The 144,179-nt window shown below is 42.6% G+C and overlaps 1 pseudogene; it reads left to right on the top strand.

Moving 5' to 3' along the window:
* Nucleotides 1-77,371: 77,371 nt before the first annotated feature.
* Nucleotides 77,372-77,471, top strand: LOC140187018 (U6 spliceosomal RNA; annotated as a pseudogene).
* The last annotated feature ends 66,708 nt before the right edge of the window (nucleotides 77,472-144,179 follow it).

Genomic DNA, 144,179 nt, shown 5'->3' with positions numbered 1-144,179 from the left:
TGTGATGTACAAACCCCATTTCCAGAAATGTTTACAAAATGCAATTAAGTCAGTCAGTAAAACTATTGAAAATCTTTTGTACTTTTGTCAGTTAAATAAAGTTTCACATGAATTATCAGATTTTTGTTTATTGCATTTTGGAAAACATCAACTTTTCTGGAAATGGGGTTTGTATATAAATGACCTGGATGAATAGGTACATGGGTAGACTAGTAAGTTTACAGATATTCAAAAGATTGGTAGTGCTGTTCACTGAAATCCTGCAAGGTTGTAAGCCAGAAAGAGGGACCAGGATGTGGAGGAATAGCTAATGCAATTAACCCTACCCAAATCATGAGGCAATTTACAATGACCAATTAACCTACCCAGTATGGCTTTGGACTGTGGAAGGAAACCAGAGGACCAGGAGGAAATAACATTACACAGGGAGGAGGTACAGAGACTTGTTACAGAACAGCAGGAGAAATAAACTCCAAACTCTAGAATGCCCTGAGTTGCAATAGGGTTGCATGAACCAATGTGAGTTTTAGTGTAAGGATATGGGCAACATTGAAGGGAACCAGATAAAAGAAAGTAGCAAGATTGAGATAAAATAGGTAGTGGTAGATTTTATTTTATTTATTTAGAGATACACCATGGAATAGGCCCTCCTGACAAGTTGAGCTGCTCTGCCCAGCAACCCCAACAAACCCCAATTTAATCACAAGAGGAAATCTGCAGAACCCCCAATTTAACCCTAATCTAATCACCAGACAATTTACAATGAGCAATTAACCTACTAATCAATACATCTTTAGACTTTGGGAGGAAACTGGAGCACCTGGGGGAAGCTTATGCACATGGGGAGGACAGAGGATAGCAGGACTGAACTTTGAATTCCAATGCCCCAAGCTGTAATAGCATTGCATTAACCACTACTTAACCAGAAATGAGTATATATGAGAACAAGAGCCCATGAGGTCAAATGACTGCTTTTTCTGCTGTAATTTCTGTGGAAAATGTTTCATGTTCTTAAGGCTGCTGGGAAATTGAGCATCTAACTATGATGCACATGTACCTCCATGCCCTGGTCCCTCCTTGCTTTATAACCCTACCAGATTTCTATGCAAAGCAATCCTGGTCCCTGGAGGAATCTAAGGTTTAGATACTCCTCCATTGGTACCAGACACACCTTCATCTGCCTCCAACACCAAACTATAAAGCTCCCTCCTCAGAACCTCCTTTGCTTGTCAGCTCACATTGCTATCTTCATTACTTTCCCTAAACAGAGGAGAATTATCTTTTTGAAGCAGCAGATGACATTACAAATGCAACAAATTACATGAACTTCAGTTAATATAAATATAACATCTTGTACACAAGTCATGCAGATAAAGCAGTTTATAAGGTAAATGATATTGTGAGTTTCATTGCAAGAATAAAGGCTTTTTGCCACAATTATATACAGCCTTGGTCAGACTATGCCTGAAGTACTATGCAGAGTTTGTTCTCCTTACTATTGAGGGAATGCAGTGAAGATTCACCAGAATGGTTTGAGAGATGGCAGCTTTATCATATAAGGAGAGTTTGAGTGTGTTAGGCTTCCTTTTTTAGACTTAAGGACAGGTAATCTTGTTGAAATACAAGTTCTATGAGGGCTCAACAGGGTAGATAGAGAGATTTCCCCAATTGTAAAGTTGTGGTTTCTGGGACTGAAAAGGTTGAGAACTTCAAATTCTTAGGTGTGAATATCATGAATAGCCAATACTGGTAAAACCACAGACGTCATGGTCAAGAAAGCGCACCAATGTCTCTACTTCCTCAGTAGGTTAAAGAAATTTGTCATGCTCCCTCTCACCTTTACTAATTTTTATTTATGCACCATAGAAAGCATTCTGTCCAGGTACCTCACAAGTGCCCTGCCTGTGACCACAACTAGAGACAGTTGTGAACCCAACTCAGACTCCCTCCATGGATTCTGTCTACACTTCTCACTGCCTTGGTAAACAGCCAGCATAATCAAAGAACCCACCCACCCCAGATATCTTTTTTTTCCCTCCTCCCATCAGGCAGAAGATGCAAAAATGTGAAAGCAGATACCACCAGGCTCAAGGACAGCTTCCACACAGCTATTGAATGCTTCACAGTAGACAAGATAGGCTCCTGGCCTCTCAGTCTACATATCAAGCTCTTGCATTTTATTATATACTGCAGCTGCATTGCTCTTTCTCTGTAACTATTCCATATGAATGTTATGCAAAGCAAGATATGGATGCAAGTTCAATGCAAAACTACTATCAAGAGAATTGCAAATATTAGAGGAATAAAGCAACTATAGGACAGGAGAACAGTGTTGGGATAGAAGGTTAAACTATGCTGAATGGCAGTACTGTCTCCTGCTCTTGATGTACATACAAGAAAGTCTGCAAGTGCTAGAAATCCAGATTAACAAAATGCTGAAGGAACTCAGCACATCAGGCAGCATCAATGGAAAGGAATAAGCAGTCAACACTTCAGGCCAAGACCCTTCATCAGGACTGGAAAGGAAGGGGGAAGAATCCAGAATAAGGCAGGGGCAAGGGAAAGAGTATAAACTTGGCGATTGGTGAAGCCAGATGGGTGGGGGACAGGGAGACAAAGTGAGTAGCTGGGAGGTGATAGATGGAAAAGGTGAAGTGCCAAAGGAGGAGAAATCTGATAAGGAAAGTGGACCATGGGAGAAAAGGAGGGAGAGCTCCCAGGAGGATATGACAGGCAGGTGAGGGGAAGAGAATTGGTAAGAGGGGAGCTGAAGTGGGGCATAGAAGAGGGAAGGGGGAGGGTGAGCAACTACAAGTTAGAGCAATTGATTTCACTGGACAACAATTTCCCCAAGTATCACTTGAAGCTGAACAAATAATTTCAGACTACTTGTATCACATAAGAATTTGAAGAAAGGAAATGACCTTTCATTGAATATGCTTTTAATTGCATAACAGTGCTGATGCTATGCAATAGTTCAGCCAACCTAAAAATGATTTGATCATTTTCATTTGTACTCAGTATCTGAAGCTTCTTGCTTAAGTGTCCAACAATAATCAGCCAGCATTGATGGATTCCAGGTGTCTGTCACATGGGGTGGTGGGAACAGACCCAAATGCAAGACAACACTGAAGTACAAGGAACAGGACTTCACTAGAGTAGGGATGTGAATACAGACTTGGGCTAGGAAAAGTGGGGGTTCCTGGGTCTGGAGCTTGGCTACAGGAGCTTGGCCTTACCCTTCAACAAGCCAAGACTTATCTTTAACACAACACAAACATGAGACAGGACAGAACATAGACAGAGCTGGGACTTACCCTACAACAAGCCAGGACTCAACTTCATCTCTACACCAAGGTGGGAGATGTCTCTCCATCAGGTAATAGAATAGCTGGACTTACCCAACAGAGGCAGAGGTAAAGACAAGACAAATCCCCTGAAGGGCAACAGCAAAACAGCCTGGCTTACTCCACAGAGGCAAGGACAAAAAGAGAAAAACACCAAAAAAGACAGACAGTTCTATCTCTGCTTCAGGGTAGCTCCAAGTCTCAGTTCAGCCAGCAACCTCAGCTGGCTACAGAAACAGCCAGATCCTTACCTAGCTCAGAGTGGCTAGCAGACATTCAGCTGGCCCAGGAAACCACCAAATCCAAACCACAAAGACAACTCCAATGAGTGGCAACAAGGCTCCATAAAGCAGTCATTCTCCAACCAGGCCTAGAGATTACAAATGGTTTACTAGCCTTCCATCAGCAAGTTACTCCAAGGTAGACTGACAAGACAAACCAGCAGCCCATATGGTATCCCAAGGCTACTTATATTACAAGCCCAAAGATGGGAATCAGGTGCCTTTGATTTAGTCAAACAAGGGACAGCTGGAAGATCCGGGTCCTGAGTCCATGGACCGGACCGTGAACTGGAATGCGGACTTCACGGACCGGACCATGACAGTCTGATACTGTTTCTCCATGACCCATAATATTCTGGTGAAGCCCTTCACCATGCTCGTCACTGACAGTGCCAAGATTTGCAGGGAAGAAGTCTAAATGGGAATGCAGAAAATGAATCTTTAGTGACATGTTGCACCTCATGTTTTTATATGCTTGAAGCATATTTTCAACCAGCTGCACGTAGTTTGGTGCTCTGTAGTTGACAAGAAAATTTTCAACAACATCCTTGAATGCCTTCCATGTGAATTTGTCTGGTCCCCTTAGAAGTTCTTGGAATTGCCTGAAATTGATGACCTGATCAATTTGTGACCAACAAAAATGCCTTCCTTAATCTTGGCATCAGTTATTCTGGAAAACAACTGTCTCAAATATCAAAATCCTTCACGTTCTTTGTTTAACACTTTCCCAAAATTTTTCCTAAGTTTAGTGACAGCAGATTCTATCCTTGCAGTCTTGAACCCAGTAATTCTGCTTTTGCTTTTGACCAACTCAAGTCTCTGACCAGTTTATACAACTCAGATTGAATTATCAGATGAGGCTCACTTGACATAAAGGGTGAAAATCTGTATCAGTATCAGTGTTGTTTTCCATTCCTGGCTTGTGCATCATGGCATCCTCGTCTGCCTCCTCCAGACTCCATGTCTCTGCTGGCTTCCGCACTGCAAGACTATAGTCATGCAGCACAGTTCTCAGGGCTGAAGGAAGATTGGGGTTTTCAATGGATTTTGTGTTTTTAAGCAGGCACACCTGTCAGACAGAAGTAGCAGTATGTCATATGATCCTTCTGCTTTCGTCATATCATCGGGGCAGTGAACAGCATTGACTTTTGAGTACCTCCGTGCGAAGCTCTAAGATTGAGAGCTTATGTTGCACAACAAGTGTGAGGAGCCCAGGCTTCGTCTTGGTCGCCAATTTTACACCCAAAGTAGAGCTCATAGGCTTTCCTAATAAGAGGAGTCATGCTCTGTCTTTGAGATTTAAACATTTACTCGCTTATAACAGAAAGCATCACAGCTGTTGTAACATTGGTGCATACAATTATTTTATTATAATGAGTAGACTCAAAATGTTATGCGCATAGAGCATGTTCAATGACGTGATCGCAAACCGATATACCAGTAAACACAATGCATAGAACAGTGTGTGCAGGATGTTTTTGTAGCCTTCCTAAAACTTGTCCTGCCATGCAGCAACCACCCTGCCTAAGCATACCCAGACATGCCTGTTACCTGGACAACATTTCAGCTTACATTGTGGGCAACAATTTAATTGACTTGAATTATGAATTGAAATAAAAAATATGGACAATTTCAAAAATATGGTGCATGATAGGGAAATTTCATAATAATTTTCATGACCAGCAGCCCAAAATCCATATGATACACCCAATAGTATTCAGAAAGCAAAATCTTTGTTGTCCAATGTTTTCATGCCATTAGGTCGGAGGCTACCCAGATGAAATATGAGGTGATTGTCTTCCAACCTGAGAGTGGTGTCATCATGAAGTGATGGAGGAGGCCATGGACCAACATATCAGAATGGAATGGAATTGGAATTTAACTGGTTGGCCACTGGAAAATCCTATTTGTTGCAGCTGGAGCTAAGATGCTCAATGAAGCAGTCTCCCAATATGTCAGCCACATTGGGAGCACTAGATACAGTTAATGACCCTAACTTGCAGGTTAAGTATTGTCTCAGCTGGAAGAACAGTTTTGGGCCTAGAATGGAAGTGAACAAGGAGGTGAAGGGACAGGTGTAACACCTCTGCTTGCCAGAAGGGAGAATAGTGGGGAGGGATGAATGGACAAGGGAATCAAGGGGAGCATGTTCCTTGTACAAAGCAGAGATTTGGGGAGGGGGAAGTGAAGATGTGTTCGGTAGTAGGATCCTGTTGAAGTTGCTGAGAGCGATGTGCTGGGTGCAGAAGCTCATGGAGTGATAGGTAAGGACAGGAGGAATTCTATCCCTGTTAAGTTGGTGGGAAGATGGGGTGCGGGCTGCTGTCTGTGAAGTGTAGAAGATAGAGGTGAGGGCAGCGTCAATGGTGAAGCTTTGTGTTTGTGTTACTCTGTTTTTTATGTTCCTTGTGTCTCTAGACCAGGGATTCCCAACCTAGGGTCCATGGACCCCTGGCATAAAAAATGTTGGGAACCCCTGCACCAGACCATGATGCACAGTAGTTGCTTGGGTTCTAGTCTAGTACCTTCACCACTAAGGCAGCATAATCTCTGGCAGCACTTTGAGAGATCTTAGACTTTAAAGAAATGACATAAATGCAATTACAAACATGAGAAAATCAGTAGATGCTAGAAATCCAAGCAACACACACAAGATGCTGGAGGAACTCAGCAGGCCAGGCAGCATCTCTGGAAAAGAGCACAGCCGATGTTTCAAGCAGAAACCCTTCATCAGGACTGGAGAAAAAAGATGAGGAGTAGAGTTAAAAGGTGGTGGGGAGGGGAGGGAGAAACACAAGATGATAGATGAAACCGACAGGGGAGGGGTGAAGTAAGGAGCTGTGAAATTGATTGGTGAAAGAGATACAGAGCTGGAGAAGGGGGAGTCTGATAGGAGAGGACAGGAGGTCATGGAAGAAAGAAAAGGAGAGAGGAGCACCAGAGGGAGGTGATGGGCAAGCAAGGACATAAGGTAAAAGATGGAAAAGGGGACAGGGAATGGTGAAGGAGAGGGGAGGGGCATTACCAGAAGTCTGAGAAATCAATGTTCATGCCATCAGGTTGGAGGCTACCCAGACAGAATATAAGGTGTTCCTCCTCCAACCTGATGTAAATGCAAGTTGCTGTTGAATGTTGTTGTGCTATTTGCCTCAACCACATGACTTAGTCTGACCAGACTTTGTGGAAGAAATGACAAGAATATGTTGATAAGAAAAATAAAACAGCCTATTCCTTCCCAGCCACAATTATGCCATTGTACTGTGTGCTTCAGGGTATGAGTCTCAAATCTCATTTAGCCATGACATAAAGTATATTTCTGCAGCAGCTCGGCCGAGTAGAATAAAAGTGACGTATTAATGTCACACTTACCCCCCGAGCTGTGAAGAAAGATCAATACCAGTAATTAAACTGCCCTGTAGTGAGCTATGAGCTGCCACAGCCACTTGTATCATGGTTAGTAGACCATAGAACATATGTGAATTATACATTCACTGAGGCTGCCTGCAGACTGAAGTCTTCTTTCTAGCTGAAAAACTTTAGAACTGCAGTTAAATAGAAGAGTGGTAGATTTCTGTTTATTTTCTGATCTTTACGGTTCTTCCGGGAGTCAAAAATGGCAAAACAGTCTTAACTGTAATGGCAGTTTATTTTAGAGTACAAACAAGCATACAATTACTGAGCTAACTAAATAAAAAGCTGGGAAACGTTAAGAGGGGAATTAATGCTAAGGGCTGCAAGACAAAGGAATAAAGAGAAAGGCTCTTCTTAAAAATATATCACTTTTATAGATAAGATAAAGAAAATTCCTTAGATAGTGATAAATTAGTTAATAGGCTACATAATTTAAACAATTACACCATGCGAGTAATATGCAAATAATTAGCCAATGAAAAATGAGAAAGGTGATAAGATAAACCGTTAGTTTAGCTGCTATACTGCTTTCTGCCAGTAAGTGTTAAAAATCCACAAGTTTGTTAAAAAAGTATTCTTAAAAAAACAGTGGCTTCCAACAAGGAAAAAGAGTGAATCTGGAAGGACATTGTCAATTCTTTTGAAACTCTTTGATGCCAATCTAGAAGAACATTGTCAAATATTCTGAAAGCATTTGATGCCAATGATATTATGCTAACACTGAATTTTGTTCAACTACACATAAAACAGGCCTTTTCTAAGGGATTTCTCCTCTATCTGGATATTCAGACATTCATTAGGGAGAGTGAGTACTTAAAACGATATCTGGTCCATTCTGGGCAACGTTACTTCTCAGAAAGGGAAGGAATATTTTCAACTTTCACACTGATAAAGACATTGAAACTGGCTGAAGTGTGACTTAATTAGGTTGCTTAATGGGCTAACAAATAGAATTTTACATTGAATAAAGAGTACTGGGTTGGGTAATTCAACCCAATCAATCTCTGCTGGCATTAATTCTCCCATATGTATTTACATTATAATAAATAACACTTTACATTGAATAAAGAGCACAGGATGGGTAATTCAAACCAACCAATCTCTGCTGGTATTAATGTCCTGATATATGTTCATTCATTGCAAATGTTGACTTCCAGTCATTGCAAACTACTTTGTAGTCAATGAAGTACATCTGGAATGTAGTCATTGATCAGATTGTGTTTGTAATGTTGCCAGTCACCACCTTTCAAGAACAATTAACAATGGCCAATGAATCGTGACCTTGGCAGTGAATCCCACATCTTCTTAAGGAATAATACGAATTGGGTCAGGGTCCCCCTTTTCTTTTCTCAAATCTCCAACAATTCCACTCTGCCTTGGTTCTGCAAGTAAGCACCAGGTTAGATTTTATTTTTGAGGATATGGGGCACTGTCGTCATTATTGTTCATTCCTGAACTTCACATAATTATAATTCTGGAGTCACATGTAGGCTGGACCAGGTAAAGATGGGAGATTTTTTTCCCAGAAGGATTTCAATCCCAGATTAGGGCATAAAGATGTCGCAGATGCTTGAGAGTTACCAATCAAAACATGGCTGGAATTAACAAAAACTAATCAATGATAGGCCACTTGAATGGTAGAATTAGCCTCATGAGCTGAACAGCTAGCAGCTGAACAGTTCCTTTGTAAATCCCTGCAGGCACAGGGATCTAAAAGCAAAATACTGCTAATTCTAGAAACCTGAAATAAAACTAGGACATTTTAGAAAGGGCCATTGAGTTAGGCAGCAGCTGTGGAAAGAAAGACAGATTTAAGTTTTCAGCTTGATGACCTTACCTCAAATGAAATGAGGTTTAACCCAATAACCAACACACTCTGGGGATCTTGCAAAAATATGAACACCCAATTGGAAATATCCTCCAGGAAGTCATTGACATCTGGGAATAGCAATTTTTGCTGCCTTAGAATAGCAACCAAAATGATCAAAGAGTCCACAAAGACACATGTTCTCTCTTGACCTCTTCCATTGGGTTGAAGATACAAAGACCTGAAAGCACATGTAACTGGTGTTAAGAACCTCTTGAATAGATGCCCTTCGCATTAACAATGAACTTTTGATCTCTCATGTCTACCTTGTCATAACCTTATTGCCCTTTTGCACGGCATTTCTCTGTAATTGTAACACAGGATTCTGCTTTCTGTTATCGCTTTCCCATTGTACTAACTTGATATACTTACATTTTGAAATGATCTGTACGGAGGGTAAACAAAACTAAGTTCATCACTGTATCTTGGGTGCATGTGAAAATAATGAACCAATTCCAGTTCCTGTGATCACTGAACTGCTGGAGACCCACTGTGAATATTGACAGCTCCAGGGAATGGCTATACGTGTTGGCATGTGACAAGGACCACTTAAAAAAATTGGACTTCTTGAAATGTCCAGGAAATGTCAGGTAGGGATAACTTTCAAATACAGGCACAATCTTCTTTATGAATAAAATGAATTGTGCCATACAAATCCTGAGAATATTTTTCAAAGTCTGAAGTATTCAGGGGGATCTCCAACAATCATGGGTTCTCATTCGAAAATATATACCAACACAGGGAATATTATTGATCAAGAGTATAAAGTAATAGCGAGACAGAATGAGGACTTAGACTTGAAATGTTAATTGTATTTTCTTTCCACAGATGGCCTAGCCTGCTTAGTGCTTCCAGAATTTTCCAACTTTTTTTCAGTGCCATTTTCTTTAATATTACACAGAGAAATTCTCCTCTCCAACAGGATTTCTATCTCTTTCTCAGAATCAGGATCAGGTTTAATATCACTGGCATTTGTTGTGAAATTGATTGACTTTGCAGCAGCAGTACAATACACGATATCAAGAAAAAAACTGAATTACATTAATTATATAAATGTGAATATTAAATAGTTAAGTTAAAACAAGTAGTGCAAACACAGAAACTTTAAAAAGTAGTGAGGCCGTGTTCAAGGGCTCAATGTCCATTCAGAAATTGGATGGCAGAGGGGAAGAAACTGTTCCTCAATTGCTGAGTGTGTACCTTCAGGCTTCTGTCCCTCCTTCCTGATGGTAACCATGTCCTGGGTGGTGGGATCCTTAATGATTGGCACCACATTCTTGAGGCACTGCCCCTTGAAGATGCCCTGGATACTACAGAAGCTAGCACCCATGCTGGAGCTTCATAATTTTACTTTCTTTTGCCTTGTTAACCCTCAGTGGTTTTTATTTTTATTCTTGTTTGTGGTAGGTTTTTCAACTTGAAATATTAACTCTGTTTTTTCACAAGACCATAAGACATAAGAGCAGAATTAGGCCATTCAGGCCATTGAGTCTGCTCTGCCATTCCATTAGGGCTGATTCGGTTTTGCAATCACTTTCTGCCTTCTCCGCATAAGCCTTAATCCACTACTAATCAATTTACTTTGCATACTTGCTGTCTGGCTTGTTGCATGTTTTCTTTACTTCTTTTTAAGATTCAAGATTCAAGATTAAAGATTATTTGTCATGCGTACATTAAAACATGCAATGAAATCTGTCATTTACATCAACAACCAACAAACATGATGCACATTCACAAGGTTTAATCCCAAGACAGGCCTCCAGCTCCAGCCTCTGGTGGACATGGGCTTGGGCTTGCAGAAATTGAACTTCGACCTCCACAGTGGACTCGCAGAGGTTCACGGACTCAGCTCTAGCCAGCAGGTCTCAACTTCCAGAGTTCCGATTTGTCCTCGAGTCTGGATCCTCAGCATCAATCCAGGGCATGCCGATCACCGAACACCAGGCCTCAAACTCCAGATTCAGCAATGGCAGGAGCCTGAAAACCAGGCCTTGAACTCCGAGCTCACCAATTCAATTCATTTTTTGTGATATAAACCAATAAACCAGAAAATATGGTAATAGAAGTTCAAACATCACTCAGCATATACATCAAAGGGGGAAGAAAAGGAATAAGAATTTCTTGTAAGTACCTCTCCAAATGGCCATCTGGTTGAGACCTCAGTTGAAAGGCCACACAACCATTTAGAGTAAACCAAATGAAAGGAATAGCATTGGAAAATTGTGTTAAGGCCTCTGGAGGGTCAACAACTGTCAAAGGTTGCCATTGTTGGTTGAATGAAGTCTCTGGAATGAAGAAAATAGTGCTGGAGTCAAAGAGCAAAGTTTCAGCACTCTGAGCAAATAAAAAATGCAGTGCAGTAAAGCCAAAGTCCCCTTGCCTTAAGGCTTCAGCAGCAGCATGCTGGTAGGGTCGTGTGTCGAGACACAGTTTCACAAAGAGTGATTTAGTGAGAAAAAGATGTGATTGTACTGTGCTGTATCACTTTCCTTAAAACACTTCCACACAGAAAGTTGTGATTACAACAGCAACCTGCATTTATTACAGTGCAAAGTCAAGTGATTTGGCCCATCTTTTTTGTCCCAATATTGCCGAATTATAGAGCACAGAGAGGTATGCCTTTGTTCCACGATGTTCCATCGACATAACTGATCGACAAATGACACAATAGCCACAGCTCTACACACCGTTCTTACACTTCTGGAGAAGGATGCTGATGTGAAAATGCTGTTCTTGGACTACAGTTCAGCATTCAATACCATAATTCCCTCCAGGCTCGACAAGAAGCTCAGAGACCTTGACCTTCACCCTGCCTTGTGTAGCTAGATCCTGGACTTTCTGTCAGATCGCCGGCAGGTAGTAAGATTGGGCTCCCTCACCTCTGCCCCTCTGATCCACAACACAGGTGCCCCTCAGGCTGTGTCCTAACCCTTCTCCTTTACTCTCTGTATACCCATGTCTGTGTCGCCACCCACAGCTCCAATCTGCTAATTAAATTTGCTGGTGATATTACAGTAATTGGCCTAATCTTAAATAATAATGAACCAGCCTACAGAGAAGAAGTCATCACCCTGACACAGTGGTATCAAGAAAACAACCTCTCTCTCAATGTTGCAAAAACAAAGGAGCTGGTTGTGGACTACAGGAGGAATGGAGACAGGCTAACCCCTATTGACATCAATAGATCTGAGGTTGAGAGGGTAAACAGCTTTAAGTTCTTTGGCATCCACAACACCGAGGATCACATTTGGTCTGTACATACCGGCTGTTTGGTGAAAAAGGCACAGCAACACTTCTTTCATCTCAGACGGTTGAGGAAGTTTGGTATGGGCCCCAAAATCCTAAGAACTTTCTACAGGGGCACAATTGAGAGCATCCTGACTGGCTGCATCACTGCCTGGTATGGGAACTGTACCTCCCAATCGCGGGACTCTGCAGAGAGTGGTGCGGACAGCCCAGCACATCTGTAGATGTGTACGTCCCACTATTCAGGACATTTACAAAGACAGGTGTGTAAAAAGGGGCCCAAAGGATCATTGGAGACCTAAGTCACTCCAACCACAAACTGTCCCAGCTGCTACCATCCGGGAAACAGTACCGCAGCATAACGGCAGGACCAGCAGGCTCCGGGACAGCTTCTTCCACCAGGCCATCAGACTGATTAATTCATGCTGGTACAATTGTATTTCTATATTATATTGACTGTCCTGTTGTACATACTATTTATTCTAAATTACTATAAATTGCACATTGCACATTTAGATGGAGACGTAACATAAAGATTTTTACTCCTCATGTATATGAAGGATGTAAGTACTAAAGTGAATTCAATTCAGTACTTTGGCCCACCTCTCAAGCACCTGCCTCCACTAATCAGATCTACCAACACTTGTTGTTACCAACACATTGGCAATTTAAGTATTGCTGCCTGCTACAGAAAGGCATCGGATTCAGTGTGTGAGGACAGTGTGCAGTTACAGTGAGTGATTGGTATTCTTGTGATTGTGAAACCCTGTTGAACTTTGGTAATGAAAAGTACTTCAGATCTGGTTCACTGATTCATTGAGAAGACCGGCGATGAGGGAACTGTGTGGCCTCGGTTGTAGGGAAGACTCCACCTCATACTGCGGTGTCGCTTGTTTGCAGCCACCCAGGAGAGAGGTAGCCCGAGGTGGTTTGCTTGGCATCCACACTGGCCTCCAGTGCTCGCTCGGTGGAAGACAAGCTGGATTGTGTTCATCTGCAAGTAGCTGCAGGCTTGCTCTTGCCGACAACTTTCATGGACTCAGGACTGGGGCTATATTATATATTTTGTGTGACTGTATGGTTGCTTCCATCTTATATGTGCCTTGTGCTGAGTATGACTGTTGGCACTATGTTTTGTACCTTGACCCTGGAGGAACACTTGGTTTCATTTGGCTGTGTTGATGGATGACAATTACGCTTGATCTAGGTACTCACTTGATATTGTGAGAGTACCTCCCTCTACTTCTCACTCTGGCAAAGTATTCCAGATCCCAACCACCAAATTCTTCACAGGATCCCCTCTGAACCTCTTATCCCTTATCCTAAACTTCTGCCCTTTAGTTTCAGGCACATCTGCTGTGGGGAAATGTTTCCCAGTACTTACCCTATCCACACCCCTCAAAATTTTGTAGGCCTATGAAGTCTCCTCTCAGCTTCCTGCACACCAAGATAAATAAACCCAAGCCTATCCAGTCTCTTCTTCATAAATGAAATTGTCCATCCCATGCAACATCCTATGAATCTATATAGGCATCACCAAACCTCCTTGATGTAGCCATTTATTCCTTTTACTTCCTTCTATTTTTATTTCCCAGGCAACAGACAACAGAGGAACTCAGCAGGTTAGGCAATATCCATGGAAACGAATAAACAGTCAACGTCTCAGGCCAAAATCGTCCTTCAGAATCTGTGTGTGTTGTTTTGGTTTTTATTTCCCATTCTTTTTAACTATGATGTCAGATATGTAAGACCTTCAACCGAGCAAAATGTCTAAAGGTTCCCCACAGAGTTCAACTAAACATAATCGGATGTGGAATAACGTAATAGCCTTAGGGGGCAGGTTTTTGAGGCAGATTAGAGAGGTAGAAAGAGTTGGTGAGGGAATTTCAATGCTTAAAAGATAGGTAACCAAAGATATAGCTGACAATGGTGGAACACTTCACAGTCAGAAGGGTTGGAAGGAGATCAGAATTATTAGCAATTTATGGAGTTTACCGGAGTTCTGGAGACAAGGAGGGGTCAATGCAAATCAATCAGTCAAAAACAAGAATGTAAATTTTAACACCTAGTGGTTGCTGGTTTGAGATTGAGCATGGATCAACAAGTGAGGATTTTGTGTATAGCAGTATGGAGCTCAGAAGAAGGGAGGCTAGCCAGGAATGTGTTGGAATAGGGTTTTAGCTGCAGATGAGCTGAAGTAGATGTCAGAAACCTCCAAGAGGTCTATAACCTTGTCACAGGGTTTCAAGGCTTGCATGCCTCAATGACCCAGAGAGCTATTCTGACTAGAGACGGGGCCTTGTGCTTTGGTTCTTGGTAGGGTTAACGATATCAAACAGGTCAAAGGGTAGAGGCCAGACAAAGAGTGGTCCACCAATCCTCCAGGTTCAGGGGTTCAACTCAGGGCTAACAACCCTGAATGGTTAAAAAAAAATGGTTATGGAAACAGCAATATGGAATCCTTTATCTGTGTACGATGGTGTGGAGAGACTGGGATCAAAGACCATCACTGCAGCCTGAAGTGCCAATGGCTTTACAGGCAGTAAGTGAGGAAGTACGTGACAGAAAGATGGCTGCTCCATTAATGTATTGCAGAGATTGGGCAAGCCAGATAACTTTCTTCGAACAACAATGATTTGATGATTCTCCAAAACTTCAATTTTATGTACAGCCAGCATCGGAAACTTTCACTGAGGAAGAAGTCATCTGTGTTTGCAAAACATCCTCCAGGATGTCCCAGACTGCTTCCGAAGCAATGAATTATTTTTGAAATGACTAGGCTGAAGTGTAAAACACTGATGCAACATTGTTCATTCAGTGCGATCCTCCTTACATCGCTGAGAAAGACTGGAGTGTGCTTTGTGCACAGTGAATCACCACAACCAAGAACTGAAATGAGACATATCAAACTGATGGAAGTTACCTGCAAAAAAATAGTCTCTGATCTTCCCACTGTAAACTTGCATGTGTAAGATAAAAATACATTATAAAGTACGTTTTAGGGGCTGTTCATCATTCTGCATGTGCATTAAAAGATAGGGAACTTCTCACTATAGTTTCATTACATAGATTTGCGTATCATGATCTTTTTTTTAGATATTTTATAGGCACATTATGTATAATTTGGCAGTAAAACTCGCTCAGGCAATGGATGGACATGTCCTTGAAGAAGAAGATTAAGAAAGATATTAATGAAATACTGTTTCTTTTATTTGTCTGGTAAAAAGGAGCACAACAAGAAACGTTTCAAGTGTACAGTGTACAGACCATCAAGGCAATGGTTAGACTGAACAAGGGGTGGGTCACTAGTAACTGGAATGATTCATTTGCAGCACTGGTAGCTTATCAAATTCCTGCAGTTATGAAAATGCTGTTCCATTAAAATTATCCTTTCCTTCTACAGATGTACTATTGAGAGCATTCTGACTGGTTACATTACCATCTGACATGGAGGAACCACAGCATAAAGTCGGAAAAAGCTCCAGCTGATTGTAAACTCAACCACACATATTTCCTGAGAGAATTCATTGGATCCGATTAACTATAATGGAATAGCAGAGCGGTCAATTGGCCAAATGGCCTAAACCTGCTCCTGTGTCCCATGGTCTTCCGGATTTCAGTGACAGAATGGCTCAGTGTGTGCTCATTTGATCTTCATGCTCAGTTTCTGACTTGCCTACTATCGTGCACTGACTTAGAAGTCTAGTATGGACTTCTGCAGGCTTGTTAGGTAGCAAGCAGCATTCTTCAGACCATTAATTCCCGTTCCTTATTTACCGGTCCGATAACAACCACATTTTAAATACTGAGCCAGGATCACTATTAGACCCATGAATTATTAGCTGTTGTATTTACCACAATCACTGGCCAAGTTTAGGTTTTGTCTGTGTCCTCTCAGTTGGACAATGGACTGTCCCTTTAAGAAATACCACTGGTTGCCGATGATGGAACAAGGACAAATAGGATCTCTGATAACTCCAGAGGCTCTTGGCCCTGATCCAAACATGTGCTATGGATAGACAAGGAAAATAAATTGCAAATTGCTGGGTGCTGTGATTCATACCCAAGATCTGACAGATTAGAAAATAATGAAAACACCGAAATGAAACAATACCCCATGCAAGATTAATGCCAGCAGGAGATCAAAGCTCGGTGTTGCCATTATAGAACTAGCTGTCCAACTCTCGACCTACTGAACTTTGTGAAGTTAAAGTCAATAAAAAGATCAGCTTTGCTAAACAAAACTCAGAAAGCATTTCACTGAAAGTGAAATCAAACAGAAAACATGACACAAGGAAAAATATTACTGTGGAATGGGAAGAGCTTCCAGCAAAGTTTTTAAGGAAAATTACATTCTGTGGCCACTTTATTAGATACTGCTTGTACCTAATCAACTGGCCACCGAGTGTATGTTTGTGGTCTTCTGCTGCAGTAGTCCATCCAAGTTCGACATGTTTTACATTCAGAGATGCTTATCTGCACACCACTGTTATTTGATTTACTGTCGCCTTCCTGTCAGCTTGAACCAGTCTGGCCATTCTCCTCTGATCTCTGTCACTAGCAGTGCACTTTCACCCACAGAACTTCTACTCACTGGGCATATTCATTTTTGTCCTTTTTACACCAGACAGAGATGGAAGAAGTGTCCAAAGTGTCTCTCACCATAATCACTCAGAATGAGTGTTTTCATGACAACAGGCTTATTTTTGGAGCAGCATCTGCATCTGCACTCTGGCAGAAAGCTATGGACCATGTGCTGGAAAGCTGTCCCAGATGACAAAATTATAAGAATCTTAAGGAACATCTTCAAAATCTCAAGACAGTGTGAAAGTACTAGAAGTTAATGGGCTCAGGGCACTACACGTGTGAATTTGTAAACTCTAGAGACTGTTGTGTGTGAAAAATTCCAGAAGATCAGCAGCTTCTGAGATACTCAAACCATCCCATCTGGCACCAGTAATTATTCTATGGTCAAAGTCACATAGATCACATTTCTTCCACATTCTAATGTTTGGTCTGAACATCAACTGAACTTTTTGACCATGCCTGTATGCTTTTATGCATTGAATTGCAGCCACATGATTGGCCGATTAGATATTTTCATTACCAATCAGGTGTCCAGATGGCCGCAGATTGCATGCCAAAGGAGACTTATAAGACTATTGAATGGACCCTCCTTTGTAGATAAGGGAGGTCTTTGTAGATAAGATGGACTCTAAACCTTATGATCTAATTCGCTAAGGCCTTGTACCTTATTGTCTACCTACACAGCACTTTCTTTGTAACTGTAACACTTTATTCTGCATTCTGTTATTGCTTTCCCCTTGTACTACTTCGATGTACTGTTGTGATTAAATGTTCTGCATGGATGATGACAAGAATATCCTGGAGTAATTTTCAGTATTTTTATTTTCTTATTAATTTATTATTCTTATCATTTTTTGTATTTGCACAGTTTCTCTTCTGTTGCACATTAGTTGTTTGTCAGGCTTTATTTTATTTTATTTAGAGATGCAATGCAGAGCAGCCCTTTCCAGCCCAGTGTGAACTGCAACTCACCATCCAGCAACTCACCTATTAACTCTTGCCTGATCACAGGACAATTAACCTTCTAACTGGTAAGTCTTTGGAGTGTGCGATAAAACCAGAGCACCCAGAGGAAACCCATGCATTCACAGGAAGAACATACAAACTTTCTTATAGAGGACAATGTAATTGAACTCTGAACTCTGACACCTCAAGCTGTAATAGTGTTACACAAACCGCTACGCTACCGTGGACCCCCTCTTTGTTTGTGTGTAGTTTTAGATTGATTCTATTGTGTTTCTTTATTCTACTGTGAATGCCTACAAGAAAATGAATCTCAGAGTAGTATATGGTAACATAAATAAATTTTCTTTGATTTTGACTTTGACTTTGAATAGTGCAACAGAGTTATTATTACATTTGGCTTTACTGATGAAAGCAGCAATGTTGTGTCCAAAGCAACCAGATTTAAGCTGCATTGTGAGAAATGGTTCAGTGATTGGATAACAGATTGTGAAAGACCTTAACTTTTAAAGTCTAATAACTCTTGGACCTCACAATCTACCTTGCACCTTATTGTCTGCCTGAACTGCACTTTCTCTGAAACTATTCATAACATCATATTCTGCATTCTCTTACTGCTTTTCCCATGGACTACCTCAAAGAACCAATATTTTTCAGATGATCTATATGGATGGCTTTCAAAACTAAATTTTTTCACTGTACATGTGACAATAATAAACCAACTCCATAAGACCATAAAAACATATGACATAGAAACAGAATTAGGCCACTCAACCCATCAAGTCTGCTCCTCCATTCCATCATGGCTGATTTATGATCCCTCTCAACCCTATTCTCCTGCTTTCTCCCCCTAACTTTAGACTAATTAAGTACCTGTCAATCTCCACTTTAAATTGTGACAAAAAGAAAGCCAGTTATCAGAAGATTGATGCCGATAAGAGGACAATGGGGGAACCTTCAGAGATGTTAATGAGAGACGAGACGGATTAACGGAAACGAGACACAGTTCCGAGTATTGTCAGAGACCAGGGGCTTTGAACCCTGAACTGTTTGAAGTGTGATGGACAGGCGATACACCAGCAGGTGGATAAAAAGGGACAGGTTCGCTAAGGCAACAGACACACGACTCCACGAGGTAACGAGGTCCTGAAAGCGGTGTGCCCCCCCCATTAGTTGGTGGGAGTTTTTGGAAGTCTGGTCGCGGGACCAGCCATAGACGCACAGGGTAGAAAGGTACGGATCGGCGGGAACCTGGTGTGTGTGTCCACCCTTGCCTGGGTGCCGGGTTCACCGCAGAAGAACGACTGTATCTGGAACGGAGGGGTCACAGTCGGTGACCTCAGAAGACATTACAAAGTGCTCGCCTGAAAGCTGACTGCGAGGAATATCGAAGGTCTGTTTGGAATCCGATTTGAATATTCATTCGTTCTCTCTCTCCCCCCCCCCCGCCCCCAATGGCACAACAGTGATTACTGTGAACTGAACTGAACTCAATCGAACTGAACTTTGCGTCACTTGAAACTGGTCATTTACCCCTAGACAGCGATAGATCTTGATTGATCCTATTATCCTAGTTCTGTGTACATGTGTGTTTATCATTGCTGAACTGTTGCATTTATTATCCCTTTGTTTAGAGTACTGTGTTGCTTATTTCTTTAATAAAACTTTCTTAGTTCCAGTAATCCAGACTCCAACTAAGTGGTCCATTTCTGCTGGTTTGGCAACCCAGTTACGGGGTACGTAACAAAATATACCCAATTACTTGGATAAGTATGGCTATAAGTTCTACAGATTCACCATCCGCTGGCTGAAGGAATTTCTCCTCATCCCTCTTCTTAAGGGATGTCTTTCTATTTTGAGCCTGTGCCCTTTGGTCCAAGACTTCTCCTGTATAGGAAACATTCTCTCCATGTCCTCTCTATGTAGGCCTTTCAATATTCAATCGAACAGGATAGAACTTAATTGTCACTTTTACTGTTGGCCCTTGCAAATTCTTAATGTTCATAGAAATCAGAACAAGGAAAACAGATCCAAGAAGGTCTGCAATAGAAATCTTAGGAAGTGAAATGTTGACAGACTAAGAGAGCTTGTCGGTAATGTTCATCCCCAAAAACTTGAAACTCGTGTCCCTTTCCAGTACCTCACCATTTATGAATAGTGAGGTTTGTTCAGATCTCTTGCCTTCCTGAAGTCAATACCATTTCTTTTGTCTTCTTGATGTTCAGTGATAGGTTGTGGTTCCTGCACCAATCGGGCAGTTTCAGCACCTGCTCTCTACAGTATATGCAGATTCATTATTTTTTGTGATGAGGCCAAACGCAGTTGTGTCATCTGCAAACTTGTTGACTGAGTTTGTAGTATGAACAGGAGAGCAATCACTGGTGAAAAGAAAGCAGAGAAGTGGGCTCAGTACATACTCCCGCAGGGCACCAGTGTTCAGGGTTAGGAGGGTTGATGTGCACGTACCTAGTTTCACCATCTGGGTACAATTAGTGAGGACATCCAAGATCCAATTCCAGGTTGATGTGCTGACACCTAGATTATGGAGTTTGACAGTCAGCTTGTTTGGTAGTATGGTGTTAAAGGGAGAGCGGTAATCAATGAAAAGCATCCTGACATAGGTGTCTTTCTGCTCTAGGTGTTCCAAGACAGTATGGAGGATAATAGAAATGCTGTCTTCAGTTGATCTATTCACCTTGTAGGCAAACTGATGCTGGTTCAACATAGCTGGGATTACAATAGTTTAACAACAAATTACAGATGTTGGAAATATCAGATAAAAATAACGAATAGCAGAAATGTTTGAAATTAAATGCTGCGTTTAAGGTAAGAAAATAAATCTCAAGGAGGGATATGGTGACATACATGTACTCAATATTCAAATGCCAATACAGGTACCAGCTAACATGAGGAGTCTTAATATGACTATGATATTTGATGTGTGCAAACTTTATTTTGAAAGGAAAAATAAAACTTGAGAATTTAAATGACATTACCTCTACTTTACAGATCTTTCTTCCAAGAATGACCACAATCACTATTGGCCCTTCATGTCTATAGACAGCAGAGCTATGAAAACAGATCCAAGAGGGATGGCAGTAGGAAATCTTTGGAAATTAAGTGTATGATGGAATATAGTGAAAAAACAGTCATTATGAAAAGAAAGAAATTGCAATATATGGAAAGACAAAGGAACAACAGATACGGGGAGCAAATCATGAACACGAGTTTCTGCAGATGCTGGAAATCCACAGCAACACACACAAAATGCTGGGGGATCTCAGCTGGTCAGGCAACATAAATGGAGGTAAATAAACAATCAATGTTTCAGTCTGAGATTCTTCATCAGCTCAGGAAAGGAAGGGGGAAGGACCCAGAATAAGAAGGTGGGGGAGGGGAAGGAGTACAAGCTGGCAGGTGGTAACTGAGACCAGGTGAGGAGAAAGGTGGGCGGGTGGAGGGGGGGTGATGAAGTAAGAGGTTTGGAAGTGATAGGTGGGAGTGTTATGTATTTAATATTTAAGTAGCATTTGAGCAATATTGTAAATATATTTGATTGAGGATTCTTGTTCATTTAAATAATTTATTAGGGTTTATATGTATAAATACATGAACTGCAGATGTTATTATGCTACCACATCATACATAAAGTAAAAATGAAACTAAGACCTGTTCTCTTGGGCTCTGTTCTTCTTTTTGCAATTAATTTTTATGTTTGGAGTTACAAAAGATAACAGTGGTGATGAGGGATTTTTAAATGAACCTAAGGCAACTATCTATTTATTGAAGTGCATAAGACATTCAAGTTTTTTAAAAGTGCAACAAAAGGTTTGCATTTTTTAAAAAGCACAGCGTGTATTTTTTTCTTTGGAGCAGCACATCTTCTTCACAAAAGGAACAAGGATTGAGTTAAAAACAGGCAGAAGACTGAAGAATTCACAAAGAACTAGTACCGTGTGATAAAAATTTTTAAAAAAACAGCAGAAGTGGCTGGCAACATCAGAGAGAGTGATGCATTTCATTACACAACTGATAACTGGATATTGTATATGAAACAAATTGAGCAGTATTTTGAAGCAAATGGAATAGCCAGTGAGAAGTAAGTGCCAATTTTGTTGTGTGCATTGAATTTAAAGACATACATTTGCTTAGATGTTTGACTGCTTCAAGCAAACCATCTGAAATGAGCTTTGCTGATATTGTGAAAGTAATGCAGGAACAATTAGAACCAAAACTATTATCGATTGTAGAACATCTTTGCTTTCATAAGTAGAATCAAAAGGAAGGAGAGCTCATTTCAGCATACGTGGCTGAATTGAAGAGATTGTCTGAGCATTGTCAGTTTGGTGACAGGTTTAATGATACACTTAGTTTGTAGAATTTTAAAAGAAAGCATTCAAAAACAGCTCCTAACTGAACTACAACTTACATTTAAAAGAACAGTTGAAACTGCTGTATCAATGGAAACTGCAGACAGAGACGCAATTCAGTTGCAATTAGGAAAGAAAGTGAAAGTGAACAACATTGCAACATTTCATTAGCAATCAGCCTGGCTGAGCAAATTGTGTTACCATTGTGGCAGGGGCTCACATACATCAAACAAGTGCAAGTTTAAAGGGGAAACTTCCAGAAAATGCCACAAAGTAGGGCACATACAAAGAGAATGTCAGGCAGACAGAAATAAATGGGCTACACAGGAAAGAGAAAAAGATAAAAATAACAACTTGCACTTTCAAAACGAGCACTAATCTGCATGCTGTTACTGAAAAATCTGAAAATGATGAGGGTGACACATTCTGAGTAGCCTTGAGATTTATAATGTGAAAACTAACAAAAGAAAGCAATATGGCTTACACGAGAATGAGAATCAGGTTTATTATCACCAGCATGTGACATGAAATTTGTTAACTTAGCAGCAGCAGTTCAATGCAATACACAATCTAGCAGAGAAAAAAATAAATAAAATTAAATAATAATAATAATAAATAAACAAATAAATCAATCAGGTATATTACAAAAAAATGTACAAAAACAGAAATACTGTATATTAAAAAAAGTGAGATAATGTCCAAAGATTCAATGTCCATTTAGGAGTCAGATGGCGGAGGGGATGAAACTGTTCCTGAATCACTGAGTGTGTGCCTTCAGGCTTCTGTACCTCCTACCTGATGGTAACAGTGAGAAAAGGGCATGCCCTGGGTGCTGGAGGTCCTTAATAATGGACACTGCCTTTCTGAGACACTGCTCCTTAAAGATGTCCTGGGTACTTTGTAGGCTAGTACCCAAAATGGAGCTGAATAGATTTACAACCTAAACACAAAATACTCTACAGATGCTGGGGTCAAAGCAATACTCACAACACGCTGGAGGAACTCAGCAGGTTGGGCAGCATCCATGGAAACTATCAGTCAACATTTTGGGCCAGAACCCTTCATCAGGACTGTAGAAAGAAGGAGCAGAGGCCCTATTAAGAAGGTGGGAAGGAGAAGGCTAGTAGGTGCCAGGTGAAAAACCAGTAAGGGGAAAGATAAAGGGGTGTGGGAGGGGAAGCAGGGAGGGGATAGGCACGAAAGGTGAAGAAGGAATAGGGGAAAGCATAATGGGTAGTAGAAGGAGGTGGAACCATGAGGGAGGTAGTAGGCAGCTGGGGGAGGGGCAGAGTGAAATAGTGATAGGGGGAGGTAGGCGGAAGGAATTACCGGAAGTTGGAGAACTCAATGTTCATACCAAGGGGCTGAAGATTACCCAGACGGTATATGAGGTGTTGCTCCTCCAACCTGAGTTTAGCCTTATCATAGCAGTAGAGGAGGCCATGTATGGACATATCCGAGTGGGAATGGGAAGCAGAGTTGAAGTGGGTGGCAACCGGGAGATCCTGTCTGTTGTGGCGGTCGGAGCGGAGGTGCTCGACGAAGCGGTCCCCCAATCTGCGTCGGGTTTCACCGATGTAGAGGAGGCCACACCGGGAGCACCGGGTGCAATAGATGACCCCAACAGACTCATATGTGAAGTGTTGCCTCACCCGGAAGGACTGTTTGGGGCCCTGAATGGTGGCAAGAGAGGAGGTGTAGGGACAGGTGTAGCACTTACGCTTACAGGGATAAGTGCCAGGTGGGAGATCCGTGGGGAGGGACGTGTGGAACAGGGAGTCGTGGAGGGAATGATCCCTGCGGAAAGTGGAGAGGGGTGGAGAGGGAAAGATCTGCTTACTGGTGGGGTCCTGTTGAAGGTGGCGGAAGTTGCGGAGGATAATGTGCTGCATCCGGAGGCTGGTGGGGTGGTAGGTGAGGACAAGGGGAACTCTGTCCCTGTTGTGGTGGCGGGAGGATGGGGTGAGAGCCGAAGTGCGGGAAATGGAGGAGATGCGGGTGAGGACATCATTGATGACAGCAGAAGGGAAACCACGATTCTTAAAGAAAGAGGACATTTGAGATGTCCTGGAACAGAAAGCCTCATCCTGGGATCATATGCGGCAGAGACGGAGGAACTGGGAATAGAGAATGGCATTTTTGCATGTGGCGTGGTGGGAAGAGGTATAGTCGAGGTAGTTATGAGAGTCAGTTGGCTTGTAGAAGATGTCAGTGGACAGTCTGTGTCCAGAGATGGAGACCGAGAGATCGAGAAAGGGAAGAGAAGAGTCCGAGATAGACCAAGTGAATTTGAGGGCTGGGTGGAAGTTTGAAGTAAAGTCAAGGAAATTGACGAGCTCAGCATGGGTGCAGGAAGCAGCACCAATGTAGTCGTCAATGTAGTGAAGGAAAAGTTGGGGAGCAGTACCAGTATAGGTTTGGAGCACAGACTGTTCCACATAACTAACGAAGAGGCAGGCATAGCTGGGGCCCATGTGAGTGCCCATAGCTGCATCCTTGGTTTGAAGAAAGTGGAGAGAGATTTACAACCTTTTTCAGCTTCTTTCTGTCCTGTGCAATAGCCCCTCCATACCAGAAGTGAATGGAAAACCAATTAAAATGGAATTGGACACTGGCTGGGCTGTTTCAGTCATTCTACAAAATGAGGTTGAACAGCATTTCAAAGATACTGAAGCCTGCAGGTACCCAAATAAAAGCTTATACTGGAGAAAAGTTAACCCCAGTGGGAATGACACTCGTGGACAGTGAAATACAACAACCAACAAGCCACATTGGGCTTGTTTGTGGTAAAAACAGGAGGACCAGCTTTGTGGGGCCGTAACTGGCTGAGACAACTATAACTTGATTGGAGATCCATCCATCATTTGTATGCCACATGCCTTGCAATCAAGTCAAGTCAATTGAAAACAAATTAGGAAAGGTACTGGATGATGCCACAGCAGTGTTCAAATATTGCATTGGAAAACTCAAACATACCAAAGGTAAAATAGTGTTAATTGAAATTGCCACAACCAAGTTCAACAAAGCATGTTCAGTTCCTTAGACATCCATGATAAAGTAGCCATTGAGCTAGATCGCATGGAGCCTGAAGGAATTCTTGCCAAAGTTGAGTGGAACCCATGGGCAATGCCAGAGGTCCTAGTAACCAATAAGAACGGGTCTGTCATATCTATGGTGATTTTAAGGTCACAGACAACCCAGTACAGAAGGAATATCAACACTCTCTGCCCAGGATAGCAGATACCTTTGCAAACCTTTCTGGAGGAAACCACTTTAGCAAAGTGGACAGCTGGGCTCTACCTACAGATGGAGATGGAAAAATAATCCAAAATGTTTCTTACCATAAACACTCACAAAGAGCTTTATCAATATAATAGGCTCACTTTTGGAGTGACATCTGCACCTGCACTCTGGCAGAAAGCCATGGACCAGGTGCTGCAAGGCTGCCCAGGTACTCAGTGTTACCTGGATGACATCATTGGTACCGGTGAGGATTACAAAGAACACTTCCAAAATATCAGATATTGAAGGAGGAGAAGCTTAGGAGAGTCAATGGCGCCTAACGGTGACTCCTCTGCTTGCATCTTCGGAAACACCTCTATTTTTATCTTTAATATCTCTATTTTTCCCTTTCAGGGTTCTTTTGAAGATCCTGACCTGGAGTTGCACACTGACTTTGGTTCTTTGCTGGAACGGGACCCGCTCTCGAGGTTTCACGACTGGCCGTTATTCGACATGCCAAGAGCGCAGCCTAAGAGCTTCACTCGCCTTCGGAGGTCTGAGATTTCATAGCTCTGGAGATGGGTGGATTGAAGGTCGGTGTCCCTGCAAGAGATTGGTGTGTCATGGGAGTTGGAAGACCTATGGCTGTGTGCCTGGAGACCTGAGATCATTGGGCACAGAGCTCGGAAAAGCGACGCAATGGACTTTCAACATTGTAAACCAGTGAGTTGTTTGCTATGTCTCCCCTCTCACTGTAAAATGGAGACATCTCTTTCTTCTTTATTAGGGAGAGAGACAGCCCATGGTATGTCGAATACCAGGTGAACGAGTAGTCTTTGGGGTACTGCGAGTCTGTGTCTTTGCTGTTGCTTTGCTGCACGCTTGAGTGCTTGGTGGTGGGTGCTGATGCTTCCTTTTTGCTGGTGGAGGGAGGAGGGATCGTTGCTTGCTGCCGCTTATATGGGGGAGGGCAGGGAGCTGGGGGGTACTTCAGGGTTCTGATATTTAACTGTCATTCATTCTTTGGGGCACTCCTCTGTTTTTGTGGATGTTTACGAAGAAAAAACATTTCAGGATGTATATTGTATACATTTCTCTGACATTAAATGTAACTTTAATGTCAGAGAAATGTATACAATATACATCCTGAAATCTTTGAAACCTTTGATATCAAGACAGTGGTAAAAAGATGAGAAGAATATAGGCTCAGAACACAATGCACCAGTGTGACTTTTTTAAACCAAGTATCACTTACGATTGACACACAAGATTTTACACTAGTGTGCTGAGAAAATTCAACCAGTGCCGGATGCCCCAAGGCTAAAGGATATGTCACAGTTTAAGATCTTTCAATTACTATAACAGGTCCTTGCCAAGCCTGGCTACTGTGCTCCACCCATTGAACTCATTCCTACAGATTCGGAAGAAATTGCAATGGACAAAGCAGTATGAGGTGGCTTTCCAATGGAGAAGGGAAATGGTGATGCCAGACACTGTAATAACACATAATAGGTTTCAATAGGTACATTTAATGTCAGAGAAATGTATACAATATACAACCTGAAATGATCCACATTGTTCGGTGAAGCTTGCCCATGCACTGTTCATCCAGGAGAACGGTGTCTAGAGCTGTCAGATCCACTTCCTGCAGTCTCAGAGTCAACCCCTACAACCACCACGGAGGAGGCCCCAGAACCGGAGATTGTCTCACAGGTTCAAGGTTCTCCTGCCCAGCAGAGTGATACCCCTTGTCAGGAAAGGTGTAATCCCACAAGAGAAAGGAAGCCTCCACAGTGAGTAAATCTCTATGCCTGGGTGGGTCAATTTAAAATTTACTGTGCTGTGGATGTCTGTATAGTAGTTACATTATAAAATATACTATATATATAATTGAGATGCATTCTATATTGAGTTGGGTTTTATAGCGAAGCAGGAAGAAGTGGTGTATATGCAATATTTCAGTAATTGAGTAATATTGTAAATACGTATATTATTTGATTAAGTGTTTTTGTTTATTTAAGTAACACATTATGGATTTTACTGTGTGTAAGCGTAAGTGAATTGCATAGATCATGATGCTACCACATCACGCGTAGTTGCTTTGCTTAAAGTAAAAACAAAACTAAGACATAACATACAGGGCTGAAGGGGAATCTGATAGGAGAGGAGAGTGGGTCATCAGAGAAAGGGGAGGAGCAGGGGCACCAGAAGGAGGTGACGGGCGGGTGAGGAGAAGAGAAGGGGTATAAGGGAGCCAGAATGGGGAATGGATACAGGTAGGTTCAGTACGATTAAATTGTTGAGATTTTTGTGAGAATCGCTCTGCTATGGTTTAATTGTACTTATATATACCACAAGGAAATATGTATCAGAATTTTCAGTTAATTTCAAAGATGTCACAAAGTCCTTAAGTAGCTTTGAAGAGTATTCACTTTTACGATGTGTGGAAGATGCTATCACTGAGTGAACAGCAAGGTCCCATAAACAGCAAAGAAATAATGAATGAGCTTCACAGTGCCAGAGATCTGTGTTAAATTCTGACTCCAGACACTGTCTGGGTGGATTTTCCATGTCCTTTATGTGGCTGTATGGGTTTCCTCCCATAAACCAAAGCCTTGCGAGTGTGCAGGTTCACTGGCCACTGTCAATTGCCTCTAGTGTGAGTGGTGGAATCTGGGGGATGTTGATGAGAACTTGAGAAGTATGAAAATAATGAGATTAATATTGGATTAGTGTAAGTGAGCGTTTAATAAAAGGGCTTTTTTTCCATACTGTGACTCCATGAAATAATAACTGAAAATGTTGGCAACTGTCAACATGTCTGGTAGTATCTGTAGCTCAAAGTTCAAGGTAAATTTTATTACCAAAGTATATACATCACCATATACTACCTTGGGATCATTTACTTGCAGGCATTAACTATAGAACAGAGAAATACGATAGAATCAGTGAAAGACTACACACAAAGACTGACAAACAACCAATGTGCAAAAGAAGGCAAAATGCAAAAATAAATAAATAGAGAGACAGATAGACAGATAAACAGGTAGATAGATGTATAGACAGATAATTCTAAGAACACGAGTTGTAGTGTCCTTGAAAGTGAATCCACAAGTTGCAAACATAGCCAGATGAACAAAATTTACATTTCAGATCACATCCAAATGAAAGGTGAGTGACCTAAAACCTAAATTCTGTCTTTTTCTCTCTCTGTAGATGCTGCCTGATCCTCTGAGTACCATCAGCTATGCCGAAAAAAAAACAAGATTCAGCTTGAAGGGAAAATGGGAAAGGATAGAGAGAACAAAAATGAATATCAAGTCTGTGACTGTGTGGAAGCCAGGAAATATTGATTGACACATGTTGTGGTAATGTTTGAAAGAGGATGGTGTGGGATAAAAGAGCAAGAGCTGCCTCTGGAGAAGCTGGCTGAAAACTGAAATACTAAAAATGAGAGAAAAATAAAACTGGATGCTGGAAATCTGAGGTGCAGCTCAGAACTGGTTAATTATATAAAATTGCTGAATTCAAGTTTGAGTCCTGATGGCTGTAATATCCCAGGGAAGAAGAAGACATGTTATTTCTCAAGCTTGTTTTGTGTTTTGTTGAAGCAATTGCAGAGAGGTCAGAGTGAGAATGAGACGGAGAATTAAAGTGATGGGCAACTAGAAATTAAAGGTCACCCTTGCAGGCTGATTGTAAGTCCTCTGCAAAGCAGTCTCTCAATATCCAGTTTGTTCCCCAAATATAATGGAAAACAAGTTGCCCACATTAGTTCCTGCACCTGGAAGAATATTTACTGAGCCTCTGAGGACAATGGGAATGCTGGATGTGTGATGGATACAGTATTCACTTTCCAGGGTCCGAGAGGCTTATTGATGACCTCATCTTCCCAGAACAGTGGCATAACCCTTTCAAGGGGTCAGAATTGCTATTGCCAAAGTTAAACTACTAGCAAATATTCTTTGTTCAGCTTCTTGTTTTCTTATTGGCCCATAAGACAATGGGGTTATGTTAATTGGCCTGCATAAAACCAGCTAATACTGGCTAAGTTACTTGCACCATTGTGATTGGGTTTAAGAAAGTTTGCAAACATGATTGGTACTGTCATTTAGCACATCAAACATGGTCACAAGTCTAGTTAATAAATCAATAGGTGAAATATTTGTGTACTCAGAGAGTCAGCCCTCACAGCATTAATTTTGGGTGTCTGGGATCTCTGTCCCCAAAAGCTTTGAGACCATCTGTGTGAATTACTTTGTCCCAGGAAAGGTACCTGAAAAAAAAATCACATGCAGATAATGTCAACTAGTAACAAAACAGTATGTTAGAAATGTTAGGAAGGACAGAAAGATGGGGTGACGGAAAGAAGAATGAGAATTCATTCATCATCCTTCAGTTTATGCAGCAGATGACTCATTCATCTGCAACTCATTGGTATGTTCTTTTAGTTCATAAGAATTGTACATGTGTTTGGAAATCCTTTGTAGTTTATAAACTTTCTGTAATTTGGTAATCTTTAATAAATCTGAAATCCTATGTGAGTTTTATATGTGGGTTAAGAATTATTTGTCTACAATTAAATGTGCATCATTTAAAATAAAATAAGCTATGTCTAAACTAAATTTATTTGCTAGAAGTACCCCCTCCTTGGTAGGGAGGGAAGACCCACCAATCAAATTGTGGGTATTGGCAACTAAACCTCACTGCTAGACAGAGAAGTAAGATAGCCCCTAAAGAGTAAATGCATATAGTATAGTAGGTGCCTATAATGAGGGTACCTGTAGTTACCTTAAAAACACCTTTTGAGTTTTGAGCTTTGTGGACAATGATCCTAAAGGCTAGTGCTGTATCTCCTGTAGTCATGAGGAAGGTATCATGAGAAGGGGAGGTGGGAAAGTGAATCAGAGAGTGACAAGAGAATTGAATTTCCTGTAAGGAAAATGAAAGGAGATGATATAGTGACAACAATAAATTGGGTGTGTCAGAGATATGGAGAATGGTCTTTTAAATGAGGCTGGGGTGGGGGCTACAAACTGAACCTGAAACATCCACTGTTTACTCTTTTCCATTGATGCTACCTGGCCCGCTGCTTTCCTCTGGAAGATTGTGTGTGTTGCTTCGAACCTATCTTTGGTGAGGATGTGAAGGGCAATAAAAGAAAAGGAAAAACTACAGTGAACAAATACAAGGGTAAAGACAAGAAAAGACAAGTTGGCAGGGCATAGACAATGGAAGCAGAGAGAAAAGGGAAATGGAATGGAATCTGTTCAGGGTGCCAGATCAAAGAAGTGTTGTTAAAGTATCTGTGGGAGTCCAAGAGCTTCTAATGAAAACTGGTGGATTAACTGTTTTCCAAAATGTTCATAACAAAGTTGAAAAAAGGAAGGACAGGGGTAGACCAGGTGAAAATAAGAGCAAGTTGGACACTGGCAGCAAAGGTAATGAAACTTTCAAAGTCTGAGCACCAGCAGAAAGCAGCACTGATACGATCAATGATGAACTGAAAGAGGAGCAGATGATCTCTTTTTATTGATATTGATTGAGGTATCTATATTGGCCAAGAAACTTGGTATGTATCTCTCTTGCTTATCTTCAGAGATCCTTTATGTCTACCAAAGAGAGAAGATAAAGGCTTGACTTCAACATTTCTTCCAATGGATAATATTGATATCACTGTACATTCCCTTGGTAATGTGCTGGGAGCGTCAGCCTAGACTTTTCATGGATATTGATTAAGAGATGAGAGTGCTAGTGACCGAACCTCTGTTTAATCAAACTACTAAGATTTGCGTTAGTACTGTTATATTCTTATATGAGGGTGAGAGAAGGAGAGAGAAGAGACAGTGGGGAGGGGGAAGTTTTTAAATATACATAGTTTAATCACACAGTGGTTAACATAATGCTCTTACAGCAAAAGCTATAGGAGCACATTCTATGTTGGCATCAGAAGCTTGGTGACATTTGCAGGCTGCTCACCAATTTGATTTGACACAAATTATGTATTATGCTGTTGTTTCTATATACTTGTATCAAATAAAGCTAGTCTAGTCTCTTATATAGCATACTGTATGTTGCCATGAAGAGGGAGTGGATTCTTGGGAAACTGAAAGGTCTGAAGTTTGTTAGGTCATCTGGACCAGATGGTGCACACCCCAGGGTTCTGAAAAAGGTGGATGAAGAGAGTGTGGAGGCATTAGTAATGATCTTTGAAGAATCACTAGATTCTGACATGATTCCGGAAGACTAAAAAATTACAAATGTCACTCCATTCTTCAAGAAGGGAGAAAGGCAGAAGAAAGAAAGCTATAGGCCAGCTAGTCTGACCTCAGTGGTTGATAAGATGTTGGAGTCGATTATTAAGGATGAAGTTTCAGGGTACTTGGAAGCACGTGATAAAATATGCCGTAGTCAGCATGGTTTCCTCAAGGGAAAATCTTGCTTGTAATTCTTTGAAGAAATAACAGGCAGGATGGACAAAGAAGAATCGGTTGATACTGTGTACTTGGATTTTCAGAATGCCGTTGACAAGGTGCCACACACGAGGCTGCTTAACAAATTACGAGACCATGGTATTGCGGGAAATACTCTAGTACGGATAAAGCAGGAGACAAAGAGTGGGAATAAAGAGAGCCTTTTCTGGTTGGCTGCCAGTGACTAGTGGTGTTCCACTAGTGTGTTGGGACCTATTTGTTTTAAATTATATGTTAATGATTTGGATGATGCAATTGATAGCTTGTTGCAAAGTTTACCGACAAAATAAAGATTGATAGGAGAGATAGTTTTGAGGAAGTAGAGAGGCTACAGAAGGACTTAGACAGATTAGAAGAATGGTCAAAGTGGTAGATGGAATAAGGTGTCAGGTAGTCTATGTTCATGCACTTTGATGGAAGAAATGAAAGGGTGGACTATTTTCTTAATGGAAAGAAAACTTGAAAAACTAAGGCACAAAGGAATTTGGGAGTCCTTATGCAGGTTTCCCTAAAGCCTAACTTGCAGATTGAGTCTGTGGTGAGGAAGGCAAATGTAATGTTAGCATTCATTTCAAGAGAACTAGAATACAAAAGCAAGGATATAGTTTTGAGGCTTTAGAAAGCACTGGCAAGGCCTCACTTGGAGTGATGTGAGCAGTTTGGGGTTACTTATCTAAGAAAGGACGTGTTGAATTTGGAGAGGGTTCAAAGGAGGTTCAAGAAAATGATTCCAGGATTGAACAGTTTGTCATATGGAGAGCATTTGATAACTCTGGGCCTGTATTCACTAGAATTCATAAGAATAAGGGGTGACTTCATCAAATAGTGAAAGGCCTTGATAGAGTGGATGTGGAGAGGGTATTTCCTATGGCGAGAGAGTCTAAGACCAGAGGACACAGCCTCAGAATAGAGGGGCATCCTTTTAGAATGGAGAGGAGAAGGAATTTTTTAGTGAGAGAGTGGTGAATCTGATGAATTCATTGCCACAGGTAGCTGTGGAGGTCAAGTCTTTATGTATATTTAAGGCAGAGGTTGATAAATTCTTGATTGGCCAGGGCATGAAGGGAAAAGGGGAGAAGGCAGGAGATTAGGGCTGAGAGGAAAAATAGACCAGATATGATGAAATGGTTGAGCAGACTTGATGGGCACAATGGCCTATTTCTGCTACTATATTTTAAGGTCTTATGATCTGTGTTATGTGTAATGATATAAGTATTTCTGGTATAATACATAGATGCAGAAATTTATCTGCAGTCACCAGTGCTAAGCAATGCGAGAATATCCCATCCTCTGCGCCAACACCAGCCCTTGTGATCTGCAACATATTGAAGTCAATAGAAATACAACTGGCAGTCAATAGTCCTGCTCTGGCACCTGTTCTGTTCTAGTAAGCTATCTTTGAACTACTCTCCAGGATCTTCATTATCCAACAATTTTCAGTAAAGGGTCTTCAACGTGAATGCCTTCTCTCCCACTATTGACGCTGCCTGATCTGCTAAGGATTTCCAAAATGTTCTGTCCTTTATTTCAGATATCCAGCATCTGCAATTTTGTCTTTGCTATGATGGCTTCAGTCAGCACAAATTCAACCTTTACTAAATACGTAATGGTATGCAACCTTAATGATTCATTTCACAGAGTGTAACCTGAATAGAATGCAATGTCCTCATCCTGTAATGAACTGAGCTGTTCTATCAAAGGCTAATTTCATGTCTTTTATACCCTGTGTATGTATACCTATGACAACAATAAACATGAACTTGAAATTCATTTATTTTAATTGTGGGTTCTGTGTGCTCTAGAACATTCATGATACGAGGCCTTGCACAAACACCACACAGTTTCGTTGGAGAGAGAGTAAGATTGTCACATGTACACCGGAGCGGTGCACTGCAGGGATTGGTACTGGGTCCATACTACTTTCTTATGTATATCAGCATTCTGGATGATAATATAATAACCTGGATCAGCAAATTTGTGAATGACACCAAGATTAGGGGCATAGTGGACAGTAAGGAAGGCTATCAAAGCTTGCATCAGGATCTGGACCAGCTGGAAAAGTGTGCTGACAAGTGGCAGTTGGAAGTGTGTCGTGTTGCACTTTGGGTGGATCAGCCAGGGTAGGTCTTAAACAGTGAACGGTGGGGCACTGAGGACTGTGGTAGAACAGAAGGATCTGGGAATACAGATCCATAATTCCTTGAAAGTGTTGTGACAGGTAGGTAGTGTTATAAAGAAAGCTTTTGGTACCTTGGCCTTCATAAATCAGAGGACAGAATACACAAAGTGTGATGTTATATTGAAGTTGTGTAAGACATCAGTGAGGCTGAATTTGGAGAATATTGTGCAGTTCTGGTCTCCTGCCTACAGGAAAGTCATCAATAAGATTGAAAGAGTACAGAGAACATTTACAAGGATATTGCCAGGACTTGAGGACCTGAGCTATCGGGAAAGTCTGGATAGATGAGGACCTTATCCCCTGGAGATTTGATAGAGGTACATAATAATGAGTGGTAGAGAAGGGAAAAACACAAGCTGGCTTTTTTCTACTGAGTTTTGGTGAGACTAGAACTAGAGGTCATGGGTTAAGGGTGAAAGGTGAAAAGGGAATATGAGGGGAAGCTTCTTCACTCAGAGGGTCGTGAGAATGTGAAGTGAGCTGCCAGCAGAGGTGGTGGCTGTGGGTTCAATTAGAACATTTAAGAAAAGTTTGGATAAGTACATCGATGGGAGGGGTATGGAGGTCTAAGTTCCCTATGGCTAGATGGTTTGAAAGGCCTGTTTATGCGCTGTAGTGCTCTATGGCTCTTGAAAGACAACATATTAAAATGTTCATGTCCAAGTCCAAGTATATTGCCTTTCAACTGTAAACCTGTACACCACCAGACAAGACAATCTTTCTGTGGACAAGGTGCACAACACAGCACATGAGACTCACACACATAACACATTCAGTGATCTTATCATAAATAAATTAACAAGTAATAAGGTGCATGTACAGGTTAAAAAGGAAACATTATAACACTACTAGTGCTTCATACATGATAAGATCTGAATGGGGCAAGGAGTTCAGTGGTCTTATGGCCTGCGGAAAGAAGCCATTTCACATCCTAAGAGTTCTAGTTTTTCTCCGATTTTTGGATGGATGAGAGGAACAATGTTACGGGCTCTGCATGTGCAGTACTCCAGATAAATATCTCTAATGGGTGGAAGAGAGACACCAACGATTCTCTCAGCTGTCCTCACAATCCTTTGCAGGGACTTGCAGTCAGGTATTCTTTTTTACACATAAAATAGACCATAAAACTGTAAGACATAGGAGCAGAATTAGGCCATTCAGCCCATCGAGTCTGCTCCGTGATCCCACTCAACCCCAAACACCTGCCTTCTCGTCATATCCTTCGATGTCCTGATCGATCAGGAAACTATCACTTCCACTTTAAATATACCTACGATCTTGGCCTCCACCACAGTCTGTGGCAGAGCACTACTCTCTGGCTAAAAAAATTCCTTCTTACCTCTGTTCTAAAAGGTCGCCCCTCAATTTGAGGCTGTGCCCTCTAGTTCTGGATACCCCCTCCACATCCACTGTACCTAGGCCTTTCAACAATCAATAGGTTTCAATGAGATCCCCCTCCCCAGCGTTCGTTTAGATTCCAGTAGGTACAGGCCCAGACCTGGCAAATGCTCCTCATATGTTAACCCCTTCATTCTCGGAATCTCCTTGTGAACCTCCTCTGGACTCTCTCCAATGACAACACATCCTTTCTGAGATACAGGGCCCTAAACAGTTGACAACACTCCAAGTGTGCCCTGACTTGTAATATCTTGCTTTATATTATTGGCTAGTTTGCCCTCATGTTTCATCTTTTCCCTTCTTATAGCTTTTTTAATTGCCTTCAGTTGGATTTTAAAAGCTTCCCAAACATTCAACTACCCACTCACTTTTGTTACCTTATATACCCTTTCCTTGGCTTTTATGGAGTCCTTAACTTCCCTTGTCAGCCACGGTTACCTAGCCCTGACATTTGAGAACTTCTTCTGTGGAACCAATCTATCCTGCGCAGTGTAAGCTATACCCAGAAATTTCAGCCATCTCTGAACTGCTATTATCCCCATCAGTATCCTCCTCCAATCCATCTGGGCAAGCTCTTCTCTCATGCCTCTGTAATTCCTTTCATTCCATTGCGATATTGATGCATGTGAATCATGCTTCTCCCTCTCAATTGCAGTATGAATTCAATCATATTATGATCACTCTCTCCAAAGGGTTCTTTTACATTAAGCTCTCTAATAAAATCTGAGTTATTACTCAACACCCAATCTAAGATAGCCTTTCCCCGAGTAGGCTCAAGCACAAGCTGTTCTAAAAAGCTATCTTGTAGGCATTCAACAAGTTCCCTCTCTTGTGATCCGACACCAACCTGATTTTTCCAATCCCCTGACATGTTGAAGGCCTCATTACAATTATGCCATCACCTTAATTGCATGCCTTTTCCAGTTCCCTGTGCAATCTCAACCCCATATCTTAGCCACTATTTGGAAGTCTATATATGAATTCCACAATGACTTTTTTTTTTACCCTTGCAGTTTCTTAACTCCACCTACAAAGATTTGACATTCTTTGACCCTATGTCACCTCTTTCTAAAGATGTAATTCCATCTCTTACCAATAGAGTCACACCACCACCTATGCCGTCTCACCTGTCGTTCAATACAAAGTATATCCTTTGATGTTCAGCTCCCAGCTATAGCCTTCTTTCTGCCATGACTCAGTGATATCGTGAAAGAAATAAATATCAACCACACAAAATGTACACTTCTATTAATTTTGTTTTGAGAATGTGGCTTTGAATTTTTTTCCGTTTGACTACCGACCAAAAAGAAGATTAGAAGTATGTGTCCTCCAAGGGGTCCACAACCTTGTCATGGTTTGGAGGCTTACATGCTCAATAACCCAGAGAGCTATGTTGGCTGGTGTCAGGGCTTTATGCTTTGGGTCTTGGTAGGATCACTGATCCCAAACAGGTCAAAGGGTAGAGGCTTGATTAAAAGTGGTCTACCAGTCATTCATGTTTGGGAGGGTTCAGCTCAGGGCTAACAACCTGGACTGGTAAAACAAAATTATTATGGAAACAGCAATGAAGAATCATTCTGTATCTGAGTGCGATGGTATTCCTGAGTCTCCGCTCAGGACTTGCATGACTGACAGTAGTAAAAACCGAGAGGAAGCTGCTGACATGATGAAGCAAGCCCTGGACACTGCCAGGGATGGAGAACCTTCATTGCTGCCCTAAACGCCAATGGCGTAACGGGCAGTAGGTAGGTATACAGTATATGAGAAACTCATGAGCTGGCACAAATGACTTGGGAGCACCAATGCCACAGCAATTAGGTTAAATTGTAGTCAGGAGCCAAATAAACAGCGGCTGGCATGTTACAGCCTAAAAATTCAAGCTTCGACTTCAGGGACCAATCTTTGCCCCTGAGCTGCAATGAAGGCCTTTAACTTTATTCTAATGTTGGCTTTTTTTTTCTGAAACAACATTGAGTCAATGCTGATTCGATGCCAAGAAGCACACAAGGATGATTTAATGATCAATTAATCTCAGCTGATTCAGCTAATGCACTGCCTTCATGTAGCCAGAATCCATAACCCCTCCAAGCCAGTTCTCCAGTAATTTCATCAGCAATTCCTTTCAAGTGATGATTGCGGTTTAACAGATTGAAAAAAATAACAAAGGAATAATTACTTTGTTTTAATGATTTGTTTTTATGATGAGTCCCTGAAGATAGCACTCACTAGTAAATTGTGATTGCCAGCAAGAAAATGAATCTCAGGATTGTATCTGGCATATGAACTTTGATAATAAACTTTGAACTTTGAACCTTGAACATTCTAAAATGAACAACTTATGCACAGATAAAACACTAAAAGTGTTGGAATGTGTATGGTTATGCACTTTGGCAGAAGTAGTAAACGAGCAGACTATTATTTAAATGGAGAAAGGATTCAAAGTTCTGGGATGCAACAGGACTTGGGAGTCCTCATACAGGATACCCTTAAGGTTAATCTTCAGGTTGAGTCGGTAGTGAAGAAGGCGAATGCAATGTTGGCATTCATTTCTAGAGGAATAGAGAATAGGAGCAGGGATGTGATGTTGAGGTTCTATAAGGTGCTGGTGAGACCTCACTTGGAGTACTGTGGGCAGTTTTGGTCTCTTTATTTAAGGAAGGATGTGCTTAAGTTGGAGAGGGTACAGAGAAGATTCACTAGAATGATTCCAGGAATGAGAAGCTTAACATATGAGGAACATTTGTCCGCTCTTGGACTGTATTCCTTGGAGTTTAGAAGAATGAGGGGAGACCTCATAGAAACATTTCGAATGTTAAAAGGCATGGACAGAGTGGATGCGGCAAAGTTGTTTCCCATGATGGGGGAGTCTAGTACGAGAGGGCATGACTTAAGGATTGAAGGGCGCCCATTCAGAACAGAAATGCGAAGAAATTTTTTTAGTCGGAGGGTGGTGAATCTATGGAATTTGTTGCCACGGGCAGCAGTGGAGGCCAAGTCATTGGGTGTATTTAAGGCAGAGATTGATAGGTATCTGAGTAGCCAGGGCATCAAAGGTTATAATGAGAAGGCGGAGGAGTGGAACTAAATGGGAGAAGGGATCAGCTCATGATAAAATGGCGGAGCAGACTCGATGGGCCGAATGGCCGACTTCTGCTCCTTTGTTTTATGGTCTTATGGTCTAAAAACACTCACTGGTCACTTTGTTACAGACAGGAGATACCTAATAAAGTGGCCACTGAGTGTATGTTCACGGTCTTCTGCTGTAGCCCATCCACTTCAAGGTTCAACATGTCCTGTACACCACTGTTGTAACACATGGTTACTGGAGTTACTGTCGCCTTCCTGTTAGCTTGAAACAATCTGGCCATTCTCCTCTGATCTCTCTCTTTAACAAGGAATTTTTTGCCCACAGAATTGCCACTCGCTGGATTTTTTTTGGCTTTTACACCATTCTCTGTAGACTCTAGGAATGTTGTGCATGAAAATCTTACGAGATCAGTAATTTCTGAGATACTCAATCACCCTGTCTGATACCCACAATCATTCCACGGTCAAAGTCACTTAGATCACAATTCTTCCCCATTCTGATGTTTGGTCCGAACAACAATTGAACCTTTTGTCCATGTCTACATTTTTATGTACTGAGTTGCTGCCACGTGATTGGTTGATTAGATATTTATATTAACAAGCAGATGTACCGCTGAGTGGAAACTCAATGCTTTTTTTTCTTGTAGGTACAACTATTTAATTCCTCTGTCTTGCCCCTGTTCTTGCTACTCTGACCTACTCTTCTGTGTTTGTTTAAGGTCTACTCTTCATTTGCATTAGCAGTAATCTCACCTTTCACCCCCAAGTCTTGGTGAGCAAGTCCAGATCTGTTCCAAAAGATTTCAATTTGCTCTTGAAGGAAATGATATTCCCAGAGTTGACCTCTGGTTTCTGCCTTATTAAACATTGCTTTGATTCCCCTTCTGCCTGCTCAGATTTCTGTCTCGGTAGTTCAGGGCTCTTTTCTGCTGCTCGTTCATTTTAGTGATGAAATCATATTTTTTACTGTTAGAATCAGAATCAGAATCAAGTTTATTATCACCGGCATGTGACGTGAAATTTGTTAACTTAGCAGCAGCAGTAGTTCAGTACAATACATAGTCTAGAAAAGAGAAAAATAAATAAATAAACAACTAAATCAAGTACGTACAGTATATTCAATAGATTAAAAAATGTGCAAAAACAGAAATACTGTATATCAAAAACAAAAGTGAGGTAGTGTCCAAAGATTCAATGTTCATTTAGGAATTGGATGGTGGAGGGGAAGAAGCTGTTCCTGAATCGCTGAGTGTGTGCCTTCAGGCTTCTGTATCTCCTACCTGATGGTAACAGTGAGAAAAGGGCATGCCCCGGGTGCTGAGGGTCCTTAATAATGGACGCTGCCTTTCTGAGACACTGCTCCTTGAAGATATCCTGGGTACTGGAGGTTCATAATAATGGATGCTGCCTTTCTGAAAAACCACTCCCTGAAGATGTCCTGGGTACTTTGTAGGCTAGTACCCAAGATGGAGCTGACTAGATTTACAACCTTCTACAGCTTCTTTCAGTCCTGTGCAGTAGCCTCTCCATACCAGAGAGTGATGCAGCCTGTCAGAATGCTCTCCACAGTACAACTATAGAAGCTCTTGAGTGTATTTGTTGACGTGCCAAATCTTTTCAAATTCCTAATGAAGTATAGCTGCTGTCTTGTCTTCTTTATGACTACATTGATATGTTGGGACCAGGTTAGATCCTCAGAGATCTTGACACCCAGGAATTGAAACTGCTCACTCTCTCCACTTCTAATCTCTCTCTGAGGATTGGTATGTGTTCCTTTGTCTTACCTTTCCAGAAGTCCACACTCAGCTCTTTCATCTTATTGACGTTGAGTGCCAGGTTGTTGCTGTGGCACCATTCCACTAGTTGTCATATCTCACTCCTCAACGCCCTCTTGTCACCACCTGATATTCTACCAACAATGGTTGTATCATCAGCAAATTTATAGATGGGCATTTGAGCTATGCCTAGCCACACAGGCTATGTGTATACAGAGAGTAGAGCTGTGGGCTAAGCTCACACCCCTGAGGTGCACCAGTGTTGATCGTCAGCGAGGAGGATATGTTATCACCAATCCACACAGATTGTGGTCTTCTGGTTAGGAAACTGAGGATCCAATTGCAGAGGGAGGTACAGAGGCCCAGGTTCTGCAACTTCTCAATTAGGATTGTGGGAATGATGGTATTAAATGCTGAGCTATAGTCGATGAACAGGATTCTGACATAGGTGTTTGAATTGTCCAGGTGGTCTAAAACCAGAGTTTCTGTTCCTTTTGATGTCACCTCCAACCTCATTCGAAATTGTCCTTCACCCTTGAAACAGGCGGGAGGAGAAAATGGTAGCGCGCCGCGCGTGCACGGCTCTCCGGTGAAAAATTATGTCATATCTGTTAAATAGGCGCTGTGGACAATTCTGATTTGATGGAAAATGGACGTGAAAGCACAGAGGAACATCTGAATAAATTTCTGAAACGCTCGTCTGCTGCTGTCGTTACTGTGTGGTCGGGAATCTTTCAGAGGGTAGGCCTCAAAATCCCCGGCCTTGCCTGCTTTTGGCGACCGAGAAGGAGGTCGAATTGTTCGGCAGAGATGCCACTCAGTACTCAGTGTTGGAGAGCTGATCAGAGCATGAAGTTTTCGGATGACTGAGAGTCGGATTGTGGTCGGTATGGCAGAGAGAGTTTTTCTTCCTTCTCCCGCCTGCGTGAGATGTGGGACATTTGTGATACTTTGAACTTTACTGTGCTCACGGACTTTCTTCATCAAGTTATGGTATTGTTACACTGTTTGTAACTAGATGTTATAATTATGTGGTTTTGTCAGATTTTTCAGTCTTGGTTTGTCCTGTGTTTTTGTGATATCACACTGGAGGAAATAATGTATCATTTCTTAATACATGCATTACTAAATGACAATAAAAGAGGACTTTGCGTCTTCATAATCTGCTGTTGTTCGTCCATCGTTGACGTCGAAGAGGACCTCGACACCATAATGATGGTGTCGAGACTAACGCGTGATTTGGATTTAAGTGAGAGAGAGTTGCGCAGTGTCAGCCTCACTCTCTCTTCCCAATTCCCATCTGGATCCAATGGCAAGACAGAGTCTAGATGGCTGGAGATGGGACTAGGCGCAGTGGATGACCAGGACGCCTTCTGTGTCTTGTCCTGCTCTACACGTTCCACGACACTTGCAGAGACCGCCTTCTTGACCGTTGGACCTTCCGCTGGTCTCGTCCGCTCAATCCACCGGAGTCTGTCTTCGCATGCTGGGATAGACAACTCCCTATCTCACCGAGGGTTTGAGAGCCATTGGCTACCCTCACCTGGTTCAGCCGGCTTGTCGAAGCCGTTACCCGGGGTGTGACCGCTGTCGCATGCAAACAGCTACGGGGAGCCACAGGTGAGAGCTGAGTGCCAGGTGGGGACCAAAGGTGGACTAACCGCCCTGAAAAGGACGTGGCATGTTCGCCCACCAGAGGTGCTACCCCTCCCTGACACCCTATATACCCTTCACAATCTTAAAAAATTCTAAAATCACACCTGGTTTTCTGGTACAGGCCTGGGTTGTAAGACTTGAATGCCACAGATCTAGCCTTCAGCAGACGACATACTACTGACTTGGAGTTAGACAAAGCAGAAACAAGGCCCTTCAGATCACTCTGTATATGTCAATTATCAAGTGTGCACTTACACTAAACCAACAGTATTCAGTTAGTTAGTTAGTTACTTTATTTCGAGAAACAGGCCCTTACAGCCCAATCAGCTGGACTGCCCAGTAATGCATCTATTTAACCCTAGCCTATTCACAGGTCAATTTACAATGACCAATTGACCTACCAACCAGTCTGCCTTTGGACCGTGGGAGGAAACCAGCGTGCCCGGAAGAAGCCCTTGTGCTCGTGGGAAGATGGTATAAACTTTCTTAGAGGGGACTCCGGAATTGAGCTCTGAACTCCGATGCCCGGAGCTGCAAAAGAGTTGTGCTGGCCACTGTACTACCCCGGCTCTCCATTTGTTTATGATTTATTCTTCATTTCCATTAACAGCAATGTCACCTTCCACCTCCAACTGCCGGCGAGCAGGTCCAGATCTGTTCTGAATTAGGAAAGGAGCTTTGAGGCTTTGACTCGAGAGGCTTCGACGAGAAGAGGCGGAGGACGAGCTTGTTCCCAGTTAGTTTTTACAAATGTCTCCTGAGACGGTGATATGCCTCTCATGTGAGATGTGGCAGTCTTGGGGGAACGCCTCTCTCCCGCAGAGTCACATCTGCCAGAAGCGCATGCGACTGGGCGATCTGGAAGACCGTGTAAGGAATCTGGAGCAGCAGCTGGATGACCTTCGACTCATAAGGGAGAATGAGGCAGTCATAGATGAGAGCTACAGGGAGGTAGTCACACCTAGGCTGCCAGAAGCAGGTTGTTGGGTGACAGTCAGAGGGGGGAAAGCGAAGGTGAGCAGACAGGTAGTGCAGAGCACCCCTGTAGCTATTCCTCTGAATAATAAGTTTACCACCTGGATACTGTTGGCGGGGATGACCGACCAGGTGTGAGCCACGGTGGCAGGGCCTCTGGCACTGAGTCCGCCCCTGTGGTGCAGAAGGGTGGGACGGAGAAGAGGAGAGCTGTCGTCATTGGAGACTCTATAGTCAGGGGAGCAGACAGGAGATTTTGTGGACGTGAGAAGGACACCCGCATGGTTTGTTGCCTCCTGGGTGCCAGGGTCTGGGATGTCTCTGACCGGGTGACTGACATCCTGGTACAAGAGGGAAAGCAACCAGAAGTCGTGATACATGTTGGCACCAAGGACATAAGCAGGAAGAGGGATGAGGTCCTGAAGTGTGAGTTTCAGGAACTAGGCAGAAGGCTGAAGAACAAGAGCTCAAGGGTGGCGTTCTCAGGATTGCTGCCAGTGCTACGTGACAGAGATGGTAAGAATTGGAGGAGATGGCAGTTGAATGTGTGGCTGAGGAGTTGGCGCAGAGGGCACGGTTTTAGATTTTTGGATCATTGGGATCTCTTCTGGGGAAGGTGAGACCTGTACAGATTGGATGGGTTGCACCTGAACTCGAGGGGGAGCAATATCCTTGCAGGTAGGTTTGCTAGCATGGTTCGGGAGGGTTTAAACTAATTAGCAAGGGGGATGGGATCCAGAGCGATAGAGCAGTGAAAGAAGTGCATGGAGTAAAGCCAGATCTAACATACAGAGAGGCTTTGAGGAAAGAGAAGCAGAATAAACGGTGTAAAGACAGTAAGGTAGAAGGGCTGAAATGTGTGTACCTCAATGCAAGAAGCATCAGGAACAAAGGTGATGAACTGAGAGCTTGGATACATACATGGAATTATGATGTAGTGGCCATTACAGAGACTTGGCTGGCACCAGGGCAGGAATGGATTCTCAATATTCCTGGATTTCAGTGCTTTAAAAGGGATAGAGAGGGTGGAAAAAGGGGAGGAGGGGTAGCATTACTGGTCAGGGATACTATTACAGCTACAGAAAGGGTGGGTAATGTAGCAGGATCCTCTTTTGAGTCAATATGGGTGGATGTCAGGAACAGGAAGGGTGCAGTTACTCTATTGGGGGTATTCTATAGGCCCCCTGGTAGCAGCAGAGATACAGAGGAGCAGATTGGGAGGCAGATTTTGGAAAAGTGCAAAAATAACAGGGTTGTTATCATGGGTGACTTTAACTTCCCTAATATTGATTGGCACCTGATTAGTTCCAAGGGTTTAGATGGGGCAAAGTTTGTTAAGTGTGTCCAGGATGGATTCCTGTCACAGTACGTGGACAGGCTGACCAGGGGGAATGCCATACTAGATCTAGTACTAGGTAATGAACCGGGTCAGGTCACAGATCTCTCAGTGGGTGAGCATCTGGGGGACAGTGACCACTGCTCCCTGGCCGTTATAATTATCATGGAAAAGGATAGAATCAAAGAGGACAGGAAAATTTTTAATTGGGGAATGGCAAATTATGAGGCTATAAGGCTAGAACTTGCGGGTGTGAATTGGGATGATGTTTTTGCAGGAAAATGTACTATGGACGTGGTCAATATTTAGAGATCTCTTGCGAGATGTAAGGGATAAATTTGTCCTGGTGAGGAAGAAAAAGAATGGTAGGGTGAAGGAACCATGGGTGACAAGTGAGGTGGAAAATCTAGTCAGGTGGAAGAAGGCAACATACATGAGGTTTAGGAAGCAGGGATCAGATGGGTCTATTGAGGAATATAGGGAAGCAAGAAAGGCCTTAAGAAGGGGCTGAGAAGAGCAAGAAGGGGGCATGAGAAGGCCTTGGCGAGTAGAGTAAAGGAAAACCCCAAGGCATTCTTCAATTATGTGAAGAAAAAAAGGATGACATGAGTGAAGGTAGGACCGATTAGAGATAAAGGTGGGAAGATGTGCCTGGAGGCTGTGGAAGTGAGCGAGGTCCTCAATGAATACTTCCCTTCGGTATTCACCAATGAGAGGGAACTTGATGATGATGAGGACAATATGAGTGAGGTTGATGTTCTGGAGCATGTTGATATTAAGGGAGAGGAGGTGTTGGAGTTGTTAAAATACATTAGGACAGATAAGTCCCAGGGGCCTGACGGAATATTCCCCAGGCTGCTCCACGAGGCGAGAGAAAAGAATGCTGAGCCTCTGGCTAGGATCTTTATGTCCTCGTTGTCCATGGGAATGGTACCGGAGGATTGGAGGGAGGCAAGTGTTGTTCCCTTGTTCAAAAAAGGTAGTAGGGATAGTCCAGGTAATTATAGACCAGAGAGCCTTACGTCTGTGGTGGGAAAGCTGTTGGAAAAGATTCTTAGAGATAGGATCTATAGGCATTTAGAGAATCATGGTCTGATCAGGGACAGTCAGCATGGCTTTCTGAAGGGCAGATGGTGTCTAACAAGCCTGATAGAGTTCTTTGAGGAGGTGACCACGCATATAGATGAGGGTAGTGCAGTGGATGTGAGCTATATGGATTTTAGTAAGGCATTTGACAAAGTTCCACATGGTAGGCTTATTCAGAAAATCAAAAGGCATGGGATCCAGGGAAGTTTGGCCAGATAGATTCAGAATTGGCTTGCTTGCAGAAGGCAGAAGGTCGTGGTGGAGGGAGTACATTTGGATTGGAGGGTTGTGACTCATCGTGTCCCACAAGGTTCAGTTCTGGGACCTCTACTTTTCATGATTTTTATTAACGACCTGGATGTGGGGGTAGAAGGGAGGATTGGCAAGTTTGCAGATGACACAAAGGTTGGTGGTGTTTCAGGTAGTGTAGAGGATTCTGTAAGATTGCAGAGAGACATTGATAGGATGCAGAAGTGGGCTGAGAAGTGGCAGATGCAGTTCAACCCGGAGAAGTGTGAGGTGGTACACTTTGGAAGGACAAACTCCAGGGCAGAGTACAAAGTAAATGGCAGGATACTTGGTCTTGTGGAGGAGCAGAGGGATCTCGGGGTACATGTCCACAGATCCCTGAAAGTTGCCTCACAAGTAGATAGGATAGTTAAGAAAGCTTATGGGGTGTTAGCTTTCATAAGTCAAGGGACAGAGTTTAAAAGTCATGAGGTAATGATGCAGCTCTATAAAACTCTGGTTAGGCCACACTTGGAGTATCGTGTCCAGTTCTGGTCGCCACACTATAGGAAGGATGTGGAAGCACTGGAAATGGTACAGAGGAGATTTACCAGGATGCTGCCTGGTTTAGAGAGTATGGATTATGATCAGAGATTAAAGGAGCTAGGGCTTTACTCTTTGGAGAGAAGGAAGATGAGAGGAGACATGATAGAGATATACAAGATATTAAGAGGAATAGATAGAGTGGATAGCCAGCGTCTCTTCCCTAGGGCACCACTGCTCAATGCAAGGGGACATGGCTTTCAGGTAAGGGGTGGGAAGTTCAAAGGGGATATTAGAGGAAGGTCTTTCACTCAGAGAGTGGTTGGTGCGTGGAATGCACTGCCTGAGTCAGTGGTGGAGGCAGATACACTAGTGAAGTTTAAGAGACTACTAGACAAGTATATGGAGGAACTTAAGCTGGTGTTTATATGGGAGGAAGGGTTTGAGGGTCGGCACAACAATGTGGGCTGAAGGGCCTGTGCTGTGCTGTAATATTCTATGTTCTGTGTTCTATTACTTCAGTTTGCTCTTGAAGAAAATGATATTCCCAGAGTTGACTTCTCGTTTCTGCCTTATTAAACATTCCTTGGATTCCCCTCCTTATTGCTCAGATTTCTGTCTCAGTAGTTCAGGGTTTCTTCAGCTACTCATACTTTTCAGTAATGGAGCCATATTTTTTGCTAATATTATTAGTGTCTCAGAGTTATACAATGCAGAAATAAAGACCCTTCAGTCCATTCTGATGCCTTTCAAAGTCCAACCCTAAGTCCCCATCGTGAGAGGTGGAAATGGGTAGGGTTGGCCAACAGGGCTCTGGTGGAGCTGTACAGACCAATCCCCTGTACAGTGGATGCAACGGATTACAGAAGTGTTGATGAACTCCAAGAATATCATCGACTACAGAGAACGATGGAGATGGGAGGTCATCGATGGCCTCAGCTCCACTGGGAGCTAAAGGGCACAAGTAAAGTAAGTAAGTCTATTCTATCCATGCCAAACATCAAGTGTGTATTTACACTGAACCAACACTAATCCCAGTTCACTCTGGGGAAACAAGCAATTTGCTGGAGGAGTTCAGCAGGTCAAGAATTGGGAGGAAAGGATTGTCAACATTTCGGGTTTGTAACCTTAGTGCTACAAGATTGAAGCCATCTAATTTGCAGGTATTGGCCTTTATGTCTCTTGTGGCCAGGAGGGTGATCTTGCTCAAGTGGAAGGAAGCCGCCCCACCCACTCATGCTCAATGGCTATCTGACATTATGTTGTGCCTTGATCTAGAGAAGATTCATTGTTCGATTTCTGATTCTAAACATGATTTTCTAATGTTATTGGGACCCTTTCTGAATTGTTTTCACACTCTTTGAACTGTTCTTAAAGTATGGATCTGAGCCATTATTATTATAATATCATATGGTAAGGTATTTTTCTTTTTTTCTTTTTTTTACCAACCAGCTCATTTTGGGAGTGGGGGTAGATTTTTTTTTAATAAAGTACAACTATTTTATTTTATTTCATTTCATAATTCAATCTTTTTATGTCCATGATTGATTTGGAATATGGGATACTGTGATCATATTACTGTGATTTAAACGTAATGCAATTCATATTATTTACCTGTAACCTTATGAATTTTGTATTTGTATTCATGCAATTTATATAATATCAATACAAATATTGAAAAAGAAACCTTGCATCAGGATTTGCACAATGCTGCTTGACCCACTGAATTCTTCCAGGAGATCATTTACAGCCCTGGATCCCAGAATCTGCGGTCTCTGTTGCCTCACATTTTATTCTTCCCATCATTCCATCCTGATTCTAACACTCTCCTACAAACCAGGAATGATTTAGCTACCAACCAGCAAGGCTTTGGATTATGGAGCGGAGCTACAGCACAGAGAGGACATGAAAAATTCAAACTGATGGCACTGAAGTTCAGATTTGAACCCCAGTCACCTGAGCCATCAGGGAGCAGTTCTATAAGCTGCGCTACTATGTCGCCTATATTAAATAATGGAACTCATCCTGATGAATGGTTTTGGCCCAAAAAGTTGACTGTTTACTCTTTTCCATAGATGCTGCCTGGCCTGCTGAGCTCCTCCAGCATTTTGCGTGTGTTGCTATGGATTTCCAGCATCTGCAGGTTTTCTCATGTTTGTGTTGCCCTGATAAGGATCCTTTGATGGAGTTAATGTCCAACATACAGCGTCACTCACTGGATCAGCATGAACAAGTTGGGCTGAAGGGCCTGTTTTCCATTCTGTATAACTCCATGACTCTTAAAGAGTCCCCTGATTTTAACAACTTACACAGTATGCAGTCCCTTTGAACCAGAATGAGAGCCAGGTTTTTTATCATTGACTTATGTCATGAAGTTTGTTGCTTTTCAGCAGTAGCATGGGTTCATGGACCATTCAGAACTCTGATAATGGAGGAGAAGAAGCCAATTCTATAATGTCTGAGTTTGGGTCTTCAGGCTCCTATACCTGTGCCTCCTTCCTGATGGCTGTAAAGCACAGAGGGCATGTCCTGGGTGGTGAGGGACCTTGGTGAAGAGAGAACCATCCCAAATTATCCCTTAAATGGAAATTTAGAGTGAAGCAATGTTAAAATTTGGAAGGAGAGAGCAGAAGAAATGACTAACTTTCCGAAATCATGCAGTTTGAAATGGGAGTTAAAGATAAGAAGAAACTGGAATTTTAGGGATGTTGCCGTCTGAAATATCTGCACTCAGAGCAGATTGTGGGATGATGCTCAAGGCCCCAAGTCCAGAGGACTGATGAAGTTTAGCAGCAGGGAAGCTAATGACAGTCGGTGGGTTCAAGGGACATGGGCAATTAGTTCAATATTCATACGTCGGAGGAATGAAAATGACTGTTCATAAAGACTAAGTTCATGTCTTGGGCCTCACAGTGTTAAGGCATCCCAGGGCTCTTTAAATACTATTGAAGAGTAGCTGTTGCTGTGATGTAGAAAAACGTAATAGCCAGTGCGTACAAAGTCCCACATGTGATAAAGAACAAGTAATATTTTTTTTCATTTCTGCAGGTCAAGTTGGGGGGGGGTGAAATGGAGGAAGAGAAAGAGAAGGAGACAGAGAAAAAGAGAGAGAGATGGATGAACATGGATGAACAACACAGGCTTCTACTCTCTACATCCCCATCTTGCCCTATACCTACCATCCACACCTCCACATATCAACTGCTATCATCCCCTCCCTCAGCCCCCACCTTCCACCAACTCCCCAGATATCATGCACTCACCTTCACTACTGAGCAGGTGAGAAAGGCTCTGGGGAAATTGAGACACGGCAAAGCATTGGGGCCGGATGGTGTGAACCCCAAGACCATGAAGCAGTGAGCAGTGCAGCTGTGTGGAACTCTCCGGCACATTTTCAATCTGATTCAGCCTGGAAAGGGTCCCGACTGTGTGGAAAACATCATGTGTTGTCCCAGTACCCAAGAAGGGAGAACAACAAGTCTTGAATCCAGTGGCCCTGACCTCACACATCATGAAGCCCCTAGAGAGGCTGGTTCTGGCTCACCTCCGACATCTCGGTCCCTTGCAGTTTGCCTACCTGGAGCACATTGGAGTTGACGATGTTGATATCTACTTGATGAACAGAGCTGACTCCCATTTGGATAAGCAGGGCAACACTCTCTCTCTCTCCTTTTCTTTCTCTCTCTCTCTCACACACACACACACTCAAAAAATGTGTTTTTGATTTCTCAAGTGCTTCCAATACCATACAGCCCTCATCGCTGGGGAAAAACTCCATTCAATGCAGGTTGGTACTACCATTGTATCTTGGATAATGGACTCCCTGACTGGGGGCCACAGCTTGTGTGGCTTCAGAGCTGTGTGTCAGACATGGCAAAAAGCAGCACTGGGGCCCCACGTGGACTGTATTTACTCCTGTGTTTACCCTGTATATCTCAGACTTTAGATACAACACTGAGTCATGTCATCTGCAGAAATTCTCTGATGGCTCAGCAATAGTTGGGTGTATTAAGGGAGGATAGGAGGATGAATACAGGGCCCTAGTGGAGGACTTTGTCAAATGGTGCAAGCTGAATCATCTGCAGCTCAACATCAGCGAAACAAAGAAGATGATGATGGATTTAGAAAGACTAAGCCTGCACTGCTCCCTGTAACTATTGATGGTTTGGATGTGGATGTGGTGAGGACCTACAGATACTTGGGGGTACACATGGATGAGAGACTCGAGTGGAGCACCAACACAGAGGCTGTGTACAAGAAGGGCCAGGGTCACCTCTACTTCCTGAGGAGACTGAGATGCTTTGCAGTCAGTCTCTCCTTCACATGTTCTACCAGTCTGTTGTCATCAGTATAATCTTCTATGTGGTGGTGTGCTGGGCAATGGCATCAACACAGCTGATGCCAACAGTCTCAATAAACTGATTGGAAAGGCTGGCTCTGTTATTGGAGTCAAACTGGACGCTGTGGGCTGTATTTGAACAAAGGACCTTATGGAAAATCCTGGCAATTCTGGACAATGTTTCTCACCTTCTGCATGCCACCTTGGCTGAACAGAGGAGCACTTTCAGTAATAGACTAAAACAACTGTGCTGCTCCAAAGTGTGCTATATGAGGTCATTCTTACCCTCAGCCATTACGCTCTGTAATGAGTTAACCTATGGCCGAGGAAGTGATGCCCCCTTCCTGTGAGACTATTTGAGGTAACTTATTTTTTTATTCTTTCTTACTTCTCTTTTAATATTTGTATATCTGTGTACTTGTAATGCTACTGTGACATAGTAATTTCCTTTGGGATTGATAAAGTATCTACCTAATGAGTCCTAATGAATGGCCTTGGGCCAAGTTGCCAGCTGTTCATTTCCTTCCAAAGATGCTGCCTGACCTGCTGAGTTCTTTCAGTGTTTTCAGTACTTTGCTCAAGGTTTTCAGCATCTGCAGAATTTTTTTGTGCATTGCAGTAAAAATGCTACAAATAATTCAGCCCCTTCTCTATTAGAGCCATTTACGTTTTGTCCTATGCTTCACCCTGCCACTAAAAGATGTACATGAGGTCCTAAAGGAATAATTCTCAACTGAGGAAAGATTTTGCTGTTGGAGAATTCAGAGAGGGACCAATGAAATTCTAGAACAAATTACCACTGAAATGGAGAAGGTGTTAAATGATAAACACAAGAGATTCTGCAAACTTCTTGCGATCTTCTTATTCTGAATTCTATCCCCTTTCCATTCCAGTTGTGCTGAAGGGTCTTAGCCCAAAACAGCAACTGTTTATTCCCGCAAACAACAGGAATTCTGCAGATGCTGGAAATTCAAGCAACATACATCAAAGTTGCTGGTGAACGCAGCAGGTCAGGCAGCATCTCTAGGAAGAGGTACAGTCGACGTTTCAGGCCGAGACCTTTCGTCAGGACTTGACGAAGGGTCCTGACGAAGGGTCTCGGCCTGAAACGTCGACTGTACCTCTTCCTAGAGATGCTGCCTGGCCTGCTGTGTTCACCAGCAACTTTGATGTGTGTTTACTGTTTATTCCCCTCCATAGCTACTGCCTGAACTGCGGGATTCCTCCAGCATTTTGAGTGTGTGTTGTACAAGACGTAAAATGGCTTAGCTGGCTTAAAAAAATCCCAGGAAAAAATGAGATGAATCCAAGGGAGGTAATTGCAGGGGCCATAACAGAAAATTTTAAATCTTCTCTGGCCACAGAACAGGTTCCAGAGGTAACAGGAAGGCAGCAAGGTAACTTTACTTCAGAAAAGCAGCAGGGATGTGTATCAACTTTCTCCAGATTTATTTTTCAGGAGCTAAATGATGATGGGCGAAGGGAGAGGCTTGAATAACAACACAACTTATACTCAAGAGGGTTTGTCAAATAAAATTAGATTTCAACATTATTTTTGTCATATTAGTTCATATTTTACTAAATTTCACTTGCAGCAACAGCATTGTAACATACATAAATACCATGCATTATTAATAGAATAAATAAGTTTAAAACTTAAATTCATTATTTTTTTACAATGTTAGCTTCTAGCTTACAGGCGAAAACCTGAATCTATTTCAAATGCAGAATGCAAGTTTTCCTAAAAATTGAACACAGAAACACTTAGAGTAGATCTTGATAACTCTTGGCTTCTTTATTCTTCTTCCAATATATTTCACCAGATGTTTAATGATATTGAAGTTTCCCTGTCAATTACGCTGACATTATGCAAGATTATTACTATCTTCCTTCATTTGGTTTTATTTTTGAGGTCCTCCTGTACCAATTAACCTCCCCTGCATTTTCTGGGTCATCCACAGATTCTGCATCCAGGTCACTTCCGCTGATGGTGAGAATCAATGGGCTGTTTCCTTTTGCCCTGACCACAGCAGATTTTAAAAAGGTGGTAAAGCTCTCAAAACTCCATTCAGTCGGAATACCAATATCCCCAGTACAACCTTAGGGAGAATCACACCAGTATATTGATTTCTACTGTGCTGTGGAAGTATCAAAGTTATGGGGTTATAAGCCACCCACCCACCCACCCCACCCATTTCCCCCTCCTTCAATAAAAACCCCTACTGTTACCCCTTCACTTGTTTTAATGACTTCACAGGTCAAGTGCACTGCAACGCAGCAGGATTTTCACAAGTAATATTCAATTAATCTTCAGCATCTTAAAGTATGTTTCTTCCTTATTTAATATTTCTTTATTTTATGAATAATACTTCTTGTACAAATGGAATCATTTAGTTTGGAACCGTCGGCTATATATATTCCATTTTTTGTTTCCCACTTTAAAGTATCATCGAATTTCTTAGCACAGGAGTGAGCCATTGGGCCCAGTCTACCTGTGATAGCCCTTTGAAAGATATTCCAGATACTATTCACATGTCCTCGGTGAACAATACACACGTCTCACTGAGAGGCCGTTAACAAGCTCCAGCTCCAGTGTCCAGTGCTATCAGGACCTTATATTGCAGTCCTTCCCAGCCAAGCCTTTGCATAGTCCACTAATACTCCTCATTAGTTTCAGTAAAGCAGTCAGTATATTCAAAAACCCCACCCGACTTAGACATTCTCTCTTCTCCCGTCATCCATCGGGCAGGAGATACAAAAGCCTAAAAGACACACCACCAGGCTCAAGGACAGCTACTATCCTGCTGTTATAATGGTTCCCTAGTACAGTAAGATGGAATCTTGGCCTCACAATCTACCTTGCACCTTATTGTCTACCTTCATGGCACTTTTCTGTAGCAGTTATACTTTATTCTGCATTCTGTTACTGTTTTACCATGTACTAGCTTGAAGCACTCTGTAATGATTTGATCTGCATGAATAAGACATTATTTTATAGAAACATAGAAAACATACAACACAATACAGGCCCTTCGACCCACTAAGCTGTGCCAAACATGTCCATACCTTAGAACTACCTAGGCTTACCCACAGTCCTCTATTTTTCTAAGCTCCATGTATCCATCCAGGAGTCTCTTAAAAGACCCTATCGTTTCCGCCTCCACCACCGCTGCCGTCAGCCCATTCCACACACTAACTCTGTGTAAAAAACTTACCCCTGACATCTCCTCTGTACCTATTTCTAAGCACCTTAAAACTATGCCTCTCGTGTGAGCCATTTCAGCCCTGGGAAAAAGCCTCTGACTATCCACATTATCAATGCCTCTCATTATCTTGTACGCCTCTATCAAGTCACCTCCCATCCTCCGTCACGCCAAGGAGAGAAGGCCGAGTTCACTCAACCTATTCTCATAAGGCATGCTCCCCAATCCAGGTAACATCCTTGCAAATCTCCTCTGCATCCTTTCTATGGTTTCCACATCCCTCCTATCGTGAGGCGATCAGAACTGAGCACAGTACTCCAGGTGGGGTCTGACCAGGGTCCTATATAGTTGCAACATTACCTCTCGGCTCTTACACTCAATCCCACAATTGATGAAGGCCAATGCACCGTATGCCTTCTTAACTGCAGAGTCAACCTGCATAGAAGCTTTGAGTGTCCTAGGGACTCGGACCCCAAGACCTCTCTGATCCTCCACACTGCCAAGAGTCTTACCATTGATATTACATTCTGCCGTCATATTTTCACTGTGCTTTAGAAACATAGAAACATAGAAACATAGAAAATAGGTGCAGGAGTAGGCCATTCGGCCCTTCGAGCCTGCACCGCCATTTATTATGATCATGGCTGATCATCCATCTCAGAACCCCGCCCCAGCCTTCCCTCCATACCCCCCGACCCCCGTAGCCACAAGGGCCATATCTAACTCCCTCTTAAATATAGCCAATGGCATATAAGACGATAATAAACCAATTCCAATTTGTTCCAAGTTTTAGTGCCTGCACCAGCAAGTGCCTCTTCAACCTGGAAGTGGAAAGTGTCCACCAAGCTTTCTTAATGTTATGGTGACATGGTGCCCTTTGCTTTTTCAACCTATCCCTGGTGTCCCTCCTCCTTCTTTTTCTCCCATAGTTCACTCTCCTCTCCTATCAGATTCCTTCTTCTCCAACCTTTTGCCTTTTTCACATATCAGCTCCCAGCTTCTTACTTCACCCCCACTTCCCCACCACCTGGCTACACCTGTCACCTTCTAGCTTGTCCTCCCTCCCCCCACCCCATTTTTTTATTCTGGCATTTTCCCTTTCCTTTCCAATCCTGATGAAGAGTCTCAGTCGAAAACATCAAATATTTATTCAGTCTCAGTTGAAAACATCAAATACTTATTTATTTACATAGTTGGCGCCTGAGTGGCACGTGGCCAAGTGGTTAAGGCATCGGACTAGCTACCTGAAGGTCGTGAGTTCGAGCCCCAGCTGAGGCAACATGTGTTGTGTCCTTGAGCAAGGCACTTAATCACACATTGCTCTGTGACGGCACTGGTGCCAAGCTGTATGGGTCCCAATGCCCTTCCCTTGGACAACATTGGTGTCGTGGAGAGGGGAGACTTGCAGCATGGGCAACTGCTGGTCTTCCATACAACCTTGCCCAGGCCTGCGCCTTGGAGAGTGAAGACTTTCTAGGCACAGATCCATGGTCTCGCAAGACTAACGGATGTCTTTATGCCTGACCTGCTGAGTTCCTTCAGCATTTTGTGTGTAGCAATGGCATAAGGCCCTGTGAGATATCACGGAAGGGTTTGGTTTGGTTGTGGCCTGTAATGGTTTCCATTATCAGGGTCATACTGTAGATATTTTGTTGATCTTCCAGTTTGAAGGTGACCAATAGCACCCTGGCTTCCTTGGATTTGACTTGATCGCTGCGAGCTAGTTTCCCAATTTTCGCCAGCACACTCCAACACGTGGATGACACTTCTTCTGTAGCAAATGCTCGCAAAATATTTCCACATCAGATTCCTTTTTATTATAACTTCCATAACTTACATGTGAACATCAGTCAGGAAACCTTTGAATTTCTTATTGATCTCCATGTTACAGATCTCTGCTGTATTTTATGTTTGGAAGCCATTTGGGCTTTGATACTGTAAGCAGAATCAAAAAAAATATAAAGCCATGTTGCGAGATATTAAGAAGAAATGTGTCTGTCTGCTATTTAAATAGTCGCCCATCTGCTTTAATAAACAGGTGACAGACATGCCAAAATTCCCCAAGGAATTGTGCAAAAGCTTTACCTTCCTGATTCCCAATGACACACCTTGGGGTTTCATTTGAAGTGATTGTGTCAAATTATAAAGGCTTTCTATGTTTTCATTTACCATGTTGAGATGCAGGGAGGTTTACTAGTCAGGAAAGGTTAAACAGACGAGAGCTCTTTTCTCAATTAGAACAGCTGACTAGAGACCTTTGTCCATGAGACTGTTTGAGAGTCAAGTTTACTTATCACGTGTACATCAAAACATACAGTGAATTGAATCATTTGTGTTAACAACCAACACACTCAGGGGTGTATTGAGCACAAGCCACAAGTGTCACCACACATTCCAGCACCAACCATAACGTGCCCACAATGCTCAGCAGAACAACAAAACAACAACAGCAAAGTAGCCATGCACACACACAGTCCTTTAACCCCAGGACAATGTTTCAGCCAATGGGCCCCAACTTACAGACTTGTGGTTTTACCCTCAAGCTTTGAACTTCGGCATCAAACCCTGGACAACCTGATCACTAAACACCAGTGCTCGAACTCCAGAATCGCTGATGATGGGACCCCAAACACTAGGCCTCAGACTCCGGTCTCACCGATTTGCAAACCCAAGAGGTCATTGGAACTCATTCCTGTTGCCCACATAGAAATTTGACTACGTGGTGTCCACATCAAGATGACCAGACACAAGAACAGTTACTTTCCCCAAGCAGTAAGATCCCACTAACTCACCCTTCCACATCTACTTTATCATTTCCTGTCAGAGTTACCTTATGAAGAGAACTCCTGCACCTAGAATCACTTCATGGACATGCAATCAATCCATGTATATATGCTATCTTACGTATTTATATTTATTGTGCTTTTTTAATTATTGTGTTCTTTATCTTATTGTGCTGCATCAGATCCAGAGTTACAATTATTTTGTTCTCCTTTACACTAGTATAATGGAAATGATACTAAACACTCTTGAATATGGAATTAAACAATTGTGAAACTGCTCATGATTTAAGTTTGCATAGAATTTTTTAATGCTCTTGTATTTTGCACTCAAGTCCGTCTTTCTTAGACAGTTTTATACTGGTCTTCAACAGAGTTCCACCAAGTCACAAATAATAGTAGTGCAATGATCTCTTTGTAATTATCCTCTTAACACACATTTCTACATTAACCAGATGTTGGTTAGATTCTTTTCCCCATTACAGATGTTTGTTGAGTGTTTTACATTAAAGTTACAGCATAAACATAAAACATTGATCCCAACAAGAATGATTCAGTCTTTGCCCAAATCATGGTTATTCTCCTGGTATCTTGTCATTCCATTTTTCTACTCAAACTGAATTTTAGCGTTAATAGTTTTAATTACTGACTCCATGGATTCATGGCTCTTCACAATCAGAATCAGGTTTATTATCATCAGCATGTGACGTTAAATGTGTTAAATCTCTTGGCTTGAAGATGCTTGTCTTGTGGTCTCATCAAAAACTTGTATATCTGATCTCATATTCGTGTGTTTCTCTTGCCATTCTTACACTGTTAAATAATTCAATAATCCAATCAAGGATTATGGATGGGTTTCCCATTACCTGTTTTACTAATTGTATTCTAGAATATCTCATAGTGTTAAAGAGTTTTAGAGTTTTAGAGTCATACCATAACGACCATTGATCACCCATCCATGTTAATCTTATTTTCCACAATAATGCCCGTAGTCTTCAGTTCTGAGGTCATTCAAATGTTTATCTGGACACTTGAAATACTGTCAACAATACTGCTTTGACAACTCTCTCAGGCAGTTCACTCCAAGTATTCACCGCTCTGAGTAAAAAAAGGCCCCTCTCAGATCCCCTTGAAATCTCTTATCTTACCCTAAGTGAATGTCCTTTAAATTGATCTACCGATGATATGAGGAGAGGTTTCCTGTGGTCTGTATTATCTATATCTCTCTCTGATACAGCTATACAGTGATTTGCAATAACTCATAGGGAGAGGGGAGTTGAGATGAACAAAAAGGTCTACAATTGGTTGCTTGTGGGAGGGATGAAATAAAGTGAAGAATAAGTAAGAATAAAAGGAAAATGAGAGAGAGGAATAGATGAGAACAAAGTACAGATCCAGTATAAATGGTGACATCTAAAGCTTTGACAAATTCCTATAGATGTGTAGTGGAGAGTATATTGACTGGCTGCATCATGGCTTAGTGTGGAAACATCAATGCCTTTGAACAGAAAATCTACAAAAGATAATTGATTCGGCCCAGTACATCACAGGTAATGCTCCCTACCTCCTCCCGCGCCCCCCCCCCACAACTATTGAGCACATCTACATGAAACGTTGTCGTAGGAAAGCAGCATCCATCATCAGAGATCCTCACCACCCAGGCCATACTCTTTTCGCATTGCTGCCATCATTCTTTACAACCCTATCTAGCTGGGCCATATTATGGACCTGTATTTCCAGATCCCTTTGTTCTACCGGACTCCTCAGTGCGATACCATTCACAGTGTAAGATCTACCCTGGTTGGTCCTACCGAAGTGCAACACCTCACACTTCTCTGCATCAAACTCCATCTGCCATTTTTCAGCCCATTTTTCCAGTTGGTCCAGATCCCTCTGCATGCCCTGATAGTCTTCCATGCTCTCCACTACACCCCAATCTTGGTCCCTTCCACAGATTTGCTGATGAAGTAAGCCACATTATCATCCAGATCATTGATATAGATGACAAACAACAATGGACCCAGCACCGATCCCAGCGGCATTCCGCTAGTCTGGCCTCCAGTCAGAGAGACAGCCCTCTGTTACCACTCTCTGGCTTCTCCCACAAAGCCAGTGTCTAATCCAATTTACTACCTCATCTTGAGTGTCAAGCAACTGAATCTTCTTGACCAGCCTCCCCAAGCGGGACCTTGTCAAATGCCTTGCTAAAGTCCACGTAGGCAACATCCACTGCCTTCCCTTCATTAACTTTCTTTGTAACTTCCACAAAAACTCTATAAGATTGGTTAGACACGACCTATCACGCCCAAAGACATGATGACTATCCCTAATCAGACCATCCCTATCCAAATACTCATATATCAGGTCTTCTAAAATACCTTCCATAATCTTTCCCACTACTGATGTCAGGCTCACCAGCCCATCACTTCCTGGGTTATTTTTAGAGCCTTTCTTAATCAGTGTAACAGTATTGGCTATCGTCCAATCCTCTGGTATCTCATCTGTCACTAAAGATGACTTACCTCACTTCTATAGACTCTGTGTCCATCTCTTGAGTAAATACATGCAAAAAGTTCATTTAAGATCTCCCCTAACTCTTTCGGATCCATGCATAGATTACCATTCTGATCTTCCAGAGGACCTGTTTTGTTCCTTGCTATCCTTTTGCTCTTAATCTATCTGTAGATGCCCACAGGATTCTCCTTCACCATGCACTTACCAGATGCTTTCTGATGTCATCATAATTAGCTTTTCTCCAGTTTAGAATCTCAACCCACAGACAAGGCCTGTCTTTTTCCATATTTACTTTGTACTAATGGCATTGTGTCACTAGATGTAAAGTGTTCCTGTACACAGACTTCATCACCTGCCTTGTCTCATTCCCTAATAGCAGATCAAGTATCACACACTCTCTCACTGAGACTTATATGAACTGATTAAGAAAACGTTCCTGAACACATTTGACATAATTCTATCCCATCTAGTCCTTTTACAATATGCGAGACTCAGTCAATATACAGACAGTTATAATCGCTGACTATAACAACCTGATGTTTCTTACAACAGACTGTGATCTCTCTACAAATTTGTTCCTCTAAATCCCACGGGTTATTGGGTGGTCTATCATACAGCCCTATTAACATGGTAATACCTTTCTTATTCCTCACTTCCACCCAAAAAGTCTCACTATATGACTGCTCCACTATGTCCTGACTGAGCACTGCTGTGACATTTTCCCTGACTAGTAATGCCACCCTTCCCCCTTTAACCCCTCCCGCTCTGCTCCTCGAAAACAATGGAACTCAAGAACACCGAGCTGCTATTCCTGCCCCTCCTGCAACCAAGTTTTACCAAAAGCTACAATATCATAATTCCAGGTGTTGATCCATGCCCTGAGCTCATCTGCCTTTCCTACTTGCATTGAAATATACACAACTCAGGACATTAGTTGCACCGTGCTCAACCTTTTGATTCTTGACATTACCTGAGGGCTTTACACCACTTGTCTCCACAACCTCTCTGCACTATCTGTGCTGGCATCTCCCTGCAACTCTAGTTTAAACCCCACTGAGCAGCATTAACAAACTTTCCTGCTAGGATATTAGTCCCCTGCTAGTTTTGGTGCAAATCGTCTCTTCTGTACAGGTCCCACCTTCCCTGGAAGAGAGCCCAATGATGCCCTCCCTACTATACCAATTCCTTAGCCACATGTTAAACTGTATGATCTTTCCATTTCTGGCCTCACCAGCACATGAAATGGGTGGCAATCCTGAGATCACAACCCTGGAGGTCCTGTCCTTTAACTTAGCACCTAGCTCCTGAACTCAATTTGCTGAACCCCATCACTCTTCCTACCTACGTCATTGGTACCTACATAGATCATTGCCTTTGACTGCTCACCCTCCCACTTAAGAATGCTGAGGGCTCAATCTGAGATGTCCCAGACCCTGGCACCTGGGAGGCAACATACCATCCAGTAATCTTGTTCTCGTCCACAGAAACCTCTTTTCCGTTACCCTAACTATTGAATCCCTAATAACCACTGCTTGCCTCTTCTCCCTACTTCACTTCAGAGTCACAGAGGCAGACTCTGTGCCAGAGACATGACTGCTGTGACTTTCCTCTGCTAGGTCATCCACCCCCACAGTGCCATACCTACTGTTGAGGGTGATGACCAGAGGGATACTCTGCACAGGCCGTTTAACCCTTTACCCCTTCCTGGCTGTCACCCAGTCTCCTGTGTCCTGCACCCCGGGTGCAACCACCTCTCTATACATCCTATCTATCACCCCCTCAGCCTCCCAAATGATCAGGAGTTTATCCAGTTCCAGCTCCAACTCTTTAACTTGGAGTGTTAGAAGCTGTGGCTTGATGCACTTTTCGCAGGTGTGGTCATCAGGAACACTGGAGGCCTCCATTTTCCACACATCCCGCAGGAGAAGCATTCGGCTATCCTGCCTGGCATCTCTACTGTTTGAACTGTGCAAATATAAAGAAGGAAACAATAAATAAACTGGGGGGAAAAACATCTACTTAAAGCTTTTTTTGCCTTCTGTCACTCAAGCCTCTCCTCTCTCAAGTCTCGAAGATCTAAAGCCTCAAATAACCACTCTAACACTGTCCACTCCAACAAAGGTCGCTCCCACAATGGCCTCTCCACTTGTCCCTGCTTCATTTTAGTTTGTTCTTGCCAATGAACCTCAATTGCTCAAAACACCAAACTGCCACGAGCTGATGCTTTATGTACTCAATCGGCAAACCTGAGTGAGCTACGTCTTCTCACGTTTCTGATTGCTGACTGGTCACTGCTCAAGATACATACATACCTTGATAATAAATTTATTTTTGACATTGAACTTTGTACTTTGAAGTTATGTGCCTTCTACATTAACAGTGAGGGACACATCTTCCCCACATGATTTAGCCATCTCAGTCCCTGACCTACAGAGATGAAATCTTTCCCCACTCCTCAGCAGAATGACTACTGAGTCTGAGACAATCTATCGACTAGACTTAACTGCCACACCTCATGGCCACTGCCTTTTAAATAATTTGTGTCTTGCAGTGCTCCCTCCAGTGGGAACTTCCTGGAAGTACTGAGAGAATCTTTCCCAGCTGTCCATTCAATCAGCCATACCCAAAAGCCAGTCAGCTGTCAGTGTGGCACATCAACCAGGTGCTAAGAAAACTGTTCCCTATTTTGACATAGAGTGTTGGCAACCCTTAGAACCCAAAAATCTGACACTTTCTCCATATACTGATAGGGTATTGCCATTCCTAATGCCAACACATCTTCCTGTACTCTGAGAGCTCAATAATCTCCACATCAACAAGGCAGCCTCCTTGCATTTTCCCATTGTATCTGATGCTCCTAATTAATAAGAGGATTTCAACTGTTTTTGTTAAAAATGAGCCCTGTACAGAATATACATGCTATAATCCCAATGCTATTTTTGTAATGTCTTGGACAATTAGAAGAACAATTACAACATTTTTGGCAGCCACTATTGAGGAAAATATCACAGCATGGAATAGAGAAAATAGAAGAAGGGAATCTTTTGATAGTCATCACTATCGTCTCTGTGGGTTTCACCTGCAGGCACTCTTTACGCACACTGGAGTGTTCATCACAGACATTTTTAATAATGAAAATGTGCACCGAAGCCTGTAACATTCAAATAAACCAGCAAGACAATGAAAGTTTGTTGTTTCCACTTCAGTACAGTAGGCTGTGTGATCAGAGGAAAGGCTGCTGATTAAATTATCTCACCATGCTGAGTTATCAGCGAGAGAAGAGAAAAAGAAAACTGTAAGAAGTTATTTTAGCTGCGGATCAAATAAATGTGGCATTCCCAGTGGTGATAGCAGGGAAGACCGATCGTAGTGTCTTGTACCATGTTTAACAATCCTCTCTCAACGCTGCCTAACGTGATGGTCATTAATTCCACTGAGCACTGGTTGTTACCACAAATAACAATAGTGACAGCACACTTGGAACATTGCACTTGTGCTCAATTCCCTCAAGTCCTGTCTCATCTCTGCAATTCTTGCCAACAAAATCTTCTGAGATCCCTCCACTCTTCCAATTTGCAGACCCCTGATTTACTTAACTAATAATCGGTCCTTCGGCTCCAAGCTCTGGAGTTCACTCTCTGCACCTTCCTCTATTTTTTAAAGTTGTCGTTTTAAAAACCCTTTCTTTGTTGAAGCGCTTTGTTGCCTGTTGTGATATATCTTTTTATGGCTTGCTGTCAACTTACGTCTGATAATGCTTCCATGAAGCATCTTAGGATGGCTTTATTACTTTGAAGCCATAATATAAATATGTGTTGCTGAATATTTTAGGTAACTTTGAGAGAAGAGATAAGCAGAAATATAAAGCTTTCTTACTTGACTTAGATACTGTTATGACTGATGAAGTATTTATGATGTTATTACATTTTTGTTAAATTGAGCATAACCTGCCATCTATTTAAAAGCAAAAAAAAACAAGTTTGAAAGCCTCCGCAAATTTCTCCTCTAATTTCCTTTAGGCTCTTATAGATCCAGTATCCATCCGTTTTCGTTGTCAACTGTTATGCTGCCAATTGTCATGGGAGCAGAAATAGACAGAAAGCCTGTCCTACCTGCGCCAAGACATTAAAATAATCTGTAGTTTCATTCCCTTAATATCCATCCCCTAATAAAAATCTACTTTACTTTTCAGACATTGTCAGCTTTTAGTGGGAGAGAATTCCAGATTTCTCTTGTGCTTTGTGTAAAGAAGTGGCTCCTGTGTTGTCTCTCAATAAAGTGACTCTCATTTTAAGGTCATGCTCCCATGTACAGATCCATCAGAATAACCAGCACGACAGCTCTGTTGATGTACCTATTGATCGATCAATTGACCTAACCATCTATCTCCCAATCTATATGGCCATTTACTGGGCTTTTATCAGTGTCCCAGATGAGAAGTTTTTTTACACTGAGTGGTTCAGCTGTTGCATGGAAATACCTGAACTTCACAGTGGGAAGGATGTGGCAATCTGTGAAAATCTGATTCATCGTATTCAAAACAGAAGCACTGTCACAGCTCTAAGAAAACCTGAAATTATATAGCATTACATAAACCCACCTGTAATCCTACCAACATACTAGTTTACTTGCTTCGTACACGTGCGTAAATTAAATTTACTATCAAAGTTGGCACTGAGTTACACTAATATTCATTTTCTTGCAGGCATTTGCAGGAAAAGAAGAAATAGAATTGAATAGAATTTGCCGAAAACTATATACAAACAAACAAAAACTGACAAAGAAGCAAGGTGCAAAAGAAGATAAACTGGGCAAATAAAAAGGAATAATGCTGGTTACATGAGTTGTGAATTGTCATTGAAAGTGAGTCAGTAGGTTATAGAATCGGTGAGTGATTCATGTTGGTTCAGGAGCCTGATGGTTGTACGGATCCTGAACCTGGTGGTGTGGGACCTGAGGCTTCTGTACCTCTTGCCCAATGGTAGTAACAAGAAGGGGACATGACCTGATGATGGGAGTTTTTCTTGATGGATGCTTTCTTGTGGCAGTGCTCCATGTAACTATCTATTAGGAGCTGGAGTAGACAGTCCAGCGTCTTCATATAGTAAGATCATTGCTGAAACATGAGAAAATTTGGCTGTACACAGTCTCCTGTACTGCCACGATGAGGCCACACTCAAGTTGGAGGAGCAACACCTTATATTCCATCTGGGTATTCTCCAACCTGATGGCATGAATGTCAATTCCTCAAACTCCTGAAAATTGCCCCCCCCCCACCATTCTCATTCCCGTTTCCCTCTAACCTTATCTTCTTATCTCTCTAATAGCTCCCTCTGGTACTCCTCCCCTTTCCCTTTCTTCCATGGTCTTCTACCCTCTCCTATCAGATTCCCCCTTCTCCAGCTCTTTATCTCTTTCACCTATTAGTTTCCCAGATCTTTACTTCATCCCTTCCCCTCTCCCAGTTTCACCTATCACCTACCACCTTGTTCTTCTTCTGCCCCTCACCCCACCTTTTTGATCCAACTTCTCTTCTTTTTTTCCAGTTCTGATGAAGGATTTTGGCCCAAAATGTTGACTGTTTACTCTTTTCTATAGATGCTGCGTGGTCTGCTGATTTCCTCCAGCACTTTGTGTTTGTTGCCAAGATCATTGCTGAACTGACTGTGAAATTTGTCAACTTTGCGGTAGATATAAAATATTTAAATTAAACAAGTAGTGCAAAAAAAAGAAATAAAATACTGAGGTGGTGCTCATGTCTTCAATGTCCATTCATAACTCAGATGGTAGAGGGGGAAGAAGCTATTCCTGAATCACTGAGTGCGTTCCTTTAGGCTTCTGTATCTCCTTCCTGATGGTAGCAAGGAGAAGAGGACGTGTCTCTTAGTGACAGGGGTCCTTAATGATGGATGCTGCCTCCCTGAGGCACCGCTCCTTGAAGACATCCTAGATGCAATGGAGGCCAGTGCCCATGATGGAGATGACTAATTTTACAACTTTTCTGTAGCTTGCTTTGATCCTCAGCAGGAGCAACCCACTCCCTTTCTCCCCATACCAGACAGTTAGAATACTGTCCACAGTACATCTGTACAAATTTGTGAGTCTTTTTGGTGACATACCAAGTCTCATCAAACTCCTACTGAAGTATAGCCACTGTTGTGGCTTCTTTATGGCTGCATCGATATATTGGGACCAGGTTAGATCCTCAGAGATATTGACACCCAGAAATTTGAAATTGATCACTCTCTCCACTTCCGATCCCTCTATGAGGAATGGTTTGTGTTCCCTCATCCTGCCCTTTCAGAAGTCCACAATCAGCTCTTTGGTCTTAGAGTCGTTAAGTGCAAGGTTATTGCTGCGACACCACTCAACTAGCTGGTATATCTCACTGCTGCACGCCCTCTCATCACCACCTGAGATTCTGCTGACAATGGTTGTATTATCAGCAAGTTTACTGATGCCGTCTGAGCTATGTCCAGTCACAGAGTCATGTGTGTAGAGAGAGTAGAACTAAGCTAATCACTTGTCCCTGAGTTACAACAGTGTTGATTGTCATTGAGGTGGAGATGTTATTTTCAATCTGCACAGATTATGGTTAGAAAGTCAAGGTTCCAGTTGGAGAGGAAGGTACGGAGGCCCAGGTTCTGGAGCTTTTCAATCAGAGCTGCAGAAATAATGGTGTTAAATGCTGAGTGGTAGTCAATAAACAGCATCCTGATGAAGGTATTTGTATTGTCCAGGTGATCCAAGGCTGCATGGAGTACCTTGTTCTTCCTTAAACATATTATCCTTCAGACCTGGAGATCTTTGAAGGAAAGTGGAAGTAACTACGTAAGTGCAACACTGACTCTTCAGTTTAATCTTTGTAGCAGCCTATCAGGTTGAGGTGAAAGGTGTGTAGCTGGGGGAGGGGGTAAAATTAGAAGCTGGGAGGTGATAGGTGGAAGAGGTAAAGGGCTGAAGAAAAAGAAATCTGATTGGAGAGGACAGTGGATTATGAGAGAAAGGGAAAGAGGAGAGGAAACAGAGGGATGTGATGGGCAGGGAAGGAGAAGCGAATGGGTGAGAGGGTAAGTGTAATCCGGAGTGGATAAAGGAGATGAAGGGACAAGGGAAGAAATTACGAGAAGTCGAGAAATCGATATTCATGTCATCAGATTGGAGGCTTCCTAAATGGAATATCAGGTGTTGCTCCTCCAACTTGAGTGTGACCTCATTGTGACATTAGAGGAGGCATGGACAGATAAGTCAGAATGGGAATGGGAAGTTACATAGAAATGGGTGGCCACCACATCCAGTCTTTTGCGGCGAACAGAGTGAAAGTGCTCAACAAAGCAGTCCCCCAGACCACAAGTTCCACAGTTACTCATGTCTTCCTTTTCATAAAGGATATCTGCTTCTCCTAACCCATTTGATCTACTATGACTCCAAACCATAACAATGTAGCTAAACCAAAAACCTCCTTTAAAGTGGCTTAGCAAGCATTCAGGGTATAAGGATGGATGCCCATGTCCTGTGAAAGGGTAGGAAAAACCTCCACCTTACCTTAGCATTACAATTTTCCAAAAAAAAAGTCCACTGAGAGGGCATGGAGCTAACCTAGTCAGCTCTCTAAGCCCTTGACAATGAATAGCAGTGTGCCAGGTTCCAGCACACCTTGTGTGGTTACACCACCACTCTCGAAATACAGAGACATTTCTTGAACTTGTACTGTGAAGATTGTCTCACTTGATTCACTTAAAGCTTTAAAAATAAAATGTCATTTGTTGTGCTGAGATCTACAGTTTTATTATTATAGAAAATAAAAGTTTATTAGGTGAGTGCAATGCAGTCTGAAGTAATATCAAATAAATACAATTGACTTGGGTGTAATGGGTGATAACATTAGAGAGCTGAAAAACCAAGAATTGCTCCAGTGGCCTCAAGACCTTCCACCGAATTTTTCAGGCGTGAAATAAATAGCTTTATAATAACCAAAAAAAGGTCTTGACCCCCACAGTCACCAAATACTAACCTGTGACATTCATATTGATATGTCAAAATAAACCAGAGACCGAACGGGTTTGTTTCTTCCTGCTGGATATTTCTTTGCTCTTATAATGAATAGTTACATATTTTTCTACCCAGGTGCCTCAGAAACAACATGCATTTTAGTAGACATTATGCTTAATAATAGATATCAATATATTTTTCTACCATTTCGAATAGAAAATATTGTTTGATACAGGCCTTGAACATCTGCCCAACACTTGCCTTAGCCCTGCATCACACAATCTTCTGTTTTCTTTCGAGCAATTTTATAAAACAAAAAAAGCTTTCAATTAAGGTATGGAATTTGAAAGCAGAACAGAGTAATAAGGAATGAGCTTTTTTCCCATTCTTGATGTGAATCCTAAACAGGATAATTGCTATTGCAGTGGGAATATCTTCAGTTCTCTAATCTGTTCAGGGCTAGTTATATATGTTATATATTTCTTTTCATTTATGGCAGGTTTGACTTGCTGAATTTATAACCCTGGGCAACAGCTGCTGAAGAGAAATCAGCTGAGAAAAAAACCGTGTACGGGGTAAAACCTGCTATTGATGAAGTCTAGAAATTTAGACTGTCTTCATGTTGCCTACAGAATATATAGAGATACCAGAATGAGAAGTTAGACCCAATGCGAAAGGATGAATGGACCCAGATGAGAAACTATGATTTTGGTCAAAGAGGAATATTTAAAATTCTGGAGTAGTGGGGTAGAAAGTGTTTCCTCTGGGGGAACAGTTTAAAAGTTACTAAAGAATTCAGGTAAAACTGTTTTCCCCAGTAAGACATATTTAAAAGGAGCATTTTACCACCTTAGTTTTTAAGAGAAATATCACAGATTTATTTATGGGGAATTTGGATAATTAAACTACTGTATAGTAGTCTGCTACCATTGGACAGCAGGTACAGGAGCCTCAGGTTCTACACCATGAGGTTCAGGAACAGTTATTACGCTATAACCATCAGAAAGGAGGAACAGGAGCCTTCGGTCTCACACCACCAGATTCAGGAACAGTTATTACCCTACAACCATCAGGCTTCTGAACCAGTGCAGATAACCTCACTTACATCAGCACTGAACGGATCCCACAACCTACAAACTCACTTTCAAGGCCTCAACAACTCATGCTGTCAGTATTATTTATTTATTTGCACAATTTGTCCTCTTTTGCATATTGATTGTTTATCAATTTTTGCTTATGTATAGTTTTCATAAATTCTCTGGTACTTCTTTATTTTCCTATAAATGCCTGCAAGAAAATGAATCTCAATGTACAGTATGGTAACATATACGAACAGTACTTTAATAATAAATTTACTTTGACTTTTGAATGGAAGGAGGAGGCTCAGGTGCAGCATAACGACAGGCTCGGGCCACTTGAGACAAAATGCCTTTATGCATTCAGTAACTTCTACATAATTTTACTCAGACATTGAGAACATTCTTAGTGAAAAAGGAATTCAATTGATGTAGTATACTGTCCACAACATGGCGCTCTGATGAAGTAATTGCAATTGTAATGGTGGGAACTGCAGTCAAGACTCTGTACACAGCAAGATCCCTTAAACCACAAGCAGATAAGTGACCACATCATAAGGGATAAATCAACCCATGTCACTCAATGCTTTAAAGTACTAATTGTGTAGGCAAGGACTTAATGGTAACACATTAAGCACTTGTAGCTGAATCTTTCCAGTAATGATCAATACTTTCCCATCATCTTCTTTTATCAGCCATTGTCATGGGGAAAATTTGATTGGTGAGTGTAAATAGGTTTCATGGCTCTGTCAACAGATGTAGCAATCACTTTCTGAGGAATTTTCTGGATTTACAGTGAAGCTTAAGGAAAAGTTGGGGACAGCGTGAGGTCCAGGCCCTAGAGCATATCGAAGCGACTGAACCCAATGTCTGGATGACGATTTGGGTGCTGAGCCAGGTTGAAAAGGTCAGGGTGTCGAGGCATGAGGCGATGAACGGGTCAGTTCAGCTCACTACTCCATGGTCTGGGGATGGACTCCCTTTGTGGACTTCAGTTCTCAACACTATTTGCTCGCTTATATTGTTAGCGTGACTTGTATTTTATACTCTGCACATTTGGAGCTTGATGGTCTTTTAAATGGATTCTTTTGGGTTTCTTTGTAGCTGCTGTAAGGAGAAGAATCTCAGGCGTGTATAATGTAGAGATACTTTGATAATAAATGCACTTTGAGCTTTGAAATTTGTTCTTAGAAGCTTTTGTTTAATCTAGCCTGACACACCTCTGCAATACTGAGAGACTGCCGCACAGTCGGAGGTGCAAGCTTTCCCATGTAGTGGTGAACTCTCTCCATCTCTGCTCACTCAGCTGGATGTAAATGTTCCCACGGTACTAATTGATTTCTCCTTCTGGTAATTTATTCCCTCCCACTTCCCTCTTCTTCTATTCTGCACTCTGGCCTCTTACTTCTTCTCCTCACCTCCCTCTGGTGCTGCTCCCTTTTTCCCTTTCTCCCACGGTCCACTCTCCTCCTATCAAATTCAGCCCTTTACCTTTCTCACCTACCTGACTTCGCCTATCACCTTCCAGTTTGTCCTCCTTCCCCTCATCCCACCTTTCATTCTGGCATCTTCCCCCTTCCTTTCCAGTCCTGATGAAGGGCCTTGGCCTGAAACGTTATCTGTTTAATCATTCCCATAGATGCTGCCTGGCCTGCTGAGTTCCCCCAGTGTTTTGTGTGTGATGCTAATAGACATGTGGAATTGTGATGGACTAACATCTGGGAGTCCAGATTAGAATGGCACAGTGGTACAGGTAGCAAAGATGCTTCCTCACAGCCCTAGTGACCTGGGTTCGATCCTGACATCTGCCACTGTCCATATGAAGATCGCATTTAAAGATTAGTCATATTATCTAAAGATTAGCTTTATTTGTCATATGTGCATCAAACCGCCAAACAATACAGTAAAACGTCTAATTTTGCATCAGGTCATTGAGGGCCCAATGAGACACACCGCCCAGCAAACTACATATTTAACCCTAGCTTAATTGTAGGACGTTTACAGTGACCGATTAACCTATAAACCTGTACATCTTTCAACTGTGGGAGGAAGCCCACACAGTCATGGAGAACGTAAGTGGCAGGGATTGAACTTCGGTCAGTGATCACTGGCGCTGTAAAACGATAAAGCACCTGGGCTAACCATGACACTACGATGCCATCCATGGCTGGCACGGGAAACAAAAGCTCTTTACTGCCGCTCAGTACACCTGGTAACAATAGACCAACAACCCAATACCTTTTTTTCCGCAGCCTTTAGCTACTCTCGTATTAGAGACTTAAACAAGGTAGAAGTTATTTGCCTGCCAGTCCCTGTGCTGTAGGGGCAGGAAGGCGAGCAATGTTACATGACTTCCAATTGCTCTCTGGGTTTCCATTTTTCACTCTCTTTGCTGGCTGATATTAATACAAGCATGAAAAGCAAGAGCAGTTGGTATTTAACTCCCTCAATAAACTGGTTCCAGCAGAACGGCCACATTTTGTGCTGTAAAATTCTGATTTTATGAAATTTTGTTGAACAGTGAGGCCCATCATCTTACAAAAGTTTTTTAATGTTGTTACAATTGGCTTACCTTGTCTATTAAAGTGGCGTGCAAACTAATCCTATGCAAACACAATAGATTCCGCACTCAAAAACTTCTATAGCTGTACTGTGGAGAGCACTCTGACTGGCTACATCACTGTCTGGTATAGGGGGTGGGGGGTGGGGGCGGGCTACTGCACAGGATCAAAGCAAGCTGCTGAAAGTTGTAAAATTAGTCAGCTCCGTCATGGGCACTAGCCTCCGTCGTATCCAAGACATCGTCAAGAAGCGATGACTCAGAAAAGCAGCTTCCATCATTACAGACTCTCACCACCCAGAACGTGCCCTCTTCTCACTGTTACCATCAACAAGGAGGTGCAGAAGCCTGAAGGCACACACTCAGTGATTCAGCAACAGCTTCTTCCCTCTGCCTTCCAACTAGGCATTGAACACTACCTTTCTACTTTTTTAAAAATTTCTGTTTTTGCACTACTCTTCTTAACTACTTGATATACATATGTATACTTACTGTAATTCAGTTTTTTTGTTTATTTATTGTGCATTGCAGAGTTATCGAATTTCATGACATATGCCAGTGATGTTAAACCTTATTCTGATTCTGCAGAAGCTGAAAATATAGAGCAACACGGACAATTTATGTGATTAATTCCACACGGACAACTTAAAGTTTATAGCATACAAAACAATTTTACCTGAAAAGGAAAAAAAGCTTTACAGTTTGGAAATCTGAAGGAAGAATGGAAAATGCTGGGGATATCCATCATATCAGGCGGTATCTGTAGAAACAGAAACATTGAATGTTTTGGTTCAATTGTTTTGATAAACTGTTTCTCCCTCCACGGACGCAGCCTGACCTGCTGACTATTGTCGGCATTTTCTGTACTTATTAGGATTTAAGCCTATAGTGGTGAGTATGCGCTCAGTGGCCATGTTATTAGCTACCTCGTCTACCGAATAATGTGGCCTCTCAGTGTTTGCCTATGGTCTTCTGCTGTAGCCCATCGTCTTCAAGATTCATAATGTGTTGTACATTCAAAGGTGCTCTTTGTACACCACAGTTGTAAGCATGGTTGCTTGAGTCACTGAAGCCTTCCTATTAACTGGTCATTATCCTCTGACCTCTCTCATTAAGAAGGCATTTTTGACCACACAACTGCTGCTCACTGGATTTTTTTTTTTGTGTTTTCTTACACCATTCTCTCTAAACTCAAGAGACTGATTTGTGTGTGAAAATCTCAGGAGAACAGCAATTTCTCAGATACTCAAAGCACCCCATCTGGCACCAACTGTCATTCCACAGTCAAGGTCATTTAGGTCACTTTTCTTCGTCATTCTGATGTTTGGTCTGACCAACAACTGAACCTCTTGACCATGTCTGTATACTTATATGCATTGAGTTGCTGCCACATGATTGGCTGATTAGATATTTGTATTAATGAGCAGGTGAACAGATATTTGCTCATTAGGTATACCTCTGTCAGAAAGTCTCATTTGAATTCCACTGCAGAACTTTGAGTAAATAATGTTGACTGATATTTTGGGACCACATGGAAGAGCATATCAAAATCAAACCAATATTGAAGATCTCAGTCACTTTGCCTTAATGAAGATCTGCCTCAAGCCAGACTGACTAACTATGAAGTATTGGTATTACTGCGTTCCAAGTACTTCAACACTGGAACTAAAAAGAGCTAAGTTCCAGTCATATGGTATGAGTGAACTTCAGTGGAGTCTACATAGAGAAACATGCCACTCTTAAGAGGAACCATGAAACTGAGGGCCACCAGCTCCTTCATGTTAACACGGGAGGTACTGTTCTGACACACTGGGAAAAGGAGAAGTTACCTCCAGGTCACCTCCAAACATTGAGTTTTTTATTATTTCTGGTCATTTCCCCCTGCTACTCCTCTCTTTTTCCATTCCTCATTCTGGCTTCCCTCTCACCCTGTCTCTTCTCCTCACCTGCCTTTCACCTAGCTCTGGTGGCTCCACCTCCTTCCCTTTCTCCCATGATCTACTCTCCTCTCCTATCAGATTCCTTCTTATTCAGACCCTTGCCTCTGTCATCTATCATCTCCCAGCTTCTCACTTCATCCCCCACCTTCCCCTCCACCTAGTCTTACCTATTACCTGACCGCTTATATGTTTTCCCCTCCACCCACTTCTTATTCTGCCTTGTTGCCCCTTCAGTTTTAGTCCCGCTGAAGAATCTCAACCCGAAACACCAACTATTTATTCTTCTGTGTAGATCTAACCTGCCGAATTCCTCCAGCATTTTGTGTGTGTTGCTCTGGACTTCCACCCTCTGCAGAATCTCCTGTGCTTACGAGTTACCTCCAGTGGTCTGACCAATATTTATTCAAACACCATTATCACATTGCTCTTCGTGGGGATGTACACTGCTGTGTTTTTTATGTTGTAACAGAGACCACAACTCAGAAATTCATTGCCTGTAAAGTGCTTTGGGACATCCCATGACCAGGAAATCTCCATATAAATGTTGTCTCTCACTTTCTGTGTGCAATGAAGTGGAGTTAATGGCCTATTGAGATGAGTTGTGGCAAATTGATGAGTTTCTACATTAATAAACTGTTGTGTGCCCTAATCCAGAATCAAGATGACTTTTCCAGTATCTGTAATATAAAGTACCGTGCAAAATGAAATACTGTAATACCCAGGGGCACCACATCAGCAAAGTGGGAAGCAGGAGGTGGGATACAATTACAATTTGGAGTGTCAGAACTCAGAGATCAACTCCAGTGCCATTTATAAGTAGTCTGTATGTTCACCCATTGACCGCGTTGCTTTCTTCCAGGCGCTCGAGTTTCTTCCCACTGTCAAAACTCATTCTGCTTCATGGGTTAATTGGTCACTGTAGATTTTCCTGTGATTAGCATAGGCTTAAATGGGTGGTTTGCTGGGCAGCACAGCTCACTGGGCCAGAAGGGCCTGTTCTTCGCTGTATCTCCGAATTTAAATAAAATAAATCTTTTGTAGATTCTGGCAGGCCCACAGTTCGGCTGTTAGCACACTGTCAGAAGCCGTCTGTAAGGAGTTTGTACGTTCTCCCCATGACTGTGGGGGATCCCTCCAGATGCTTTGGTTCCCTCTCACGTTCATAGAACATAGAACATTACAGCACAGTACAGGCCCTATGGCCCAAGACATTGTGTCAACCTTTTAATCTATTCTGAGATCAACTCACCCCTCCTACATATCCCTCCAGCTATCTATCATCCATGTGCCTATGGAAGAGTTTCTGAAATGTCCCTAATCTATCTACCTCAACCACCACCCCTGGCAGTTCATTCCACACACTCATCACTCTCTGTGTAAAAATATAGTGGGGGAGTCTAGGACTAGAGGGCATAGCCTCAGAATATAGGGACATCCATTTAGAACAGAGATACAGAGGAATTTCTGTAGCCAGAGTGTGGTGAATCTGTGGAATTCACTGCCACGTACAGCTGTGGAGGACAAGTCATTGGGTGTATGTAAAATAGAGGTTGATTAGTCAGGGCATCGAAGTTTATGGGGAGAAGGCAAGAGAATGGAGTTGAGAGGAATAATAAATCAGCCATGATAGAAAAGCCAAGCAGACTCGATGGGCCAAATGCCCTAATTCTGCTCCTATGTCTTATAGTCACAAAGCAATTTTAAAATTAGTCTCAAGACAGTGTCAAGTGATAGTAGCCAGCAACATTAAACCAAAGCCCCGCCTATCCTTATTGATAGATGCAAAACATCCCAAATCCATCTGGTTGTACATTTTTTGATCAGGTCATGCCAGGTGCAAGTCTTCACTCTGTGCAAACTCCCTGCTCTACTTTGCAACATTAGTATTAGCAGTGTGATCATTCGAGTCATGGGTGACCCTCCCAGAAGTTAAATGCCAGGTGGCTAAAATCCAGTTGATGTTGCTCTCCAGATCTCAGGAGCTCACAAGTCTCTCCATCACTACAAAGTGATGATCCTGGCAGAAGTTTGCAACAGTACTTCTGCTGCAAAATTGCATCCTGAGACTCTGATAGGCTTTCTTTACTGGAGTTCAAGGGCCAGCAAACATAAGAAATGAGGTCAGGAGTTCCTCAAGTCTTTGGTATCAAAGAGGAAAATCATGGTCAATCCTTTAGCTCATGTATCCATTCCCATCTGATCGCAAATTTTCAGACTCCATCTATCTCCTTGAATCTGTCAATATAAGCCTCAGATACGCTCAGTCACTAAGCATCAATAGTTTACAATGTTAAACTTTACTTAAAGTGCAAAAATGGGAACGCTCAAATCCAAATATGCAATAACTTTCTGCAGCAAAGTGAAGAAGGCACAGCAGACAAAGAATACTTGTTCAATGTTTGTTGAATTGAGGGATTGTTATCTTGTTACATAAAATGGATGACAAGCAAAATTCCGTTATAAATAATTGGTATACATCTTTTAATAGAATCACTCAAGTGATGAATGAAACATTCCCTTTAATTCATTTTTCTCTACAAAACCTGGAATTGCTCATTTCATTTACATGAAGGCCTATTTTACCTTGGATCAAAAGATTAAATGAGTTATGTCAGTATTTAATTATCTTCATCATCTAATGTTCTTGTTCTCTTGTTCTCCATTGAAAATTTGGCATTTGTTTTAAGTGCACAAATTATCGTACTCTTTCATACTTACCCTGGAAAATATGCTCCATTTTATGGTATGTTGATGAGACAGAGGGTCTTAAAATCATACAAGGCAGGACAGTATTAACACTTTGGGTCTGTATCTTTGTAATCCCATGTGACTGAATTCTTTGTCCATTGTCTCAAAAGAGAGGAAGAGACAAGGCATTTCCCAAAACACCAGCAAAGCAAAGAGATAGGCTAAAACAATAAATGCAGCAAATGTGGAAGTAGGCACAATTCCAAAGATGTGTCCTGATTATGGGAAGTTCTGTAATAATTGTGGGAAGAGGAATCATTTTGTAAGGTGCTGCAAAGCTGGGACAACCAAGAGAAAGGAGTACACTGTTGTTGACGAAATTAAGGAAGTTTTTGTAGATTTTCTGCAGACTGTTGGTGCTGGTAAGACAGAATGGACTGTTCCAGTGACTGTGAGTAAGACAGTAATTCCATTCAAGCTTGATACTGGAGCCCAGGTGAACTTGTTGTCTGTGGATGATTACAGGACTCTCAAAGTAAAGAACAAGATGTACCCATTGAAGTTAGGAGTGACAGGCTGTATTGGAGAGAATGTTCCAGTAAAAGCGGGCTGTATAGTGACCTTCGATCACAAAGGTCAGCACCTAAAGGCACAGCTATTGATTTTTGGAAAGCAAATACGGCCAATGTTAGGTTTGACTGCAAGCAAAAGGCTCAACCTGGTGGAAAGAGTTTTTATAGTGGCTTCACAGACCAAAGATAAACAGGCAACTCTCAATAAAGACTTCGCAGGTGTTTCTGAGGGGCTCAGATGCTTATCCGATGTAATTTGAGAAACTCGTAACAGCATCCACAAGAGCTCCAGTGAGGTTATGCAAGAAGAGCTCAAGAACTCCACATTCCACAGACATTCTGTCCCAGCTGCACCAGCATTACAGTCAGGATGCCAGTGTTGAACAGAGTGATCATGATGAAGAATTCATCAGTCTTGCTTCCACATTGTGCAGCTTTAGTTCAAAATCTGTCTCTCATCGTCTTCCAGTTAAAGACTGGAAATCAAAAATATCTTCACGATCATCTCCAAAGTTGAAGAGGAAAAATTAAAAGGAAGATGAGGAGAGCCCACAATCCCCAAGGTCATAACAACAGCACCAGTTCGACACAAACCAACAGGATGAGTTGCTATCTGTGATGTGCAGCCAACAGAAGGAGCTCTGTAAATTGAGACAGCATCAGTTGCAAAGACTCACTGATCAATGGATGTAGTTCAGGGCTCAATTATGAGGCACGTGGACTGAATTATGGTCACATAACAAGAGCAAGAACAGAGACAAACAGATAGGATCTTGGTAAAAGGATGTGAAAAAAATGAACACATAGATCAAGGTTCTCAAAAGGACACGGGTATTAATGTGGCAAGTGAAAGCAAGACACCTGTGGAAACTAATAGCAGTGCAAAGGGATCATTTAGCCACCAGAGAGACATATTGAGAGTCGATGAGTAAATAAGGGACTATATTTGCTCATTAGAAATTGAAGTTAATGTAAATATCTGTGTTGGAAAGCATTATTGTTTCTGGAAGCTTCATGGGAAAATAGTATTTTGTTTGTTTTTCTTTAAAGGGGGAAAATGTATTATTATGTGTATACATAATAAAGAACTTCAGTTCCCAGTGTGCAATGTGGGTGATTCACCAGGAACTGGAGGTGACATTGATAAACTGGGAGTTCGCACTAAAGTGTGGAGCTAGAACCCACGACTGAAGTGTCCTGTGAATAAATATGTGTTAGTTTTACCCACACTACTTGTCTTTGCAAGGAACAAACATAGCACTTCCATATTTTTAGTGTGTCATTGTAGCATAGCAGGTAGTGTAACGCTATTACAGTGCCGGCTGTAAGATCAGGTTTTAATTCCCACCACTACCTGTATGGATCTTGTACACTATCTGTGTGAAAGCATGGGTTTTCTTGTAGTGCTCCAGTTTCCTTCCATATTCCAAAGGGGCATGTATGGGTTAGGGTTAATAAATTATTAGCCTGCTACTTTGTCGCCGGAAGCCCCAACCACATCTTGGACTGTGTTGTTCTTTAACTCAAGCAACGCATTTAACTGTATATTTCAATGTTTCAATGTACATGTGACAAATCAAGCTAATCTTCAACAGGAGCAGGTTTAAAGTTGTTAACATATTTTAAGCAAAACATAGCCAATGTGTGGATCTGAATTGCGATAAAAATTTGGATAATGTGCTCGCTGGAGCAGCACATGAACTAAAATTGGAACAAAACAGACAAAATTAGCATGGCCCCTGGGCAAGGACAACGTGCAAGTTCACTGCATGTATTTTAGCGCAGCATGGTTGTGTAACAGTTTACAGTGCCAGGGTTTCAATTCCCACCACTGTCTGTGAGGGTTCCTGCAGATGCTCCGGTTTCCTCCCACATTCCAAACTGGTACAGATTAGGGCTGCTAAATTGTTGCCTACGTTGGCACCGGAAGCATGATCATACCTGTGGGCTGCCCCAGTTCATCTCGGACTGTGTTGGTCATCGACACAAAGAATGCATTTCACTGTATGTGTTTTGATGTTTCAACGTATATGTGACAAATAAAGCAAATCTTTATCTTTACAAAGTTACAGGATTATTTCAATCCTACAAATTCAGTAAAAATCAGAGATGAGACTATCAGAGAGTATATTATTTCATTCAGGGACCTGTTTCAACATTGCATCTTGGGCATGTGTTTGCATCATGCGTTGCATGACAACTTTGTTCATGATTTAATAGATGAATGAATTCAATCAAAGTTATTAAACGCACTGAATCTTACACTTGATCTTGCCTGCAAAATTGCAATGTCTACGGCAATGGCATTGAGGGATGTTGAGTAATTTCATCCAACGTAAGGTACAAATGTGATGGCAATTTGTAGTCAGTGAGCAGTAGCAAGGTTACAACTTCAGAGCAGAATGTGAAGATTGACAGGGAGAGAAGCACGAGAAGCTGCTTCAGCTGCTGCAAACACCATCTGCTGCAGATTGGCCAATTTAAATATCCCAAGTGTTTAAATTGTCAGAAGGAAATGTCCTCTCAGTGGCTACTTTATTAGGTACCTCCTGCAACAAATGAAGTGGCCGCTGAGCATAAGCTCATGGTCTTCAGCTGCTGTAGCCCATCCACTTCAATGTTCAATATGTTGTGCACTCATATAAGCTCTTCTGCACACTGCTGTTGTAATCCATGGTTATTTGAGTTACTGTCACCTTCCTGTCAGCTTGAATCAGTCTGGCCATTCGCCTCTGACCTCTCTCATTAACAATGTGTTTTCTCCCACAGAGCTGCCACTCACTGGATTTCTTTTGTTTTTTGCACCAATCTCTGTACATTTTAGAGACTGTTCTGTGTGAAAATCCCAAGAGATCAGCAGTATTTGAGATACTCAAACCACCCCATCTAGCACCAACAATCATAGTCAAAGTCATTTACATCATACTTATTCCCCATTCTGATATTTGGTCTGAACAATAAGTGAACCTCTAGACCATATCTACATGCTTTTATGCATTGTGGTGCTGCCATATGATTGGCTGATTAGATATTTGCATTAATGAGCTGGTATACAGGTATATCTAATGGCTAACATGAGGGGGCATAGTTTTAAGGTGCTTGGAAATAGGTACCGAGGTGATGTCAGGGGTAGGTTTTCCACACAGGGAGTGGTGGGTGCGTGGAATGCACTGCCGGTGGTAGTGGTGGAGGCAAATACAATAGGCTCTTTTAAGAGCCTCTTCGATAGGTACATGGAGCTTAGAAAAATAGAGGGCTATGTGCTAGGGAAATTCTAGACAGTTTCTAGAGTAGGTTACATGGTTGGCACAAAGTTGTGGGCTGAAGGATGTGTAATGTGCTGCAGATTTCTATGTTCTATGTTTCTATGTTCTTTAACCCTAGCCTAATCACAGGACAATTTACAATAGTCTATTAACCTATATGTCCATGAACGGTGGGTTGCAACCAGAGCAGAAGGAGGTAACCCACATGCAGAGGGGAAAAACGTACAAGCTTTCTTACAGAGGATGCTGGAATTGAACTCCAAGCTCTGGCACCCCAATCTGTAATAGCGCTATGCAAAATGTTATGCTAGCAAGGGCTACACAAAGAACGGTGGGTGCCTAGACTGCGCAGCCAGGGATGATAGTGGAGGCAGATACAAGAGAGGAATTTAAGAGGCTCTTCGATAAGCACATGAATGGAGAGAATGGAGGGTTATAGACATTGCATAGGCAGAAGGGATTAGTTTAGAAAGCAGTTCAATTACACTGGACAACAATGATTCTGCTTCCTCAATATTTTTGAATTTATCTTTTGGAATTTGGGCTGCTGATCATGAAAATCACCATGAAATTTCCCTATCACGCACCTTATTCTTTGACGTCGCCTATATTTATTATTTCAATTCATAATTCAAGTCAGAATAACTGATGCCAAATTTAAGGAAGGCATTTTTGTTGCTCCACAAATCAAACAGATCATCATGACAGGGAATTTGAAGAACTTCTAGTGGGACCAGAGAAAATTGCATGGAAGGTATTGAAGGACATTATGAAAATTTTCTACAGAGCACCAAACTATGGACAGCTAGTTGACAACATGCTTCAAGCATATAAAACCATGAAGTGCAGCATGTCACTAAAGATCCATTATCTGCATTCCCACTCAGACTTTTTCCTTGCAAATCTTGGCACTCTCAGTGACGAGTATGGTGAAAGGTTTCACCAGGACATTGCAGTCATGGAGATACAGTATCAGGGCAAATGGAATCCATCAATGCTGGCTGATTATTGTTAGATCTTCTCCGTGGATTGTCACCTTGTCGTGGTGGAGAAGCTTGTGTGGTCCTGTGATTCCGAGAGCAATGCCATCTGGAGCTATGCTCCTGGTAGGGTCACCCATGGCGGTAAGGTCGAGGGTGAGGTCCCTGACAAAGAACAATCCAACCAAGACCTCAACGGTGGAACAGCGGACGAAGTTACTTCGAACTCAATGGCTGTGAAGGCGGATGAAGGCTGCAACAAATCCATCAGCTCCAACCGCCATGGTTTACATGCCATTGGAATCAGTTGGCTGATTTGTGGAGTATCATGTGCTTCTTGGAGTGCAACATCAAGTACACGTTAAACAAATACACGCACAGGCATCTTCACTCTGTGGGCCACTTCTTCAGAACAAAGACCATCATCCCGGACCTCGAGTGATACCCACGACGATTGTTGGACACTTAAGCAAGATTCTCAGACTCTGAGTACAAATGAAAATCATCAATAAAACATTTTTAGCTTAGTTGAACTATTGCAAAGCGTCAGCACTGTTATGCAATTAAAAGCATTATGTTCAATAAAAGGTAATTTCCTGTTTCTCCAAATTCCTATGTGTGATACAATTAGTCTGAAATTATATTTGTGTTCAGTTTCAAGTGATCTATCAACAACAAAAAAAAATTCTGAGGAAGCAACACTTCAGAAAAAAATTGTTGTCCTGTGTTACTATTGCCATGAATTCAGTAGAGCATTATGGGCAGAAGGACCTGTTACAGTGTTGGACTGTTCTTATGTGTGAGCACGTGGCCAAGTGGTTAAGGCATTGGATTAGCTACCTGAAGGTCGTGAGTTCGAGCCCCCGCTGAGGGAACGTATTGTGTCCTGAAGCAAGGCACTTAATCACACATTGCTCTGCGACAACACTGGTGCCAAGCTGTATGGGTCCTAATGGCCTTCCCTTGGACAACATTGGTGTCGTGGAGAGTGGAGACTTGCAGCATGGGCAACTGCTGGTCTTCCATACGACCTTGCCCAGGCCTACACCCTGGAGAGTGAAGACTCTCCAGGCGCAGATCCATGGTCTCGCAAGACTAGTGGATGTATTTATTTATACTGTTCTTATGTTCTGTCTTCTATATCCTCAATCTAAAGCTAAATCCATTAACCAAAACATCAGTGATGTGATTTCATCACAGAAAGGATATTTTCACAATGCAGTGTTATGAAGAAAGCTACAATGAGTCATGCCAAATTGGTCGTAAATAACCCAAATATCACCAACGACAATGTTGGAAAGCATAAGGACTTCAAGGCAAAGAAATAGTTAAAATGTGGACATAGAGAGGCCATTTCCTATAGTATGGGTGTCTCAGACCAGAGGGCACAGCTTCTACATAAGAGGGACATCCCTTTAGAACAGAGATGAGGAGGAATTTCTTTAGCCAGAGTGTAGTGAATCTGTGGAATTCATTCCCACATATGGTTGTAAAGCAGAGTTTGATAGGTTCTTGATTAGTAAAGGTGTTAAAGGTTACAGGGAGTAGGCAGGAGAATGGGTTGAGAGGGACAATAAATCTGCTGTGATGGAATAGCAGAGTGATGTAATGGGGGAAATGGCCTAATTCTGCTCCTATGTCCTTTAGTTTTACGGTTTTATGGTCCATGCATTGACATGAGCACCGACACTGTGGCATATTGCTCATTAAAGTCAAAGTCAAACAAAAACTTATTATCAAAGTATGTATACTGTATGTCATGATATACTACACTGAGGTTCACCTTCTTGCAGGAATGTGCAGAAAAACGAAGAAATATAAGAGAATTTATGAAAGACTATGCAGAAAGACCGACAAACAACAATTATGCAAAAGACAACAAATTTTGCAAAGTGGCTATACAATAGCATTAAACAATTAGACCTACACAGAGGTATCTATGTAAATTTCCAAATGCCACAATGCTAAACACCACTAGAATAGCCCGAAAGCCCCTAGCAATTAGGAAAAGAGTGCACTTGGCCATGCCCATGCCTTAAGTTTTACTAGCTTGAGCTAAGAAAAGATAAAATTACAACAATAATAATAATGTAGAAATGTAGATGATAAATGTAGACAATGCCAAGAAAACCAGAAACAATCCAACGCATTACCGGATCCTGTAGCAGCTTAACTCAATCTGATTACGTACACAGGCATAATCAAGTGGCAAACATCATTCATCAAAATCTAGCTTTAAAATACAAATTTATAAAAGAAATCATATCCTACTATAAGTACAAGCTTGGACCAGTTTTAGAGTCAGAATACCACAAATCTTATTATAATGGATCTGTTATTACAGATAGGACAATAACCGTCCAGATATAATAATGCAGGATAAACAAGCAAAAACAATTTATTTAATAGATAAATCCATTCTATACACACATAACTTACAGAAATCAACAAGTAAACAACAACAGAAATATGCTGAATTGAAAGAGGAAATTGAAAGATTCTGCAATATGAACAAAATATATATTGTCCCAATAGTAATACCTACAACTGATGTCATCCCAAAGTCACTACACAATAGCATTAAACAGGGCTACACAGTAATATCTATGCAAATTACTTCAGAAAGCCACAATATTAAACACCAGTAGAATAGTCAGAAAGTCCCTAGCAATTGAAAAATGAGTGTGTTTGGCTATGTCCGAGCCTTAGGTTTTACCAGCTTGAGCTGAGAAAATTAAATAATAATAATAATAATAATGAGAACAAAAGTTGCAGAGTCCTTGAAAGTGATTCTGTAGATTATAAAATCAGTCTGAGTTAGGATGAGTGATTTTAGGAGTGTGATTGTGGGAGGTTAATAAACGTTCCTGAATCTGGTGATGTGGGACCTAAGGCTTCTGTGCCCCCTGGCCAATGGTAGTAGTGAGAAGAGAGCCTGGATGGTGGGGAACGGGAATAGTTAGAAATCCAAGCTATTTCAGCTTCATATCAGGGCTGAAAAGTGCTATCGACTTAAAAACAAGTCAGACTTTGCAGTATTCCAGGGCAGCACTAGTTCATTTAAGTTCTTCTGTCATGGTACATATCGTGTGCACCCTGAAAAGGAAATATCCATTGAGGCTGTTTGCTGCGGTCCTGGTAAGCTGGCATGAACATGTGTCCACTGCTGTTGCCCTCACAGCAATGAATCGCCTCCTGGTTTGGTGTGGAGGAACTACCCAGAGGTGTTGTTTTAGTGCTGAAATGCGGGGTTCAGATCTGTACCCTGGCAGCACCGGCCCCATGCATTGACAGACCATCCAGAACTTCATCACATCCTGGAAGCTGCAATGGTCCCTTCTTTTATTTCTTATTTTTAGTTAGAGATACAGCACAGAACAGGTCTTTCTAGCCCAAATAGCCCCACCTCCCAGCAACTTATTGATTTAATCCTTGCCTAATCAGGGGACAATTTACAATGGCTAATTAACCTACTAACCGGACTGTGGGAGGAAACTGGAGCATCTGGAAGAAACCCACATACGCACTTGAAGATGTAAAAACTTTCTTTCAGAGGATGCCAGAATTGAACTTCTGAACTCTTAACACCCTGAATTGTAATTGTGTGTGCAAAACGCTGGGCTAGCATGACTACACAGAGAGTGGTGGGTCCCTGGAATACGTTTCCATGGATGGTAGCAGAGATAGATACAACGGAAGTGCTTCAGGGGCTCTTTGATATGTTTGTTTGACTACTCAGCTTTTACCTGTCCGGGGATCTCAATACAGTAACAAGCACTGGTCCCCATCTTCAAACATCGCTAAAGGGCATTAGCAGAAGGCCAGGATATATATCAGGTTCCCAGCAGAGTAATGGGAAGGCAGGGTCCCTGTACTGCTCTACTGACAGTAATGCATTTCTCTTGATACAGCTGTAATGACCCCTGTTCGCATGGACTCCATCAGTGCTCTTGTTCCTGAGAACACATGCCGAGCATTAAGTGAGCCTCCGCTTTAGTGAGAGCTTTAGACCAGGTGAACTGTTTGATGAATCTCAATGGACAACAAGTAGAAAGCACCTCTGGTTGTAGCCAACAGCACTAACCAATCAACACTTATGAGAATCTTGAAGTTCAACTGGAAACCGTAGATGCTTCAGAATCACTTGGACGTTCAACTGAGAATGTGCACCAAAATATTCGAAAATACACATGCTAGTGTTAAGGTTTAAATGCCCATGTTCAAATCAAATTAGGTTCAAAATCAATCTTTTGTTAGAATGGACTCATTCCATTTGCTTTGAAGAGATAGATGGTAGAACTTGTAACAGAATGGAATTGTAGCTAGAATGACTGGACATCTCCAATTGTACTAGTAACTAAAGATGACGAAACTGTTCTGCTGTGTAATAATTACATGCTGAAGCTGGCAGCTGGCGATGAAAAATGACTAATGACCAATGACCAATGTTAGCATTCATTTCATGAGGACTAGAATATGAAAGAAAAGATATAATGCTGAAGCTTTATCAGGCATCGGTCAGGCCACTTTTGCAGTATCCGAGGAGTGAAAGGGTAATGTGTGAGGAACATTTGATGACTCTGGGCCTGTACTCGCTGGAGTTCGAGAATGAGGGGCATCTCATTGAAACCCTTTGAATACAGCCTCCGAATACAAGGATGTTCCTTGAGAAGAGCAATGAGGAGGAATTTCTTGAGCCTGAGAGTGCTGAAGTGGTGGAATTCATTGCCACAGACAACTGCAGAGGCCAAGCCATTGAGTATATTTAAAGTGGAGGTTGACAGGTTCTTGATTAGTCAGGTTGTCAAAGATTACAGGGAGCGGGCAGGAGAATGGGGTTGAGGAGAATAATAAATCAGACTTGATGAAATGGCAGAACAGTCTCTATAGGCCAAATGGCCTACTTCTCCTCCTATGTCTTATGGTCTAACTACTTCATAAGACGTGTGTGCAGAGCCATATTTCTTACCAAACACAACCTGTCAGCAGTGTATGTTGAGTAATATTTAACTACATTCACACACAATCTACTCTATAATATGAACTAATTGCCAGACCACCAATTGCCAAAATTCTGTGTCCATGAAGATCATGGACACACCAAAGCAGATATAGATGTCCATATAAAGGACATGATGAACTGACTGCCACAGAGAATTTTGGAGAGCTAGAAGGTGCATTCAAACAACTTAACAACCAAGTGTTAAGCTTAAGAGAAGCAAGTAGGTTATCTCGGTACAATGGATAGAAATTGATTTAAATAGTGGAAGCTGGTACAAAGGAAAGGAGATACAGGATTGTAAGTCGCTGATTATTAGTGGGTATTTTTCATGTTTTGCCAGATTTTGCAGTTGTATTACTGAAACAAGTTGAATTGGGCAAGGAATAGAAAAAGACTTATTGCTCATTTGACATATGTAAGAAGAGTCTTGAAACTGAGTCTTGTTATTTGAGTGTTGTACAAAACTGATGTTGAAACGTGTGTGTGGTGCTTGAATTTTGCTCACCACATAATGTTCAAGAAGAACCATTTACATTTGCATCATTTATATTCATGAAGAATGAGAGAAAGGATTGTTCTTGCAGTGAAAAGTTTCACCCATATATAATGGACCTTCAAGAGGACTGCAACTTTTTCGTAGGGTTTGGAGGCTTGTGTGCCTCAATGACCCAGAGAGCTACATTGATTAGAGTCAGGGCCTTGTGTTTTGTCTCTTGCAGGGTCACCCATGCCAAACAGGTCAAAGGTAGAGTCCAGACTAAGAGTGGGACACTGATCCGCCAGGTTCAGGGGTTCAACTCAGGGCTAACAACCCTGACTAGTCAAAAAAAAAATTCTTACAGAAACAGCAGTGAAAAATCCTATATTTGTGTCCAGTGGTATTCCTAACTCTCCAGCTGGGGCTTGCATTGCTGACCCTGAACCACACCTGGGGCACAATAAGATGGCAAGATCAGCGGAGATGGAGGACCTTCATTGTTGCCCTAAATGCCAGCGGCATAATGGGCAGTAAGTAATTATATTTAATGGACAGGTATTTTATTTTAGTTACAGACCTTCAGTCTTTATCAATGATTCTTGGGTTTAAGTTGATCCATTGATGGGTGAGGTGAGGAAGAAAGGCAAGCTAAGTTCTTATCCCAAAATAATTACAAACCTTAATAAAAGATCAAAATTAATGCACTTGCAGATGCAATGACAAGATTGCCTCATAGGAATTCAGTCATGGTGTGAAGGAACAACCTTCCCTTAAAAAATAATGGAAAATTAATGTCTCGTTACAGCAACAGCATCAGTCAAGGAGACCCACAATCAAATGGGTGCATAAAAATGCTTTAAGAAGATAGAAAGAATGAAACAAGTGGTCAGATAAAGACTACAGATGAGATATGAATTGTTGACAAACAAGAGAATGGGGAGTCATAACACAAACTTTGTAGAGAAGACAGACTTTTGAAGTAATTCTGAGCTCTCTGGCATTGTGGGGATAAATAATAGTGGAAAGTTCTTTTCATTGAGAAACACACACAAAGTGGTGGAGATACTCAGCATGTCAGGCAGTATCTATGGAGGAGAATAGTCGAGGTTTCGAGAAGGGGATAAAAGCAAACATGAAGGTCAGGGGAGGAAAAGAAATACAGGCTGTCAGGTGAGAGGTGAGGCCAGAGGAAGAGGAAAGTGGATGGGTGAGGAAGGCAGAATGAAGTAAGAGGTGATAGGTGGAAGTTGTAAAGGTTTGAAGAAGGAATCTAATAGGAAAGGACCATGGATCATGGAAGGAAAGGAAGGAAGAGAACCAGGAGGAGGTGAGGGGTAGGTGAGGAGAACAATAACCAGAACTGAGAATGGAAGAAGAGAGAACAAGCTAGGGAGGAGTTTTTACCAGAGGTTGGATAAACAGATGTTCATGCCATCAGGTTGGAGTCAGCCCTGCAGATTATGAGGTACAGTACTGCTCCTGAGTTTGGCTTCATCATGACAGTAAAGGAGGCTATGAACAGACATGTCAGAATGGAAGTGAGGAGTCATTTCAGAGAGTGGGATGGATAAAGGTCATGAAAAGCTGTAGGTAAGTGTACTATCTGTCAAGAATGCAAACCCCAGCTGGTAACGGACCTTTCACAAAGATGGTCCATGAGATTTTTTCAAAGGATAGGCATTGATCATTGTGATTAGCAGATAAATAGTACTGAGAGATTATCACTGGAAATGGAGGTGAAACATCTTTATTTCAACAAATTGAAAAACAGGTCCACCTTCTTATATCCTGTAAAAGTTGCTGGTGAACGCAGCAGGCCAGGCAGCATTTCTAGGAAGAGGTGTAGTCAACGTTTCAGGCCGAGACCCTTCGTCAGGACTAACTGAAGGAAGAGTGAGTAAGAGATTTGAAAGTGGAAGGGGGAGGGGGAGATCCAAAATGATAAGAGAAGACAGGAGGGGGAGGGATAGAGCCAAGAGCTGGACAGGTGATTGGCAAAAGGGGATACGAGAGGATCATGGGACAGGAGGCCCGGGAAGAAAGACGGGGGGGGGGAACCCAGAGGATGGGCAAGGGGTATATTCAGAGGGACAGAGGGAGAAAAAGGAGAGTGAGAGAAAGAATGTGTGTATAAAAATAAGTAACAGATGAGGTACGAGGGGGAGGTGGGGCATTAGCGGAAGTTAGAGAAGTCGATGTTCATGCCATCAGGTTGGAGGCTACCCAGACAGAATATAAGGTGTTGATCCTCCAACCTGAGTGTGGCTTCATCTTTACAGTAGAGGAGGCCGTGGATAGACATGTCAGAATGGGAATGGGATGTGGAATTAAAATGTGTGGCCACTGGGAGATCCTGCTTTCTCTGGCGGACAGAGCGTAGGTGTTCAGCAAAGCGGTCTCCCAGTCTGCGTCGGGTCTCACCAATATATAAAAGGTCACATCGGGAGCACCGGACGCAGTATATCACCCCAGCCGACTCACAGGTGAAGTTTTGCCTCACCTGGAAGGACTGTCTGGGGCCCTGAATGGTGGTAAGGGAGCAAGTGTAAGGGCATGTGTAGCACTTGTTCCGCTTACACGGATAAGTGCCAGGAGGGAGATCAGTGGGGGGGGATGGGGGGGACGAATGGACAAGGGAGTTGCGTAGGGAGTGATCCCTGCAGAAAGCAGAGGGGGGGGGAGGGAAAGATGTGCTTAGTGGTGGGATCACGTTGGAGGTGGCGGAAGTTACGGAGAATAATATGTTGGACCTGGAGGCTGGTGGGGTGGTAGGTGAGGACCAGGGAAACCCTATTCCTAGTGGGGTGGCGGGAGGATGGAGTGAGAGCAGATGTGCGTGAAATGGGGGAGATGCGTTTAAGAGCACAGTTGATAGTGGAGGAAGGAAGCCCCTTTCTTTAAAAAAGGAAGACATCTCCCTTGTCCTAGAATGAAAAGCCTCATCTTGAGAGCAGATGCGGCGGAGACGGAGGAATTGCAAGAAGAGGATGGCGTTTTTGCAAGAGACAGGGTGAGAAGAGGAATAGTCCAGATAGCTGTGAGAGTCAGTAGGCTTATAGCATAGTATTGGTGAGACCTGACGCAGACTGGGAGACCACTTTGCTGAACACCTACGCTCTGTCTGCCAGAGAAAGCAGGATCCCTCAGTGGCCACACATTTTAATTCCACATTCCATTCCCATTCTAACATGTCTATCCACGGCCTCCTCTACTGTAAAGATGAAGCCACACTCAGGTTGGAGGAACAACACCTTATATCCCGTCTGGGTAGCCTCCAACCTGATGGCATGAACATCGACTTCTCTAACTTCCGCTAATGCCCCACCTCCCCCTCGTACCCCATCTGTTACTTATTTTTATACACACATTCTTTCTCTCACTCTCCTTTTTCTCCCTCTGTCCCTCTGAATATACCCCTTGCCCATCCTCTGGGTTCCCCCCCCCCTTGTCTTTCTTCCTGGACCTCCTGTCCCATGATCCTCTCGTATCCCTTTTGCCTATCACCTGTCCAGCTCTTGGCTCTATCCTTCCCCCTCCTGTCTTCTCCTATCATTTTGGATCTCCCCCTCCCCCTCCAACTTTCAAATCCCTTACTCACTCTTCCTTCAGTTAGTCCTGACGAAGGGTCTCGGTCTGAAACGTCGACTGCACCTCTTCCTAGAGATGCTGCCTGGCCTGCTGCGTTCACCAGCAACTTTGATGTGAGTTGCTTGAATTTCCAGCATCTGCAGAATTCCTGTTGTTCTTATATCCTGTCTCACTTGAATAAATAACCCCACTTAACAGGTTTCATTTTAGCTTATTTCTGTATGATTGTAATGTGATTAATCATTCATTCATATTGCCAAGTCTATATGACCTCTGAAGGTTTTCACACATAAAACCACATAATGTACTTTATGTTTAAGAAAAGCCATAGCAACTCATTTATCGAACTCCAAAAATCTGAACATAAAGCACGGTAAAAGTCCTTTGCGTAATTACATTACACCAGCCTCTTAAAGTGAACCCCAACTCAATGTCGATGTTGTGAATTATGTATGTTTCCATCAATTATATTATGCTGCATAAGATACAAGAACAGATTACACCATTCAGCCTCCCCTATTCAATCATGGCTGATATCGTCCAATGTCAAACGTATGATAGAGACAGACGGGAATTGCCAGGAAGAATGAAGAGGAAAAGCAAGGTGCCCAAGTTCAACAATGGGGCATTGATTAGCTCAGCTTTCACTGATCTATCCACATACCAACTAGTTTATGCCCTCGCTGAGTTGTTAATTCCTGGGGGACTTATTATTGCATTGAATTGATTTTATCTCTTATATCCTTCACATACATGAGGAGAAAAAATCTTTACGTTACTTCTCCGTCTAAATGTGCAATGTGCAATTTATAGTAATTTGTAATAAATAGTATGTACAACAGGACAGTCCATATAGCATAGAAATACAATTGTACCAGCGTGAATTAATCAGTCTGATGGCCTGGTGGAAGAAGCTGTCCCGGAGCTTATTGGTCCTGGCTTTTATGCTGCTGTACCATTTCCCAGGTGGTAGCAGCTGGAACAGTTTGTGGCTGGGGTGACCTGGGTTCCCAATGATCCTTCAGGCCTTTTTTATACACCTGTTTCTGTAAATGCCCTGAATAGTGGGAAGTTCACATCTACAGATGCACTGGGCTGCCTGCACCACTCTCTGCAGATTCCTGCAGATGAGGGAGGTACAGTTCCCATACCAGGCAGTGATGCAGCCAGCAGAATGCTCTCAATTGTGCCCCCATAGAAAGGTCTTCGGATTTTGGGACTCATGCCAAACTTCTTCAACCATCTGAGGTGAAAGAAGCGCTGTTGCCCATCTTTCACCACACAGCTGGTATATACAGACCGCGTGAGATCCTTGGTGATGTGTATGCCGAGGAACTTAAAGCTGTTCACACTCTTGACCCTAGATCCATTGATGTCAATAGGGACTAGCCTGTCTTCATTCCTCCTGTAGTCACAACCAGCTCCTTTGTTTTTGTGACATTGAGGGAGAGGTTGTTTTCTTGACACCACTGTGTCAGGGTGACGACTTCTTTGTCGGCTGCCTCGTTATTATTTGAGATAAGGCCAAACAATGTAGTGTCGTCAGCAAATTTAATTAGCAAATTGGAGCTGTGGGTGGCGACACAGTCATGGGTATACAAGTGAATTTAGTTCAGTCAAATCTCAAAAAAATTGGAACATAAGGAAAACAGTTGAGATGAAAACAAAATTATGAACTAAACTCTGGAGCAAAACAACACAATAGAGTTCATGTGTTAACACCACCGAACAAATCTGACATTTGGAAATGGGATTTTGCAATGATAGTTAAGGTGGGCAGTTCAAAGGAATGTCTCTGTGAGAATCAGAGATAAAGTTGGACATGTACATGTAAATCCTTTAATTCCAGTGTGAGATCTTCAAGGGAATATTAAAGAGTTATGTGAACAGGTGTGTTTTTCTAGTTACTCCAGTGTTGGAAGAAACAACACAAAAATTCTACTGAATTGAGTTGAGATATTACATCTTTCTGAAGTCAATGTGTGGATATAATACCAATGACGCATTCCTTTGTGAAAATCAAAGAAATTAAGAAAATCTTGAAATATGATCCACTCTTTTTTTTAAAATAGAGGAAAACTCTTTGTAAAAGTTACGGTTTAAGATGGTGCTACTGAATGCATGTGACAGCTCACTGGTAGTCCAAAAAGCAAGAAATTCAACTAAAAGCATTACTGATAACACCTTTTCTGAAGTAACTTGTGCTCTATTGTCACTGCAGACAATGATGGGGTGAGTGAAGGCAAAGCAAATTCAAGGGATGAATTGTGCTGGTACGTTGAACAATGGATGCAGATGGAGTGAGCAATTCAGAGAGGAGAAGTCAAGGAACAGGAGCTTCAACGCCCAGAGCCTTTCCCTGGAGCAGTGGCTGGGTCCTGTTTGGACAATTTAAACACCAGCCCAGATGGACTGGAAAGACAGGGTGTCAGGATCGGAGGCGAGAGCCAATTTTGCTCCCTCTCTTTTGATGTTCACTCCTCTCTCCACGGCTTTGAGACTCTGAAGACTACCCCAGCTGCTGTGCTCCATGCCCGCACATATCATGAACTTGGGCCTTCTCCGGGCTGATCCAGGGTTCGGATCTAAGGACTCATTTTGGATCAGAAGTACGGAGTACAGGCGAGGTTGATGCCTGCTGCTTGCACGGGGGGAGGGGTGAAAGGCGGCTTTGGAGTTGTAACGTTTTTCTGTTGTTCATTCTTTTGGGCTTCTTCTGTTTTTCATGGTTGTCTACAAAGACTAAGAATTTCAGGTTGAATATTGAATACATTCTCTGATAATAAATTGAGCCATGTAAACCATGTAAATAACTTTGACCGTGGAATAATTGTTGCCAGACGGGGTGATTTGAGTATCTCAGAAACTTGCTGATCTCCTGGGATTTTCAAGAACAGCAGTCTTTAGAGTTTGCAGAGAATGTTGCGTAAAACAAAAAGTTTCCAGTGCCAGCAGCAGTTCTGTAGGCGAGCACATCTTGTTAATGAGCGAGGTCAGCGGAGAATGACCAGATTAATTCAAGGTGGCAGGAAGACAATAGTAACCCAAATAACCACACGTTACAAAAGTGGAGTGCAGAAGAGCATCTCTGCAGGCACAACACATCAGACCTTGAAGCAAGTGGGCTACAGCAGCAGAAGACCATGAACATGCAGTCAGTGACCACTTTATTAGGTATAGAAGGTATGTAATCAAGTGGCCACTGAGTGGACTTCCAGTATTGTCAGTTTTTATTTCTATTAATTACCATTCTTTGCTTTTTGCTTGAAGTATTGCCCGAATCTTATTGAAAATGTTTATAACACTCTTTTCTTAGTGGTCAGTACAGTGTTTTACAGTACAGGTGAGAGGGGTTCAATTCCTACCGCTGCCTGTAAGGAGTTTTTATGTTCTCACCATGACCGCGTGGGTTTCCTCCGAATGTTCTGGTTTCCTCCCACAGTCCAAAGACGTACTGGTTAATAGGTTAGCAGTCATTGTAAATTATCCTGTGATTGGACTAAGATTAAATTGGGGATTGCTAGCTAGCAAGGCTTGTAGGGCCAGAAGGGACTGTAAGTCAAAAAGTAAAATCTCCATTGACCACATGTTTGAACCATCTCTGGAAGCTGATTAAATCCATTGATTCAGAGTATACCAGGAAACACTGTGTACAATCTGAGAAATTATAATTTAGCAAAATTGCCTTAAACGCACAGTTGGAATCCTATTGATATGTAGAATGAACACTTTAAACTGCTAAAATCAAGCTTTCAAGAAAACCAGAAAAGAGGCGGAAGAAACAACACAGCAAATTCCAGGGAAGATATTCTAAATTAGTTGAGAGATAGTAGGGTTTCTGAAACATTATTTTACTGTGAACTCATTCCCTCCTCAGCATTTTTATTCAATCAAAATTATTATTAGGATTTAGAATCAGATTTATTATCACTGGCTTACAATGTGAAATTTATTTTCTGGCAGCAGTACAGTGCAAAGGCATAAAAATCCATAAATTATAAAAAATAAACAAATAGTGCATAAAAAGAAATAATGTGGTAATATTCATGAATTCATGGACTGTTCAGAAATATGATGGCGGAGGGGAAGATGCTGTTCCTAAATTATCGTACCTCCTCCGTGATGGTAATTACAAGAGAGTATGTTCCAGACAGTAAGGGCCCTTAATGCTGGGCTTTGCCCTCTTGACGCAGTGGCTCCTGAAGATGTCCTCAACTGTGGAGATGGTTTTGTCCATGATGGAGCTGGCTGAGATCACAACCCTCTGCTGCCTCATACCATTCTGTAGCTTAGAGATTCCATATCAGGATTATTACTACAAATGCTCTGTTTTCCTCCTTTTACTAAAGCCTATACTTTAATTGTTGGGTGCTGAAACCAATGCACAGAGAGCACTTTGATATATACAACCCCAAATTAACTCTCAACTTCTTCTGATTATATGTGCAAAAACGAAAGAAACTAGGACTATTTTCATTCAAGCAAGAAAGATTCATGTGAGATTGAAAGTTCAAAATGATTAGACCATAAGACCATAAAACATAGGAGTAGAATTAGGCCATCTGGCCCATCAAGTCTACTCCACCATTCAATCATGGCTGATCCTTTTTTAAATTTTCTCCTCAACCCCAGTTCCCGGCTTTCTCCCCGTAACCATTGATGTCATGTCCAATCAAGAACCTATCAATCTCTGCCTTAAATACACCTAATGACCTGGACTCCATAGCTGTATGTGGCAACAATTTCCATAAATTCAGCACCCTTAGGAGTTATGATGAAACACAAAGAGTGGTAGCATCTACTCATAAGCCAGTTATTAACTCAATGTCTTTTCCTTGTGTATTTTCCTTCCACAGCCAACAATAGAAACATAGAAACATAGAAACATAGAAAATAGGTGCAGGAGTAGGCCATTCGGCCCTTCGAGCCTGCACCGCCATTTATTATGATCATGGCTGATCATCCAACTCAGAACCCTGCACCAGCCTTCCCTCCATACCCCCTGACCCCCGTAGCCACAAGGGCCATATCTAACTCCCTCTTAAATATAGCCAATGAACTGGCCTCAACTGTTTCCTGTGGCAGAGAATTCCACAGATTCACCACTCTCTGTGTGAAGAAGTTTTTCCTAATCTCGGTCCTAAAAGGCTTCCCCTCTATCCTCAAACTGTGGCCCCTCGTTCTGGACTTCCCCAACATCGGGAACAATCTTCCTGCATCTAGTCTGTCCAATCCCTTTAGGATCTTATACGTTTCAATCAGATCCCCCCTCAATCTTCTAAATTCCAACGAGTACAAGCCCAGTTCATCCAGTCTTTCTTCATATGAAAGTCCTGCCATCCCAGGAATCAATCTGGTGAACCTTCTTTGTACTCCCTCTATGGCAAGGATGTCTTTCCTCAGATTAGGGGACCAAAACTGCACACAATACTCCAGGTGTGGTCTCACCAAGGCCTTGTACAACTGCAGTAGTACCTCCCTGCTCCTGTACTGGAATCCTCTTGCTATAAATGCCAGCATACCATTCGCCTTTTTCACCGCCTGCTGTACCTGCATGCCCACTTTCAATGACTGGTGTATAATGACACCCAGGTCTCGTTGCACCTTCCCTTTTCCTAATCGGCCACCATTCAGATAATAATCTGTTTTCCTATTTTTGCCACCAAAGTGGATAACTTCACATTTATCCACATTAAATTGCATCTGCCATGAATTTGCCCACTCACCCAACCTATCCAATTCACCCTGCATCCTCTTAGCATCCTCCTCACAGCTAACACTGCCACCCAGCTTCGTGTCATCCGCAAACTTGGAGATGCTGCATTTAATTCCCTCATCCAAGTCATTAATATATATTGTAAACAACTGGGGTCCCAGCACTGAGCCTTGCGGTACCCCACTAGTCACCGCCTGCCATTCTGAAAAGGTCCCGTTTATTCCCACTCTTTGCTTCCTGTCTGCTAACCAACTCTCCACCCACACCAATACCTTACCCCCAATACCGTGTGCTTTAAGTTTGCACACTAATCTCCTGTGTGGGACCTTGTCAAAAGCCTTCTGAAAATCCAAATATACCACATCCACTGGTCCTCCCCTATCCACTCTACTAGTTACATCCTCAAAAAATTCTATGAGATTCGTCAGACATGATTTTCCTTTCACAAATCCATGCTGACTTTGTCCGATCATTTCACCGCTTTCCAAATGTGCTGTTATCACATCCTTGATAACTGACTCCAGCAGTTTCCCCACCACCGACGTTAGGCTAACCGGTCTATAATTCCCCGGTTTCTCTCTCCCTCCTTTTTTAAAAAGTGGAGTTACATTAGCCACCCTCCAATCCTCAGGAACTAGTCCAGAATCTAACGAGCTTTGAAAAATTATCACTAATGCATCCACTATTTCTTGGGCTACTTCCTTAAGCACCCTGGGATGCAGACCATCTGGCCCTGGGGATTTATCTGCCTTCAATCCCTTCAATTTACCTAACACCACTTCCCTACTACTAGAGAAGGAGATCTACAATGGAGTGGTGCTGTGTAATGTGGAAGGAAACAAGCAGTAGATGGCTTCATTCTTCAAGGTCATTGCTGAGGATTTCTTCAGGTGATGTAAAAATTCTGGTATCATCCTTGTAAATTTTCCTTGTACCTTTCCTGGTGACTCTTATAATACAAATATCAGAAATGTACATGTTACAGTATGTGGTCTTTGTTATTTAGCTTTATCCCTCCAATTAAGTTTGATGACAAGCAGTTAAGTGTCAATGAGAGCTGAAAGCAGAAGAAAATGTTAAAGAATAAGTTGTTCTCCTCAAACACAAGAAAACCTGCCAATGCTGGAAATCCAAAGCAATGCTGGAGGAACTTAGCAGGCGTGGCAGCATCTAAGGAAAATAGTAACTAGTCGAAGTTTCCAGCTGGGACCCTTCGTCAGGATGGGAAAGGAAGGGAGAAGGAATCAGAATAAAAAGGTTGGGGAAGGGGAAGAAGAAGTACAAGGTGGAAGGCGATAGTGAAGTCAGGAGAGGGGGAGAAGGTGGAGTAAAGAGCTATGAAGTTTATTGATGAAAAAGATGGTAGCCTCCAACCTAATGGCATGAACATCGACTTCTGGAACTTCTGGTAATTTCACCCCTTCCCTTCACCATTCCCCATTCCTGTTTCCTGCTCACACCTTCTCTTCTTACCTGCCCATCTCCTCCCTCTGGTTTTCCTCCCATTCTCCTTCTTCCATGGTCTTCAGTCCTCTGTTATCAGATTTCCCTTCTCCAGCCCTTTATCTCTGCCAGGCATGTCCCTATCTCATCGGGGTGTGAGGCCACCAGCTGCCCTCACCTGGTTTAGCCCACCTGTCAGAGCAATGTGCCAGGGTATGATTGCTGTCTCATGCAAACAGCTACTTGAAGCCGCAGGTGAGAACCGAGTATCCAGCGGGAGCAAAGAGGTGTGAGCTGCCTCGAAAATGGACACAACAAGCCCCTTCACCAGAGGTGCTACCCGTCTCTGGACACCCCATACACCCCAATGGACCGAAAGTGTTTCGCTAAATAACATCTTTTCCCCTTATTTCAGTTGTCCACCTGCAATGTTCTCGGAGTGCAGCTAGCAACCATTTGCACTATGTCCCACTCAGTACCAAAATCTCTTCACAGATTGTTTGTGTGATGTCCATTATTACTAACTTCAATTGCGAAGAATAAAGGATGTTTTCATAAAAACAGCATTACAAAGTGCTGTTCTCTTTCATTTGACTCAGATCAGGCTCCTTTCTCTCCTTCATTATTACACTCACACAATTTAAAAGCTACAACCTAGAACTTCTGTATTTTGTGTTTTACAATTTGTAATTTGTTGTGTTGCTGTTGCAAAAAGCAAATTTTCATGGTATCAGTATGGTGGATGTCTTGTCCATGACAATAAACTTGAACTTGCATAGGAGTGGAGGAAAGATTTAAGGCCTGATTCAATAGTTCTGGAATAGATTAAAAGCTGTAATTAACTCCCCTCTAATATCTGCAGATGTGTTTAATGTGACTCTGTATGTCTTTGTGTGTTTGCTGTAACAGTATACTGCAATGGACCTGACATGATTCATCTTACCTCGAGATAAGGACAACATAAGAATTGTGATCAATTTCTGGCTGCTTTGGTGTAATTTAGAATTGGCCCTGTACCTGACTGACATTGTAAATCTGATTCCTCATTGGAACAGCCTTTGAAGGTGCCGTGTCACACCTAATTTTGAGACACTGAATGATGATCACTGCAGGGCAAAGATCATAAGACCATAAGACAAAGGAGCAGAAGTAGGCCATTCGTCCCATCGAGCCTGCTCCGCCATTTTATCATGAGCTGATCCATTTTATCCTATTTAGTCCCACTGCCCCGCCTTCTCACCATAACCTTTGATACCCTGGCTACTCAGATACCTATCAATCTCTGCCTTAAATACACCCAATGACTTGGCCTCCACTGCTGCCCGTGGCAACAAATTCCATAGATTCACCACCCTCTGACTAAAAAAATTTTTTCGCATTTCTGTTCTGAAAGGGCGCCCTTCAATCCTGAAGTCATGCCCTCTCGTACTAGACTCCCCCATCATGGGAAACAACTTTGCCACATCCACTCTGTCCATGCCTTTCAACATTCGAAATGTTTCTATGAGGTCTCCCCTCATTCTTCTGAACTCCAAGGAATACAGTCCAAGAGCGGACAAACGTTCCTCATATGTTAACCCTCTCATTCCCGGAATCATTCTAGTGAATCTTCTCTGTAGCTGCTTTTCAGAAAGTCTATCCAGAAGTTGAAAACGGACTTACTCTTCTGATAGTTGCAAACTGCTATTTGTCCAGGCTTTTATCCGATCCTTTTCCCCCGGATTGTCCAATACTGTTGAGGCACCTCTGAAGCTTATGCTAACCGCTATTGTGAGCAACCTGGAGAAAGTGTATAGAGGCAGTAAGGAAATTGAACCTTTTTAATCTTCATCTCTGATCCTAATTATAATATCTTTGGGAATCAAGTATCAACAATAACTTGGGATTTGGGAATCCTCATGTAGGATACCCTAAAGTTTAATTTGCAGGTTGAGTCTGTGGTGAGGAAGGCAAATGTGAAGTTAGCATTCATTTCCAGAGGACTAGAATATAAAAGCAGGGATGTAATGTTGAGGCTTTATAAAGCTCTGGTGAAGCCACATTTGGAGTATTGTGAGCAATTTCTGGCCCTTTATCTAAAAAAGGTGTGCTGACATTTTGAACCAATGGAGTTTCACAAAAATGATCCTCAGATTGAAAGGCTTGTCACATGAAGAGCATTTGATGGCTCTGGGCCTGTACTCATTGGAATTCAGAAGAATTCAGGGTGACCTCATTGGAACCTATTGAATGTTGTAAGGCCTCAATAGAGTGGATGTGGAGAGGATGTTTCCTGTAGTGTGGGAGTCTAAAACCATAGGACACAGCCTCACAATAGAGTGGCATCATTTTAGAATGGAGATAAGGAGGAATTTATTTAGCCAGAGAGTAGAGAATCTGTAGAATTCATTGCCACAGGCAGCCGTGGAAGCCAAGTCATTGGGTATATGTAAGGCGGAGGTTGATGGATTCTTGATCAGTCAGGGCATGAGGGGATACAAGGAGAAGGCAGGAGATTGGGGCTAAGACAGATAATGGATCTGCCAAGGTGAAATGACAGAGCAGACCTGATGGGCCAAATAGCCTAATTCTGATCCTTTTTCATATGGTCTTATGGTTTCATAAAGACAAAAGATTATGCAGAAGCTGGAAATCTTGAGCAACACACACAAAATGCAGGAGGAACTCAGCAAGTCAAGCAGCACCTATGGAGGGGAAATGAAGGGTCCTGATAAGAGTCTCAGCCTGAAACTTCAGCTGTTTATTCCTCTTCATCAATGCTGCCTGTCCCGTTAAGCTCCTCCAGCATTTTGAGTGTGTTGATCAACAATAAAAGTTCTGCTCAGTTTTCAGTTGGCCTTGGTAGGGTTACACAGTGGCATGTCAGGTGACAAATAGAGGGAATTAGTACACAGGCCACTTTGTAGTAAAATGTCATATGAATAAAACTCCAGGAATACACAGTGGCCACTTTTTTAAGCTACCTCCTCTACCTAATGTAGTGACCACTGAGCATATGTTCATGGTCTTCTGCTGACGTAGTCCATCCACTTCAAGGTTCAACATGTTGTACATTCAGAGATGTTGTCCTGCACACCATAGTCATAGTCATACTTTATTGATCTCGGGGGAAATTGGTTTTCGTTACAGTTGCACCATAAATAATAAATAGTAATAAAACCATAAATAGTTAAATAGTAATACGTAAATGCCAAGAAATAAGTCCGGGACCAGCCTATTGGCTCAGGGTGTCTGACCCTCCAAGGGAGGAGTTGTAAAGTTTGATGGCCACAGGCAGGAATGACTTCCTATGACACTCTGTGTTGCATCTCGGTGGAATGAGTCTCTGGCAGAATGTACTCCTGTGCCTAACCAGTACATTATGTAGTGGATGGGAGACATTGTCCAAGATGGCATGCAACTTAGACAGCATCCTCTTTTCAGACACCACCGTCAGAGAGTCCAGTTCCATCCCCACAACATCACTGGCCTTACAAATGAGTTTGTTGATTCTGTTGGTGTCTGCTACCCTCAGCCTGCTGCCCCAGCACACAACAGCAAACATGATAGCACTGGCCACCACAGACACATAGAACATCCTCAGCATCGTCTGGCAGATGTTAAAGGACCTCAGTCTCCTCAGGAAATAGAGATGGCTCTGACCCTTCTTGTAGACAGCCTCAGTGTTCTTTGACCAGTCCAGTTTATTGTCAATTCGTATCCCCAGGTATTGTAATCCTCCACCATGTCCACACTGACCCTCTGGATGGAAACTGGGGTCACCGGTACCTTAGCTCTCCTCAGGTCTACCACCAGCTCCTTAGTCTTTTTCACATTAAGCTGCAGATAATTCTGCTCACACCATGTGACAGTTTCCTACCGTAGCCCTGTACTCAGCCTCATCTCCCTTGCTGATGCATCCAACTATGGCAGAGTCATCCGAAAAGTTCTGAAGATGACAAGACTCTGTGCAGTAGTTGAAGTCTGAGGTGTAAATGGTGAAGAGAAAGGGAGACAAGACAGTCCCCTGTGGAGCCCCAGTGCTGCTGATCACTCTGTCGAACACACGGTGTTGCAAGCACACGTACTGTGGTCTGCCAGTCAGGTAATCAAGAATCCATGATACCTGAGAATCGTCCACCTGCATCGCTGTCAGCTTCTTCCCCAGCAGATGGTGTTGAACGCACTGGAGAAGTCAAAAAACATGACCCTCACAGTGCTAATGTTACCACCATTGTAACATACAGTTATTTGAGTTACCATTGCCTTTCTGTCAGCTTGAACCAGACCGGCTATTCTCCTCTGAACTCTCTCTGACAAGGCATTTTCACCCACAGGATGAAAATGCTCACTGGATGTTTTTTTCATGTTTTGCACCATTCTCTGTAAATTCTATAGTCTGTTTTGTAGGACACTGAAACCACCCCATCTGGTATCAACAATCATTCGTAATCAAAGTCACTTTGTTCACATTTCTTCCTCATTCGGATATTTGGACTGAATAACAACTGGACCGCTTGACGGTGTCTGCAGGCTTTTGAGCTGCTGACAAACAAATGGCTGAGGTGTTCAGCTGTACCTAATAAAGTGGCCACTAAGTAAATGTCCAATTAGGTCATTTCCCAGATCCCACCTGTTGGCGTGGGGTAATGTCTTCCCGAAGCAGGTGGAATAATAATCTAGCAGACATTGTTGTAACAATAAGGGGAAGGGTTAAAATGTGCGGGCAATGTCTTAACTTAATTAGAAGGGTTGTGATTTAAGGGAAAATAAAATACAGCATTAGTGTAATCCAGTGGATAGTCCAACCACAATCCTCCCTGAAAGGTAGATAAGATTCAAATAATGTCCTTGTAGTTTCAATCCCAAATGGAGGAAAGAACTATCCTTGTTTGTACATTTTTCTTGCACAAACATGCTTGCAATCTTTACTGATGCCGACTGCACTCTCGACATTGACAAGATCAAAGAACAGAACAGCTATGTTTGATAACTGGAATGCCAGCAAATCCTCCAGCGAGACAGCAGAGCATCAGATAATGAAAAGAGGAGGATACCAGGTATGAATTTAATGCATTATAAATTCTACAATATATGTTGCAAACTGAAAGCAAAAACACATAGAAAGGGAAACCAACTTTCTGCCAGAATTGATGAAAATTTGTGTTACATTATACTTTGTAAGGGGTTAAACCTTTGGGGGAATCAATAATTCATTCAAAGTGGGGAAGAATGTAACTAAGTCTATGAGTCATTGATTTTATAGTGTGGTGGACAAGAGATGAAGCTGCCATATATCACCATACAGCCTCTGAATTATATTATCCATTAGCCCGCTTGCTGGGTCATACCTCAAGATGCACAGAGAGGTCTTAATGAGATCTTAGCTCTCTTTTTCCCTTAGTTGGAGCTTTCCACTTTTGGTAACTTTGTACCGCTCGACAAGTTGTGGCAGCAAGTGGTCAGGGGCACCACTGTAGCGTAGTGGTTAGAGTGACGCTGTTGCAGCTCGGGGAGTAGGAGTTTGGAGATCAATCCTGCCATCCTCGGTGAGGAGGCTCTGTATGTCCCGCCCGTGGAATGCGTGTGTTTCCTTCGGACGCTGCGATGTCCCCCACGGTCCTGAGACATTCTGGGTAGGTGAAGCGGTCATTGGAAATTTGACCTGCGGTTAGGTTACGGTTAAATCTGGTTGCTAGGCTAGTCAGCCCAAAGGGTAGAAGGACCTATTCTAAACTATATCCCGACATAACCAAATAAATAAATAAATACAGCAGCCTTCAGTCATGATCCATCTGGTGTGTTCCCTACCGGAAGTAGCTGTAATGAGGCAGTGTAGTCTTCATGCTTCGTTCTGATGAAAACTGATGTAGAAACATAGAAACATAGAAAATAGGTGCAGGAGTAAGCCATTCGGCCCTTCGAGCCTGCACCGCCATTTATTATGATCATGGCTGATCATCCAACTCAGAACACCGCCCCAGCCTTCCCTCCATACCCCCTGACCCCCGTAGCCACAAGGGCCATATCTAACTCCCTCTTAAATATAGCCAATGAACTGGCCTCAACTGTTTCCTGTGGCAGAAAATTCCACAGATTCACCACTCTCTGTGTGAAGAAGTTTTTCCTAATCTCGGTCCTAAAAGGCTTCCCCTTTATCCTCAAACTGTGGCCCCTCGTTCTGGACTTCCTCAACATCGGGAACAATCTTCCTGCATCTAGCCTGTCCAATCCCTTTAGGATCTTATACGTTTCAATCAGATCCCCCCTCAATCTTCTAAATTCTAACGAGTACAAGCCCAGTTCATCCAGTCTTTCTTCATATGAAAGTCCTGCCATCCCAGGAATCAATCTGGTGAACCTTCTTTGTACTCCCTCTATGACAAGGAAGTCTTTCCTCAGGTTAGGGGACCAAAACTGTGTCCGGGTGAAAAACAGTACTCAGTCTCCTGCTGGAAGCAATCAGTATGATCTATGAGGGGGTGAATAGCAGCCCCCGGTGTCCTGATGCTAACGGTCAGTGTGATCTACAGGGGGTGAATAACAGTACTCAATGCTCTGCTGGTAATGGTCAGTATGATCTATAGGAGTGATTGACAGTCCCCGGTGCCCTGCTGGTAATGGTCAGTATGATCTATAGGAGTGATTGACAGTCCCCGGTGCCCTGCTGGTAATGGTCAGTATGATCTATAGGAGTGATTGACAGTTCCCAGTTCCCTGCTGGTAATGGTCAGTATGATCTATAGGGGTGATTGACAGTTCCCGGTGTCCTGCTGGTATTGGTCGGTGTGATCTATAGGGGTGATTGACAGTCCCCGGTGCCCTGCTGGTAATGGTCAGTATGATCTATTGGAGTGACTGACAGCCGCCGGTGCCCTGCTGGTAATGGTCAGTATGATCTATAGGGGTGATTGACAGTCCCCGGTGCCCTGCTGGTAATGGTCAGTATGATCTATTGGAGTGATTGACAGTCCCCAGTGCCCTGCTGGTAATGGTCAGTATGATCTATAGGCATGATTGACAGTCCCCGGTGCCCTGCTGGTAATGGTCAGTATGATCTATCGGAATGATTGACAGTTCCCAGTGCCCTGCTGGTAATGGTCAGTATGATCTATAGGGGTGATTGACAGTCCCCGGTGCCCTGCTGGTAATGGTCAGTATGATCTATAGGAGTGACTGACAGCCCCCGGTGCCCTGCTGGCAATGGTCAGTATGATGTATAGGAGTGATTGACAGTCCCCGGTGCCCTGCTGGTAATGGTCAGTATGATCTATAGGAGTGATTGACAGTCCCTGGTGCCCTGCTGGTAATGGTCAGTGTGACCTACAGGGGTGATTGACAGTCCCCGGTGCCCTACTGGCAATGGTCAGTATGATCTATAGGAGTGATTGACAGCCCCCGGTGCCCTGCTGGTAATGGTCAGTATGATCTATAGGGGTGATTGACAGCCCCCGGTGCACTGCTGGTAATAGTCAGTGTGATCTATTGGAGTGACTGACAGCCGCCGGTGCCCTGCTGGTAATGGTCAGTATGATCTATAGAAGTGATTGACAGTCCCCAGTGCCCTGCTGGTAATGGTCAGTATGATCTATAAGAGTGATTGACAGTTCCTAGTGCCCTGCTGGTAATGGTCAGTATGATCTATCGGAATGATTGACAGTCCCCGGTGCCCTGCTGGTAATGGTCAGTATGATCTATAGGAGTGATTGACAGTCCCCAGTGCCCTGCTGGTAATGGTCAGTATGATCTATAGGAGTGATTGACAGTCCCCGGTGCCCTGCTGATAATGGTCAGTATGATCTATAGGAGTGATTGACAGTCCCCGGTGCCCTGCTGGTAATGGTCAGTGTGACCTACAGGGGTGATTGACAGTCCCCAGTGCCCTACTGGTAATGGTCAGTATGATCTATAGGGGTTCAACACAGCTACTAAACTCATATCTTCACAAAGCCAGAAAGAGGGATTTCATTCTGACTCCAAGTACTATTTGGTGCGGAGTTTGCATATTCTCGCAGCATCCGCAAGGCTTTCCACAGATAAGCAGGTTTCTTCCCCATCCCAAAGGCATGCAGTTTGGTCTGTTAATTTGCCCGTAGCCTGTAGGGACAGGTAAAGCCTGGGGGCTGGGTAGTGGAGGGGTGGTGTTAGGGGGTACGTTGGTGGGAATATGAGGAGAATATAAGGGGATCACTTCAACTGTAAGTCGATGCTTTGTGGTTGGCATGAATGGATGTGTTTACGTGCTGTATAACCTCGGGAGAATATGACGATCAATTTCTATCAGATTCCTTTAATAAATTAAAGATTCCCCACAGCTGAGTTCTTTATTCCCATTCTCCTTTTCCCTTTTTTGATCCTTGTTTGCAGGAGAGTCACCCTTACCTTTGCTATGGTACACCTTCTGTCACTTAGTGTCCCCTCCCCTATTCTTCCCGGTTCTTCGTAAAAAGAGTGAAACCTCCTGCCCCCAGCTTACTGCATTAATTGCTTGGTACTCAGAAATAAATTTGTGCTTATTTTTAATTTCCAAATGCCACTAACTATTCCCAGTTCAACTCTCATCTTCATAAATGTCATTGAAAGTACAAATTGTTCAGCATAAGGTTGGTAAGATTTGTACATGGTTCTCAAGAACTGTTCAATACCCCACTTATGTTTTGTCAACACGGAATGCATGCTTACTTTACTTTACTGAGGCACACACTTATGATGTGTTGGCATAATGACATATGCTATTCACATACTTCATACATATAAACCATAATGAATTACGTAAAGCACAAAGAATGCTTAACAAACAATATATTTACAATTTACTCAAATATTACTGAAATATTAAATACACTATACTCTTTCCTGCTTAGATACAAACCAACTCAATTGAAGGTATTAGTCTATTGCTCTCTAGTCATCATATACAGTATATATAAAATTGACCCGTTCAGGCCTAAAGATTTTATCACTGTGGAGGTGAAGCACCTTCAATTACTCCAAAAGACTGAGGTTTGGTAAAATACTGAAAGACTTTTATTCGCTATACAATACGACCTCCGCAGTGAGTGTCTGCCCCCGGACTGAGGGGGAGGGGCAAGGCGAACACCTTTATACAGGATTCTGTGGGAGGAGCCACAGGGGCAGTCAGCAGGGGGGTGTGTCCAGACAGGTAACCGAGTTACAACATATATACATGGTTTACCACAGGAGGGTTTCTTACTCTTGTGGGATGACGTCTTTCCTGACAAGAGGGGATCCATCTGCTTGGCAGGAGAGACATATGCCTGTGAAAACAATCTCAGGTTCTGGGGTCTCCTCCACGATGGTTGTAGGAGTTGACTCTGGGACTGCAGGATATAACCATATAACAATTACAGCACGGAAACAGGCCAACTGGGCCCTTCTAGTCCATGCCAAACTCCTACTCTCACCCTAGTCCCACCAACCTGCACTCGGTCCATAACCCTCCGTTCCCTTCCTGTCCATATATCTATCAAATTTAACTTTAAATGACAACGTCGAACCTGTCGTAACCACTTCTGCTGGAAGCTCGTTCCACACAGCCACCACTCTCTGAGTAAAGAAGTTCCCCCTCATGTTACCCCTAAATCTTTGCCCTTTAACTCTCAACTCATATCCTCTTGTTTGAATCTCCCCCACTCTCAATGGAAAAAGCCTATCCACGTCAACTCTATCAATCTCCCTCATAATTTTAAACACCTCTGTCAAGTCCCCCCTCAACCTTCTATGCTCCAAGGAATAAAGATGGTTCTGCCATCTCTGACTAACTTTCTTCTCTAACAATTGACTCTGCTCTCCTTAATTGATCAATGTGTCATCTCCAGAAGACATCAGATGCAATCACCTCTGTGTAGGAGAGTGGTCTAGTTCTGTCATTAACCTTTCCAAGTACTCATTTTTGATTAACTCGCAGGACTGCTTAACAGGAGTGAACCATCGAATCACCTTGTTTGAGGAGCCCTCAATTTGTCTCAGCTGTTAGCCTTGTATACTCCACCTGAGAATCGGTTTAAGGAGATCCAAGTGTGAGCACAAGGGATGACCAAGGAACAGCATAGCTGGTGAGTTAAAAACATGAGAAAATCTGCAGGTGCTGGAAATCCAAAGCAACACACACAGATGCTGAAGGAACTCAGCAGGCCAGGCAGTATCTATAGAAAAGAGTAAACAGTTGACATTTGCTCAATACGTTGACTGTTTGCTCATTTCCATAAATGCTGCCAAGACTGCTGAGTTCCTCCAGAATTTTGCTTGAGTAGTTAGTGAGGTGTTGGTTGTGGAGTGTCCTGCATTACAATATGCAGGTTACCATAACTAGAGAGAAGGTTCCAGGGAAACTAAATTGTCTGAAGGTAGATAAGTCATCTGGACCAGATGGTGTACATGGACAGAGTTCTGAAAGAGCTGAATAGATTGTGGAGGCATTAGTAATGATCTTTCAAGAATCACTAGATTCTGGAATGTTCTGGAAGACTGGAAAATTGCAAATATCACTCCAGTATTCAAGAAGGGAGAGAGGTAGAAGAAAAGAAACTATAGGCCTGTTAGTCTGTCCTCAGTAACTGGGAAGATGTTAGAGTTAATTATTAAGGATGAGGTGTCAGGGTACTTGGAGGCACATGATAAAATAGACCATAGTCAGCATGGCTTTCTCAATGGAAAAACTTGTCTAATAAATCTGTTGCAATTCTTTGAAGAAATAACAAGCAGGATAGACAAAGGAGAATTTGTTGATGTTGTGTACTTGAATTTTCAGCAGGCCTTTGACAAGGTGCCACACACAAGGCTGCTTAACAAGCTATGAGCCCATAGTATTACAGAAAAGATTCTAACTTGGATAAGGCAGTGGCTGATTGGCAGAAGGCAAAGAGTAGGAATAAAGGGAGCCTTTTCTGACTGGCTGCCAGTGAGTAGCAGGGGTTCACAGGGGTCTGTGTTAGGACTGATTCTTTTTACGTTATATGTCAATGATTTGGATGCTAGAATTGATGGCTTTGTTGCAAAGTTTGTAGACAATATGAAGAGAGGTAGAGGGGCAGATAGTTTTGAGGAAGTAGAGAAGCTACAGAAGGACTCACACATATTAAGAGAATGGGCAAAGAAATGGCAGGTGGAATGTAGCGTCGGGAACTGTATGGTCATGCACTTTGGTAGAAGAAATGAAAGGGTTGACTATTTTCGAAATGGAGAGAAAATACACAAATCTGAGGTGCAAAGGGACTTGGGAGTCCTTGTGCAAGATTCCTTAGTGGTTAATTTGTAGGTTGAGTCTGTGGTGAGGAAGGCAAATGAAATGTTAGCATTCATTTCAAGAGGACTAGAATATAAAAGCCAGGAATGTTGAGACTTTATAAAGCACTGCTGAGGTCTCGCTTGGAGAATTGTGAGCAGTTTTGGCCCCCTTCTCTGAGAAAGGATATGCTGAAACTGGAGAGGGTTCAAAGGAGGTTCATGAAAATGATTCCAGGAATGAATGGCTTGTCATATGAGGAGCGTTTGATGGCTATGAGGCCCGTATTCACTGAAATTCAGAAGAATGAGGGGTGACCTCATTGAAGCTTATTGGTCTTGATAGAGTGGATGTGGAGAGGATGTTTCTGATGTGGGAGAGTCTAAGACTAGAAGATACAGCCTCAGAATAGATGGGCAGTCCTCTTAGAATGGAGAGGAGGAGGAGTTACTTTATCTTGAGAATGGTGAATCTGTGGAATTCTTTGCCACAGGCAGCTGTGGAGGCCTTTATATATTTTTAAGTCAGAAGTTGACAGACTGTTGATTGTTCAGGGCATGAAAGGATACAGGGAGAAGGCAGGAGATTGGGGCTGAGAGGAAAATTGGATCAGGCATAATGAAATAGAGCAGACTCGATGGGCCAAATGGCCTAATTCTGTTCCTCTATTTAATGGTTACGTTTTATGGCTATGTAAGGAGAAAATTGACGAGGTTCTAATTCAGCGTCAGTGTCATGTGTTTTGATGACACTGCGTGCAATACATTTTTTATACTCTGGACAAAGCTTTCCGCCAAGCCATTTGTAGCTGGGTGGTATGGGACAGATGTAATATGTCTTATTCCTTTCATTTTCAGGAATGACCAAAACTGTTCCACAACAAACACAGTGGTCTACTGTCACTGACTAAGTGTTTTGGAACACCAGTCCCTGAGCACAGGTTTTTCACATATCAGTAATGTGCGAGTCTCTAATGGAGGCTATTGGGAACATTTCTGGCCACTTTGCAGCTACATCCACTATCTACTACCAAGAAAGTTGTGCTCATGAATGGCCTGCCAAAATATGCACACAAGTCCACTGGCAGAGCAATGCAGGCCATTCCAGGGATAGAGAGTCACTTCCCTCAGCATCTTCTAGACCTGTTGGCACCCTGAACAGTTTGTGGCCATCTGCTCATCTGCTGATCTACCCCAAGCCACCAGATAAAGCTTCCAGCCAATGTTTTCATTCTGATTTTGCCTAGAAAACTGACATGCAGCTCCACCAACACTTTAGCTCTCAATTTTCAATTCTCACATAAGGTAAATCTTGTCAAGGATAATTTCATCCAAGCCCTCCAGAACCATAGAAACATAGAAAACCTACAGCACAATACAGGCCCTTCAGCCCACAAAGTTGTGCCGAACATGTCCCTGCCTTAGAAATTACTGGGCTTACCCATGGCCCTTTATTTTTCTAAGCTCCATGTATCTATCCAAAAGTCTCTTAAAAGACCCTATCGTACCCGTCTCCACCACCATTGCCGACAGCCCAATCCACACAGTCACCACTCTCTGTGTAAAAAAAAAACTTACCCCTGACATCTCCTCTGTACCTGCTCCCCAGCACCTTAAACCTGTGTCCTCTTGTGGCAACTATCTCAGCCCTGGGGAAAAAGCCTCTGACTATCTACACGATCAATGCCTCTCATCATCTTTTACACCTCTATCAGGTCACCTCTCATCCTCCGTCACTCCAAGGAGAAAAGGCCGAGTTCACTCAACCTGTTTTCATAAGGCATGCTCCCCAATTCAGGCAACATCCTTGTAAATCTCCTCTGCACCCTTTCTATGGCTTCCACATCCTTCCTGTTGTGAGGCGACCAAAACTGAGCACAGTACTCCAAGTGGGGTCTGACAGGGTCCTATATAGCTGCAACATTACCTCTCGGCTCCTAAATTCAATTCCACGATTAATGAAGGCCAATACGCCGCATGCCTTCTTAACCACAGAGTCAACCTGAGTACATAAGCTTCTGACCTTTTTAACACTGTGTTGAAATTTTTAAGTTGTTCCTCGTCCTCCTTACCAGTAAAGAATTATGCCATCCAGGTAAGACGAAGTGCCTCAGCAGCCTTGCAGCACCTGGTCTATAGCTTTCTGCCAGAGTACAGGTACAAATGCTTTCCTAAAAATAAGCCTAGTGTAGAGATAAAGCCCCATATTAGTGCTTATGGTGGGAAACACTTTGGACTCTTCAACCAGCTCCATCTGTAGGTAGGCCTCAGCTAAATCTACTTTGCTAAAGCATTTCCCTCCAGAAAGGTTTGCAAAAGATATCCTTTATCCTGGGCAGAGGGTATTGATCTACTTTCAGTACTGGGTTGATGGTGACCTTAAATTCACCACATATCCTGACAGACCCATTCTTCCTGACTACTGGGATTTGGCATTGCCGGTGCACCCCATTCAACCTTGGAAAGAATTCCTGCACCCTTCATGTGATCTAGCTCATTGGCTACTTTATCCCAGATGGTAAAAGGACTTTGTAAAACCTGAGTGTGGCATTTTCATTTAGTACTATTTTACCTTTGTTATGTTTGAATCTTCCAATGCCATATTTCAACACTGCTGTGGCATCATCCAATACTTGATTGCTGGGGTGTCGCGTGCAAATGGTGGATGAATCTCCAATTAAGTTATAGTTGTCTCATCCAATTACGTCCCCACAATTCTGTCCTCTTGTTTTTACCACACATAAACCTAATGTGGTTTGTTGGTTGTTGTATTTCACTGTTACAAATGTCATTCCCACCGTGTTATCATTTTTCCTGTACAAGTTTTTAATTGGATATCTCCAGGCTTCAGTTCTGTTCAGTTATTTGAATTTCCATTCATGCTCATTTTGTGGAATGGCTGAAACAGCTGAGCCAGTGTCCAATTCCATTTTAACTAATTTGCTGTTACTTCTGGTGTAAGCCACATTGCTTGTCTGTTGTTAGTTTTCACATTGTGAATCTTAAGACCGCCCAGAACTATGTCATTCTCATCATTATCAGATTTGTAATCAACAGCATGCACATTAGTGTTCTTTTTGAAACTACAATTTGACTCTTTATCTTTTGCACTTCTCTGTGCGGTACATTTATTTTTGACTGCCTGATAGGCCCTTTGTATGTGTCCTACCTTGTTGCATTTTCTTCAAGTTTCACCTTTAAACTTGCATTGGTCTTGTGTATGTGAACCCCTGCCACAACGGTAGTGCAATTTATTTGGCCAAGTCAGTTTCTGTTTCAATGTTGTAATTTTGTTCATACTCACTTTTATTCCTGATTACAACTCAATTCCATCTCTGTCTGCTGTTTCCATTAATACAGCAATTTCAACTGCTCTTTTAAATATGAGTTGTGCTACATTTAGGAATCATTTTTGAATTGCTTCTTGCAAGATTCCATAAATGAAATTGTCTCTCAGTGCATTGTTAAACCCATCACTGAATTGACAATGCTCAGACAATCTCTTCAGTACAGTCACATAAGCCAAAATAGACTCCCCTTCCTTTGATTCCACATAGGAAACCTTCAGGTGTTCTTCATTCAACATGGTTCCATTTCTAAATGGTCCTACATTACATTCATGATATCAGAAAGCTCATTTCATTTGGTTTGGTTGGAGCAGTCAAACTTCTAAACAAACTGTATGCTCTTCCGCCTATTACATCCAGTAATATTGGCTATGTTACTCATTGTTCATTGGCTATTTCACTTGCTTTAAAACGCTGCTCAATTCTTTCAGTATGCATTACCCGGTTATCTGTGTGCGATCGAATGCATTTATTTTTCCAATGTAGTCAGCCATTTCTGATTTTCTCCCCACTGTTTATGAACCTGAAAATTTTGTCCATTTACTGCCTTTTTTAACTCGACCAACTTTCTCCCTTTTCGAAGAAGTAAGTATTGCACATTTTATTAACACAATTGACTCTCTCCCCTTTCTGAAGAAAAATGTACTGTGCTTCAACAGGTAAACTTGGGTTCACTTTAAAACTTGCTCATTGCCACTGTTCGGTTTTGTAACTCCAAAAATTAATCAAACGAAAAACACAGGAGCCAGGAGAAGTGTGTCTGCTTTATTTTACTTCAGTGAGGCACGCACTTATGGCGTGGTGGCATAACGATGTATTCCATTCACATACTTCATACATATAAGCTGTAATGAATTATATAAACAGTAAAGAATGTTTAACCAAACAATATTTCCAATATTACTCAAATACTACTGAAATATTAAATACACTGCACACCACACAAGGGAAATGCCTTGACTAAACCAGAAAACTTTATACTTTATTGTTGCCAAACAATTGATACTAGAACATACAATCATCATAATGATATTTGATTCTGCGCTTCCCACTCCCCGGATTACAAATTGATAATAAATATTAAAAATTTAAATTATAAATCATAAATAGAAAAATGGAAAGTAAAGTAGTGCAAAAAAACAAGATGCAACTATACTGTATATCAATACAAATTGGTTCAGAGCATCAGGGCCAGAGACATGGATAAGAATATGATGTTTGAGTGTCTTTAGTTGCTGCGGTTTACAACTGACTTGTTTCCTCGGCTGGCGCAGTAACATAGCATTGTATTTTAGAGCGTCAGCGATTGTGGTCCATTCCCACCTTTGCCTGTAACTTACTTGCTGCCCGTTACACTGCTGGCATTCAGCACAGCTGTGGAAATCCTCCATCTCTGGCAGTGTCACACAGCTTCCTTCTAATCGTGTCAGTAGCTTCCTCTCAGTTTTCACTACTGTCAGTCACGCAGGTCCCAGGTGGAGACTCAGGAATGCCATCACACTCAGATGGAGAAGGATTCTTCATCGCTGTTTCCATAACAATTTTGTTTTACCAGTCAGGGTTGTTAGCCCTGAGCTGAACCCCTAAACTTGGAGGACTGGTGGACCACACTTAGCCTGACATCTATCCTTTGACCTGTTTGGCATGGGTGACCCTACCAAGAGTCAGGTATAAAGCCCTGACTCCAGCCAGCAAAGATCTCCAGGCCATTGAGGCATACAAACCTCCAAACTCAACAACAAGGTTGTGGTCCTCTTGGAAGTTCGTCTGTAAAGAGTTTGTACATTGTCCCTGTGACCGTGTGGGTTTCCTCTAGATGCTCCAATTTACTCATACCTTCCAAGACATACAGTACAGGTTAAGGACATGAAGTTGTGGGCATGCTGCGTTGGTGCCAGAATTATGATGACACTTGCAGCCTATCTCCAGCACGTCCTCAAACTATGCTGGTCATTGATGCAACGACTCATTTCACTGTATGCTTCGGTGTTTCAATGTACCTGTGACAATGAAAGCTGATCTTTATCTTTTCTCTCTTTAATCTCTCAGCAGATCAACATCCTGAAATATCAAATACAACATAAAAGCAGAAATGCTGAAAACACTCGGCATGTCAGGCAGTTGCTGAGGAGAGAGAAACGATATTATCTTTTCTGTGTGAAGACAAAGCTAAGGCTGAAGTCATAGTTTTTTTTTGAATTGCTAAGGCAACATGTTGTTCTCTGCTATAATACTATTCCCTCACCACTGACTCCACTCCAGTGAAGGTTAATGCTCACAAGAAAGGCAAATGACTGCTCTTGTGGGTTTTCTGTTATGTCAATAGCTTATAATGGAGATATTGAACTTAAACAACCTGGAAACACAGAGACAACTTGCTTGGTGCATAATGGCTTAATGATTATTAATGTAATCAAGGATAACGATTGTGACAGTGCTACCAAGCAAATGTCCTGCAGCTGGCAAAGTCGTCTTTTTACTGTTATGAGGCACTTAGGAGACTGAAGTCAGATGACCTGTGCAACTGTATCATCAGCCTGTGGAAACAATGCATTCATTATCTGGGAGCAACAGACATTACTGGAGTTACATCCAGTCCTAGTCAAATGTCTTTCAGAGATTTAGCCTGAACTATATGGTGCTTGCAGCTAAACTATGCCAATTGTGAAATTTGATGAGAAAGTTCTGTTTTGGGGTCTTTCTTGTTACCTGAAGGTGAATCTTCCACGATATACACGTGTCATGACATCACTGCTCATATTGTACCCCCTTCAGAACATTGCCATGGAATTGAATCCACATTGTCCTGGAGACACCTATTGTAACCTATCCCAAGTGAACGTAATCTCAGATCCTAGAAGATGTGGTACGTGAGAAATTCGTGTGAATTTGCAAGACCATCCCAAACCAAATAAATCCCCCAACATTCGCAACATCTCATCTACATTGACTGCTGATCAACAGACCTCAAACTCTTCCCAAAGTTCTCCCCCATCACACACTACCACAGCTGGCCCCCACTCAATAGCTGGTGTCACCCCAAAATATACCCAATATAGGGCATCTGTTGGCAATGCTGCAACTGTCCTTTGTAAGGAGTTTCAAGCTTGCAATCAGTGGCCTCTTTATTAATTAGTGGCCACTGAATGTATGAACATGGTCATCTGCTGCGGTATCCCATCCACTTCAATGTTCATTGTGTTGTAAATTCAGAGATGCTCTTCTGCACAACACTTGTAACACATGGTTATTTGAGTTACTGTCACCTTCCCATCAGCTTGAACCAGTCTGACCATTCTCCTCTGACCTCTCTCATTAACAACGTAAACACGAGGAATTCTGCGCATGCTGGGAATTCAAGCAACACACATCAAAGTTGCTGGTGAATGCAGTAGACCAGGCAGCATCTCTAGGAAGAGGTACAGTCGACGTTTCGGGCCGAGACCCTTCGTCAGGACTAACTGAAGGAAGAGTTAGTAAGAGATTTGAAAGTGGGAGGGGGAGGGGGAGATCCAAAATGATAGGAGAAGACAGGAGGGGGAGGGATGGAGCCAAGAGCTGGACAGGTGATAGACAAAAGGGATATGAGAGGATCATGGGACAGGAGGTCTAGGGAGAAAGAAAGGGGGGAGGGGGGAAAAAACCCAGAGGATGGGCAAGGGGTATAGTGAGAGGGACAGAGGGAGAAAAAGGAGAAAGAATATATGTATATAAATAAATAACAGATGGGGTACGAGGGAGAGGTGGGGCATTAGTGGAAGTTAGAGAAGTCAATGTTCATGCTGTCAGGTTGGAGGCTACCCAGACGGAATATAAGGTGTTGTTCCTCCAACCTGAGTGTGGCTTCATCTTTACAGTAGAGGAGGCCGTGGATAGACTATCAGAATGGGAATGGGATGTGGAATTAAAATGTGTGGCCACTGGGAGATCCTGCTTTCTCTGGCAGACAGAGCGTAGGTGTTCAGCAAAACGATCTCCCAGTCTGCGTTGGGTCTCGCCAATATATAGAAGGCCACCGGACTAGTCCGGTGCTCCCGGTGGCCTTCTATATATTGGCAGTCCAGTGCTCCCAGTGGCCTTCTATATATTGGCAGTCCGGTGCTGCCGATGTGGCCTTCTATATATTGGGTGTACCTGCTCTAGAGGGACCACAGCAAAAATTCACTAGGCTACCTACCCAATAACGGGTCTGTCACAGGTGGAGAGATTAAGTGTTTTATGCCTATATACTCTAGAGTTTAGAAGAATAAGAGAAGAAATGGTTAAACTTATTGGAAGGATTTACAGGCTGGGGTAGGGGTCCACCACATCAAAATAATGAATAACCTCATTTAGGAGTATGTTGAAGAGATATATCTTACATCAGCGAGTAACGAATCTTTGGAACTCCCTACTCCCGAGAATGACAAAGGGTCACCCAGTCAATGATTCCATTTAGGGCATGGATCAGCAGACTTCTGGATTAAAGAATCAAGTTGAAGAAGATAAAGCAGGAAAATTATACTTGAGATATAAATAAAGGGTTTTTTATCACACACTTGCTTTATTAAGACACGAGGGATCTCTGTCTGTCAGAACTGATCACTTTCACATCATAAAGTGCAGCTGTTTAAGAAAATGAGTCACTGACAAAGAACATAGAACATACATATAAAATAGAACAGGCCCTTCGGTCCACAATGTAGAGGTGACCTTTTAACCTACTCGAAGATCAAACTTCTCTTCTGCATAGTCCTCCATTTTTCTTTTCATCCATATGTATATATAAGAATTTCTCTAACGCCCGTACTTTATCTGTCTCTACTACCATCCCAGCAGGACATTCCATGCACCTACCACTCTCTGTGTAAATAACTTACCTTTGACATTCTCCTCCCCTCACTGAACTCTTAAAATTATGCTGTGACAATTTTGCCATTTCTCACAAAGACAGTGAGAGGCAGCCAATCGATTCCAGTTTTGTAGGTGACAACCACAATCCCAGTATGAATAAAGGAAAACTGGAAGAAATCAGCTCAGAACTAATGCAGACTTTTATGAAAGGCAACAACAATGGCCATTGAATTCCAAGTACTGTATCTGAAATGGATGTCACTCTGAAAGACAAAAGCAATGAACAACCTTTCTAGCTGCAGTGTATTCAATTGACACACAATTCATCCCAACATGCTTATTTACAACAAGTCTCAGCTTCATGACCAGAATAACAAAAGCATTAAATCTCCTGTACAATATGTGCAACTCATATACCCAAGAAGGAAATTTAGAGCAACTCATGCATATGAAAATTTAAAAGCTGTAGTCTGAAGTCCTCTGCTCAACTACTAGTCCTTCTTGACATGTTTCTTTCTCCCTGTCTAGTTGTGCAATGTTACCAAGAACCAAAGCCCACTGAAAATTCAAAAGGAAATAGCGAGAAAATTTCCACATTCCTTCCATCTGCCTTTTGTAAACTTTCAAAGATGGCTTTTATTTTTAAAAATGTATAGTTTGTGGAAATGAAAGTAAAGGACACCTTATGTGAACCTGCTGATCTTCAGGCCATAAACACTGGAGATTCTGCTGAAGCCAGGAATCCAGAGCAATACACACAAAATCTTGGAGGAACTCAGCGGACCATGCAGCATCTACAGAAATGATTAAACAGTCAACATTTCAGGATGAGACCCTTCATCAAGAGTGAAAATGGAGGGGAAAGGTGCCAGAATAAGAACGTGGGAGGAGGGGAAGGAGAACAAGCTAGAAGGGGATAGGTGAGGCTATGCCCCTCAGGGACGTGTGCTAATATTATTTTGTGACTGCGTGTGCTGGGTTGTAATTATATGTGTGACTATATGTACTGTGGCCCCAGAAGAAACATAGAAACATAGAAAATAGGTGCAGGAGTAGGCCATTCGGCCCTTCGAGCCTGCACTGCCATTCAGTATGATCATGGCTGATCATCCAACTCAGAACCCTGTACCAGCCTTCCCTCCATACCCCCTGATCCTTTTAGCCACAAGGGCTGTATCTAATTTCCTCTTAAATATAGCCAATGAACTGGCCTCAACTGTTTCCTGTGGCAGAGAATTCCACAGATTCACCACTCTCTGTGTGAAGAAATTTTTTCTCATCTCAGTCCTAAAAGGCTTCCCCTTTATCCTCAAACTGTGACCCCTCGTTCTGGAATTCTCCAACATCGGGAACAATCTTCCTGCATCTAGCCTGTCCAATCCCTTTAGGACTTTATACATTTCAATAAGATCCCCCCTCAATCTTCTAAATTCCAACGAGTATAAGCCTAGTCGATCCAGTCGTTCGTCATATGAAAGTCCTGCCATCAGAGTTTCATTTAGCTAAATACATGTGAATGGTTGAATGACAATAAACTTGACTTTGAAATGACATTGAAACTTGACACTTAACTTTTGTCACAACAGTCTACGAGCATAATTTGGCACAGTATAACTACCCAACCCTCAAGATCCGCAATGAACATCCATGGAACCACCACAGAACCAGCCACTTGGTTTTATAATAAATGCTGGAAATACTAAAAATAATAGGGAATGTATTTAATAAATTACCAAGGGAAGCTAACAAGTGATTAGATTGCAGAACTTGCAAGCACTTGAAATTGTTGAGACCCAGGAGAACAGAAATATATGAAGATACAAGAGAACACAGGTGCTGGAATAGAATATAGAATGTATAACCTAAACTGGACATCACAGTCTGGCATAAGACACAATTAAAATCATTCTACAGATGCTGAAAATCCAGAGCAATACACAAAATGCTGGAGGAACTCAGCTGGTCACGCAGCATCTAAGAAGAGGAATGAACTGTCAGCTTTTCAGGCTGAGACTCTTCATCAGTACTCATCAGGCCGAGTATAATCACAGTACAGGCTTGTGCTGGCGTAACGGTTATCATGACACTGTCACAGCTTGGAGCACTGGAGTGTGGAGATCCGTCAGTGTTTTCCGTAAAGTGTTTGTATCTCCTCCCTGTGGAACACATAGGTTTCCTCCGGGTGCTTCAGTTTTCCCCCACGGTCCAAAGATGTGAAGACATACTGGTTAGGAGGTTAATTGGTGGTTGTAAATTGTCCCATGATCAAGTTAGGGTTAAGTTGATGGGTTGCCGGCAGCGTAGATCAAAGGATCGGAAGGCTGGAAGGGCTTGTTCTGCACTGTATCACCGAATAAATAAATAAAATATCATAGATAAACTCCTGGGTCACAGATCTCACCCTCTTCTGAATTGGGAAGATGGCAATTGCTCAGAGTAAGCCCTCAAGCCAGCCAAGGAAGAATGGAAAAACATGCCCTCCTCAGTCTGAATGATGGTGAATAATTTTCTACTTGAGAATAACGAGATTCATGGAGCGTAATTAGAAACTCATTAGAATCCCCGGATATTTTACAGTTCACTTACTGTTCCAATGTGTGGAGGGAAATATAGTTCTGCAATTAATTCTAGACACAAATAAGGGCTAGATATTAAAAACGTAATGAGCTCATTTTGTTGATGTATCACTATATTGTTGATCAACACCATTTAGCACAAAGTGACAATTTCCCACACAGTGCCAAAGTGTGTGAGTGTGTGTGAGAGAGAGAGAGAGAGAGAGACAGATATATAAAGAGACAGACATACATACAGTCAGAGAAAGAGAGAGAAAGGTTTAGAGAAAAAGAGAGACCTTGATTTGAAAAGGAGCAAAGGAGAGAGAGGTGTCCGAGTATAAAGTCTGCATGGGGTCAATGAGAGTTTAGGCTCTTTGCACATGGAGATTGAACACTGAACATAGCACAGGAAAGGCCCTTCGACCCACAATGTTATTCTGACCTTCTAACCTACTGCTAGAGTAGACTAACCTTTGCCTCTCACATGGCCCCCCGATTTTCTATCATCCACTTGCCCATCTTGGAATTTCTTAAATGCCCCAATGTATCTGCCTCGACCACTACCCCTGGCAGGGCATTCCATTCACATGTGTGTCAGCAACGCTATCAGTCTGCAGGAATGTGATAAAACAGTACTGAAAGCCTGGACTATGGATGTAAGAATGGAGCAGTATTGCAAGGTTTGTTTGTTTGTTTGTTTATTTACTGAGGTACAGCACAGAATGGGCCCTTCTGACCATTCGAGCTGGGGTAGCCACCAACCACAATATAACACTAGCCTATTACCAGGACAACTTACAATGACCAAATAACCTACTAACTAATATGCCTTTGGACCCACGCTGTCGCGGAAAGAACATACAGACTTCCTACAGGTAGCAGTGAGAATTGAACCCAGGTCACTGGTAATGTAAAGCATTGTGCCCACTATTTTATTCTAGTAAATATTTTGATTATGAATAAAGTTTACTTTGATATATATAAAAATATGGTGTGTGATTAGGGCAGTGAGTGAGTTGCTCCAGAGAGACTGCAGAAGGGCTTAGGTAGATGAGGAGAATGGCCAAAGAAGTAGCAGATGGGATAGTGTCGGGAAGTGTGTGGTCATGCACTTTGGAAGAAGGAATGAAAGGTTGAGTATTTTCTCAATGGAGAGAAAATACAAAAAACTGAGGCAGGCTGAGTCTGTGGTGAGGAAGGTAATGCAATTTTAGCATTCATTTCAGGAGGACTAGAATAGAAAGGCAAGGATATAATCTTGAGACTTTATAAAGCACTGGTGAGGCTTCATTTAGAGTATTGTGAGCAGATTTGAGCCTTTTATCTTAGAAAGGATGTGCTGAAAATGAGAGGGTTCAAATAAGGTTCATGAAAATGATTCCAGGATTGAATGGCTTGTCAGATGAAGAGCGTTTAATGCTCTGGGCCTGTATTCACTGGAATTCAGAAGAATGAGGGGGGACCTCATCGAAATCTATCGAATGATGAAAGACCTTGAGAGTGTTGATGTGGAGAGAATGTTTCCTATTGTGGGAAAGTCTAAGACCACAGGACACAGCCTCAGAGTAGAGGGGCATCCTTTTAGAACAGAGATGAGGAGGAATTTCTTTAAACAGAGTTTGGCAAATCTGTGGGATCCTTTGCCACAGACAGCTGTAGAGGCCAAGTCTTTATGTATATTTAAGACAGAGGTTGATGGATTCTTGAATGGTCAGGACATGAAGGGATATGGGGAGAAGGCAGGAGGTTGAGACTGAGAGGGAAATGGATCAGCCATGATGAAATGTTGGAGCAGATTTGATGGACCAAATGGCCTAATTGTGCTCCTGTATCTTATGGTCTTATGTTCTTGTGTTTTGCTGTTGTTTTATACATACTGCATGTGCCTGTGATTCCGGCTTTCATTCTCGCTGCACCTCGCCGTACAACAATACATTTGGATTAACTTGACATCATTGGACCCAGTTGAGTTTTTCTCCAGTCCGATCACGCTATCCTTTATTGATAGTTTCATTCTCTTCCAAATTTAATTAATGAGTTAAAGTGAAATCTGCCAACTACCTTGTTTTTGATTAGAGCTGGAATTATTTGATCCACAGCCCAGGTCTCTGGGTTTAATCCATTAAACCACCCTACAGTCCTAAACTTCATTTTGCAACACCAATAACTTGTGCAAATTCTCTTTCCACACCCTGTTCTTTAAGCAAAACATTCATCTCCCATGCTTCTACTCTCTGGAAATTCCCTTCCTTCCCCTCCCTTTTGAACTTCCCAATGATGAAAGGACACATCAACCATGACCAGGGTTACAGTTGCCTCAAAGCCACATGTCCCAGGTTAACCACAGATCACTCTGGGATTTGCATTGCACTAAAGTAAAGATTATCTTTATCTGTCACTTCTGCAATGAAACATACAGTGGAAGGCGATGTTTTGCATCAATGGCAAAAACATTCAAAAGATTATCCTGGGGGCATCCAGCAAGTGTCGCCATGCCTGCAACTTAATAACCCTATAGGTATGTCTTTGAAATGTAGGAGTAAATTGGAGCACCCGAAGGAAACACATGCAAACTCCTTACAGACAGCAGTAGGAATTGAACAACAATCAAAGATCAGTGGCACTGTAAAACAATTGCACTAACCACTACGCTATTCTACACCCTGTTCTTCAAACCTATGGGGCAAAGCATTCACTTGTCATGCTTCTGCACTCTGGAAATTCCCTTTAACTTCCCACTCTCTCCTGTGAAAATTCTATTCCCTTTCCTCAGTTCCTTCAACTCCGCTGCATCTGTTCCCAGGATGGGGCTTCCCTTTCTAGGACATCAGAGGTGTCCTCCTTCTTCAAAGAATGGGGCTTCCCTTTCACCATCATTGATACTGCCCTCACCTGCATTTCCCAAACATCTGTGCTCTCCCCATTTTCCCGCCACCTTAACAGGGATAGAGTTCCTGTTGCCCTTACCTGCCACCGCATGACCCTCCGCATCCGACTGCAACTTCCACCATCTTCAATGGGATCCTAGCACCAAACACATCTTTACCTCCCTGCCACCCTCCACCCTCTGCTTTCCTCAGGGATCACTCCCTCCGTGCCTTGTCCATTCATCCCTAACTTCCCTCATGGCGCATATCTCTGCAAGTGACAGAAAGTGCAAGCTACACTTGCCACTTACTCCTCCCTCGCCTCCACTCAGGGCCCCAAACAGTCCTTTCGGATGAGACAACACTTCACCTGCGAATCTGCTGGGGTCGTCTATTGCATCCAGTGCTCCTGATATGGCCTCCTCTACATTAGTGAGACCCATCGTAAATTGGGGACCACTTTGTCGAGCACCTCCACTCCATCTGCCAAAAGCGGAGTTTCCCGGTGGCCGACCATTTTAATTCATATTCTGACATTTTGGTCCATGGCCTTCATTTTTGCCATGACCAGGCCACTCTCAGGCTGGAGGAGCAACAGCTTATATTCCTTCTAGGTAGCCTCCAACCTGATGGCATGAATATTAATCTCTCCTTTCAATAAAAAAAATTCCCTCCCTCTTCTTTCTTCTACTCCCCACTCTGGCCCCTTACGTCTTCTCCTGGCTGGTCTATCACCTCCCCCTAATGCCCTTCCTCTTCCCTCACTCCCATGGTCCTCTCTCCTCTTCTATCAGATTCCTTCTTCGCCAGCCCTTATTCACCTTATTATCCACCTGGCACCACTTATTCTGATGTCTTCCCTCTTCATTTTCCATCCTGAAGAAAGCTCTCGGCCTGAATCATCGATCGTTTATTCATTTCCATAGATGCTGCCTGGCCTGCTGAGTTTCTCCAGCATTTTGTGTTTGTCTCCCTTTAACTTACCCACCCTCCCCTCCCATAAAACCTTCCAGATGATCAAAGTTCACATCGACCGTGACCACGGTTATAGTTGGCTCTAAGCCAGTGCCCCAGGTTAACCACGGAGTATTTTGGGATTTTCATTGCATGATAAACATGGGATGTATAAACGTTACTCGTTGCCGATTCCGCATCATTAGGGAAAGAAGAAATGGGAAGAGAAGCAAATCTAGTCTGGAGTGCATATAAATCAGCTCATGAATATGCAGTAAGAGGTGCTAAATTGTGTTATGCCACTGAATTAAGCAGGTGTTTGGAAGCATAACATCGTCTGCATTCGAATGAACGCTTGCACTAAAATATACGTTAGCGAACTGTGATTAAAATTGCTGATGCTACTGCACCTGTCAGCACCGTCAACAGGTTTCTGACGACAGCTTCTAGTTGACTTTTGCAGCTACACCTTCAGTGTGACAACACCTTAAGAGTCGTACTTCCTGTTAGCTACCAAACATTTCACTGGAAAGGAAGACCATGTACTTATACCTGCTAATTCACTCACAGGATGTCAAAATTGCTGTTGGTATCTATGGCATTTATAGTCTATCTTCTTCAACTGAGGAAGTGGCTCATCATACTGAGAACAACCCTGCCATGTTGTTTGAGTCTATAGTCAAGCAATGGACTTGATCTCTCTCTCTCTCTCTCGCTCTCTCTCTCTCATGAGAATCCACTGATCCTCAAGTCAGGAAACTCAAATAAGGGGCGCTGCAGATTCTAACATTGAAACTGAGTTGTTAGTCTCTCCCTCAATTGCTACAGGAGCAATAACTCTCCCTCACCAGTGGGAGAGAGAGCCCGTCGGAGATGTCGAAGTGTTGGGATGGACAGTGGTTTCCAATGGACTCTAGATCATGGACTCTGGGGGACTTTGTTATTGCTTGCATGGTGGGTGGTGGGGGAGGGGAGGGGAGGGTTGATGCTTTTGCTGGACAAGTGGGGGAGAGGGGGAGGGTCGATGCTTTTGCTGCTGCTTGAGTGTAGGCAGGAGGAGGGGAGGCTTTGGTGTTCTAGCGTTTTCTATTATTCATTCTCTGGTGTTCTTTTGTTCCATGGATGTCTGTGAAGAGTAAGAATTTCAGGTTGTATATTGTATACATTCTGTGATATTAAATTGAACCATTGAAAACACGGAAACATTGTCTGTAGGCCATGAGAAGAAATAAGACCATAAGACAAAAGAGCAGAAGTCGGCCATTCGGCCCATCGAATCTGCTCCACCATTTTATCATGAGCTGATCCATTCTCCCATTTAGTCCCACTCCCCCGCCTTCTCACCATAACCTTTGATACCCTGCTACTCAGATACCTATCAATCTCTACCTTAAATACACCCAATGACTTTGCCTCCACTGCTGCCCGTGGCAACAAATTCCATAGATTCACCACCCTCTGGCTAAAAAAATTCCTTTGCATTTCTGTTCTGAATGGGCACCCTTCAATCCTTAAGTCATGCCCTCTCGTACTAGACTCCCCCATCATGGGAAACAACTTTGCCACATCCACTCTGTCCATGCCTTTCAACATTCGAAGTGTTTCCATGAGGTCTCCCCTCATTCTTCTAAACTCCAAGGAATACAGTCCAAGAGCGGACAAGCATTCCTCATATGTTAACCCTCTCACTTCCGGAATCATTCTAGTGAATCTTCTCTGTACCCTCTCCAACGTCAGCACATCCTTTCTTAAATAAGGAGACCAAAACTGCCCACAGTACTCCAAGTGAGGTCTCACCAGCGCCTTATAGAGCCTCAACATCACATCCCTGCTCCTATACTCTATTCCTCTAGAAATGAATGCCAACATTGCATTCGCCTTCTTCACTACTGACTCAACCTGGAGGTTAACTTTAAGGGTATCCTGTATGAGAACTCCCAAGTCCCACTGCATCTCAGAACTTTGAATTCTTTCCTCATTTAGAATAATAGTCTGCCCGTTTATTTTTTCTCCCGAAGTACATAACCATAGACTTTCCAACATTGTACTTCATTTGCCACTTCTCTGCCCATTCTTCCAAGTCTCTATCCAAGTCTCTCTGCAGACTCTCCATTTCCTCAGCACTACCGGCCCCTCCACCTATCTTCGTATCGTCAGCAAACTTAGCCACAAAGCCATCTATTCCATAATCCAAATCATTGATGTACAATGTAAAAAGAAGTGGTCCCAACACGGACCCCTGTGGAACACCACTGGTAACCGGCATCCAACCAGAATAGGATCCCTTTATTCCCACTCTCTGTTTCCTGCCAATCAGCCAACGCTCTATCCACGTATGTAACTTTCCCGTAATTCCATGGGCTCTTATCTTGTTAAGTAGCCTCATGTGTGGCACCTTGTCAAAGGCCTTCTGAAAATCCAAATATACAACATCCACTGCATCTCCCTTGTCTAGCCTACTTGTAATTTCCTCAAAAAATTGTAATAGGTTTGTCAGGCAGGATTTTCCTTGAAGGAATCCATGCTGAGTTCTGCCTATCTTGTCATATGCCTCCAGGTACTCTGTAACCTCATCCTTGACAATTGACTCCAACAACTTCCCAACCACCGATGACAAGCTAACAGGTATATAATTTCCGTTTTGCTTCCTTGCCCCCTTCTTAAATAGCGGAGTGACGTTTGCAATCTTCCATTCCTCTGGAACCATGCCAGAATCTATCGACTTTTGAAAGATCATCATTAATGCCTCCGCAATCTCCACAGCTACTTCCTTCAGAACACGAGGGTGCATTCCACAATCTCCACAGCTACTTCCTTCAGAACACGCAGGTGCATTCCATCTGGTCCGGGAGATTTATCTACCTTTAGACTATTCAGCTTCCTGAGTACTTTCTCTGTCGTAATTGTGACTGCACACACTTCTCTTCCCTGCCACCCTTGAGTGTCCGGTATACTGCTGATGTCTTCCTCAGTGAAGACTGATGCAAAATACTCGTTCAGTTCCTCTGCTATCTCCTTACCTCCCATTACAATTTCTCCAGCATCATTTTCTATCGGTGCTATATCTATTCTCACCTGTCTTTTACTCTTTATATACTTGAAAAAGCTTTTAGTATCCTCTTTGATATTATTTGCTAGCTTCCTTTCATAGTTAATCTTTTCCCTCTTAATGACCTTCTTGATTTCCTCTTGTAAGGTTTTAAAAATTTCCCAATCCTCTGTCTTCCTACTAATTTTTGCTTCCTTGTATGCCCTCTCCTTTGCTTTAAGTTTTGCTTTGACTTCTCTTGTCAACTACGGTTTCATCCTTTTTCCACTCGAAAATTTCTTCTTTTTTGGAATATACCTGTCTTGCACCTTCCTCATTTCTCGCATAAATTCCAGCCACTGCTGCCCTGCTGTCTTTCGTGCCAGTGTCCCTTTCCAGTCAACTTTGGCCAATTCCTCTCTCATGCCACTGTAATTTCCTTTACTCCACTGAAATACCGACACATCAGATTTCGGCTTCTCTTTTTCAAATTTCACAGTGAACTCAATCATGTTATGATCACTGCCTCCTAAGGGTTCCTTCACCTCAATCTCTCTAATCACCTCCGGTTCATTACACAATATCCAATCCAGTACAGCCGATCCCCTCGTGGGCTCAACAACAAGCTGTTCTAAAAAGCCATCTCGCCTTGAATTTCCAGCATCTGCAGTCTTTCTTGTGTTTGTAACCTTATATTCCATCATGGTAGACTCCAACCTGATGGCGTGAATACTGATTTCTTCTGGTAAAAAAAATTCCCTCCCCCTCCTTTCTTTCTCTATTCCTCACTCCCCACTCTGACCTTATACATCTCTCACCGGCTGGTCACCTCCCCTTTGGTTCCCTTCTTTCTCCCTTTCTTCTTTGGTCCACTTTACTCTCCTATCAGAAGCCTTCTTCGCCAGCCCTTTAGCTTTCCCGGTCAGCTAGCGCCACCTATCACCTTCGAGCTATCCTCCTTCCTCTCCCTCCTTTCTTCCCCCTTTCTTTCCTATCCTCAGGAAGGGTTTTGGTCTGAAACATCAACTGCTTGTTCATTTCCATAGATGCTGCTTGACCTGCCGAGTTCCTCCAGCATTTTCTGTGTGTTGCTTTAGATTTCCAGCATCTGCAGAATTTCTTTGTTTAAGGTGGAAATTTGCCCAGACCCTATTCACAAAAACAGACAAATCCAATCCAGCAATTATTGCCAAAACAGTCCACTCCCAGTCTTTTGCTAATTTGTGGGAGATGGTCATTAACAGTGCCGACAAACAGCACCTACTCATGCGTGATCCCCTCAACAGTACCCAATATTGCTGGGTATCTCATTTTCAGACTTTTATCCCAATGTTCATCAAAAGATGGACCAAGGGGATTTTTGGATTAGACCATAAGACATGGGAGTAGAATTAGACTATTTGGTCCATCGAGTCTGCTCCACCATTCCATCATAGCTGATTTATTATCCCTTGGAACCCCATTGTCCCACTTTCTCCTGTAACCTTTGATGCCCTGACTAACCAAGAACCTATCACCACTGCTTTTAATATACCCAAATGCTTGGCCTCCACAACCGTTTGTGGCTATGAATTCCACAGATTCACCACCCTCTGGCAAATGAAATTCCTTCCCATCTCTGTTCTAAATAGACATCCCTCTATTCTGAGACTGTGCCTTCTGGTCCAAGACTTACTGACTATAGGGAACATCCTCTCCACATCCACTCTGTCTAGGTCTTTTAAAAGTTGATAGGTTTCAATGAGATCCTACCCCACTTCATTCTTCTAAACTCCTGGAAGCCATCAAATGCTCCTCATTCCCTTTCATTCCTGGAATAATTCTCGTGAACCTGCTCTGGACCGTCTCCAATGCCTGCACATCTTTTCTTAGATAAAGGACCCAAAACTATTTACTGAAGTATGGTCTGAGCAATTCCTTATAAAGTCTCAGCCTCACATTTTTATTCTTATATTATAGTCCTCTCGAAGTGCATGCTAACTTTGCATTGGCCTTTCTTACACCAATTAGGTAACCTTTAGGGAGTCCTGCACAAGCAGGCGTCTTTGTATCATCTCCAAACTTGGCCTCAAAGCCATCAATTCTGCCATCCAAATCATTCTCATATAATGTGAAAAGAATTGCCCGAATACTGACCCCTGCAGAACACCACCGGTTGCCAACCAAAATAGGCCCCCTTTATTCTGACTCTTTACCCCCGCTAATCAAAGGTTCAGAGGTTCAAAGGTACAATTTAATGTCAGAGAAATGTATACAATATACATCCTGAAATGCTTTTTCTTCGCAAACATCCACGAAAACAGAGGGGTATCCCAAAGAATGAATGACAGTTAAATGTTAGAACCCCAAATTCTCCCCCAGCTCTCCTCCCTCCCACGCATAGCAGCAGCAAGCAACAATCCCCCTCCCCCCACTGGCAAAAATAAAGCACATCTGCTACCAGCACTCAAGTGTGAGCAAAGCAATAGCAAAGACATAGACTTGCAGTTACTCCAAAGACTACATTGTTCACCCGATAATTCGACATGCTGCAGGCTCTGTCTCTCCTAATAAGGGAGAAAGAGGTGACTCCATTTTCCAATGAACTGGAGATAGCAAACAACTCGTTGGTTTATGATGTTAAAAGTCCGTTACATGGCTTTTTTCGAGCTCTGTGCCATCTTTTATCCATGCTAGTATAGTTCTTGAAATATCATGGGCTCTTATCTTGTTAAGCAGCCTCATGTGTGACACCTTGTCAAAGGCCCTCTGAAAATCCAAATATACAACATCCACTGATTCTCCTTTGCCCATCCTGCCTGTTATTTCCTCAAAGAATTCCAATAGATTAGTCAGGCAAGATTTCTTCTTCAGGAAACCATGAAAACTTTAGCCTCCTTTATCATGTGCCTCCACATACCCTGAAACCTCATCCTTGATAATGGACTCCAACATTTTGCCAACTGAAATCAGGCTAACTTGCCTATAATTTCCTTTCTTTTGCCTCCCCCCCTTTTTAAAATGTGGAGTGACAATTGCAATGTTCCGTCCTCCAGAACCATTCCAGAATCTAGTGATTCATTACTAATGCCTCCACAATTTCTTCAGCTTCCTCTTTCAGAATCCTGGGGTGTAGCCCACCTGGTCAAAGTGACTTATGTACCTTCAGACCTTTTAGCTTCCCAAGCACTTTGTCCTCAGTAATAGGAACTTCACTTTCTTCTGCCCCTGACACTCTCTAATTTCTTGCATATTACTAGTGTCTTCCACAGAGAAGACTGACACAAAATAGTTATTATGTTCATCCCTTTGAAGTACTTCTTCATCTTTGGGTTGTACCTATCCAGTACCTACCGAATTGCCCCAGAAATTCCAGCCATTACTGTGATTAGTGTAGCGTTGTTATTTTTCTTGTAGTTTAACTTTGACATGTCTCCTTACAGTTTTATATAATCAACTACATATATGTGTGTAATTATTCAGTGAATTTTCAAAAGTTGTAGAGTAATTGATTCTGTACTTTTCTGGAAGTTTCTCTGCAGCCCAGGTTACGCCACTTAAACTATTTCATAGGTTACTTCTTATCACTGGAATGTGCTTTATCTCTAGAGGACAATGATAAGAGGCAAAAGAGTGGACAGCCAGGGGCATTTTCCCAGGGTGGAAGTGGCTAATACCGGAAGGTATAACTTTAAGGTGATTGGAGGGAAATATAGGGAGGATATCATGATTAGGTTTTTTACACAGAGAGTGATAAGTGAGTGGACCGTGTGCCGGGGTGGTGGGAGAGGCAGATACGTTAGTGGCATATAGAGACAATTAGTTAGACACATGGATAGAGCAAAGTGAACAGCTACCTGGAAGGGATTGGCTAGATTGATCGTAGAGTACATTAAAAGGTCAGCACTACATTGTGGCTGAAGGCTTATACTGCGCTGCAGTGTTGTGTTCTGAGTGTCCCACTGCTATATATGTAAGTCAAATCTTGGTTGACACTCTGCGTGGATGGTGGAGATTTGTAAAAGGTTTGCCTGTTGCCTATTCTCTATGCCAATGAGTTCAAGAAGAACAGATCAATCTATTCAGGAAAAACTGACGATGCTAAATATCTTGAAGGTTGATAACTAAGTTGTAGTCGAGTTTATTATCATTGTCACACCTTGAACTGGCCAGCAGAGGAAGGCAGAGATGAGAAGGTCTACCCTTTCCTATAGGAAGAGGTACAGTTGACGTTTCCGGCCGAGACCCTTCGTCAGGACTAACTGAAAGAAGAGCTAGTAAGACATATAAAAGTGGGAAGGGGAGGGGGAGGGGGAGATCTGAAATGATAGGAGAAGACAGGAGGAGGAGGGATGGAGCTAAGAGCTGGAAAGTTGATTGGCAAAAGGGATACGAGGCTGGAGACGGGAGAGGATCATGGGACGGGAGGCCTAGGGAGAAAGAGGGTGGGGGGATGGAAACCCAGAGGATGGGCAATGAGTATAGTGAGAGGGACAGAGGGAGAAAAAAGAGAGGAAAAAAGGGGAAAGAAAAAATATATAAATAAATAAATAAATAATAAGGGATGGGATACGAGGGGGAGGTGGGGCAATAATGGAAGTTAGAGAAGTCAATGTTCATGCTATCAGGTTGGAGACGGAATATAAAGTGTTGTTCCTCCAACCTGAGTGTGACTTCATCTTGACAGTAGAGGAGGCCGTGGATAGACATATCAGAATGGGAAAGGGACTTGGAATTAAAATGTGTGGCCACTGGGAGATCCTGATTTTTCTGGTGGACAGAGCGTAGGTGTTCAACGAAACGGTCTCCCAGCCTGCGTCGGGTCTCGCCAATACATAGAAGGCCACATCGGGAGCACCGGACGCAGTATATCACCCCAGCCGACTCACAGGTGAAGTGTCGCCTCACCTGGAAGGATTGTTTGGGGCCCTGAATGGTAGTGAGGGAGGAAGTGTAAGGACATGTGTAGCACTTGTTCCGCTTACAAGGATAAGTGCCGGGAAGGAGATCGGTGGGAAGGGATGGGGGGCACAAATGGACAAGGGAGTCACGAAGGGAGCAATCCCTGCGGAAAGCAGAAAGGGAGGGGTGGGAAAGATATGCTTAGTGGTGGGATCCCGTTGGAGGTGGCGGAAGTTACGGAGAATTATATGTCAGACCCAGAGGCTGGTGGGGTGGTAGGTGAGAACAAGGGAAACCCGATCTCTAGTGGGGTGACGGGAGGATGGAGTGAGAGCAGATGTGCGTGAAGTGGGAGAGATGCATTTGAGAGCAGAGTTGATAATGGTGGAAGGGAAGCCCCTTTCTTTAAAAAAAGGAGGATCTGTCCTTGAGGAAGTATTCCTTGTTGATACTACCGATGGCGGGGAGGGATGTCCCCATGCCGTATTGGGCAGAGTCAGCTACTCTGCAGTTTCTAGTGCATTCAAGTTGCTGTACCAAACCATGCCCTCTACTGTCAAGATGAAGCCACACTCAGGTTGGAGGAACAACACCTTATATTCCGTCTGGGTAGCCTCCAACCTGATGGCATGAACGTTGACTTCTCTAACTTCCACTAATGCCCCACCTCCCCCTCATACCCCATCCATTATTTATTTATATACATGCATTCTTTCTCTCCCTCTCTCCTTTTTCTCCCTCTGTCCCTCTGACTATACCCCTTGCCATCCTCTGGGTTCCCCCCCCTTTCTTTCTTCCCGGACCTGCTGTCCCATGATCCTCTCATATCCCTTTTGCCAATCACCTGTCCAGCTCTTGGCTCCATCCCTCCCCCTCCTGTCTTCTCCTATCATTTTGGATCTCCCCCTCCCCCTCCAACTTTCAAAGCTCTTACTCACCCTTCCTTCAGTTAGTCCTGACGAAGGATCTCGGCCCGAAACGTCGACTGTACCTCTTCCTAGAGATGCTGCCTGGCCTGCTGCATTCACCAGCAACTTTGATGTGTGTTGCCTGAAAGTAGTCAGGATGCTTCCAACAGAACAAGGAGTTTGCAAGACTGTTCAATGACAAGCTGAACTTCCTTAGCCATCTAAGAAAGTAAAGGCGCAGTCACCGGTGGAGAACTAAGGGCAACATGGTAGCGTGGAAGGTTGCTTTAGTAGTGTAGTGGTTAGTAAAACACTTCACAGCATCAGAGATCACCAGTCAGGGTTCAATTCCTGCCACTGTCTGTTAGAATTCGGAAGTTCTCCTTGTCACAGTGTGGGTTTCCATTGTGTGTTCCAGTTTCCTCCCACATTCCAAAGACATGGAAGCATGGCAACATTTGCAAGCTGCCTCCGGCACATCCTCGGACTGCATTAGTCATTGGCGCAAATTAGTGTACTTCACTGTACCCTTCACTGTACGTGTGACAAAGAAATCCAACCCTTTTAGTTAATCTTTGAATTAGGTCTCAGCATCTGTGTAAAGCTCTCTACAAGAATGAACTGGAGAAACACTGGTCTAAGTGCAGAGTTTCTTCAATCGAGGCATTGGAACAGTGTCTGACCCTGCTCTCATCCATCTGGTACTATGTCAGGAGGGAGGCCACTTAACAATCACACCTTCATGCCCAGCTGACTCAACTTAACACATTTATATTGCTTACCTTTGGAATATTGAGGTTTTAACTGGGAAAGAAACATAAGAATTAAAGAAACCTCCTGTCACTGAGTGTATGTCCATGGTTTTCTGTTACTGTGGTCCATTCAGTTTAAGGTTTGATGTGTTGTGTGTTCAGATGTGCTCTTCTGCACACCACTGTTGGAATGTGTGGTTATTTGAGTCACTGTCACATTCCTGTCAGCTTGAATCAGTTTGGCCATTTTCCTCTGACCTTTCTCATTAACAAGGTGCTTTCACCCACAGAACTGCCGCTCAATGGATGATTTTTGCTTTTCACACCATCTTCAGTAAACTCTAGAGACAGCTGTGCGTGAAAATCCCAGCAGTTTCTGAGGTATTCAAATCACCCCGTCTGGCACCAACAATCATTCCTTGGTCAAAGTTTCCTAGATCGCATTTCTTCCCCCATTCTGGTGTTTAGTCTGAACAACAACTGAACCTCTTGACCATGTCTACATGCTTTTATGCATTGAGTTGTTGCCACATGATTGGCTGATTAGATATTTGCATTGATGTATAGGTGTACAGTCTACCTAATAATGTGGCCACTGAGTGTATGTCTCCTATTTCTTTAGCTGTTGACCAAGGGGTTAATATAAAACCCTATTTTGAGACATAACTCATTGTAATTCAATGATACAATTTCACAGCACTTGACTGATGATGAGAGCCTGGTGATATTTTAATACCACTGTTGAAATACTTACACAGTTTATCGCTCTTGGTCCTGCTGCAATGAATAGATCAGTTCTCAATGGCTTTTCTGTGTGGATTTTTCATTGAAATGTTGAAGGAATTCAGCAGATTTGCTCAGAATTGGTGTATTCCTCTTCCCCGGAATATTCAACATAAGCCATTATGAGTGAACATCACCATAAAAATAAGTCAGTTACAACTGCAGTCTTTGTTGTTATGCTTTATGAGAAGTTTTCATTGGATACCCTGTTGAGAGAAAGAGAAAGAGAGAGAGAGAGAGAGAGAGACAGAGAGACAGAGAAAGAGAGCGATAACTAGGTGGAGGGAGAGTAACACAGAGAGAGGGGTATTGGTAGTGAGAAATAGCAGAGAAATAAACTGAAGGAAATTGAAACCCTTTATCCAAAACAATATCCTATTGAATGTCTTCTTTATCATCTGCAGAGCAATCACATCTGTCCCACAGTGTGGCAATCAGAACTGTGCAGACGACTCCAGCTGTAGCCTACTCGTTATTTTATGAAGTTGTACTATAATCTCCATGCTCTTTTATTTTATATCTTGGCTAAAAAAAAAGGGAAGTATGGCTTCTTCACCACCTCATCTACCTGTACTGCCATCTTCTGAGATTCGTGGATTTGCACATACACCAAGCTCCCTGTTCCTCACTATTCCCTGAGCCGTATCATTTATAGAGGGTGTTGTACCCATATTATTTCTTGTAGTTCCATTTGATTTGGTTCAGCATCCTTGCATGATATACAAAAACTGCAGTGACCTGTCAGGACAGCAGAAAAGACCATCACTGCAGCACTTGTATGTGTCCTGGACAAACAGGTTAATTTACAGGTTGAATCAGTGGTGAGGAAGGCAAATAATTTTAGTGTTCATTTTGAGAGGACTATAATATAAAAGCAAGGATGTAATGCTGACGATTAATAAGGCACTTGGAGTATTGTGAGCAGTTTTCGGCCCCCTATCTAAGAAAGGATGTGCTGACTTTGGAGATGGTTCAAAGGAGGTTTCCAAAAGTGATCCCGGGATGAAAGGATATGAGGAGCATTTGAAGGCTCTGGGTCTCTACTCACTGGAATTCAGAAGAATGATGGGTGAATGAGGGGAAACCAATCAAATGTTGAAAGGCCTTGATAGTGGATGTAGAGAGGATGTTTCCTACGTTGAGAGAGAGTCTAAGACCAGCAAAGACAGACTCAAAATAGAGAGGCATCTTTTTAGAATGGAGATGAAGAGGAATTTCTTTGGCCAAAGAGTGGTGAGTCTGTGCAATCTGTTGCCACGGGTGTCTGTGAAGGCCAAAGTCATTTGGTATATTCAAGGCAGAGTCGGATAGATTTTTGATTAGTCAGGGCATGAAGGGAAATAGGAAGAAGGCAAGAGACTGGGACTGAGATGGAACATGAAATGGCAGAACAGACTCAATGGGCCAAATAGCCTAATTCTGCTCCTATATCTTATGATCTTATGGAGAGGCCCAGTGCTGAGTTTTCACATGGTTCACACGCAAGGCCCGGATTTGCTGGTCCCAATCTACCTGTCGGCTTCTGACCCTTTTGACCTTGTAACAAACTGTGACGAGACTCTCAGCTAGCGTCAGTGCAATGTGTGAAACCGCATCTTGAAAAAATTCTAGACCTTGATTTGTTAGATTTGGAGAATTAAATTTTCAGCATCATGAATCATTATTTCTTAAGGCTTTAGTACCTCTTGGGCAAGCTTATTTATCACACCAATCCCCGCTAAACTCTGAATATCTCCAAGAAGTATTTCTGCTGTAGAAGTGCATTCACTTTAATATAAATGCAACGTAAATCATAATTCAAAATCGCAAAACTTAATGGCTTCAGTTGCATTCTTTTCCTCTGTTTAACTGAGGCATTTTTTGTCGCAGTATTAAAGTGCCTATTCTTTGTTAAAAAGCTGAGAAATAGAATTACTAATAACAGTTCACATCTGCATTGCTTATTCTGTGTATCTGCAGGTGAATCCTTCAGGAAAGATAAGATAGCATTTCCTGAAGTAAACTTGCCCTCCTGGAACGGCTTCACCCAAAAATTGCTTTTTACTATTGCTTATGACAGTGAAACGTAACAGACAGACAGGTAAGTTCACTTTCTAGGCTCATTTTTCAGAGTTGCTGTGCAAAGTGTCAATATGGAGGACAGAAAACATGTGTGCACTTCTAAGCTGAAATAGAGATTTAAAGATCAAAGATTAGTTTTGTCACATGTACGAACATCGAAACATTAAAACCTAGTGAAATGCATCTATTTTGTCAACGACCTGCACACTCCGAGGATGATGTGGGAGCAGCGCACTAGTGTCGACATACTTCTGCACCAAGATCGCACGCCCACAACTTACTAACCCTAACCGGTACGTCTCTGGAATGTGGAGGGAACCGGACTAAAAGTTTTCTGGAGAAAACCCACGTGGTCATGGGAGAATGTACAAACTCCTTACAGAGAGTGGCAGAAATTGAACACCAATCACTGATCGCTGGCATTGTACAGCGTTGTGTAAACCATTATTGACTCAATAGTCCCTATTGACTCAAGAGGATACATTGGAACAGGAATTCAGAAAAGACCCCGATATGTATGTTTTTATATGCAGGATCCACCCCCACACTGTTACTGAGGCAGTCATAACAGTGGCCAGGTTGTAAAAGTTCAAAGTTCAAAGTAAATTTATTATCGAAATGTATATACATGTTACCATATACAACCCTGAGAGTCATTTTCTTGTGAGCATTCACAGTAGAACAAAGAAATGAAGTGGAATAAATGAAAAACGACACACTAAGTCTGACAAGTAATCAATATGCAAAAGAAGACAAACTGTGCAAATATAAAAAACAGTAATAATAATAATAATAATAAATACAGAGAACATGAGTTGCAGAATCCTTGAAGATGAGTTCATATATCAACTCAAGGGTGCCTCTACCCACCTTTCTTTGATGTAATTAAGAAATAAAGTGTTTTAAAAATCCCAATACAAATTAACCCTACACACATACAGTTCTAATCGCAACCAATCCATTTCCAAGAGCAAAATCAGCAACAATGGGGACTGAACCCCAGTTTTCTTTAATGAGAATTTTTTCATTCATGTTCTATTGGTTCAGAAAATCCCACAAATAAAAGAGGGCAGGGTGGGAAGGAAGGGTGGAGTAGTTAGCAATGCACTCAGCTTACGACCCTTGAGTTTATTCCTGATCTCAGCTGCTGGTATGCAATTTGCAAACTCTCCAGTTTCCTTGCACATCCCAAAGACTCATTTCTTAGCAATTCACATAGTTTGCTTAATATTTGCATGTTTGTTTCTACTCTAAAGTAAACTGAAATCTTAGAATTAAGACTACTTGCTATTTTTGACTCCCAGAAGAACCCTAAGGATCATAAATTAAACAGAGATCTGACAGTAGATAGAGTGGACGTGGAAAAGATGTTTTTGCCTATGGTGGGGACAGTTCCCTATAGAGGACACAGTCTCAGAATAGAAGCGTGACTCTTTAAACTAGAGATGGCAATGAATTTCTTTAGCAAGAGGGTGGTGAGTCTATGGATTTCATTGCCATAGACAGCTGCGGAGGCCAAGTCACTGGGTCTATTTAAAGCAGAGTTTGATAGATTCTTGATTAGTAATGGCGTCAAATGTTACTGGGAGAATGCAGGAGAACAGGATTGAGAGGGATAATAAATCAGCAGTGATGAAATGGGGGAGAAGACTCAATGGACTGAATGGCCTAATTCTGCTCCTGTGTCTTATGGTCTAAAAAACAAATAATGCTCTAGTTCACAGGGCTACCTCCAAGAGGACCACGGCTCTTGGTAGGGTCACCCATGCCAAGCGAGTCAAAGGGTAAAGGCCAGACTAAGAGTGGTCCACTGGTCTTCCAGCTCAGGGCTAACAGTGCTGATGAGGAAAAACAAAATTGTTACAGAAACATCAATGAAGAATCATTCTACATCTGAGTGCGACGGTATTCCTGAGTCTCCAACTGGGATTTGCATGACTGACAGTAGTGAAAACTGAGAGGAGGCTACTGACATGACAAAGGAAGCCCTGAACGCCGCCAGATTTGGAGGTCTTCATTGCTGCCAGCAGTGTTATGGGCAGCAAGTAAGTTGCAGGCTCAGTTTGCTAAATGTGACCATTACACTTCAACTGACAGCTCCTGATTAGCATTCTCCATTATGTGCCACTCTCTTGGTTGAGGTAGTGAGTTAAACGATCCCTGCGCATCCATATGACACTACTTGTGAGTGATCTTTAATAGACTTTAAAGTTTCAACAAGGACGCAGCACTTGGCATCAGCAGAAGCAACCTCAGACTCATGACTATATCACCTCAAGGAATTTGGAATAAAAATAAATTTGACAAGCCAGAAAAAAACAAAGGCAGTGGCTGAGGCAAGTCGTGAAGTCTTATAAAGCACAGATTGAAAATCAGCTCAAAACAAAGAGGCGAAGAGTGTCAGGGAGTGGAAAAAAAGAAAAGAAAATGAAATCATTGACAGATTTTCGAGATGGTATCATGTTGTAAGTATCCCCAGAGATTTAATTTCTGTATAATCTACTGCACAGTATTTGGAACAGGAAGAAAAACAATTGGCAGACAACAGTGACATTTCAGTTGGAAAGGTTGTGGAATTTAATAACAGTTACACAGTGCTTGCTACTCTTCCACTGCATTGAAAATGAGGAATGTTTCTGAATCATTTTTCTTTACCTCATTCTCTCTCTCCCTATCAATGTGTATCTATCGTATCTAAAAATTATTCATCACACTAGGCATCAAAGTTATCTTTCTGCTTTTTTGTGGGCATCAGTTATCACTAGCCAGGCAGATTTCATTGCTTATGTATAATTGTCTTTGAAAAGCTGGTGCTGAACCATTACCTTGAACTGCTGCGGTAGGTTTGGTGAACGTAATCATATACTACTATTTGTCAGGGAGTTCTGCCGTTCATTTATTGAGATACTGTGCAGAGTACTCCCTTCCAGCCCTTTGAGCCATGCAGCCCAGAAATCCCCCAATTTAATACCAGCCTAAACACAGGGCGATTTACAATGACCAATTTACCGATCTTCCAGTACGTCTTTGGACTGTGGGAGGAAACCAGAGCACCTGGAGGAAACCCATGTAGTCATGGGGAGAACATACAAACGCTTACAGGCAGTGGCAGGAATTGAACCCGGGTTGCTGGTACTATACAGCGGGGTGCTAACCACTATGCCACCATGCAGCCCTACATGTTTCCGGTTCTGTTTTTCACCTGAAGGAAGTGCTGCTTCGTTTGGCTGTACGCATGGCTGAACGTTAATTAAACTTGAATATGAAGTTACTGTCCCAGTGCTGTGAAGGATCAGCCTGACTGTTTTAATAATTTATTTATTGATTCTTTTATTCATTCATTCATTGAGATACAGCTCGGAATAGGTCCTTCTGGCCCTTCGAACTGTGCTGCCCAGCAACGCCAGATTTAACCCCAGCCTGACCACAGGACAATTTACAATGACTGATTAACCTCCCTTTCAGTACGTCTTTGGACTGTGGGAGGAAACCCACACGGTCACAGGGAGAAGGTGCAAACTCCTTACAGGTAACAGTGGGAATTGAACCCTGTACTATAAAGCGTTGTGCTAACCACTATGCTACCATGCCGCCCACTCAAAGATGATGAGGGGGCATAACAAGTTCCAAAAAGGTGCTGAGCTGCAACCTTTATTGAATCACAGCTTAGATTTAGTTGTTTTTTTTAATTATTAAACTTTTAATTGCCTTTTAGGTTAATAAGGATGGTCTTATGGACAGAGAGATCAGTTTAGGGTTTAGGAACATTGATATGGGGGAATTGGAGGTCAGGCTGGGGTCTAAGTCTCCGCTCCTAGTCTGTTACTAACAATACGAATGTGGGACACCTCGGGTCAGAAGTTGGGCATCGGACTGACAGAGAGTGGACAAGTGCCTCCGCCCATCCCTGGTCAGTGAAATATCAGTGGGTTTCAGAGTCAGAGTTCCAGGCAGGAGAAAGAAGTTCTGATGACTCTCTGGGTTTCGAATCAGTGAGAATGGAGTTTGAAGTCAAATGTTCAGAGTCCCATCATCAGCAAATCTGGAGTTTGATGCTTAATGTTTGGTGATTGCTGTGTCCTGGGGTCTATGCCATGGATCGAGGCCATGGGCTGAATCAGAAGTCTGGAAATCGAGACCCATTGGCCTGAGCCAATTCTGTAAAGTTCTGCAGGTCTGCTGGGGAGATTGAAGCCTAGCATCTGCAGGCCTGAGTCTGTGTCCACTGCAGGTTGGAGGTTCGAAACGTTTCCTGGGGATCAAAGAATGTGTATGCGTGTGGGTGGAAGGGAGAAACGGAGCCTGCCTTTCTGCTGTTCTTGCTTTGTTGTCCTGTTCTGGGTTGTTGTGCCGAGTATTGTGGGTATGAGGTATTGGCGCCAGAATGTGTGGCGACACTTGTAGGCTGCCCCCAGCACACCCTCGGGTATTTTAGTTGTTAACGCAAGTGGTGCATTTCACTATGCGTTTTGATGCACACATGACAAAAAATGAATCTTCAGTTTCTGACTGAGGAACGTGCCTGACTCAGGGGGGATCTTGGGTTTATGGGACTGTTCTCAGAGCTCTCCAAGCAAACATCTGCCGTGCATTTTGTAGATGGCGTGTACAACACCAACTGCACACTAGAGCAGACAGGGTACTTGTACAGGGAGATTTAAGAGCTGATCAGAGTAGTTTTATATGCCTTCAAACCCAAGCCCCTGAAATATAAAATCTTGCCATCTCTCTCTTTTCCAGCTATCTGGGGACATTCCTGTGTATCGGCAACAGATTTTCAAACGGTAGGAGAATGCCAAGTTAAGCAGAATTAAATCCATGTATTAGAATAGTAAAGTCCTTTATATGAATCATTTCACACACCTCACTACTGAACACAGCCTATGGACTCACTTCCAAGGACTCTACAGCTCTTGTTCTCTATATTATTTATTTATTATGATGATTATTATATGGTTTTTTTTGTATTTGTGCATTTTGTCTCCTTTAGCGCATTGGTTGTTTGTCAGCCTTTGTGTGTACTTTTTCATTGATTCTATTGTACTGTACTTTGTTCTACTGTAAGAAGATGTATCTCAGGGTAGAAAATAGTGACAGATACGTGCTTTGATAATAAGCTGACATTGAAATTTGATTTTGTGCTCCTTCCCCACCTCCCACCTTTTTATTCTGGTTTTACCCCTTCCTGTCCGATCCTGATGATGGGGCTCAAGCCAAGACATTGTTCATTCCTCTCCATAGCTGCTTAGTTCCTTCTTTTCGTTCAGCCAAATGACAGGCATTGTGTTGGTGTTAACTTACCACCAGAGCCCCAACAAAGCAGGAAAGAAGTGCATTGCCAGCCATTTTGAGGAAAAAAATTAGTCCAGTCCTACATCTGACAACCATTTGTATATGCAGCTTGCCCCCTGTTTGAAGCATCCATTTCAGCTTTACTTTGCCTAAGACAGCCAGCACCAGCTGCACCCATACACCCTCTAAAGACCTTACAATGTCTTTCCTGCTGGTTAATTACCTCTTGCTAATTTTGAGACAGTGAACTTGATTCAGTGAATGTGCTATTTTCCACACCAGCGCATGGGGTTCGAGGTGCCATTAGTCATGCAGCAATATGAGATTGTGCACTGAAGTGTGTCCACCTTGAAATCTGTCCTCGTATTGCTATTGTCCATCGTGATCTTTCGTCAGTGCTAATGGGTTACGAGACCGAGATTTCCTCAATATTAACAATTATGACACTATATGTCACTGTGGCGTAGCAGATAGTACAACCCTTCTATAGCTCAGAGCACCAGTGTCATGGTAGGTCTCTGTCAGGAGTCTGTACGTCCTCCCTGTGGAATGCGTGGGTTTTCTCCATGTCCTCTGCTTTCTTCCCATGCTGGCTAGTAGGTTAATTGGTCATTGTAAATTGTCCCGTGATTAGGCTGGGGTTAGGTCTGGGATTGTTGGACATTGCGATTCAAAGGCTCAGAAGGGCCTATTTCGTGTTGTGTCTCTAAATAAGTAAATAAGTATTTTTACTGATGTCGTCAATTCAAGTCAAGTTTATTGTCATGAGCACACGTATGGCGAGTTATGGTTTCAGTGAAAAACTTCCTTGCAGCGGCATCACAGGCATGTAGTGCTTGCACGGTTCTCTCTGTGACAGTCCGGGGTTTCCTTGTGTGCTCTCATTTCCTCTCACATACCAAAGGCATACAGGTTGTGAGGTTAATTGGCCACTGTAAATTGACTCTAACATGCAGGTGAGAGGTAGAGTCTGGGGGGAGCTGAAAAGATTGCAGGGGGAATAAAAATGGATTTAGGATAGGATTTTTTTCATGGTGGTCAGCACGGGGTCTCTGTGTCACAGAGCCTGTTTCCATGCTCTCTGTGACCTCACGACCCCATTCTCTAGTTGATCTGGGATACCTGTCAAAATGCCAACAATGCTGATGCAAGTAAAGAGGAAGAAATCTACTGCTACTGGGCCCAAAGTGTCCTCTCCCCTCCCCTTTCATCTAACCCTGTTAAGCATTTTTCTCTATCCCTCTCTGTCTTCTGGTTAATTTCATGCTCCCCATTAAATGCACCAGTGGCACTCACCCCCATGTGGTAACAGGATCCAAATTCCACAGTCATTGGATGAAGCTTTTCACTGGAATTCCCACCAGTATTTTCCAACAGATATTTTATATTTGAATACAGTATCTTGGGCAAGCATTTTGCTTCTACAAGCACCTTCCTTACATCTGTACTTCAAACCCATGTTTACTTTATGACGTCTAATTCAGTTGTCACTCAGCCAATAGAAAAGGGTCTCAGAATTTTCAGTCTTCAGTGGCAGTTATAATTTCCCATTTTCTGTATCATCCTGGTAAAACACATAATGAAGTGTGAAATCTTGCATCAACATCCAACACAGTCTAAGGATTGTTCCTGGGGCAGCCAGCAAGTATCACCATACTTCCAGCACCGACATAGCATACCCACAACTCTTACTGCAAAGATGGGAGGAAACTTAATTGAAACTTTTACAGCATTTCTGCCTCCCTGAATAAATAGTCGATCAATGGGGTTAAAATATTTGCTGATTACTTCACACGCCATCACTAAATGGACAATGTACTGATTTTGGTGGCATTGAATTCAGAAGCAGATTATAACACACGGTCTGTAATTATATATATTGCAATTACTGCTACCAACTCTCTCAGGGGGTGTGTTGAATGAGTCCCAGTCCTTACATTTGGCCTAACATGCAAAGCTGGCCACATTTTGGCAGAATTTACCAGAAAGCGGTCACTCTTCAGAATCAGGATTATTATTACTGGCATAGATCGTGAAATATATGTTGTGTTTATAGAGAGAAGTATAGGTATGGCTGAGAGAAGAACTGTGAAAATGAGTAAGGAGACACTGTCATGCCCAACACCAAACCCCTGAAACATTTTGTTCTGAGAGCAGAGACTGCAGATGCTGGAATCTGGTGTGACAAAAAATCTGCTGGGGGAGCTCAGCAGGTCAGGCAGCATCTGTGGAGGAGAGGAATTGTCACCATTTGCAGATAAAACCCTGCACCAGTTCTGGGCATAAGATTGGTGCTGCTCAACGTATTGAACCCCTGCAGCAGATTAGGTGTTACCCTGGTCAAAGATTCAAAGCACATTTATTATCAAAGAATGCAGAAGTTATACACCTTGAAACTTGTCTGCTTATAGGCAGCCACCAAGCAGGAAACTTGAATAACCTAATTAAATGAAAGAGCAAAAAACACTGCGCAGAGAACGAGAGAGAGAAAAAAAGACCCATCGTTGAAATAATAGAACCAAGCCAACAGCGTCCTACCTGACTTTCCTTGTAGAAAGAAATCGGCAGGTGAAATTGGCAGAGGAGAAGATTCAAGGGGTTACTTAATGCCTCCTTGAGTAATTGCAGGAGTTCACTGACTCCTGCGAAACTCTGAGCCATGAACTCTCAAAGGGTGGGAAAGTCTTCAGCATGGTATTGAGGGCATCAGAAGCCTTGTGAAAGTGGAAGGAGCACGCCATCTCACAAACTTCCCATCTACCCATCAGCAAACACTTGTCCCACGTGAGGAAGAGTCTACAGTTCCACCTCATCTGTCATTTCATAAGACTGAAGTGAAGAGAGTCGAACTTGATCCAGAGAGATTAGTTATAAAGAGTCGCAGAGCATGGAGACCAAGTTAAGGTAGTCCCATTAACCTGGATTTGGCCCATGTCTTTCTAAGCCTTTTCTTTCCATGTACCTGCCCAAATGCCTTATAAATGTTGCTAGTCTATCTGCCTCAGCTATTTCCTCTGGTAGCTCATTTCACATACTGACCACCCTCCAGGTGAAAAGGTTGCCCCTGAGGATCCTATTAAGTCTCTCCCCTCTCTAGTTCTTGATTCCTAACCCTAGGAAGAAACTGTGAGCATTAACCCTATCTATGACCCTCAGGAGGACAGAGACAAGCAATGTTAATGTCATCCTCTGAAGTTCTCCTTTTGGAAACTGGTGTCTATGATCTGCTGACCTTCACATCTCTATAGCACCAATATCAACTCAACTGTGATTTTCTTTGATTCCTTTAAGCAGAGGGCAGGATTTGCTATCAATGGTCCTTGCTTCGGATATCCCCCTCCCCTCCCCCACCACCATCATCGTCAAAAACCCCACCATTCAGGTCATGCTCCCTTCTTGCTACTACCATTGGATAGGAGGTAGAGGAGCCTTAGGTCCTTACACCACCAGATTCAGGAACAATTATTACCCTACAACGATCAATCTCCATCAGTATGGATAACTTCACTCACCTCTACACTGACTCATTCCACAACCTACGGACTCACTTTCAAAGACTGCAACAATATATTTTATTTTTTGCATGATTTGTCTTCTTTTGCATATTTATTGTTTGTCAGTATTTATTTGTGTATAGTTTCTTCATAAATACAAATGTATTTCTTTATTTTCCTGTAAATGCCTGCAAGAAAATGAATTACAAAGTATTATATGGTGACGTTCACTCAGTGGCCACCTTATTAGATAAACCTGTACAGCATCCCCTTAATGCAAATATCTGGTTAGCCACTCATGCGGCAGCAGCTTCAATGTGTGAAAGCATGCAGACATGGTCAAGGGGTTCAGTTGCTGTTCAGACCGGGCATCAGAATGGGAAAGAAATGTGATCTAAGTGACTTTGACCATGGAATGATCGTTGGTGCCAGACGGGATGGTTTGTGTATCTCAGAAACTGTTGATCTCCTGGTATCTTCCTGCACAACAGTCCATGGTGTTTACGGAGAACAATGTGAGAAACATAAAAAAATCCAGAGAACAGCAATTTGATGTGCAAAAGAAGGAAATCACAACAGCCTGTGTTCCCATTCAATAAAACTGTGTTTGATTTTCTAACATTGCCCTTACCATTCCGATGATCTTGTTAAAGTAGTCAGCTCCACCATGGACTCTAGCCTCCATAGGAGGCCTCCATGCCTCCATAGCATCCAGAACACCTTCAAGGAGCGGTTCCTCAAAAAGGCAGCGTCCATCGGTGCCCATCGCCCAGGACATGCCCTCTTCTGATTGCTGCCATCAGAAAGGAGGTACAGAAGCCACACACTCAGTGATTCAGGAACAGCTTCTTCCAATTTCAGAATGGACATTGAACCCATGAACACCACCTCACTACTTTTAAACTACTATATATATAATTTAACACATTTATTAAGCCTGATTCTGATCTCTGCTGGTGGAACATTTGGATCATCAAGATCATGGAATTAGTCTTCTCAATAATGTATTCATTCATGACTTTCTTTGTCTA

The sequence above is a fragment of the Mobula birostris genome, chromosome 23, assembly GCF_030028105.1.
Source record: "Mobula birostris isolate sMobBir1 chromosome 23, sMobBir1.hap1, whole genome shotgun sequence".
Classification (NCBI taxonomy): domain Eukaryota; kingdom Metazoa; phylum Chordata; class Chondrichthyes; order Myliobatiformes; family Myliobatidae; genus Mobula; species Mobula birostris.
This window is presented reverse-complemented; position numbering and strand designations above follow the sequence as displayed.